Here is a 144,179-nt window from a genome sequence, read left to right on the forward strand (position 1 = left end):
TTATCTAGTGAGGCGAGTCTAGCAGTGCTATTGGAGGAATTAGAGGGCAGTAAATAAGATATAATAGGGCTCAGTGAAGTTAGAAGGCGAAAACAAGCATATACAGTGCTAAAAAGCGGGCACGTCCTGTGCTACAAGGGCTTAGCGGAGAGAAGAGAACTAGGCGTCGGATTCCTGATTAATAAGAATATAGCTGGTAACATACAGGAATTCTATAACATTAACGAGAGGGTTGCAGGTCTTGTTGTGAAACATAATAAGAGGTACAAAATGAAGATTGTACAAGTCTACGCCCCTACATCCAGTCATGATGACCAGGAAGTCGAAAGCTTCTATGAAGACCTGGAATCGGCGATGGGTAGAGTGAAAACTAAATACACTATACTAATGGGCGACTTTAATGCCAAGGTAGGCAAGAAGCAGGCTGGAGACAAGGCAGTGGGGGACTATTTAACCTGTTTCCTACCTGTTTTCTAAACCTCCAAACTTTTCAAACTAACCTGTTTTTCCAAACCTCCGGAAGGGTACATGCAGGCCACGTGACGTCGGTGCACAAGCTGCCACTTCCGTAACGTACGCGTCACGTAGGCTCAATACGACGCCCAAGATCAAGGCCTCCTTGACGCGCGCATTTCCTGCGCGTGTGACCTCTCTAGACGCGTAGGACAGGGGCCTCGCAGACGCGTGACGCGCAGCCAGGCGCGCAAGATTCACCGCGTGTGGTTGGGCCTTTAAGCGCGCCGCCGGTTCTCACTCAAGTGATCGCCTGCACAAATGCGCACGTCACCCTTACAGAGTCGAAACATATTAAACAAATACGATTTGTTCGATTTTCATGAAATAAAGGATATCATTATTTTATTATTTAGTTCGTTCTTTTCGTTTTTTTTTCTTATGTATGTATGTATATGTATTTTTCTTATGTATGTAATTTGTGTATATTTTTTTTGCCTTGTCTATCATATTCATTGGCATGGTCCTACAAGCCAACTAAGGCTTAGACTGGCCTGCTTGTATTGTTTTGTATATTGTGTGGCAATAAACATTATTATTATTATTATTATTATTATTATTATTATTATTATTATTATTATTATTATTAAAGTAATTTGGTTGTATTAACCTGTATATCTTTATGAGCTTACAAAAATGTTCATTACGTTGCCATAACTTTTTAATTTTTGTTTTTTGTTCTATGTAAGCATAAAAAAATGTTCACTATGTTGGACTACCATGTATCAAATTTTCTGTTTTTCATCGATATAAACGTGAAAATATGTTCACGCTACATTGTACTAACATGTATTTAATTTTCATTTTGTTTGCACAATGTTTTGTCGGCACTAAGGTTACGCATATATGTACATACATTGACCTCATCGCTGTTGCCGGCACTGCCGGGCCTAGTCACACAAGCCATTTAGGCTTCGACAGGCCCGCTTACTATGTATTTTTTCTTGTGGTGCATAACTAAATTATTATTATTATTATTATTATTATTATTATTATTATTATTATTATTATTATTATTATTATTATTATTAAGGCCGCGTTTAGGCAGCGAAGGTTAGCTCACCCCGCACTGCACGTAACTTCTCTGCTAGTGGATTGCGCTTCGGGGAACATGTGGAACGCTCACAGCCATGTAACAGACCTCAAAGACGTAGCAACGTCCCTCATCATCTAAAGTCATCATTTTTAAGTACGCTCGGTTCACTCTAGACACACAACTCAGCTCTAATACGAAAAACTCGCACAAACACCGTGATTGTGCAAAACGGTTCTGGACGGTCATTTGTTGTACTGAGGCCTTCAGTAACTCAGATCAGTGCATCTGTTCACTTAGTACACATAAGCACTCATAGAACGAGCAATGGTCGTTGAAAATCGCTTAGCGCTGAATCTTGGGGGCTCAACACTGCGAGAGACACCAACAACGGTAGAAGAACGCTCCTTTGCATGGCGGCCGCTTCTTCGCTTCCCGCGCGCGCTCCGAAGTCCTGGCTCCTCCGCGCGTAGTTTTCAGCAACCCCTGCAGCACGAAGGCGTGGCTACTCCAAGCAGGAAAACATCGCGGAAGCACATTACACGAGATATTTCGAGTCTGACTGCAGAAATAATTGTACTGACACTGCCGCTCGGGCTCAACCGTGACGAATAGCCATGTTGGTGACGGCTGAGTTATTGTTTTGACTGCTCAGCTCGCGTCAGATATGGGCGTATTTCCACACTTGCTATCTGCCTTAGGCCGCAGTTATTTTTTGAAAACTCCCATTTTACAAACGCAATGCCACTTATTCTTCCGCTAACTGAGGTCGGGCGTAAAGTAATCGTTCTTACTTATTTTACTTATTCTCGTGGGAGTACTTATTAAAGTTCTTTGTCTGTCTGTCTGTCTGTCTGTCGTGGGAGTACTTATATTGAGCTGGGCGGAGGGGGCATGTCTGCTGTTAAAACACCCATACGGGCTAATTTGGGTTTACAGTGTTGACTTCTCTGATCTTCGTGCTTGTAGCTTCAAACATTTTTGTGGATTCGTTTATTACACTCTACATGCCTTCATCGGCGTAAATTTCGAAGCAATCTATCTATTTCTCTAGCCTGTGTGCCGGTGCGATTCGAGATCTTTAAACGAGAACGTTAACCAACTGGCCCGACTCACCACTTGGTTGCATTGGAAATGGTATTATTGGAAATAATACTACTGGAAAAAATATTGGAAATATGACTGTCATTGCGAACGTACTGCGAAGAAAATGTTGTCAATTAGGATGTATTTGATCAACGAACTCATAAGACTACGGTTTTATAAATTCGTTTAAAAACTGTCCGACGATAGAAATTCTCAAGTTTATTGTGGTTTCATATTGAGCAACTATGTTTGTAGCAGCTTGATTTAATCAACCAGCCAGTAACAGTGGTGTTATAGGCACTTGCTTCTGTCACGCCGCATAATCAATTGTGTTCGAGATGTACCGAGGCAGTTCGCAGTAATCCAGCTGAAGGAATAGCTGAGTCACGAGGGTTCCGAATCAATTTTGTTGTTGTTTGTTGAAGCCGAAGGTTGCCATATTGTCATGCTTGGTCGTATAACAACAATATACAGGGCGCAAAAGCGGAATTAGGACGAAGAAACCAAGCACTGTTTTACAACTAATGTTTATTAAACGGTGTTACAACGCGTGGGTGACAAAATTACGAGAAAGCTTGACACACTCATATAAAAGCGAATACAATCGTGACACTGGGATCCTTAGCGCACATGCTGAGGAGGCCAGTCATTTAGGCACCCGTCGTCGAGTAATTCAACGGAAGAACCACGCTCGTTAAAGCACCTTAACACTTGTGCGTGCATCCGCATTGCACGGCCACACACTTCTGTTTTGCATTGTTGTCACGCAAATCGAATCACTGGCATCAACTGATTGCGTCGCTTATCATACACGTTTCGCAACCAGCAAAATCACAAGTGACCGCTTTTGGTGTCACTGCAGGTGGCAGCGTTCGCGGGCCCCAAGGAAATTCGGGTGCGCTTAAATCGCGCCTACGACTTTAATTTAGGTGATACGCCGATCGTCGTCTACGATATTGACCTGGATGACTTCGAAGGAAAGTGTCCCGGTGGTGTCAAGTCTCCACAAATCGAGGCGTACGCCACGGCTCCCTACGATGGCTGACCATATCTTCGGTTCACCGCAGGCACAACTTTGTCAGCCTTGTATATGGTAGAACGTGACACTTTGGTATTGCGTACTGTTCCACAATAGTTTGTGGCACTTAATTTGTGCTTTACTAACTGGTTGGGATGTTTCCAGCGCGGTTATTTGTATTCAGAAAGCATAAAAATGTGAGAGTATAATATTTATATTAAGCTTATAGTTGCACCTAGTACGCGTATAAAGAAGACACATCTTGTTCGTAGCGTAGAATGTGCATAGCTTAGCATGCTTAGCATAGGATACTCAACCCACGTAGCGTAGAGTGCAAGAAAGCTGCTGAAAATTCATTGCAAGCCCGTGTTCTGTGCAGCTCCACTGCACAAATTGCTAAAGGTTGTTGAGAAAATTTTTTTTATGCCAGCATGACAAAATGAGAAATTCTGAGCGCATCACCAATAAACATCTTATGAACGGATTTTCCTTCACAACTGGTTCATTCTCGAACTCTCCGACGAGTGCTGAAACATGTATAAACGAATCTAAATGACTGGCTTACCGTGAAAAGGGGACCTGTGCAGATCCAGAAACGTCATACTTTGTGTCTTATAATATTGGTTTGAGTTCTGTTGTGCTAATAATGTTTTTACCAGGCCAGATGGTGTTGCGTCGAACTGTTGATTAGACTGGTATGCGATATCAACATGGGCCGTTACGACCGGCCGTGGTGGCATAGCAGCGATGGTGTTGCACTTCTATACACGAGGTCGCGAGATCAAGTGCCGACCGCGGCGGCCGCATTTCGATGGGGGCGAAGTGCAAAAACGTCTTTGTCACATGCATTGGGGGTGGTCAAAATTAATCCCCAGTCCTCCACTGCCGTGTGCCTTACAATCAAATCGCCTTTTTGGCACGTACAACGACAGAATTAAATTGTCTCGTCGTTACAAAGATTCGACTGTTCGTAAGAGCGTATTCGCTACTGGTCGCCTTCAATACGGACGAGAAATTGGGCTCGACTGGCAAGTCGAAGCATTGAAAACCTCTGCGCCTAAGGCCACTGGTAAAGTCTTCCTTTACCACGAAGTTACCTAAAGAGCCAAGCGGCCACTTCTCCATGCACCCATCGAAGAATGCAAACACAACGTAAAGCGCCTACGGCATCCTTGGGCTATATTTTTGTTCACTGCAGGTCAAAAGCGTCTCCCTGCGATCTGTAATTGACCTTGTCTTGCGCTAGCTAGTTCCAACTTAACCTGCAAATTTCCTAATTTCTTCACCCCATCTAATTTTAGGTCATATTCGACGGCGCGTTTCTTGCCTTGGTACACAGTAACTGTACTGGTACACCGGTTATGTTGTGTCTCGTCCTTGTTACTCTGTGGATGCATGTGTAAGCGCTGTTGCCATTTTCAAATCAAGTATGCACCAACTCGCCCAGAGAGACGTTTTAATGAAGTACCTTATGTACTTCATGGCCTGCCTCCCTCCATTTCTTAATGTCAATATCGGTTATTCCCGATCTGATCCATATTTCTCGTTTCCTGTCTATTATGCCTAACATGCCTCGCTTCATCAGTCGTTGCGCGGTCCTTAACTTGTTTTTGAGCTCCTTTGTTAATCTCCAAGTTTCTACCCCATATGTTGGCACCGGTAGAATGCATTCATTGAACCCTCTCCAACGACAGTCGTAACCTCCGAGTCAAGATTAGGTAACGCCTGCCGCATGCACTTACAGCACAGAATTATTCTTCCGGAATTTTCCCCCTCATCATCAGGGCCTGCTTTGACTAATTGACCTAAATAAACGTACTCCTTCACAGACTCTAGAGGCTCAATGGAGATCATGAATTCTTGTTTCCTTGTCAGGCTGCTAAACATTACCTTTCTCTTCTGCATATTAACCTTCGGTCAACTTTCCTCGTTAAGGTCTTCAATTATTCGTTGTAATTCTTCCCCAGTGTTCTTGAACAGGACAATGTCATATGCAAACCGAAGGTTGCTGAGAAATTCACCGTTGATCTTCACTCCTAAGCCTTCCCAGCTTCAGTACTTCTGCTAAGTATGCAGTGAAAAGCAGTCGAGAGACTGTCTCTTTTCCTGACGCTTTCGTTGATAGGTAATTTTCAACTTTTCTTGTTGAGAACCAAAGCAGCAGTGCAATCTTTGTACATACTTCTCAACATATCCACGTATGACTTTTGTACTCCTTCATAACGCAATGACTCTAAACTGCTAGTACCTCTACTGAATCAAATGCCTTTTCACATTTTATGAAAGTCATAGAGGGAGGATGATTGCACTCGCAAGATTTCTGAATCACCTGAGCGACGACATTTATGTGATCTATTGTAGGATATCCTTTCCGGGAGCCAGCCTGTTCGTTTGGTTTATCGAAGTCAAGTGTTGCCCTGATTATATTACAAGTTCTATTGGTGCATATTTTATACAATACTAAAAGCAAGCTAATGGTCCTATAAATCCTCAATTCTTTAGCGTGACCCTTCTTATGAATTGGTATACTGTTGGCATTCTTCCAGCTCGCTGGTATACTTGAAGTCGCGAGGCATTGCGTATATATGGTCGCAAGCTTTTCGAAAACAATATCTCCTCCATCTCTGAATAAATTTTCATTTCATTTCATTTCATTTTATTTGTGCCCATTTACAAGCAAATGGAAGGGGCCAAGGTAAAAGCTGCTTATTGGCAGCTTGAGTGGTCCCTGACCCCCTTTACATATTGGCGGACCGGTGGCAAAGAACACTTTCAGAAATGAAAAAGATAAAAAAAAACAGTGGGTTACAGCAAATAAATTACATTTCTTCCATTGAATGCATATGGTTTTACGGAACCATGGCGATTTAAATGGTAGTTTTCACCAGACAGATGAGCTCCGATGGTGTCAAGGCATGGATGTCACTGCCGGCTTCTAGGTAAGAGTTTAGTAGCCATGGCAAGGTATTTGCGACCATTTGATTGCCGTAATTTGTCCTCGAAAAGGGTATGAGCCATTTTTCATGGCTGCGCGTCTCATATTTGGGTGTATTCTCTTTTAAGTTTGCTATGTTTGTAATTAAGTTGCTTCTATCTTTTGTCTGAAAGTAGTAGGTGCGTAGGAGGGTTTGTTTGTAGAGATGATGACTTTTTGTTATGTTGTACTTGGTAAAAAGTCTCTCAGTGTGCGAGTTGTATGGCACATTAGCGATAGCACGTATTATCTTTTTTTGCATCAATAGTATTTTAGAGTGATTGGAAGCTGATGTCGTGCCCCATATAAGATGGCAATAATTTACATGCGAGGCAAACAGTGCATTGTAAATGATCAATTTAGCTGACATTGGTAAAAGGTAGCGATTTCGATGTAGTATACCTGTTACGCGGCTCAATTTCTGCAGTACAAAATCCACGTGAGCATCCCATTGCAATGTGTCGGTAAAATATACGCCAAGTACTTTTACCGTGTCAACAACCTCTATTTTCTCAGACTTATAAGATATGTTGTGGGTCAATGGAGTACATGTACCTCTTGTTTCAAAGATGACTGCTTGTGTTTTATTCGAGTTTACTTTTAAAAAGTTGTCCTGGCTCCATTATGATAGATGGGTTAATAGGTTGTTCGCTGCGCCAATGAGGCCTGTAAAAGAGTTGTTTGATAAAAAAACACTCGTATCATCTGCGTAGTTTATGAATTTTGCTTCTCAGTGGATAAGAACTATGTCGTTTATGTAGATGTTAAACAAAAATGGGCTAAGGACACTTCCCTGAGGGACACCTGTTTCTATTTTTCGTGTAGATGATATGCTAGTGTTTATAGCCACATATTGCTGTCGATTTCTAAGGTAGGATCTCAGTAACTGAAGAGGAAAGCCCCTGATGCCATATCTTTCAAGCTTAAGTATTAGGAGGTCATGGTTTATGCAATCGAACGCTTTTGTGAAATCTATGAATAGACCAATTACAAGCGACTTATTTTCGAGGTTCTGCAGTATATACTCTTTTTGTGCTACTAGTGCTAATTCTGTTGATTTACCTTGTTGAAAACCGTATTGAGCGTCTGTTATTAGTTTATGTTTATTGCTGAAAGATGTTAATTGGTTAAGAATGATTTTTTCAAGACCTTTAGAAAACTGCGGGAGAATAGATATCGGACGGTGATATCGGCCATGTGTTTCGAGGCAATTCTAACTTCATCGCTAGTTATAGAACGAGACTCTGTATCCTGTTCATAACATGTACTGTTCATACTTCGAATGAAGATAGCGTTGCTGCTTTCGGTACTGTGCATGTCGGTATAATATTCTTTTGCTGCTTCTACTAGGTCATCGAAACTGTTGATGGCATTACCCTGCGTATCTTTTAGTGCATGCATTTTGCATTTTCCTACGCCAAGTTTGGTTCTCGCTAATTTGTTGCTACGTCCATCTTTTACTGCATCCTCAAGTTTCCCACATTATAATTTCGAATATCCTTTTTTTGTTTATCAGTTTTGACAGTTCAGCGAATTCTATCTCACCTGCTCACAATATCAATCAAGCTGTAACTCCTAGTACGCTGAAGTTTTATTTGTCACTTCTAATAGCGACGTTCAGAGGCAGATACAAGGCACTGTACACTTGATTGTCATTTTTTGGCACTGAGACACAGTTGCTTGTGCTCTTTTCAATGCCAGCAGTCCGCTAGGTCCACGGCGCATCCGGTGGACCGGGACGAGACTTGCAATGGGGTTCTGTCTTTGACAGGAAACTTGCTTCCATATGGACCAGTGTACAGTTGCGTGATGCGGTGCGGTGGGGTGTGCCGTTGCGAATGCGCGCTACGCCCATTTTAAGATTGTGGCTAGTGTCATCTACAATCAATCTGCTTTGTCGACAGCCATTTCATGCTTACATCTACTCTCAATTACAGGGGAGCCAGTATTGTTTAGTGTTACCAGAACAGCCTGAAAATGCTCATACAAAATTCTCCAAAGAGTGCAAGAGCTTCCGGGCTTTTTTAGTCTGTACATTCTAGCTATCTGAAATGAATCCAAGAAAGTAGTGGATGTTAAGGATATGATCATAGAGCTATGGCATATTACTTCGAGGTAGATGAAGTGGTACACGAAGGTGTCCTGTGTATTCTATTTCAGTGATAACATCATAGTGAACTGTTGGATAGTGTTCAGGAGAGATGCCGCGCTAGTGCAACCAGCATCAAGTGCAATCAAAACGTGGCTTTGCTGTTGTTCAAAGCAGATATTGCGTTCGCCCTACAGCAGAAAGGAAACGAAGCAACACCTTCAAGAAGGCAGTCCTCAAACAGCGAAAAAAAAAAGGTCGGAGGACACTTAGGCTGCGCCTTTAATAGTGGAACACGATAGCATTAAAAGAGCCCTTGCTGCTTCTCACGCTTCCGGGCAGCTGCAGCTTATGCTTCTGTAATGTTTCCCTGGAAATGCTGGTGGCAAACGCTAGGCACGAAGGCGAGCTTTCTGGGGCATGCCACTCCTAAGACAGACCTGAAATGCCAGCTGGAAAAGGGGTTTGTGTTTGAGTTTCCGCGCAACAGAATTATGTTTTCTCGCATATTCAAATTACGATCCAATGCTATCATGTCTCGAGGTTGTGTGCAAGTCATACTTTATTAGTTTTGACACATTCTACTTTGAGAATTTTAATTAGTTCAGTAACGCCTATATGCCACGTGGAGGGTCTGCATGAATCGGGATGCATGGTTAGGGACTAATTTTCTCATATAGAAAAGGTCACCAACACCACTGCTTGATTTTCAGCGACACGGGGCCGTGAACGCAATGGCTGTTAATATTGTGAATCAGTTCCAGGTCAACAGCACATGTGCCATGCACAAAAAATATAAAAGTATATGCACTTGGGCACATCCCAAATATTCTTTTACAGTAAAGGCACAGGAAAAACCTTCGCGGCTAAGGCATCAGATGAGTAATGTGTAAAACATGCAATATAAAGCTCAATTGCACATCCAGTCATGATGACCAGGAAGTCGAAAGCTTCAGTGAAGACGTGGAATCGGCGATGGGTAAAGTCAAAACAAAATGCACTATACTGATGGGCGACTTCAATGCCAAGGTAGGCAAGAAGCAGGCTGAAGACACTTCAGTGGGGGAATATGGCATAGGCACTAGGAATAGCAGGAGAGGGTTATTAGTAGACTTTGCAGAACAGAATAATATGCGGATAATGAATACCTTCTTCTGCAAGCGGGACAGACGAAAGTGCATGTGGAGAAGCCCGAATGATGAGACTAGAAATGAAATAGACTTTATACTCTGCGCAAACCCTGGCATCATACAAGATGTGGACGTGCTCAGCAAGGTGCGCTGCTGTAACCATAGGATGGTAAGAACTCGAATTAGCCTAGACTTGAAGAGGGAACGGAAGAAGCTGGTACATAAGCCGACCAATGAGTTAGCGATAAGAGGGAAAATCGAGGAATTCCGGATCAAGCTACAGAACAGGCATTCGGCTTTAACTCGAGAAGAGGAGCTTAGTGTTGAAACAATGAACGACAACCTTACGGCATCATTAAGGAGTGTGCTGTAGAAGTCGGTGGTAATTCCGTTAGACAGGATACCAGTAAGCTATCGCAGGAGACTAAAGATCTCATCAAGAAACGTCAATGTATGAAAGCCTCTAACCCTACAGCTAGAATAGAACTGGCACAACTTTCGAAGTTAATCAAAAAGCGTAAGACAGCTGACATAAGGAAGTATAGTATGAATAGAATTTAACATGCTCTCGGGAACTGAGTAAGCCTAAAAGCAGTGAAAAAACTAGGAATTGGCAAGAATCAGATGTGTGCGTTAAGAGACAAAGCCGGCAATATCATTACTAATATGGATGAGATAGTTGAAGTGGCTGAGGAGTTCTATAGAGAGTTATACAGTACTAGTGGCACCCACGACGATAATGGGAGAGAGAATAGTCTAGAGGAATTTGAAATCCCACAAGTAACGCCGGAAGAAGTAACGAAAGCCTTGGAAGCTATGCAAAGGGTCAAGGCAGCTGGGGTGGATCACGTAACAGCAGATTTGTTGAAGGATGGTGGACAGATTGTTCTAGAAAAACTGGCCACCCTGTATACGCAATAGCTGATGACTTCGAGCGTACCGAAATCTTGGAAGAACGCTAACATAATCCTAATCCATAAAAAAGGGGACGCCAAAGACTTGAAAAATTATAGACTGAAAAGCTTACTGTCCGTTGCCTATAAAGTATTTACTAAGGTAATCGCAAATAGAATCAGGAACACCTTAGACTTCTGTCAACCAAAGGACCAGGCAGGATTCCGTAAAGACTACTCAACAATAGACCATATTCACACTATCAATCAGGAAATAGAGAAATGTGCAGGATATAACCAACCGTTAAATATAGCTTTCATTGATTATGAGAAAGCGTTTGATTCAGTCGGAACCTCTGCAGTCATAGAGGCATTACGGAATCAGGGTGTAGAGGCGCCGTATGTAAAAATACTGAAAGATATCTATAGCGGCTTCACAGCCACCATGGTCCTCCATAAAGAAAGCAACAAAATCCCAATAAAGAAAGGCGTCAGGCAGGGAGATACGATATCTCCAATGCTATTCACAGCGTGTTTACAGGAGGTATTCAGAGACCTGGATTGGGAAGAATTGGGGATAAAAGTTAATGGAGAATACCTTAGTAACTTGCGATTCGCTGATGATATTGCCTTGCTTAGTAACACAGGGGACCAATTGCAATCCATGCTCAATGACCTGGAGAGGCAAAGCAGGAGATTGGGTCTAAAAATTAGTCTGCAGAAAACCAAAGTAATTTGTGACAGTCTCGGAAGAGAACAGCAATTTACAATAGTTAGCGAGGCACTGGAAATGGTAAGGGAATACATCTACTTAGGGCAGAAGCTGATGGCGGATCCGGATCATGAGACGGAAATAATCAGAAGAATAAGAATTGGCTGGGGTGTGTTTGGCAGGCATTCTCAGATCATGAACAGCAGGTTGCCATTATCCCTCAAGAGAAAAGTGTATACCAGCTATGTCTTACCAGTACTCACCTACGGGGCAGAAAGCTAGAGGCTTACAAAAAGGGTTCTACTTAAATTGAGGACGACGCAACGAGCTATGGAAAGAAGAATGATGGGTGTAACGTTAAGGGATAAGAAAAGAGCAGATTGGGTGAGGGAACAAATGCGAGTTAATGACGTCTTAGCTGAAATCAAGAAAAAGAAATGGGCATGGGGAGGACATGTAATGAGGAGGGAAGATAACCGATGGTCGTCAAGGGTTACGGACTGGATTCCAAGGGAGGGGAGCGTAGCAGGGGGCGGCAGAAAGTTAGGTGGGCGGATCAGATTAAGAAGTTTGCAGGCACGGCATGGTCACAATTAGTACATGACCGGGGTAGTTGTAGAAGTATGGGAGAGTACTTTGCCCTGCAGTGGGCGCAACCACGCTGATGATGATGATGATTATGTCAAAGGCCATGTAACATATGTGCTGCAAGGAGCAATGACAACTTACGACATTGACAGATGCCATTCAGATGAGAGTTGCTGTGCCAGTCGAAAATGCTGCTTTGACAATGGCTAAACTTGAGACAGAATAGCATGAGGCAAAGTGAAAAGAAAACAAAAGTGCATTTTTCAGCTACATCGCCTCATTGCTCCAATGCCCATGCATTTGATAATTCATTCATACAATGCGACAGCCTACGCAAAGCCACGTTTGGATGAACCAATGTCTGCTTCCAGACAACAAAAAATTCCACTTTTTCACGCACTAACCAAGAACTCGCAGGTTTGAGGATTTACGAGTGTCAAGAAATATTGAATCTGTCATTCATATGTGTACATTTTGTCTCCTTATCTTCGTATTATCAAGTGTATGCTTGAAAGCGCAGACGCTAGTGCTCGCTTGCTAGCTAAACGCAGTTTCACGTGGCAGCTGGTGATAGAAATCTTCGAGCATTTGTCTATAAAAATGTTCGCGTAGATTTCGCTGTATGCTCATGCGCTTTCAGTGCAACGCATTGCGTGACACCTGCCTGTCAGGCCGAGCAGGAGAGCGCCAAGGGACGAAACACCAAATTGTTCATTTGGCACTGTAAATACGTATGTCTCTATTATAGTGTGCCTGTATATACACTTCGACGACGGCAATGATGCCAGCGCTTGCAACAGTCGGCCATTTTAAAGAACGTGTCACAGCGTTCGCTTTCCATGTGTACAATCTAACACGGCGAGTCTCTTCTTTCATGCGGAAGCAGCTTTCTGGATCTAAAAACATTGATATCGCGAGCGCAACAGAACAAACGGGCGGTAGTGCGCATGAGGTTAAAATCGTAGTCCGCAAAATATGGGCTATAAATAACGGCTCAAACACGTTACAGATGGGTGTCAATTTAAGGCGTGCAGTGCATTTAGAGCGTACTTTCAGTGAGGACTTCAGGCGGCGTGAAAAATGATGCCTAATCATGTATAAATAACACAAAAAAATTATGTACGCCCCAGACGAGTTGAAAGTGGTCGCGAACAGCTACCTTACCTGTCTATGTGAATGACAGGTGCAGCCTCTGTGCTTCTATACGATCTATATTCGGTATTCTATTGGGTACAAGAAAGAGTTATTACGCGGAAGGATAAATAACAGCTTGGGATAACCAAGAAAGCTTAGATGTACCATTGAAGCTCCCATGCTACGCTCACGTTCTTCCATCGTGGCTCACATCCTATTGACAGGAAGCCGCCATGACACATTTTGACTACAGGAAACAGATGGCGCTTAGAGCCAGAATGTTAGGGTTACTTTAAAGAATGTTGAAACAGTTTTTGTTTAAAAGATCTTACGTATTGCTTATTTTAATTGCCAGTTTTCGTCCCTTGTCCGAAGAATTGCCAACAAAAAGTACAATTTACAAACGGTTTATTATCACGAACGGCAGCGAAAACCGAAACCAGGGCGACGCACTCATTGCGGGTACAGTTTTATTAATTTCGATCAATGCCTCGATGATAGTGCGCCGAAGCCAAAACATATGTGTACAAGGGCGAAGGGTGCTACATTCACAAGAACAATATCTCGACATAAGACAATGCTGCATAACATAAGCTTGCAGCTGTAGTTTTCACACATTTTTTACACATGGTACGCTTCGGGTCTTTTCAGATTTACTCTCTGACACATTTTAAACTCGCCACTACGCACATGCCAACATTTCGTCACAATTTCTTTAATGAGGCATTTAGTTCATTGAGTACACCGACAAAACATGCGTGGAAATGCTTTCGAGCACCTGTCTCAGCGATCCCCGCCGCCCTCCGCTCCCCCGCCCCCTTCTTTTTCTATACCACCGCTAATTAATGCACGTGTGTTAACCTCCGCATACAAATCACTCGTGGTGTGTCCCTCATTCACTCCGAATGAAAAGTCGGTGCTGTAAACTTACGTACGTACAGTGCTATATGTCGCGGCTGGTCGCGTCGCAATCCCGTGTTTCTCTAGTTTTAACGCCCGCGCAATACGTATGTAGTACTCAACAATCAGTTTGCTCTGGCGCAGTTAGAAAACGATCGTCGTCGTGCTCTTTGCGCATCACAAACGCGTCACACACATGCACACACACAACTCGATTGTGCAACACGCGCTGTTCCACCTTGTATCGCTTCGTTCGTGGTCGTGCTATTTTGCGCATACACATCCGTCACACACGCAACTCGTTTGCTCTTTGCACACACCAAGCGCGTCACACACACACAGCTTCGATTGCCGTGAAACGCGCTGTTCCACCTTGTATTGCTTCGTTCGTGGTCGTTCTGCTTGCGTGCACGCGCAATGAACCGCCCACCCTGTTGCTATACAACAACAACGTATATCAATAAGTACGACAGAATGTACCTAAAGATTTGACCTCAACTGAAATGAGATTTAGCGATGACGGATTTTGGCGCTTGTTTCTCGCTGACAGGGCGGAGCAACGTGGGCGAATTCGGTTCGAAGCGGGAGGTCGGCGTTGCACGGGCGCTCCCACGGTTAGGGCGGCCACTATGGTTACCGGCGGTAATTGCCACTGTAATTTTCGGTATACGACGTGCATGCGCAAATGTACTAACATGTCACGTAACGCTGTACCGTATCACGTAGCGAGCAAAAAATATTCATAAATGTCCTTAGCTATCGCCTAAGAAACGCGAAGGCGAAAGCCTCGTAAAGCCAACTGTAGTTTACCTTAATCCATCCTAATCCTCCTCCATCCACCTTATTCGGTCCTAATGAGCCTTAAATCTCCCTAGTCCTCCTTAATACACCATGATGCACCTTAATCCACCCTCTTCCTTCATTATATTTATTGATTTACTTGTACATACTACAGCCCGATAGGGCTATTGAAGGAGTGGGTGTGAAAAGCAGAGCAATGACACATAATAAATATTGCAGGCAATGCGTACAATACAAACCAATACAAGCCAAAACTATTCAATGGCCGTTAGGAATAAGTTTAAAGGTAGAGAACGAGGACCAGGCAAACAATTCCAGTATTCGATTACACAGGGAAATAAACTGTATTTAAAAGTGTCCGTACGGGCAAAATAAAGTGCCATGTTTAGGTGATGGTGACTTCTAGTACTAGATGTATTAGAACCCTAATGGGTCTTAATCCACCCTGATCCTCCTATTCAAACCTTAATTCACCCTAATTCACCTGAATCCTTCGTAATACATCTGAGTGCACCTTATTCCACCGTAATGTACCTTATTGCATCTTAATCCAGCCCAATTCACCTTTATTCTCCTTCACCTTAATTCCTCCTAATTCAATAATTAATCAATAAATAATTAACTTTGCTAATAATTAATCATCTCTTACACAAGGCTAGAAATGCTTTCGTTCGCTTCTGCCCTTCCTTGGGTAAGGTGATATTTTCTATGCCTCACAACGCAACCTTCAAACAGAGATCTAAGGCTTTCGCCTTAAAACAAAAATCTCTAGTGTAGCCTATAATCAGCCACTTACGCGCGGAACTATATACCGCTGCGCAGAAATATTACCTGTGTACGCCTCGTACCTTCGGCAGTGCTACAACCAGCTTGTAAGATGGAGCATAGAAAGTAAATAAATAAGTAAATATTGCCTGTGTACAGCTTCTAGATGCCAGCCCACCACATCAGGTTTGAGTAGAGGGTTGACATACTGATATCGGATACTAGATTTTCATTTTATCTCACGGTACTTGAAACGCACATCATGGTTGCTTTGCTTCGTCTAGGATCACACGGCGTTCTAGATCAAATTAAGCATCATGTTCTCTACAGCTGGCGTCATGAATACGTTTAAATCATTTCCGTGTAGACTGGCATGCGTCTCATTTCACATCCTGAATGAATACCTTACGTATTCGCCTCCGCGTTAGAAATGGTTACAGGTGAGTGAAATTTAACCTAAAGGTGGTCATAATACGATATTTGAAGAAAAAGCGGTATTCATGCGCGAAGATCTACGTCGTTTCTGGCCGCAGTTTCTGTATTGCTCTTTGTGCGACACCTTACTGATTTATAAAGGAAATTTTACACATGTGATGGTAAGAAACATTTATTAGTTTCAGAATGTAGTCGCAAGCAGCAAGAGACTTCGTGCGAGCCCGAGGTGTGGTCTTCGACCTGGCGGGTTGGTTCATCGTCCGTATGGCTGGAGAGCAAGTAAAAACACAAACATCACCACATTCAAGGCCAACAGCAAAGAAATTCTAGACCGCGGAACAAGCCCGTTTCAAACAATTTAGACATACACACTCTTAAGCAGAATTACACCCTTTTGCGACACGGCAATAATCGTCATCTGACGTGTCCGCATTTCCTTTCGTTAACGCGGCGAGCCCGGTACTTTCCAGCAAGGAACGGCATGCGCGTTATCAGCATGCCATAGCATTCTCGACAGGAAAGTAGCGGGCGCGGCGTTTTCAAGAAAGGAAACGCAAGCAAGGCAGATGGCAATTATCGTTCACTCTTAAAACGGTTGCACCCTTTGGGGTGTATATTTGTCCCACAACAATAATCGTCATCTGCCTTGCTTGCGTTTCCTTTCCTGAAAACTCGCCGCTCGCTACTTTCCTGTCGAGAATGCTGCGTCACACTGATTAGGCGCATGCCGTTCGTGACTGGAAAGTACGGGGCTCGCAGCGTTAAAGAAAGGAAACGCGGGCAGCACGGATGACGATTATTGTTGTGGGACAAGATACGCCCCAAAGGGTGTAATTTTTTCTAAGAGTGTTCACTCTTAAAACGGTTGCACCCTTTGGAGTGTATATTTGTCCCACAACGATAATCGTCATCTGGCTGGCTTGCGTTTCCTTTCCTGAAAACTCGGCGATCGCTTCTTTCCTGTCGAGAATGCTGCGTCACACTGATAGCGCGCAAGCCGTTCGTGACTAGAAAGTACCGAGCTCGCAGCGTTAAAGAAAGAAAATGAGGGCAAGACAGATGACGATTATCGGTGTGGGAAAAAATACAACCCTAAGGGTGTAAACTTTTTCAATGGTGTATTCCCCGACTAAAAGCCTGTTTTCTACACACCCTTAGAAAAATTTACACCCTTTGGGGCTTATCTTGTCCCACAACGATAATCGTCATCTGCCTTGCCCGCGTTTCCTTTCTTTAACGCTGCGAGCCCGGTACTTCCCAGTTACGAACGGCATGCGCGTTATCAGCGTGACGCAGCATTCTCGACAGGAAAGTAGCGAGCGCCGAGTTTTCAAGAAAGGAAACGCAAGCAGGGCAGATGACGATTATTGTTGTGGGACAAATATACACCCCAAAAGGTGCAACCATTTTAAGAGTGATATCTGGTCGTCTACGTTTAACAAGCCTCGATACGTTCTGTCTGCGCACGGAGTTGGCGCATTTACGCTGCGTCGGCGAAAATGGCTGGCGCGGGAATGGAACGCCACTGGAACAGAGTGCATCGCGTGCTTGCTCGGCTGACCAGCTTTCACCGGTGCGTGTTATGACAGGCCGTGGTTTCGCCCAGGCGGCATCGCATTCCTGCACGACTTGCCGCCGCCTTCTCGTCCGTGACAAGTGCAGGCACAGCGTTTCTGGCTCCATGTGAGAAAGGCTTTCGCGTTCGCCTACTGCGTTACGTCCTTCGTGGAGTCGCTCTCGAAGATGATCGACCACCGGAAATGACCGCTCATTACAACTTTGCCTTGAGTGCGTCATCGCGGCATATGCAGTCATCCCGGGAAAGCGTTTGCCAGAGAATAAACATTTTTACTGGGTGAAAGCAATCTTGCACGAATGACTGTGCTGGTCAAATGTAGCTCGTGCATCAAGTGCAGTTCACATGCTCTGTGCGCGCTGGCTGGTCTGCGTCGCACTTGCCTGCTGCGCCGCGATGCAGCACGCTTGGGCGCATTGAAACGCTGCTAATAAAAAAAAATTACGCAATTACCAGCCCTACGCCCCTGTCAATATTAATAGTATATGCAAAGCAGGGAGCAAGACGTTTTGGTGTTGGTGACCCAGAGCGCGGATCTAGCTGGCTCGAGGTCCTTTTCTTCTTTTCAGTTTTTTTTTCGAATCCCGGATACGGCGGCGGAATTTCAATAACGCAAAATGCAAAAGCCCCCGTACATTGGGTGCACGTTAAAAACCCGTGCTCAGAATTAATTCGGAGCCACCCTCTATGGTGTTCCTCATAATCACGTCGTGTTTTTTTTTTTCGCGTAAAACACCAGAATTCAATTTCCTTTTATTAGCAAAAAGCGCATGCGTGCTTTGTTCACAGCTAAACCAAAAGCAACTGCGGTTTGAAATAGTTGCGAAAAGTAATACGCCGTCACGTAAGGCGAACTTCTGTTGCGAAAGAGACCAAACAGAAAACAATTGATACCACCATCTCAATTACTTGGCTTTGTTTGGAGGAGAAAAAAAAGAAAAGCAAATTGAGCGCGTGACAATCTCGTCCTTAAATCAACCAGTCCCTGCATCTGCGCCTCTTACAAAGCTGGCGCTATTTTAGTTATTCAGTGGAGCGTAATCTACACATCTTTCTTTTATTGCAAAAAGAAGAAAAAGGAAAATGCATACTCACTCTAGGCTCTGTGTGAAAAGCAAAAACAGGCAAGCGGTGCGTCAGTTGGAAGTCGCATGGGATAACCACAGCCAACTAGCTATACGCATATTGACGATTGCACAACGCCATGAAACCTGCACGAGATCGCATTCGCTCCATACATGTTACAAAAAAGCTCACTCATCACGTCTACACTGTGATAAAGCGAAAGAGTTCAAGTCTTACCGACAAATCAACCAGGCTCATTCCCTGACGAAGGTGTCGGACACATAATGTGACTAAGGGAAACAATAAAACGCAACGTGGACCCGTTATTCCGGACAGGCTGCACACTGACGACGAGGCCTCTTGCAACGAACCGCACCCACACGGTAGCTGACCGCAGGCGCACCTCGGCCACATATGGCGCGTGCCCCGACATGAGTCTGCTGGCCGTTCGTGTAGTCGCCGTGAGCGATTCCTGTGCGCGTCGCGGCTGCTGTTTGTGTTTCTTGACGTTGTGTCGAGATCCTGAACGCGAAGTTGGCTGACCAGGTGTCATTTTTGACGATGAATATCTCAAAGCAGAAGCCCTCGGCAGGGTCAAAGTTGTGTTCAAATACGACCCTCTTTGCCTTTCGAACAGTAACATGTGTTTACGGGCTCTAATGCGTCGCGAAAACTATGTCCGCCAAAGCCCATAAGCTATCAGTGCAGGCAGATGTTGTGTAGCTACCATAGCGTTCTTATTAAAATGACCGTCACTTTAACGTTGAATATCCTGTCTATCGACACCTGTACTTAATTATCCTTTTGTCGAGGATTGAATTTCTCCAACAGCTTAATATTATCGCTCAGTGCAAGACGCACCTGCGTAATTTGGAAGTTACGCTAATGCTAGATTGATTCTATGTGTTATCTATGTTCTCGCCGAACCTTGTGTAATTCAATTGTATGCACGACACGACTTGTGTAGTACTTTCTTGAAGGCACGCGGGCACCATTGATTAGCCTTGAACCTTCGACGAGACCGGCATACAAGAAGCCCACGCGTTTGAACCGCAGATCAGATTTTCTACGATCACTGACTGTGTTCGCCACTGTCATTGTTCTCGACTGTTGCTTGTGCTTTTTTTTTCTCGGGATAGATTCGCCCAATAAATGGCTACTTTCGTGATTCAGTTTTAGCGAGCTGTGTTCTTCACGGTCACTGCAACGTGACAATATACAGGGTGTCCCAGTTAACTTGGACCAAGATTTAAAAAAAAACAAATCCAATGAGCTTGAGAAATTGTACCGACTGCATAGTAGCGACAGTCGTGGTGCCTACCGGCAGTATTGTTTTTTTCAACACGAAGAATTAATTTATGTATTGCTTTTAATTAGCTAACTTTCTCATTATTGCTTGAATCACAAACATGCCGAAGTGCACCTTAACCTCCGAATCAAGCATTTATTTCGCGTGCCTGGTTTCCAAGAAAGAGCCCGCGGAGTACGAGACACGCGCGCGCCTCCCAGCAGGGACCCACGGCCGTTGATCGACGCATCGTAGAAGGCTTCGTCATGTAGGTTGGCTCGAGAGGTGTCGCGACTCAACTAGCGTGATGCGATAAGCTTCAGCATCTGCGGACGCAAGAATGTTGTGCGCGATCATGAGCCACTCGGGATAGCCTTCGCGTATCATGAAACAAAGCTACGAAACAAATTCAACCAGTGGTAAAGAAAACAGTGAAAGAGCACGAGAAAAAAAAGAAAGGCAGCTGTCGGAAGAGCCACTGAAGAGTTCGTTTCAATAAAAAATAAACGAAAAGCACGTAAGGCGTCTCAGCTACCCACAAAGAAACATGCAAGCGTGAAACTGGTTTAGCCATTTACCTTTTCTGTTTCTTCAACTCCCGAAAAGAGGCAAAATAAGGCATTTTTTATCCATTTCTATCTTTGTCGCAAGCTTTTTTTTATGTAAGAATAGGGTTACATCATGAAAGTGCGTTAAACAGCCACGTTCTACACCAGTTTGGAGCGGTTACTTTCCGCTGTCACTTATAGCACGTGCTCACACAGGTCACCGTCCGAATCAATAGGGTAATTCCTTCTTTCCAACATTTGTGCTGGTGCGGCTTTGACCAACAACGTTGGAATCTCGCAGTAGACTGTTTATTTTTGCCTTTAGGGCACTAGCGTAAAACTGTGAATCATTTTACTCGAATGAGAACCAATGATTACTTACGATGGTAAACGGGTCTCGGTTGATCTATGTGCAAAAGAAACAAGAAAATAGTTTTGAAAATAATTTATTACAAGCAAGAAATCACGCGGGCTTGCATGATGATCTGTCTACAGAATTTGAAAAGAGCATGATTCCATGAACTGGTCCATCATTACACAGTGCAAGAGAGTGCAAAGTAAAATCTGGCCCACAAATGACCTCCTGACTTTTGCTCAAATGTAATTACGACGGGGCTGGCGTAAAATTTTATGTTCTACATCAGTCACAGAAGATAAATACTTACGGTGGAAAACTTGCTTGGGTGGGTCTATGTAACCAAAAGAATGAGAAAATGATTTCAATTGAAATTTACTAAAACGCACAAGCACTATCAAACGGTATCAAAATGTATTTTGCAATATCTAAAATAATGTTTCTATGCTCTTTTTAATCAACGTGCAGAATTCAAAGAAAGTGCACAATTAAAGATTTTGAAGCTAAACAATCGGCACTTTCTTTACTCGTGCACCGTTTCTCCGAAAATAAGGGTACTACATGGGACAACATTAGCTATTTTTGGCTGAGCACCACACAATTTTTTTTTATTATCAATAAATACCAGCTCGTCACTCCATTAATTCTAGCGTTGATTCTCTGCATTTACATTATTTCCTACTAAAGCTCGTTTCTGACAAGTGAGAACTCTTCGGGCATTCTTGTTGTTGCGGAATCAACATTAGCTAATGCGCACAAAATATAGAAGTCATAGTTTGCTTCACTCGGCACAGTTTTATTGAGATGCGCATAAATGTAAAGCAAAGAAAGTTTCCTATCCGAGCTTATTTCAAAAAGCTATTTCATATACGAAACCACTCTAAACAAGTTGACATTCAACACGACACCCTCAAAACGCAGCATCAAGCGCGCGTTCAGTGTTTCTACTTACGGTGGTAGACAGGCTCTGCAAAATAATAACAACAAGGGTGAAGTGGCATATGCAACAAGTCCCTCCCCCCATAGACACAGACAATATATTCTCAAAGTCCTAAATTCCTTAAACCGTTCAACCACATATTATGCAATCTGGGTAGCAGAGTACTTATTGTAGCGTTCCTAACTAGAACGGCAACAGAAATGACATCATCTAAGTGAGACGGGTGTCGTCCGCCCTTTTATTCCAACTTCTTCCTTCTCACTTCTCCCCTAGCACCTTCCTTCGTCTTCTTTCATGCGTCCAGCGCAGACCGCTTCACTCTTCCGGATTTCTTTTAATTACACCTCCTGGGGTAATACTTGAATACGTTTCCAATAGCGGCGCACTCCGTTTGGCCCGAGGCTCCGGCGTACCAGACATTCTTCAATATTCCATGCTGGCATGCAGTCTTAATAACTTGAAATGGTCCGCAATATTTTGAATTTGAGGGCACAGCTCCTTTCCTTACAAGGACATAGTCTCCAGGCTGTATGTCCGGTATCTCGCTACTGTGCCTTTTATCAAAGTTTCGCTTCATGCGGCGCCTGTAGATCTCCTGTTCTTTGACAGTTTTCCTTACTTCCGCAAGTTCGAGGTTCTCTAGGAGACCTAGCTCACGATCTGCAGGAAGTATGGGCGCTGTACCTGAAGTTACAAAATGAGGGCTGCAGCCTAAACTCGTGGTGTATGATCTGTTGTGATGCTTCACAGCGGCCTCGAGACAGCACTTCCAGCCACCGGCAAAGTCTGGATACATCTTCAGATACTGTTTGATGTCTCGTATGGCACGTTCCGCTAGGCCGTTTGCTGCCGGGTGGTATGGAGAAGAATACTTTATCATGATGCCGTGCTCCTGGGCCCACTTTGATAATTTGGCACTCCGAAAAGCCGGCCCGTTGTCGCAGACGAGCGTCTTTGTGTGTTTAAAACACTCAGCTTTGAGGAGGTCTATTACGCTGTTTGCGTCTTCTTTGCCAGCTTTAGCCGCAATCGTCCGTGTGCACTCATCTATGGAGAGCAAGAAAGCTTGCGTTCGCTCGACTCCTTCCCCCTTCTTTTTGAGCTCCGCGAAGTCCAAATGAATTACTTCGAACGGGATGCTTGAATATTCAGGGTTTGTCATAACGTCTGTCGATTGCTTGAATTTAACTTTGTTCACCTGGCAGAGGTGGCATGTGCGGATGTAATGGCTGATGTCGTTTTTCATGCCCGGCCATGTGAATCTCATGAGCAATTTCTTATAAGTGCGCCAGAAGCCATCATGTCCACCCGATTCAGGGGTGTCGTGGTATAGATGAAGAATCCTTGGAATCATAGTTGGTGGTACGTGATACCTTCCATTGATAAACTGGAGCTCTTCTGTACCTTCCCATAGCTTAATATGATTGATTGTATCTGGATTATTGCTTGATTCCTGTACAAGTAATCTTGATAGTGCGTCAGCGTCAGTGAGGAGTGGGCCAGGACGGTGCGAAATTACGAAATCAAATTGTTGCAGATAGTTCACCCATCTAGCAATGCGGCCTCTTGGCTGGGCCATGCTCAGAAGTTGAGTCAATGCTTGATGGTCCGTGAAAAGTATGAATTTGGCACCTTCCAGGTAAGTACGAAAGTACTGCACAGCTTTTAAGACGGCCAGAGCTTCTTTTTCTGTGGTACAGTAATTGATTTCGGCGGGTTTCAGGGTATAGCTGTAGTACCCCACGACGTAGTGTTTGGTTTGATCAGCTTGTTTGGATGGCTTCTGGTATAGAACTGCCCCGGTAGCATAATGTGATGCGTCCGTGTTCAGCACGAAAGGCAAGGAAAAATCCGGTATTCGCAAGATGGGGTCCGACGATATTAGTTTTACAAGCTCACGATAGACAGCTTCGCACTTCTCGTCCCAATGAAAAGGCACGTCTTTCTGAGTTAAACGTGTGAGGCACCTTGTTCTCAGTGCGTAGTCTTTGATAAACGCCCGGAAGTGTCCTGCAAGGCCAAGAAAAACGAGCAGGGAGTGCACATCATAAGGCTTTACCAGCTTGGAGATTCTCTCTACCGATTCTTGCTTGGTGCTTTTAGTCTGTCCATCAAACACCCTGCCAAGAAATACTACGGTATCTTGAAAGAACGCACTTTTCTTGAAGTTGACTTTGAGTTGGGCAAGACTGAGGGCATGAAGAACTTTTGAAAGATGACTACGGTGTTCGTCCTTTGTCTTTGAGTAGATGATGATGTCGTCGATGTACACATTGCAAAATGTGCCCAGGTAAGGTTTCAGAATGTCCGTCATAATCTTCTGAAACCACGCAGGGGAGTTTTTCCAACCAAATGGTAGGCGGTTGTACTCAAACAAGTCAAATGGGGTTATGAACGCGGTGTACTTCTTCGTTTCTTCACTTAGTGGAATCTGCCAAAAGCCCTTGCAGAGATCTATTCGTGAAAACCAATGGCAACCACCGGTTTCGTCAATGATGTCGTCGATTCTCGGCATTGGATAAGGTATCAATTCAGTTTGACGATTGAGAGCCCGGTAGTCTGTGCAGAGGCGGAATGTCCCGTCTTCTTTAGGTGCAATAGTGATAGGAGAAGCAAATGGGGATACAGAAGGCCGGATGATACCTGCGTCTAACATTTCTTGCAACTCCTTTTTCAGCCACACCTTTTTATCTCTGGACATATTATAGGGGGTTCTACGAACCACTGTTTTATCTGCGAGCTCGAAAGGAACGACATGGGATTTCATTGCTGGAGGGTAGCTTCCTATGCATATAAGCTCTGGGTACTTAGTCTTGATGTCTTCGTGGTGAAAAATTAGCCTTGATACACTAGGTTCTTCACCAGGGTCTTCTGTTCTTATCGTGTCTTCGGCCATTACCTTGTCATCCCAATAGAGGTTCATCTTAAGTTTTTTCATGTCTGGACGGGACAAAAGAAAATCGTAGGTGACATTGGGAATGGCCAATACGTCACTGGTAATAGCATTTCCTTGAAATTCAATAGCCAGGGTTACCCATTCGCTATGCATGGTCACTGACCCATCGTAGGCTTGGACACGCAATGTTCTACCAGCGTGCAGACGACTGGCATCCACTCGAGTCTTGTTGATAATAGATACCGAAGCTCCACTGTCAACGAGAGCCTTCACTTCAATGCCATCTACCTTAATGGGGGCGTACAATAAGCTTGACGACACCAAATATACTGTCTCACTGAAGCTCTTTTTCTGGGGCTTGTGATGCACGGTAGACAGATTATGTGGAAGTAGGTTGCCGTGAACTGCGGTAATTGGTTCTTCACCATCCTCACAGTCATGATTTACGCTTCCCAGAGATTTGTTTATGAAGCTGTGTTCACATTCAGTTGACGGCAACGACTCTAGATTGGAATCAAGTTGCTCTGTTCTACCATCTGGCTGTCTTCTCGATGTAATTCTTGGCACTGAGGTCTGTAGAAAGTTCAGAAGGTCATCAAACGTTCTTGGACCTTTGAGCTGGACATGACTACGGATGTCGATACACAACCCTTGCGTTATCAAAGCTACAACAGCAGAAGACGACAGTTTCGGTTCTGCAGAATACAACAGGCGACGCTTCTCAAGACAGTACTCAAGCAGAGAGCCACCTGTATAACTGAACCGCAGTGCCGCATCCCATCTTTCTACTGCGTTGCCTTCGAAAGCCCCTAAAAAGTTGCTTTTCCACAGTTCCCAACATGTTGTTCCATAATCCATGAGTTGCACGTCATACCATTTTCTGGCTATACCGCCCAAATAGCGGCGCATATGCAAAATCTTTGTGTCGTCGGAGTGCCACAGATTCTTGTCACAGGCGTACTCGAAAAAACACAGCCAGTAGTGTGCATTTTGCGATTTTCCTTCAAAAACATCTGGTTCAACAATACTTCGTGCTGACTGCTCTCGACTAAGCGCTTGGACGAAAGTTCTCATTATTTCGATCTGTTGTATAATGTTCCTTTGCAGTTCCATAACACTCAAGTCTAGGCTCACCTTCCCGGCAGGCGTTTCCTCTTTGAGGGTGCCACGTCGTATGGGTTCCAGAACGAGTTCGCTCAGTGTCTGCAGTTGTATATTCACTGTCACCGATCCTGTTTGCACGAGGGCTTGGCGGCTGATTGCAGCTTGTTGCAGTACCACGTTGATCAGCGCGGTAGAACTAACTTCAAGAGGAAGGTCCGTCGCTGGCTCACCTTGCACTTGGTATCGGGTGAACACAACAGACTCTGATGACGCCTGGTCGACGAAAAACGTCACCCGCATCGCTGGTCTTCGAAAACTGTCGGCTGCGCCAAAATGTAGCGTTCCTAACTAGAACGGCAACAGAAATGACATCATCTAAGTGAGACGGGTGTCGTCCGCCCTTTTATTCCAACTTCTTCCTTCTCACTTCTCCCCTAGCACCTTCCTTCGTCTTCTTTCATGCGTCCAGCGCAGACCGCTTCACTTATATGTAATATATAAAACATCGTTAGAATCCTGTGTGATACCAGATGACTGGCGCTTTGCAAGAATAGTTCCGATTCACAAATCTGGATCCCCTTTAGAACTAAATAATTACAGACCAGTTTCCTTAACATCCACAACTTGTAAACTGCTAGAACACATTTTATTTAAAGCGATTATAACACATATAGAGAATAATCATTTGCTTCATGCAAATCAACATGGATTTAGGGCTGGTTTATCCACAATAACACAGTTAGCTGAGATAACAGATGATTTTATGAATGCACTGAATATGAGAGGTCAAATCGATGCAGTGTTTCTGGACTTTTCCAAGGCGTTCGATGTAGTTCCGCATGCCGATTTAGTAACTAAACTGCTCTCAATGGGCATTGAACGTAATATCATCCGTTGAATAGAATCTTATTTGTCCTCAAGAAAACAATACGTTGCTGTTAAAGACTGCGTTTCTGGTACGCTGGTAGTGCACTCAGGGGTGCCACAGGGGTCAGTTCTCGGTCCCTTGTTATTCTTAGTTTATATCAATGACATCTATTTATCTGTTCAATCGCCTGTGAAGATCCGTTTGTTTGCGGACGATTGTGTTATTTATACTAATGTAAATCATCACTCCGACCAAGTAAGACTTAATGATGCGTTGCACTCAATTAGCGTCTGGTGTGAAACATGGGGACTTAAGCTAAACACTTTGAAGACGTCAGCTATTACATTTACCAACAAGAAAGAACCCTTAGATTATGCTTATATTATTAATAATTCTTATATACATAAAACCCAGCAAGTGAAGTATTTAGGTGTTACGCTCACAAGCAATTTAATTTGGGAACCCCATATAGAAAACGTTTGCAGCAACGCGCTAAAAAAGCTGGCATTCTTGAAACGGAAATTGCGCCATACTTCATCGACCGTTAAGTTAACAGCATAGAAAGCTCTTGTAAGACCAAAATTAGAATATGCGGATTTGATCTGGAGCCCTCATCAAAAATATTTAATCAAGAAAATAGAAAGAGTGCAAAATTTAGCTTTGCGGTTTATATATTCCACATACTCGCGTTTTTCTAGCGTGTCCGTTCTTCGCGACAGAGCGAAAATGAAAAAAACTAGCTCATCGCAGAATTGTATCTCGCATCAAATTTGTATATCAGCTGTACCATGGTCACTACAAAATACCGCGTGAATGTTATTTACCTGAACCCCCCATGCACTCTGCTCGTACAAACCACAACAAAACGATTAGGCAACCATTTAGTAACCTTAACATCCATCAATATTCTCTTTTTCCCCATGCAATTTCACTATGGAATAAATTACCTGAAGAAGTAGTTAACGCAAGCACAACAGAATCGTTCGTTCATCTTTCAAATAACCTTTTCTTTGATCTCTAAATTGCCGCAATCAAAGCAGTTTTCTTTTGCGTTACGCTTTTTTCATTGTTATTTGTTTACGTATTGCACTGTTGTAAGTTCATGTTTATTTCTGTTACGTATAGTGTTACAATGATGTATGTACGTGTTTTGTTGTTCTTAATTGCTAAATTGGCAGTTGTAATTTACGTTGTTGTATGTACCCACTCCTGCTTGGGCCCGAATAGGGCCTGCAGTATTTGTAAATAAATAAATAAATAAATAAAGAAATAAATAAATAAATAATACTTTGTCGATCAATGTCTTATATTCAGCAACTTACGAGGTGGAGCGTAATGTCTCTGAGGCTCTGGAAAAGAAAAATAAAGCGACAAATCACGATGCAATTCACGAGAGTCAAACGAACAGTGTGAATCACACCTGTGCAAAGTGGTCAAGCACCTGAGCGCCTTGCTGTGTATCGCAGGCTGCGCCAGCCTCGGGGCAGCCGCTGAGCCTGCTGGCGGCGTGCCCATTCGCGGCCCCGTTACGGTCTGCACATGCAGCCATAAAGTTTGCTACGGTAATTACTTGAGAGGACTCCGGCGCTGCAGGGGGTTCAGCCACAGTGCATGGATTTGTCTTTCCGCTTGTGGATTCAACAGTCCGCCGTGGCTCTGTTTATTGCGCTTCATCTGCCTTAATTGTCCTAAATTTCTTAGCTATCTATGTTTTACAAAGTGCAGAAAACTGCGAACACACACAGTCGCTACTAATTGCAAGGGCCTGTCGAGGTGGCAAACCGAATTGCGCCTTCTCGACGCGCAGGCTGGCTTGCGAGAAATTCATGAGGGCGCTCTGTGCCGCTTGCCGATGCGTGGCGTAATCGCTTCTATATCGGGCCTCTCTGCTAGGGGTACCGCGTTTGAATCCTGCCCTCGGACCATTTTAATAATGTTTATCGAATTATTCGTTACTCTGCTGGAAGTGACGAGCTTATCAGGTCACGAAGCCGTTCGAGGCCAGACAGCTTAAGCTGAACGGTCGACGCTCCCGCAGAGCGCCTTCTCGCACGCCCGCACCGAACAAAGCCTGGTCGCCGGTGCCCGCGTCAAGGTGGCCGACAAGCTATTTACTCACACCGTGCACCACATTTTATTCATTTACTTGCGTACCTACATATCTGCCGGGAGGCATTACAGTAGGGGGTGTGCGAACATCACGAGGTAGAGCATTGACGCACACAAAGCAAAAAAGCGAGACAAAAGAAAACATTTACAAACTTGGGCAGAACTCACGATGACCGCCGACTGCAATGCGCCACAAAATGAATACAGCGACAAAAGGCACCGTGCAAACAAGTTACGTCCGAGCTGTGCAATGGGATTTCGCGCTTCCGTAAGAACACGCGGCGCCATGCGCGGCGCATCGGTGCCCGTACAAGGCCGAGCCTCACGGGACCACCGGGCTCGCGCTTCTTTCGGGGAACGCCGCGCCGAGAACGGTTCCCTCGCTTGCCGCCACGTACTCAGTGGCCCAAGTTGACGAGAGGTTCACTGAAGAGCGGCACATACCCGGTGCATTTGTGGCGCAGTATCCTAACAGATCGGGTCCCTGAGTAACCCTGGCGACGTGGATTCAATTCCGCCAAGCATCGGAGAAATTTAAGGGACCTTTTTCGTCCTTGTAGAGCGACACCATATCTCAGTGGCGCATACCCAGTGCCTCAAAGAGTTTCTTCGAACAGTGGTACGTACTCAGTACCACGTCGTGGCGTGAAACAGGTTCGCTGAAGAGCGGCACACACTGTCAGAGTTGTCGGACGATCCCACCGCTGTCAACCAGATGTAAGAGTCGTCCGATGATCTCGCCGCTGCCACCATTTGAAGGAGTTGAAGGTTGGTAGACAGGAGATGCAGCGGTGGCGTAGAGTGCAGCGGTGGCGTAGAGGTAGAACACCCGCCTCACGTGCAAGACGTCCGTGGTTCGAATCCCGGCGGCGGCAATTTTCCACCGGATAAAAAAAAATCCGCGTGTTGATAAAATTGCACAAACAGGCCTGGAGTGTGGCCTAATCCCGGTGACCAGAACCGGTCATGCATTCCCTCACCAGAGCAGGATTGGTCACCCTGGTGCAGTACTTGGCCACAACCTCCTATATGAACACAACAATCAAACCCCGGCCCTCAGTCCCCAGCAGCTGCGAAGCAACTTACCACGGCGGCAGTCAGACCTGCGACGCAGCAGAGGGTCCTAAGCATCACTAGCTCCGGACAGGCCTCCATTGGAATATGAACCAGGCAACGTTTAACGCTAGAATGTTATCTAGTGAAGCGAGTCTAGCAGTGCTATTGGAGGAATTAGAGGGCAGTAAATGGGATATAATAGGGCTCAGAGAAGTTAGGAGACCAAAAGAAGCATATACAGTGCTAAAAAGCAGGCACGTCCAGAGCTACCGGGGCTAAGCGGAGAGAAGAGAACTAGGAGTCAGATTCCTGATTAATAAGAATATAGCTGGTAACATACAGGAATTCTATAGCATTAAGGAGAGGGTGGCAGGTCTTGTAGTGAAACTTAATAAGAGGTACAAAATGAAGATTGTACACGTCTACGCCCCTACATCCAGTCATGATGACCAGGAAGTCGAAAGCTTCTATGAAGACGTGGAATCGGCCATGGGTAGAGTGAAAACTAAATACACCATACTAATGGGCCACTGTAATGCCAAGGTAGGCAAGAAGCAGGCTGGAGACAAGGCAGTGGCGAAATATGGCATAGGAACTAGGAATTGCAGGGGAGAGTTATTAGTAGAGTTTGCGGAACAGAATAATATGAGGATAATGGATACCTCCTTCCGCAAGCGGGATAGCCGAAAGTGGACGTGGAGGAGCCCGAACGACGAGATTAGAAATGAAATAGACTTTATACTCTGCGCTAACCCTGGCATCATACAAGATGTGGACGTGCTCAGCAAGGTGCGCTGCATTGACCACAGGATGGTAAGAACTCGGATTAGCCTAGACCTGAGGAGGGAACGGAAAAAGCTGGTACCTAAGAAGCCGATTAATGAGTTAGCGGTAAGAGGGAAAATAGAAGAATTCCAGGTCAAGCTACAGAACAGGTATTCGGCTTTGACTCAGGAAGAGGACCTTAGTGTTGAAGCAATGAACGACAATCTTGTGGGCATCATTAAGGAGTGTGCAATGGATGTCGGTGGTAACTCCATTAGGCGGGATACCAGCAAACTATCGCAGGAGACGAAAGATCTGATCAAGAAACGCCAATGTATGAAAGCCTCCAACCCTACAGCAAGAATAGACCTGGCAGAACTTTCGAAGTTAATCAACAAGCGTAAGACAGCTGACATAAGAAAGTATAATATGGATAGAATTGAGCATGCTCTCAGGAACGGAGGAAGCCTAAAAACCGTGAAGAAGAAACTAGGAATAGGCAAGAATCAGATGTATGCGTTAAGAGACAAAGCCGGCAATGTCATTACTAATATGGATGAGATAGTTCAAGTGGCTGAGGAGTTCCATAGAGATTTATACAGTACCAGTGGCACCCACGACGATAATAGAAGAGAAAATAGTCTAGAGGAATTCGAAATCCCAAAGGTAACACCGGAAGAAGTAAAGAAAGCCTTGGGAGATATGCAAAGGGGGAAGGCAGCTGGGGAGGTTCAGGTCACAGCAGATTTGTTGAAGGATGGTGGACAGCTTGTTCTAGAGAAACTGGCCACCCTGTATACGCAATGCTTCATGACCTCGAGAGTACCGGAATCTTGGAAGAACGCTAACATAATCCTGATTCATAAGAAAGGAGATGCCAAAGACTTGAAAAATTATACACCGATCAGCTTACTGTCCGTTGCCTACAAACTATTTACTAAGGTAATCGCAAATAGAATCAGGAACACCTTCGACTTCTGTCAAGCAAGGGACCAGGCAGGATTCCTCAAAGGCTACTCAACAATAGATCATATTCACACTATCAATCAGGTGATAGAGAAATGTGCGGAATATAACCGACCCTTATATATAGCTTTCATTTATTACAAGAAAGCGTTTGATTTTGTCGAAACCTCAGCAGTCATGGAGGCATTACGGAATCAGGGTGTAGACGAGCCATATGTAAAAATACTGAAAGATATCTATAGCGGCTCCACAGCCACCGTAGTCATCCATAAAGCAAGCAACAAAATCAAAATAAAGAAAGGCGTCAGGCAGGGAGATACGATCTCTCCAATGCTATTCACAGCGTGTTTACAGGATGTATTCAGAGACCTAGATTGGGAAGAATTGGGGATCAAAGTTAATGGAGAATACCTTAGTAACTTGCGATTCGCTGATGATATTGCCTTGCTTAGTAACTCAGGGAACCAACTGCAATGCATGCTCACTGACCTGGAGAGGCAAAGCAGAAGAGTGGGTCTAAAAATTAATCTGCAGAAAACTAAAGTAATGTTTAACAGTCTCGGAAGTGAACAGCAATTTACAATCGGCAGCGAGGCACTGGAAGTCGTAAGGGAATACACCTACTTAGGGCAGGTAGTGACGGCGGATCCGGATCATTAGACGGAAATAATCAGAAGAATAATAATGGGCTGGGGTGAGTTTGGCAGGCATTCTCAGATCATGAACAGCAGGTTGCCATTATCCCTCAAGAGAAAAGTATATAATAGCTGTGTTTACCAGTACTCACCTACGGGGCAGAAACCTGCAGGCTTACGAAAAGAGTTCTACTCAAATTGAGGACGACGCAACGAGCTATGGAAAGAAGAATGATAGGTGTAACGTTAAGCGATAAGAAAAGAGCAGATTGGGTGAGGGAACAAACGCGAGTTAATGACATCTTACTTGAAATCAAGAAAAAGAAATGGGCATCGGCAGGACATGTAATGAGGAGGGAAGATAACCGATGGTCATTAAGGGTTACGGACTGGATCCCAAGGGAAGGGAAGCGTAGCAGAGGCGGCAGAAAGTTAGGTGGGCGGATGAGATAAAGAAGTTTGCAGGGACGGCATGGCCACAATTAGTACATGACCGGGGCTGTTGGAGAAGTATGGGAGAGGCCTTTGCCCTGCAGTGGGCGTAACCAGTCTGATGATGATGATGATGATGAGAGAGGAACTCGGTGAACAGGATTTATTTACATTATTTACATCTTAGACAAGACATATATCGACAGTCTAGCGTGACTCCCATGTGAAGCCTGCAAGACTAACATACAGCAAACGGCTTACGAGCATAGGGCTCACAAGTACATTTCGAGCATGACAGCGAGCACGCAGCTCACTAGTACATTTCTAGCACGACAACGAGCACTCAGCTCACTAGTAGATCTCGAGCACGATAACGAGCACCCCCTAGCAGCCGGCAATCGCTGCTTATATCATCTCCGCTCGACGTCATAGTTCGACGTCATTGAAGATGACCGACCCTTTTGGAGCAGGCGGGCTCACATACACGTGTTGCACAGGTTTCAGTGTTGCACACACACACAGGTGTAATGGTCCGGAGCCGACGTCAGAGGGGCTTCGTAGAACTCTGAGCCGTTCCGGGTAGCAGATTGACTGGTGTCTCGAAAAGCTCATGGGGAGGTTCCGCCAATTACCTCCCCTCTAGAACTCCCCTGAGCTAACCCCGCGCCACGTGGCTGCCGGTTATCCGCAGTTCTCTGAAGTGCGCCCCGTCCGGTTGGATTGGAACACGTGCAGCGGGCTGAAATAGCTGCAGGCCGATCCTAACAGCTACTCCATGGCCCGGAAAATCTCGCCTGGCCAGTGCTGGTAACCACTGGGCAGGAAGAGAATGGCTGGCGGGCAAGACGATGGCTTTGCTCTCTGCAACCCCTGCGCACTTGGAATGCCTCCAACAATCTCACAACTGACACAGAAGAGTCGACCCGGCAACACAATACCGCTCAGCGCTCAAACGCCCGGAATCAGCTGTTAATCCACCAGGCCTCCAATCACAATTTCAGTGCAAGTCACCCAACCGGGTGACTTGCACTGAAATCCGGCTCGACATGGGTGCCAGTGTCTATCGGGTCAGCAGTACTCTTTACTTCGCTAGCAACCTCGCTAACATTACAAGCGACGCACACGCGCGGTAACTGCGCCAATTTGTGCGCAGCTGGCCTAGCTGTCTCTACAGTCCTCTGTTGGCACAGCACCTCATCACTTTCCCTACGGCCTTTAAGGGCCTCTGCTGCCACTAAGGCTTTGTTAGCTGCTAGCACTTCGAGTTTACTTGTGAACGTGCTGCAAGTATTCGACTGAAATCTACTATTTACTTCCTACCATTTTCACTGCGTCCAGCCTACAGATTTCTCAAGCCATTGTTGATTTAGTTCGATTGCCTGCTCTAAACCTTGAATCTCATTGTTCAATGCAGCAACGTACTGCCTCGTTACTTCTGTTAGGCCTTCTTCCTGCGAAACCCCTTTCAGTTTCTGCCTTGCTTCTTCCTGTTCTTGCCTAATCGCTTCCTATTCCCGTTTTATTCTTAGAATTCGTTTGCCCATTTGTTCTTTGAATTTCGAATCATTGTTACTTTTTAGAATTGTCTTACGAATTTCTGCTTCCGTCAAGTCCTCCTCTACATCCACCTCGATCTCCTCACACAAACACAACAGGTCAGCTCTCGTCAAACACATTAGGAACATGGTCGCTACTTTAAGCTTTGGCTCTGCTGTCACAGAATACTTGCTGCGATCACCCACGCAAATCAAGATACAAGTAAAAAATCCCCAGCGAATCAAATCCAAAAACACAAAGAAATTGAAGCCTGGTAAATCTTACAGCCAAAACCAAACGCTTACCCACTGAAGCAGCACCGTATCACCAGTCCTTCTCCGCCGTACCCAGTCAGTTGAAAGAGGTGGTCAATCTCACGTCGCCTCCAACTTGATCGCCGATACCGGTCGGTCACCATGTGCCAACGTCCGTCAGCTGCCGTTGCTGTCTCTGAGCCGTAGACCGATTTAGGATCCGTAGGCCGATCTCGGAGCCGTAGGCCGGTCTCACCGCTGCCATTCAGTTGTCAGAGTTGTCGGAGGATCCCACTGCTGTCAACCAGATGTAGGAGTCGTCGGACGATCTCACCGCTGCCACCATTTGAAGGAGTTGAAGGTTGGTAGAGAGGCACTTGGTGAACACGATTTATTTACATTATTTACATCTTAGACAAGGCATATATCGACAGTCAAGCGTGACTACCATATGGAGCCCGCAAGACTAACATACAGCAAACAGCTTACGAGCACACAGCTCACGAGTACATTTCGAGCACGACAAGGAGCACACAACGAGCACGCACTAGCAGCCGGCAGTCGCTGCTAGTGCTAGTCCTCTCCGCTCGACGTCATAGTTCGACGTCATTGAAGATGACCCGCCCTTTTGGAGGAGGCGGACTCACATACACGTGTTGCACAGGTTTCAGCGCCGCACACACACACACAGGTGTAATGGTCCGGAGCGGACGTCAGAGGGGCTTCGTAGAACTCTGAGCCGTTTCGGGTAGCACATTGACTGGTGTCTCGAAAAGCTCATGGGGAGGTTCCGCCAATTACCTCCCCTCGAGAACTCCCCTGGGATGACCCCGCGTCACGTGGCTGCCGGTTATCCGCAGTTCTCTGAAGTTCGCCCCGTCCGGTTGGATTCGAACACGTGCAGCCGGCTGAAATAGCTGCAGCCCGATCCTAACAACACTGACACACACTCGGCGACCTTTGTTGGCCTGATGACTGGTCTCGAACGCTGTTACCCCACCACAGCAGCCCGATTCCACCACAGACTACCCGGTGACCCAGGTAGGTGGGAAAAGGCGGTTAGACTCAAACACAGATGGATATGAACTTACATTGATAGATAGATAGCCCCCGTACAGTGCGTCGAGTATCCTACGAATGCTAGCACATTAAAATGTAACTGTAGCAAAAGCAGGACGACATCGGCTGACAATGAAAAGGCTGCAAAATATACAAGTACGTAACAGCATAGACACTGTGATGTGTGGTGCGCGACATGGTGCGGTGATCGGGACGGTCAGGAGCAGACGACAAGGAGTGCGCGCGCCGAGGCAAATTCCGTGCTGGAAGGAGAACAACGACAACGCCGAAGAGCGTCCGGCACGTGAACACGCGGCGCAAGAAAAACAACTAAAAGAAAAAAAGCAAACCAATTAGGAAAGACCACGGGGCGTCAGGCAGCCAATCGAATAATGCCTAATAGGCCAGAGAGACGAAAAATGGCTGTGGCTTAGCTAAGGTTGAGCCCAGGATGCGAAGCATACTAGCCTTTATTTTAGTTGTTGAACCACTGTTTAGCCTGGTGAACTGCTCTTGTTTGTCTATATTTGGTTCGGCTAGACGAAGAAACAACTCATGCGTTACTCTGCTTCGCCTTCAAGAGTGGAACGCGACAGCGTTCCCGTCGACCCGCCAAGGGGTGTAAGACAATGGGCTACGGCGCAGCGACTACGCGCCCCGCATTGGACGCGGTGAGCGTCGAGCAACGCAAGGTTCGGCGCGGCAACAAAATGTGCGCCTGAGCAAGCGACGCACGCCTGAGCCTTAGAAACAGCTCGTTTCTAAGGCAACACCGCATTCACTAGAGGCGCTTTTGTACCGCTTTGAAGCATCGTACTCGTGGCTCAGTGGTAGCGTCTCCGTCTCACACTCCGGAGACCCTGGTTCGATTCCCACCCAGCCCATATTGCAAGTTGTTTTTTATTCATGAAGTGTCTGCTGGGATTTATCGCTCACGGCCAACGCCGCCGACACCGACACCGGCTGTTCTGCGACACGAGCTCCTTAACGCTGTCGCGTTAAAAGCGTGGTGCGCTGGCAGAAGGAGAGACGCAGAGGAGACGCCGGGAGAGTTACAGGAAACGACAGCAGGAGGTGGTCAACCATCGGACGGGGAGTCGAAGACGGGCCGTCGGGCACCGGACCCGAGCGACCAGGACTTCACCCGACCGGGGCCTCCTGCCAGCCTGTTCCTGTGCGTCGCCCGTCTACCGAAACGTGCTGTCAGCTCCTCAAGGCCGGTGAGCTTCTGCGCCCTTGGGCAGGACGAGAAGGATTTTGGCATTTAAATTGATGGGATATAGAGAGGGACAGTGCGAGTGGTTGGGGTTTGGACAGGATGCCATCACTCGGTTGGTACAGCCTCGAGCTAACGCCTGCTCATTCCCTTGTACTCCCGCTTGTCCCGGGCACCAGAGAAGGTGATGATGGTGGTTGAAAGATTTGGGAATTATCGCGAAGTTAGCCGTAGTCACGTGCCCCTTGAGAAACATGCGACATGTCTCCCGGGAGTCCGTGACCACAACCGAATCCCTTTGCGAACGCTCCGCGTGAGCGAGGGCGATCGCCACTGCTAATATTTCGGCCGAGGTGGGGGATCCCGCCATGGCCGACGCGGTTATTTCATGCTGGCACAACGCGTTCACGACTGACGGGACGCATTGGTGGCGCTGCCCGGTCGCCTCCGCATACGCAGCTGCGTACTACACAGCTTAGGGTTATTAGAGTACATCGATTGAATATGGTGTGTGTGTGTGCTTTGCGTCTTTCCTTGTACTGCACGTTCTCAGGAATTGAAGCTACTGTATGTTCAGAGATCGCAGAAGCGCAAAGAGCCGCTCAGTTGGAAAGACTGTCATCAACAAAGGCCGGCAGAAAGATCCTGTGCAATCTAGACATCGGTTATCACGAACAGCAAGGACCGACATCCCCCGTCCCCGACCACGTACGACGGAACGTGCGGGTTGACCCCTTGCCGAGGAACATGCACCCCGAATTCAACGAAAGGTAGAAGACCCGCTAGAGCCAAGGCACTGCACGCGGAAGACCCCGGCGCCAGATACGTGGACGCAGCCGAACATGCCGGCCGCAACGGCTTTGCGGTGGTAGACTCCGGAGGCAACGTGCGGGCGACCGCCAGCACATCGCGCAAGCAAGTGGAGGAAGCAGAAGAAATACCCATCGCCCTATGCCACGATATCCTCAGCGAATCCAGACAGGCGGTGAGGAACTACGCCAAAGGAAGAATTGCCCCAACGGCGGCACGCTCCGACAGGCAGACCGTGACAAGAGGACTCGCATCAAGTGGTTCCCGACGCACGCGGGATAAGCGTCGGAGAAGAATGCCAATCGCAACGAAACGGCACACGCCCGAGCGCGAGGACTAACCGACCGCGCCCAAAGCAACGGCCGCTCGCTGTGGTTCAGCGCCAAAGACAGGATGACCAGCTATAACGAACTGACCAAGGCCTTTCGGCTGGCCCTCCGACTTCTCCCGCCGCCCTGCAAAGGTCTGAGCAGGTCGCAGGCCGTGCTGTCCAGGCAACTACAAACGAGAACGCTTCCAAGCCCGGGGCTATTGCATAGGATGCACCCAGAATCGCACCCCGACGACAAGTGCACAGCGTGCTGCAGGGAGACGGCCACTTTCGGGCACATGCTATGGGATTGCTCCTAACATCTAAGCGAAGCTAACTCAGGACGTATACCGCCGCAACTCGAGGAAGCAACGCGGAGCGACGACCAAGAAAAAACAACTCCAGGCCGTGCAGCAGGTCATCGAGGCGCTGGCTTGGCCTGGCGGGCCGGCGACGGCGAGCAGAGCAGAGCAGGGATCCTCGCAGAGCACCCGCCACGATGACGACGTAGGCCACGTCCGAAGCGCGCCTGCGCGCTTTACTGCAGGCTTAATAAATGTTTTCTCAATCCAATCTCCCTTTCATGTTCGTTGTCTGCACACGAGGGTTGCAACGTGGGCTTGTTGGTAATGCAGCTTCAAGGGGAGTACGGCAGCGCGATTCAAAGACGGGACAAAAGAAGACACAAACGGACACACACAGCGCTGTGTGTGTCCCTTTGTGCCTTCTTTTGTCCCGTCTTTGAATCGCACCCACGTTGCCTGCAGCTCAGATCTGATGCCCCGCTTCCGTAGCAGATGACATCACCTACAAGCCTATAAGCTCTCACATGTAAAGAGTCATCATCATCATCAGCCTCTTTACGCCAACTGCAGGGCAAAGGCCTCTCCCATACTTATCCAACAACCGCGGTCATGTACTAAATGTGGCCATGTCGTCCCTGCAAACTTCCGCCCCCTGCCCACCTAGCTGTCTGCCGCCCCCTGCTACGCTTCTCTGCCCTTGGAATCAAGTCCGTAACCCTTAATGACCTTATGAGAACAAAGAAAAACTGCGCAAAAAAGTACAAGACAGAGAAAGAACCACACGACACAGGCGCAGACTAACAACTGGTTTAATGCTCCAACGCCTCTTTCCTACCAACAACAGAACGCATGCGCACCAACCACAAAGAGCAATGCCGCTATCATGTAGTCAAGCCTAGAAACGCCAACTCCTTGCGGTACAAATGTATGGAAGCCTCACTAACACATTTATCCGGCCCTAATCTCGCGATTTCTAAAGCTTCGATTACTTCACGCTCTTTCTTATCACTTGCGCGTCCGACAATCTTCATCATCATCATCATCATCAGCACCATCATCATCAGCCTGGTTACGGCCACTGCAGGGCAAAGGCCTCTCCCATACTTCTCCAACTACCCCGGTCATGTACTAATTGTGGCCATGCCGTCCCTGCAAACTTCTTAATCTCATCCACCCACCTAACTTTCTGCCGCCCCCTGCTATGGTTCCCTTCCCTTGGAATCCAGTCCGTAGCCCCTAATGACCATCGGTTATCCTCCCTCCTCATTACATGTCCCGCCCATGCCCATTTCTTTTTCTTGATTTCAACTAAGATGTCATTAACTCGCGTTTGTTCCCTCACCCAATCTGCTCTTTTCTTGTCCCTTAACGTTACTTATCAATCAATCTTAGTCCTGCCAAAAAGTGGAGTACAAACAATTGCGATAGCAATTGTATGCAAACTACAGGCGCATTTTCGCCGTCGGCATGATGCACGCGAGGAAAGGAACTTTCCAGAAAGGGGAACTTCGTCGCGGGATAAGGCCGTGGGAGGATGGCAGAACGGGTCGCGGGGCTCTGGCAGCAAGCGGGCGTTTCGCGACCGGGGGAACTGGCGACCTCGCGCGCCATGCGGCGGGCACGCAGCGCACGCCAACGAGGTGGCGCGGCTGCGCGCGGTCGTGTGCGCCGTATCTCGAGAGGGCCTCGTGCGCGCTGTTTTCGCCGCTCTGGCGTCAAAGCGATGTACCGCACGAAGGTCACTTGGCCCGCGGCCGCGCTTGCTAAAATTATAGTTTTCACAGCGAGTGTCCGCGCTCACCGATTCTGATATGTTCATATTTTCTTTTGCGCGCTGACACCATGCTTGTCAATTCAGTTAGTAAGCCAATGTTTCCAAGTTTATACGGCCGATAAAGCTAGTATCCTCACTTGGTATAATTATCTACTAATTTGCTATGTCAATCGCTGCTCCGCCTTTCGGACGGAACTGCGATTTTTTTGCAAATTCTCAGACAGTAGAGGAACTTGAAATCGCTATAGTATGTAAACACCTTTCTTTCGACGAAAATCTCCGTGTCCCCCCTTAAGTGCTTCAAACCTTTTCGGGGAAGCGCTTCGTACACTCACTATAATATGTTATGCAGCACTTCTTTCCGCATTTGTATCCCGGAATAACACCACTGACAGTTCAAAGCACTAACCGGTGCTGACATAGGCAGATGTAAAACGGCCTTTCATCATTGGCTTGCAATATAATCAAGGGCGCGCATCAGTGACATCAAATAATGTCCGAAAAGGGCAAAACACGCAGGTTACGTGCACGTAAGCGCCGTTGCATCGCTCCCGGTGATGTGAGGATAGGATAGGATAGGAATAAACTTTATTTGTCCAACGGTTGTTGATGTTGGTGCCCGGGGCTAGACTGCCAGGGGTCCATCGCCCGAGGAAAATCTTTCGAGATCCTCGGCAACGGCCCTGGCCCACTGGACGGCCCACTCCTGGTCTTCGGGTGCCTCGCTGAGGAGGGTGGCTTGCCATCTCTCAGCGAGGCGCCCCGCTTCAGAGGGCTCCGCTGTTGTATTCCCCCTTCCTCTTTGTCCTTGTTCCACGTGGCGTTGGCATTCCCAAAGCACATGGGCCATATCAGCCCGTTCATGCTCGCACCACGGGCAGCCGGGCGACGGGTGCAGCACGGGCCACAGGCGGTGCAGGTGGTAGGGGTTGGTGAAAGTGCCCGTCTGCAACCATCTCAGGTCGACCGCCTGGGACCTGCCTAGGCGCCCGTGGGGTTGTGGATATTTTCTTCTTTCTTTCCTATAGTGACCAAGCACCTCCCGGTACGTTGCCGGAAACTCCCTGACATCGCAGTCGGCGTCCTCGTGATTCCCAGCTCCGTCCGCCGCGATTTGTGTTGTATTGGTAACAACAGCGGCCGCGCCAGACGGAGTGGCAGCCGCCGTCGCCGTCACTCCTCCGCTGGGGCCCCGCACAACAACGGCAGCGGCTGCCCTCTGGGTGACCGCGTCGCGGCGGGTAAGCTGCCTCGCGACGAGGTGGGCGCGCTCGTTGTGGTTGGGTGGAGTGTCGTTGCGTCTTCGGCCGTTAGCATTGTTGGTGTCATTATTATCGTGGCTGTTGTTGTTGTTACTGCCAAGCTCCCCGACTTGCGCGGGGAACCACTTGAGGGACTTGTTTGTAATCGTGCCGGATCCGAAGTCCCCGGCCCGGGCGTTGAGCATGCGTGCCACATCCGCGGACACCCAACCTTTGGTGTAATTCCGAATCGCTGATTTGGAGTCGCTGATGACCAGGTCATCCTCCGCACCTCCGTGGAGTACCGCAAGGGCTATGGCCATCTCTTCCGCTGCTTCAGCCGACGGCAGCCTCGCTGATGCCGTGACTCGGATCGTTCCCTTTGTATCTATGACGGCCATGGAGAAGGCGGGCGCCGCTGCCGTCGGCCGGCCGGCCGTGTCGATGTTGCCGTTGTTGCTGCTGCCGTTTTTGTCGTAGTAGCAGTAGTGGTGGTGGTACTGGTAACGGCGGTTCGTCTCGCACATTCCCTTGTAGCGGCGGTGGTGGTCGACGTTCCTCGTCGCCATCAGAGTCACCGACTGGCCGCAGGTACCTGGCTGCATCGACGAAGAGGACGCCTTCTTGTCTTCCATGCTTCTCGAGGATCGCTACCGCCCTGCGTATACGTCTTTGCACATCATGCAGCGGGTGCATATTCTTCGGCATGTTTTCCGTCTGTATGGCGTCCCTGACTTCCGGCAGCAGTGATTCTTTCAGTCCACGCGCCTCGTGATATCGAATCCCGAGCAAGTCTAGGATTCGTCTTCCCGTTACGGTGCTCGACAGCCTCTCCAGCTGCGCGATTCTCTGCGCCTCGGCGATCTCCTCGAGCGTGTTGTGTACGCCCAACTCGAGGAGCCTGTGGGTTGGCGTGTACTGGGGTACTCCCAGGGCGGTCTTGAACGCCCTGCCGATCGCCACGTTCAGCTTGTCGGTTTCGCTCCTGTTCCAGTCGGCATATGCGGCGACGTACGCTAGGTGGCTCAGCGCGTAAGCCTGTATCAGCCTCGTAACGTTGTGTTCTTTCATTCCTTTCCTCTTGTTCGCGACCCGCCGCACGAGGTGTGTGGCGGCGGCCACTTTCTTCTGCAGTCGGGCAACCAGCTCGCGGTTGGCACCGTTCTCTTCCAGCCACAGGCCGAGCACTCGCAACTTGGACACCGTCGGTATTCGGGTCCCCTCCCTCGTCGTGACGCGGACGCCCAAACGACGAGCGTCTAGCACGGCCTGCGGAAGGGGCCCTTTCTTGCGCGGCCTGTGGAGCAGGATCTCCGACTTGTCGGGTGAGCAGACGAGTCCCGTGTCTTCGAGGTGCCGCTCCACCTCCCGGACGGCCCGCTGCAGTCGGTCTTGCATTTCGCCGACGCTCGTGTTCTCCGTGGTCCACACCGTCACGTCATCTGCGTATATGGTATGATTGATGCCCTCTATCGCGTCAAGGCGCTCCGGCAGGCCGATCATGACGAGGTTGAAAAGCATGGGGGAGAGTACGGAGCCCTGCGGCGTTCCCGCACCACCCATTCGGACCGTTCGTGGTGGGGCCCCGTCGATCTTGACTGTCGCCTCACGCCCATTCAGGAAGCTGCTGACATATCGGTGGAACCTCGCCCCGAGATCAAGTCGGCTGATCTTGCCCAGTATGGCCATGTGCTTCACAGTGTCGAAGGCGCTCTTGAGGTCTAGCCCGAGTAGGGCACGCACGTGTGTGCTCGGAGCGTTCACGACCTGTTCCTTGATCTGCAGCATTGCGTCCTGCGTGGAAAGTCCCTTCCGGAAACCGATGATGTGGGTGCCGAAGGCGTCCTGCTTCTCGAGCAGCGTCGTCACCCTGTTAAGGCAAGCATGCTCCATCACTTTCCCGACGCAGGACGTGAGGGAGATCGGCCTCATGTTTCGGACCTCCAGCGGTTTGCCCGGCTTTGGCATCAGTATAACGTCCGCGGTCTTCCACTCTTGCGGAATTTGGCCTTCCTTCCAGCGCGCGTTGATGTACTCGCAGAGCTTCTCGATGGCGTCGTCGTTCAGGTTCCTCAGGATTTTGTTGGTGATCCTGTCAGGACCGGGCGCCGAGTTGGTCTTCAGTAGCTGGAGGACCATTCTAATTTTCTGCACGGAAAAGTCCGCGTCCAGCTCCTCGTTGGGAGCCCCGCAGTACTCTGGGTGACTCTGCCCTTCCGGGCGTGCGAGGTGCGTCTGCACGATCTGCACGTCTGCCGGTGATGTGAGCGACCACACGCATTCTAAAACAGCGAGCGGGGCACGCTAGTGCGTGAGCGTAGTTGTGCTGCCTACTTATCATTCTTCGTACTCGCTTCGCGCACACAATTAATGTCTACCGTAACGTAGACAGATTAGGACCTTACGCGTACGATCGTTTATTCGGCTAATGCGTGGTTTTCTTTCACGCATTCACTGGCAGCTGAATGAGGCGGATGTTTACGCTAGCCTGCAAAGAACAGGCCACCGCTTGCTGCCCATTTGGGATGCAATGCAAGAAGTGTAGCTTGGAAACTGAATAAGACAGCATACCAATACGTAAATATATACATCCATATACGTAGCCACATTTTATTTAGGGTAGTGCGCCCGAATGCGACTGGCCGCCTTGGGGAACGTACCGCGATGTTGATAGTGCGCCGATTCGTCGCTTCTGGCGTTTTGTGCATGCATTGTATGAAATGAAGAATGGCTTATTTCAAATACGTATGGTCGAAGCTCACCTACAAAAGCAGTTCGCTTCATCCTAATGGCTTCACTAGCTTCAGGCCAGTCGCTCGAGCTCCGCTGGTAGTATACGCATGAACTCGGCAACTGCGATAGATGTCGGCTAAACGCGGTCGACATCGGCTCAAGCTGTAGTGAGGGCTGAAGTTCATAAATCCAATGCAACACCGATTGCCAACCATCCCTCAATTGACCGCCCACACAGAACGTAACTTTTCGCGACGGCCACTTAATTCTCGGGCCATACACTATAGTTCACTTTCACTAGCTCACCCCCTCAGCCCTGTTGTCCGCCATTAGTTCCCAGCATGCTCTGAGCATGCCGCCTATTACGTCATAACACAACGGGGCCAGTAGATGAGGAGCAGGCAAAACAGGTGGTTCGAAGAAATTAACGAAATTAATTTGTAAGAAATCTTCCCAACTGTCAAACCTGATATTTCCAAGAAATGATGGTAGTATGAAGAAGAACGCGCTCAGCTAATTTCATCGAGATCCGTTTACCTCGAAAAATCGCTGCAGTTGCTCTTTATGTCCATGGGCATACGGTAGCCACAAAAAATCGTCCACTCTAAGCACGGATCCGGATTCCGCAACCCAGTTTCTTTCTTTGAAAGAAAAACTGTAGACCTCTCACTCATGTCATTTGGCACAAATAACTACAATGTATGGTCCACAGAAAGTTCAACACAACTTGCTTCATGGTGTCTGTGCCTGGGTTAGTGCTCTTCTTTTTCGTGTGATTCCTGACAGATTTAGCTACTCAATTGTTACTATGAGAAAATGGCGTTTTGAATAATTAGATTCTTCACAAATGCTACCACTATAGTTCCCGCCACAAAAACAAGCTCTACTTCTTTTTTCTACACATGCAGACAAATACTAAAACGCTGCGCGCCATTTCAGGACCTCATTTGTCTACGTCCTTTGCTAACAAGTACGATGTTATACTTACGGATATATACGGGGTAAGGCACTGAAAAAAAAAAAAAAGTTGTAAATGCGAGAAAACAATCCAACTCTCAACGCTAACATGCTGACATGCTCTGGTGGACCCCGCATTACGGGCCGACGAAGACGTTACGTCGTCAAAGTGGCAGGCTGCCCTACGCAGTCACGATATTGAAGCCCAACTATGGGCAGTCCAACGGGCCCGCGACGTGGCGGATCTGTCCCGACGTGGGAGCGGTCCACTACGTGCGCGTTGCAGCGGACCTCAATAATGTTTTTCCATCCATCCATTCATTCATATATGCGCTCAGAAGATTATTCTTCAATGCTTTCTCATAACGGGTTGAAAACAATACAACACATCCTAGCGTAGGCGAGAAGGAACGACATATGCATGCTAGTCACCGGCAGCTTGAAAACGGATGAGCAGAGGGCCTCTGTTTGAAAAGCGGCCGTTTTAGAAAAAGGTGCCTTTGCGTTTCCCGTGAGAAAGGTCACGTGACTCCTGCGGCAGAAAGGATGTTCCACATCCGCCGCCAAGGTTTGTGAGTGGTGGCACTGGCTAACACTCCCAGCGTGAGTTCTAGTAGTGACCCACAAATACTCCCGAAAGTGGATAGGAAGACGTGGCCGCGTCTTATTAATTTATAATTTCTTTAATTCAATTAGTAAGTACAAGTAATTTCCCTTGTGTTTTCCTTGGTGTCTATGTTTGTTGGCTTATTATGATATGAATAATAAAAATTGGGCCCCTCGGTTAACCTCGTTTCTGCTCGTTCATTATATATATATGTATATATATATATATATATATATATATATATATATATATATATATATATATATATATAATGGAGAGAGAGAGAGAGAGAGACATGAAGCGACGCTGCACAGTAAGCAGAACCAGTGTTCCATTTCAAGAGTTTCGGTAGACCGGTCTGCTCTCTGTCTGTCTGTCTCTCTCTCTGTGTGTGTGTGTCTGTGTATGTGTGTGTGTGCCCGCGTATGTGTGCGTGTGCGTGTGTGTGTGCGTGTGTGTGTGTGCGTGTGTGTGTGTGTGCGCGCGTGTGCTTGTGTTGGTGCGTGCGTGTGCGTGAGTGTGTGTCATATATACCTGCTAAAAGCTGTTGCAAACACTTTCACTAGGACTACAATCCATTACAAAGCGTGCATGGTGGCACAGTAGGATGCAGCACTGTTCGGAGACTTAAAATAATGATCAATACCAATCACAAAAATTATTTCCAGAAAATAAACAGGATTAATGTAAAGATTCGAATACGCCTTCAAGACATAAGCATGTAAACAGAAGAAAAATGCAACAGTCTTGGCTCTTCAAAACGAGAGAAAAAAATCCAGAAGATAGAAAGCGCTAAAAGGGTTCAAGGACTACAAAGCAGTTAGGAACAAACGAAATTCGATGGTTACCTCATCTTTACAATATGCGTGCGAAGTTCTTTGAACGAAGCAGTTATATATTTTGATGGTCCCTTAAAATGTATGGCGTTGCGAAGGCTGTAATTTGTACTTACTACTAAACCTCTGGACGCACGATGTATCACGTGTAGGTAGAACTATGTTTTGGTGCCGAGGACACAGTAGCCACTAGGAAACTTCGGAAGGCAGCGCTCGAAAAAGTAAAATGAACCCAGAAGGCAAAGTGCATAAGCTTTGCTTAAGTATTGACGTTGTACTTTAAAAAGGCTGGCCGTCATGTCTCTAGGAAACCCATGTTACTGAAATGCCGAAACATTTTCGTTTACAAAGTAAATATTTTCACAATATTCGTTTTACGTGTAGCTTCCCACACTAAGGTACAAATAGCGGCACTGATGCCCTATTTATTCACAAGCCCAGAAGTAACTCTTTCAAATGGAGTGTGTCTAAACAGAACTCATGCGCTCTAATGATTAATACAGCTAATACTTTCATAGCGAGGATACTAGCGACCTGAAGGCTTTCTTGCCAGGCTTTTGTAACTTCGCTGTTCTTTTTTTCTATTTGAAGTACGGCAAACGTTTACTAGATGTAGGAGATGTATGTCATGCTGATATTAATATGTATCATTAACCCTTGACCACCTCCATCCCGAAATGAAAGACAGAAAGTTGCCTTGAATACATACCGTTTTGATAAACTGGCACTTTCTCTGCGAATGAAGCATAAAAGAATGAAGATTATTAACCTCATTCCGGTAAATTGTCCAGTGTAGCAGCACTTGGGGTGTCTTTCTTTTTTTCCTGATAGGTATTATCGGGTGGTCGGCCTGAGACACCATTCGAGTTGCGGTACAAATCACCCAGCTGCCAAAATGTCACAGCGACTGTGAGTGCCGAAGGTATGTCCAACCGCATTTTTACGAAAACGTATATTTATTGTGTCGTGCAGCAAACCACGAAAATCTGACCATAATTATACAGGATTCTTCTCTCGATGCCCGAAGATATATGCAGTTATCCCTATCATTATACTTTAACAAATCCGAGCGCCCTAAATTGGCATAAAATGCACGACAGCTAGAGAGAGACATGAAATAGCGTTTGCCTCACTTTAATAAAGATGCACATCAACTTGCGTCTAACAGCAGCCGTGCAATTTGCGAAGGGAAGCTCAGTATACGCGGACATTTTTTTTACATGCTGAGAGTTTTAGTTTGCAGACATTTTTATTATCAAGATCAACTGGGAATGTTACGTCATACTTGCCAAGTTTGACGACTGGGCGTGTTGGTATAGCATATTAGAGGTTGGATTGAGGTTTAGAGGTTAGCGCTATGTGGTGTGTGTTTCTCTTCTGTGTGCCTCGTCAAAATGTTGCGCAACCAAATGTCGAATACTGTTTCACAAGCAGCATGGAATGGAGTCCGATTCCAGTTCGTGATTTCCTCGTCCAGAAGCAACAGGTTTACTCGGTGCGGATTTATTCTGCTGCGTCGCGTCTAACACACGCTCCAATGGCTGATCTACGTCAAGAGGTGTCGCTTATATCTATGCAACTTAACCAGCACAACACAACAGTTACACAGGATAGTCGCATCCGATTGGAATAGCCTTGGCAGTAAGGAAGCTTCAATTATATTAGGACCAAGAGCGACAATTAGAAATAGGTTGCAGGCTGTTGAATATTGCTTTCTATCGTACTCCTCACAGCGTAATCCCTGGCTGTATCCTTTACCAAATTACCATATTTGTTTAGGTGAAAAACTGTAAATTATGAATAATTTCATGTACGTGCATGCACAAACGCTATATAGCCTAAATCAAACCTCCAGCTGCTTCGCTGCAAGCAGATAGCACGTTTGTTTTACTTTTTCTGAACTCGAGGGGCCACATCTGTCGTATTGCTCCTCCTCCTCCTCCATGATAGCCACCTCGCTGATATCCATTGAACAAAGTACACGGTGTATTCCATTCCAGTATCTATCAAACAAAGCACAACGTGTAATCCCCCCGCCCCTCCTCGAATAACTAGATCTATACCATAATATTTAGAGGAAGACCGCAACAACGGGACCCGACATTGCGTTCGCACCAGTTCGCTTAAGGTACGCATCAAATTGCGCTGAGCTGCATTCAGAGAAGCAAGCACTTACGTATGCGGTCCCTGTACACCGCTGAAAAGAAGAAGTACGTTCGCGTTAATCCGGTGCATGAAGGTCTCAGCCCTTACACATTGCAACGAAATCCGAGCTTCAACTGCGAACCATTGCCGGCGTCTTGATCCCGACTTATGAAACGTAAAGTTAACTTCTGCAGGTACACTTTCATCACACATCATTACAGCGCTAACGCTTGCAGTTAGTTTCAGTCAGAGAGAAATAATATGGCGTCGAAAGACACAGTGTAATCTTTTCTTTTTCGGAACGCCGCGTCTGTGCACTGTGCATGCAAAAGTGTCTGCCCGGTTACGTGCTGTCAGGCCACAAAAGTGTCACGAAAGAGTTGTTCGCGACTGATGCTCCTACGTCACGACGACCCGCCGTGGTTGCTCAGTGGCTATGGTGTTGGGCTGCTGAGCACGAGGTCGCGGGATCGAATCCCGGCCACGGCGGCCGCATTTCGATGGGGGCGAAATGCGAAAACACCCGTGTGCTTAGATTTAGGCGCACGTTAAAGAACCCCAGGTGGTCAAAATTTCCGGAGTCCTCCACTACGGCGTGCCTCATAATCAGAAAGTGGTTTTGGCACGTAAAACCCCAAATATTATTATTATTATTATTATTACGTCACGACGAACTCGAAGCTAAGCATAGAGAAAAGTATTTATTTGTAAATATGCCCACACTTGCGCTGCACATTCGTCTCCCCTGCGGCGTGTTCACGAAAGAAAGGGCGAGGAACGCTGTCGCTTTTCGTCCACTCGTTCATCATCCGTCCCGACGCTTCCGCGATAAAGAGCCCACCAACGGCAAAACGATCGGCGAAAAGAAACAAATGGCGGCCCAAGTTTGGCGCCTCCTTCGCGCTGCTCCGCACCGAGGTGCCCGGAGCGGCCACATTTGCGTACCACGCGTCTTTCCAACCGGCAGTCTGCAAGTTACGATACGCTGACTGCGAGAGAGCTACGTACTTCTTTAGCTTTTACAAGCTTCTTCGTGATTAGCTCGCGCGTTGCCCTGTGCGCGGAGATCGTTTTCATTTGAGGCGGCGTTAGCTTTCTTATATTATTTACTTCTTTCACTTCTATGAAGGCCCTTTGCGGGGTAATACATGCGGGAATCAATGGCTGTCGAATACATTTTTATTGCGATTCGCATGGGCTCAGACCTAGCGTTCAGCTTCCGCAAGCGCCTCATCCCGACCGTCTTCACGCGCCCCGCTTCGGTTCTACTTTGCGACAGTTCAATTGCGTCGGCAAAAGTGAGACAACTACGTATTCTACCCATACACGTAACCAAATAAGCCTAGAAAGTGAAGAAACTGACTTACGGACTTCCACCGGCACTGCGCAAAGCAAAACGAAAACCGCCCGTTAGTACGGAGGAGCAGAAACCGAGAGAAGCGATTATATTAGAACAAAAAAGTCCGGCAGCGCTCACCTGGGTAGGCTTCTTTCACTGCAGATAAGCATACAGAAACGTACGTTAGTTTTCGAGTGAGTTCATTGATTCGAGCTCACTGAGTATATTGATTCAAGACGCACGTGAGTGCATTGCTTAGTGCAAAGATCAAAAGCTTATGGCCTCTGGAAGCAATAATGGGGTACTTTGGCAGGAAACCCGGCTTTAAAAAAATACGGCAGACTACACCTTTCAGAGCGAACGAGATGCAATAGTGGTAGCTAAGGGGAACCCACATTTTCTCTCGTGAATGGTGTTACACGAGTACATATACTTCACAACGTATTTACGTTACATGCAACGCCCCGTTACAATGTGCAGAAACATCTTACTGACATCACCTGTAACTTGTTTATTTTGGAGGGCTGGTAATATTCATCACACGCATAGTACGGCTGACATACAAAAACATTTGAGCTTCTTATGCCCCGCAATGACCATGTTGCAATGTTTGCAACACAAAGTTCTACACTCTAAAAAAAATTTTGCACCCTACACTCTTAAAAATATTTACACCCTTTGGGGCTTATCTTGTCCCACAACAATAATCGTCATCTGCCTTGCCCGCGTTTCCTTTCTTTAACGCTGCGAGCCCGGTACTTCCCAGTCACGAACGGCATGCGCGTTATCAGTGTGACTCAGCATTCTTGACAGGAAAGTAGCGAGCGCCGAGTTTTCAAGAAAGGAAACGCAAGCAAAGCAGATGACGATTATAGTTGTGGGACAAATATACACCCCAAAGGGTGCAACCTTTTTAAGAGTGTATGGCGCTTATCTTGTCTCCCAACAGTAACGGTAATCAATTACCAACACTTACATTAGCGTCAACCCAGCGTTCACTGCTTCTCTACTAAAAACGCTGTGTCACGCTACTACGTGCATTTCATTCGTGGCCTCAAAGACCCAGCACTAAAGGAAGGGAACGCACAGCACAGTAGATTATTGTTCGGGGACAAGATAAGCCACAAAGAGCCTGTTTGTTCTCCTCTTGATTTTTTTTTTTTTGCATACAGACTTCGGCAAAGCAGCGGAACGTGGCGCGTCTTATAACCTTGCCGCACGCACATGCAAATTAGCAGCATTCTGCGACATTTTAGCGTAACTGACAGCTGTCAGAAAGGCGACGAGTTAGAAGCGCGCCCGTACACGAATGATAACTCTCTCGATCAGGGGCATTTTTTTGCGATAGCAGACACAACGATTGACCGACCGGCGCAAGGAAGGCATTAAAGAAAGCGGTCTGCGATAAACACACACACACACACACACACACATACACACACACACACACACATATATATATATATATATATATATATATATATATATATATATATATATATATATATATAGTTACGTGTAGCTGATTCCCAATGCTATTTACAATTTATTTACAGGGGAGCTAACGCAAGGCAAAATGGCGACGCTATATCCAGCGCGCACACGTCGTCTGCTTCCTCCTCGGTGCAGCCACACTGTGGCGGCTGTTCCGTATCATCCCCGCCGGCAGTAGAGGCACCGTCCCGGTGCTTAATCTACACATCCGCGGTGAAAGGTGTCTGGTGTGGTTTTAGTCTCGCCGCGTGAACGATGTCACTTGGAGCCGACGATGACGCGGAGAGGTCGGCGGGGGTGATTTCATACGTGACATCGGTCACTTGTCGCACCACACGGTATGGGCCAGTGTAGCGCGACAGCAGCTTTTTGGAAAGGCCTACGCGTCGAATGGGTTACCAGAGAACCACCAGAGAACCCGGAGAAAAGTGCACGTCGCGATGGTGGCAATCATAGAGGCGTCTCTGATGCTCCTGTGAGGCCTCGAGACGGGTATGGGCGAGCTGGTATGCGTGGTCGGCGTGTGCGATCGCGTCGCGGGCGTATTCAGTGGCTGAACGTCTGACCGAGGGCAGCAAAGTGTCCAAGGGCAACGCGGGTTCTCGGCCATATAGGAGATAGAATGGTGAATAGCTGGCGGTGTCGTGACGCGATGAATTATACGCGAACGTCACATATGGTAGATCCCAGTTGTGGGAGTCGGTCGCAACGTACTTCGAAAGCACGTCGGTGATGGCGCAGTTGAGGCACTCCGTGAGGCCGTTGGTGGTAGGGCACACTGTGGCGGCTGTTCCGTATCAATATTCATCAACAGAAACAGGAATTGCTTGTCGTATTGGCGTACGTTTGTGACACGCTCCCCAGTGAACGGAACCACGAGAAAGATATTGGTTTTTCACTTACTACTAAAGGCCGATCCACACGACGGACCAAATTGCTCTTTTGGACCGCGGTCCACGCACCACGTGATATGACATCACCAGTTCGTGCGTACCGCCATTGGCCTGCTCAAGACCGCGGCCTTCGCGGTCCAACAAATCGCCGAGGCTTTTTGGCGGCGGACCGCATGCAAACCGCAGCGATTTTGGCGTAGCCAACGAATGTTGTCCGGCAACAGAGTGTCTTCAGCCAAATCCAATCTAGTTTTCGGCTCAGCAAAAGCCAGTCAAGCCAGTCATTTCATGTCCGCCGTTCCTCCTACACGTGCGTGCAGCATATATATTTTTTTAAACAGCGTGTCCTCTTGGTGTGACGAGGTTTCTTTTTTTATATTGTATCCCTCGTTGAGCAGTTCCCGGCTTTGTGGGACTCGAGCCGGAATGATAACAATGATAACACTCTGGCCGAGAGTGTAGCTGTTTGGTCTGCTCTGCCGTCTGCTACGGCGGTCCGCCGTGTGGATGTGCTCTGCGCCGGACCGCGGCGCGCCGTGACGTCGCATCACGTGACCGATCGGCCCGCAGACTTGGTCAGTCGTGTGGATCGGCCTTTAGGGGAAAATAAGGACGCTTCGGAGTAAGCTATATAAAGACCACGCATCGAGAGATTCGGCGACAAACGATGGAACAGGAAGGAAGACGACATACAGGAAGGAAGACGGCAGTGCGGATCGCAGATCAAACCTGGTTAGACCATGTTCCAGTTGACGTGGAGCGGGAGTGGAGTTGCACAAGTCTCGTAATCTGGGACGCCCTGTTTGAACAGCGCTGCGAGTGATGACAGCGAGCGAAGTGAACCTATGCGGCGGAAAAGCATTACAAGTGTTCAACTTAGGCTTCCCTAACCAGGATCGGTTTGGACAAAGCAAGGAGGGTATTTACCTATTAACCTTAAAACAAGCTCGACGAGCGGCTCTAGCGAGGCAACTGTCTCATGTACATAAGCACTCACCACTTCTCTTATCATCATCATCCATCCCAATACTTTCACTCCCCTTCCCTCTCCCCCAGTGCAGAGTAGCAGACTAGAGCGCACTAGCTCAGGTCGACCTCTCTGTCTTTCCTATCAATAAATTCTATTCATTCATTCATTAAAACACTCTCAATCACCCGAAAATTTTAGAGAGAGGAAGGGGGAGATCAGATAGGAGTATTAGCGGCTGTTTAAAAGTATATTAGCTTCTTAATGAATTCTTAATAAAACAGGAAGATATCTGAAGGAGACGGGAAAAGAAGCTATTGTACGCATTGCGTATGTGACGACAGAGTTATTCACCCACAGCTAACTTAAATACCCTATACGGCAAATGCGAATCTGCAAATGGTTTTCTAAGCGTTATTCGGCATTTTTTTTTTCAACGAGAGCTGAGAGCAGGAAAAGTCTACATCGCTGCGGTGCCTTCCTGCCAAGTGTCACTACCGAACATTTGCGCCACGTAGGAAATGATCACCATTCCTAGTAATGCATCAGTGGGCATCATGAACGTCCTTTTATCTCAAACCACAAAGGGATAGAAACCTGTAGTAAAGAAATATTTAGAATATTTTTGTAGCATTTGTAACAATGAGTGATTATATTCAAGTGCACCAGAAAAAATAAAGTCACAGTGTATGAGAAAGTAACGTGCTCATAAATAAAAAAAAACACGGATTGGTGGCTTACCTTTTTCAGCCTTCTCATTTATTACTGCAATGATTGAAGATAACGAATTACCAAAGCGATATATTGCAGCTATTATCGATGCAGACTTATCGATGCAGAACTGAAGTTTTCCCTTTACCTTTGATGTGAAGATCTGTAAGCATAACAAGAAGCACGCCTTTGATTTAGGAACTTTAGCAAAACCTCGCTTTGTTTGCACACAAGAAAAAACTCAAAAGATAACTCACTGATTGGCCGCTCTGCAGTTGAAAGAAAAAAATGGAGTGATTACAACATTTAATTAACGCAGATAGTAGCTACACGATGAAAGCGTACAACTATCATCAACTTGAAAAATTAGCTTTATGTAACAGAAGCATTGTGCAGTTTTTCGAAATCATTTTGTCCACAATCTTTTTGCACCCCGCATTAAAAATTATAGCACTGACGACAATTTTACGTCCACTGATGATGGCGGTAATGCTCCAAAGGCACACGTGCTGGCTTCGAAATTTTTTCATAATGAATAGAAACATGCGTTGCATTAAGTGCATTGCAATAAAATACCACATTCAATCATTACTCAGGTACTCAAAAATGTCAAAACTATCACAGCACCTACGCAACGGTACTGGCAAAATGCAAGGAAACCGACTCTAATAAAGTCAGTGCTTGACTGTCTTATTTTTTTTTTTGTCTGCCACTAATGCGGTCAAACCTGTAACGGCATTAAAAGCTTTAATGCTGGTAGGCTATGTTCAAGGCAGCATTTGATATTCATATGTGCGGGAGTTATGGCACACACTGTGGCGAGGAGGGCGCATACGTCGCCTTAAGAAGACTAGTCCACACGTCGATACGCTGGCGCCTGCTTTCATCTTGTTCTCGTTTTGCTCATCGTATTGAATTTTCATCTCCCTTCCCCTGTTCTCCCCTGTCAGTAAAATACAGGTATTCAACAGCTGCAGATGGCAGGCAATCGAGTCTGAGCGCTGCCAAAATTTATCTAATCACTGTTAAATTTATCCTTTTATATATATAGTAGTAACATTTCTTGCAATTATGAAATACGAAAAGATGTCCCTTGGTCAACAACTGCATCGAGGCAAGACATTTTGCTGGATTAGTTGTTTTTTCATTGCTTGCAAATGACACTAGTAAACACGAAATTAATAAACGAGAGTGTGCTTGTCTCGTTGTCGCCTTTTTTCTTTTTGTCCTCCTTGCTAGCTATCGCCGTTCGCAAGCCCTTTATTGGGAACTCCTGCCAAGGAGGTTCTTGCGGAAGTACAAGCTGAGGTGACAGGACAGAGCGCTATTATGCAGGTATATCGCCAAGGAAGTTGCTGGAAAGTTGTTGGAATGCGCAAAGTAAATCCTATTCTCGGGCACGATGTATATTTGCCGTTGAAATTCTACTTCTGCGGCAAAAATGACCTCGATCCGCAAAATTTGAAGCAATATCCTTGTTCTTGGCTCATTGGTATCGCAATTGACGTTTTCGTGCCGGTGCCGCATAGCTCACCTTTCTTGGGCTCATCGTAGTAGACAGGCTCCCGGTATTGCCGGTAGGTCTTCTTGACGTGCTTGGCTAGAGACAAGAAATGAGTGTTAATTCTCCGGGTCACTTTTAGGCCTTTCAGAGTGCAGCCGATCCCCAGTGGTTGCGGCTACACGCAAGCATGAAGCGTTGCTGGACGCATTCGTCGAGGAGGGGCGCGGAAATACAGCTCGCATCACGGGTCCGAAGGGACGTCCGCGTCGGCGAGCGCCCCCGCCGCCTCCATCCATCAACGCGCGGTTTAATCCCAATGCTCTAAGCGATGCGCTCACTATTCCTCGAAGTCAGTTTTGTGCATCCAGGGCTGTTCACAGTTAGCTGTTACAGTACCCTACACGTGGTTGCTCCACCTGCCGTGGTCGCTTTCTGGAGCCACGCATTGCAATTCTTAGTGAGCACGATGAGTTCGATTGGCGCACGAGGCAGCCGCATTACATTGCGAGCGAAAAAAGGAAGGCGCTCGTGTACTTACGTGCACCTTTTAAAAAAAGCGAGCGGACCATGTTAATCTGGAAATCACTGCTTCACCGTCAATTAAAGCCCTCTCATCACATCCTAAATGTACGGCGACCCATTCGTGCAATAACTCCGCGTGCCTCGTTTTCTGCCTCGCACCAGCTACACGGATACTGGTCATTGCGAGAATGATCAGCATTCAGCGCGCCATGCTATAGCTTTACAAGCGCTCTTTCAGGCCGCCGATTGACGTCGTTCGAGCTCCGTTATCGGAGCCGCGCCCTATAAGCGGTAATCATTTCTTCGTTAGCATTGATGCTTATCGCTAGCTTATCGCGGCCGCAGCCACGATCTTGGTTGCACGCGCGTCGACACTTCAAAACAGAACAACGTGCGAAGGCTGAAGCATCTCACGAGAACACCACAGCAGTCACGGAGCAGAGGAATAAATGGAATCTGTGCAGACTCAACGATTAAGTATTCTCCTTATATATACACACGCACACGGGCACTACTTCCTTTCTTTATTTTACGAAACACTGCGGCGCCCAACAGCATTTCCGGTTATGGGTTCATTAATTAAAATAAATTGTTCGGTTTTGCGTGCCCGCACCCACATTCGCCACGCGGACCGGGCGACTCCGGGCAGCGGAACGCCGGCGGTGGCGCCGATCGGACCAACACTCGGGAACGAAACAAAGCCTTACGGTAGCGGGTCCTGCGCTTGCCTGTTACTGCTATGCCATTCTCTTACTACCAGGCGATCTGCTTGCTTCACGCCACAACTTTCTATGTGAATGCCCGGCTTCGCGTTTGGAATCAAGCTGCCGCTGCAACGAAGCATCCCCCCAGAAACCGCCTCGTGCCCCGAACGGAGAAGCTGGCCTCCGTGGGGCGTGCGCGGAACGTGCGGCTAGGAATGAGAAGTTGCCGGCATTGCTGACACAGTGTGGCTACTTGTGGGGCAGTGCGGCAGTGACCTTCAAAAAACAATTGCAACGCCTATTTATGCAGCCTTGTCTACATAACCGCACGCTGCTTGCGTCCAACTTTAGCGTGTCGCTATCAACATTCTTTAGGGCCTCCTGTCAGTGCGTACCTAAAACATTGAGTGAATGATTTACACTGGAACCATGTGTCGACAGAAGGACGACGCAAAATCTGTAGAATAAGATGCGTTTTGCACAGCAGGCAGCAAGCTATGCCGAAGAGAAGAAACACACGTATCTAGCACTTACAGCGTATCTTTAATGTACTAGAAATGCCGATTTGTAAGTGGCTCCGAATTTTGCAGACCCCAATAGAAAGTTAGGCTCACTTTGACATCTGCTCGCTGTTTGTAGTCGTTATTGCACTTACTGGGCAATATCTTCTTTTTGATAAACTATTTTCTGCCCCCCCATGGATGGCACAAATAGACCATTCCGTATGAAACGTTATTAACAGGTATGTGATAAATACGTGAAAGTGTTAAACGATTTGCAACCCCGAATACTGCGCTGGAGCTGAATCGCTAAACACATACGCTTACATGAGATTGAAATATTCTAACAGCAAGTATTTGCTTTCAAAATAGAAGATCGATCATCTACTCACTCTTCTTGATTTTAGGCACAACTTCGTAGTCATCTGCGACAATGAGTTAAAAAGTCGGAATCGAAGTATTAGCATTATTGTCACCATTTCCTTTTCTCAAGTAAAAAGAAAACTCTGAAAAGGCAGAGGAAAGTTGCGAAGTGCTTTGGCAAGTGGCTGTCAGCGCTCCGTCACCATTCTAGCGCCTCCAATTCGTAGATGGAGCAGCCGCAGCATTTTCGCTCGTTGTAGAAAAGCTCGCGAACCTCGTCTCGCATTTCTGACCACGTGTGCCGCAGTGCGCGCACAGCTGCCGATCTTTTTCCGAAGCACTTTCGTTGATTCTTTATTATTATTGCACTATCCCGCGCTTTGACGTAGCCTGTCCCAGCAAAATATATTCCTGATGATGCGCCACCATGGAGTAATTGTTTCTTTTAATGCGGTACTTGGGAAAATATAGCTTTGCTCTCAAAAATACATAAAGACCATCAAAACCGGAATCATTAGCAGCGACAGTTTCTAAGCACGAACTGCGCTGCACAGAACAAGACGGGGCGCGCTTGTTAAGTATGTTTCTGTCAAGCGAAGTAATGCAAATAATCTAGACACACAATACTGTTGTCAAACCTCGATTAAATAATTAGGCCCGCGATATCCCAAAATATTATGCATGATTCTTACCGTAGTTATTATAAGAATTTCCGTAGTCGTAGTAGTCATACGCCGGTCTTGCTTGGACAATGGTGACTGCACGTACGCGCAAGAGAAAAAGTACGCTTGCACAGCAAGCACAGCATTTCCGTCTGGGCACTCACCTTTCTGCTTCTTCGCCTTCTTGGGCTCTGCAAGGCAGCAGCAGCAAAGGCGCGGTTAGCAACGGCGCGCGCCGGGGCGCGCTTGCCGCTGACGCAAGGAGGGCTCACTGCTTTTTTTAGCTTGCCCGTTCTAAGGAGCTACGTAAGTTATTAAAAACTAGTAAGGATAGCCGACAGAGTTGTAATAGATGAGTTCGCATTGCAAGATACGAACCAACCATTGTGTTGTAACTGCATGACAGCCTAAAAGTAGAATATTCTAGCACTGACACTAGTACATGGACAATATTATCTCCCCATCTATGCAAACGACATTTTTGTACAGTATTATCCGTTAGAAAGGTTATAAAGACTTGGTCTCAGGCAATTATGTCTCGGAGTAAGTACTAGCCAGGCGAACAATATGTCCTTCCATGGCAAGAAAAGTTGCCACGAAGAATGAAGAGTGGTCAGTAGGACTAAGAAAGCTAGCTTACAAAAGTCGCCGAACCAACATGTGAATAGGAAGTAGCTGAAAGTATAACACGCTGATATCCGATACGGCAATGCAACTGGTACTCACTTTTTTTTTTTACCTTCAGAGGGACTTCCACATATTCGGCTGTAACACAAAAGAGCAGTTATCGATCTCATCGTGCCAAGTAGCATCAAATGGCTTTCCCAGATAGCTGACACCACCAGGATTTCATCTTAAAAGCGCTGTTCCTACAAGGCTTCACTTACACGCAGAAGTAAACAATGTTCTATGTCGCAGCAGCGCCTATAGACTAGTCATACACGGTAATTTTACCGAAGCTGATTAGGGCCCACTAAATTAAATATAGCTCTTCGCACAAGCACGGAGTTTGAAATGTTCTGGTCGACACGCGAAATTTGTGAACATCTGATTGCAATATACGGGTGTTCCATCTGACTTGTGTCAGTAAGTTTTAGAAGCGCTTTAAAACACCTTTGCCTCACACATGAAGGGCATGATGGAATGACTGCGCTGCAATTAGAAAAACATGTCCTCGACAACCTTTTCAGTGTTTTTATATTACCGTAGATATTAGTATTGGAAGTTTTGCTGTGTGCATACCTCCTCAGTTCGTCTGTTCTCTTTCCATTACATCACCTAGCTTCATTGTTGTGTCTGGTGCCGGTTTTGGGTGCGCTAATGGCAACTCCCAGTGCAGGTAGTCATGGGTGCCGCCAATCGCAATACACGTAGACAGGGTGTCCTTGCTGGTATATTACTCTCACTGGCAGCGAAAACCAAAGGTGGAATCCTGCCAGGCGAGGATCTCTCGCTCACTTCAGGAAGGTTGGTAGGAAATTTCATCTTTCTTAAGTGTTTTGTCAGCATCAGTTAGATTTTTATTCACATCGTGCTAATACGCCTTCTTTTTTTTGTGCGTATATGCATTATACGAATCGTTTTCATATATCTTCTCAGAAGCTGGAAGGTTTATTTGGTGTAGAAGACGTATTTTTAAAGTGATATAAATATGCGCGTAACAAAAAGGTTTTTCGACCAATTATAGAAAACCTAGAGTAATAAGGTCTACCGTTATACTGAAGTTCTTGCGCTATTATCTTTGCATGTCAAGTTCACTACGCTAAGTCAAGGGGCAAGCGCGCAACTATAAAGTAATGAACACTGGAATCATCTGCACAACAAAGAATGTTACTTCAAACAAAAATAAATAATTATACAGGTTTAAAGAAGTACTGCCATATTTATCATTCAAAGGAAATATTTATGTTCTAAAACACGCCAGAAACAAAAATTATGCTATCGCACAGTCATGAAAACCAGTATGCAGAGTTGAAAAATCACTCAGTATTCGGTAATTTAATGCAGAACGTCGAGACGTCGACGGAACCAGCCTCCGGCGCCACAGGGTCCGACCAGTGGAAGAATGACGCAGGCGTGATTTTTGTGGAAGCATATTCCAACAATACCTATTTAAGCATACATTACAGGTTTAAGCGTTCGTACAGCGGTTTCATAATCCCGTCATTGTATAAGCATCCCAGAAACGATTTCCATTTTAAAGCTTCTCCTGCTTAAATCACTGGGGATGAGTTCTTAGCTGGTGTGATGTCAGAATTCATCTCGCTGAATCGTCCACCGTTCCCCGGCGATATTGGCGGCGAGGAGAGTCGCCATCTATCGGAAGAGCCTCGCTGGCGTAGTATGAGGGATCAGGCGGCGCGCTCCTCATAGGTTTTGCTGTCAGCGCTCACTGAAAACACCACGCGCGAGATCCCCCGCACATTTCTGTAGGTACTTTCGAAACGAGAGAAATGTTTTACTGTCTAAATAATAATCTTGGGCAAACTGAAAGCCCAGCATCGTTTAAAGACGCTATCTCTTTACCGAATACGTACAGTGAACGCCACTGCGCGCGGTCGCCGCGATGGAGTCTCGCGAACCGGCTTCTTGCGTGATAGGTAGGTAAACGTTGAGAGCAAACTATGTGAAATATGTTCTTATAGTGTTTGTATAACTAAATGGAGCGTAATAGACTCAAGCCTCAGTGCAGCGATCGCACAGATTCGCAGCGACCGACTGCGCGTCTGCATGCTTGTCCGCGCACTGTTTCGCTTTCGCCGCGTGCGCGTTTTCGCACCGTGCCATGAGTTTTAGGCCGCAGAATATTGCATTTGACAGTATACAAGCAACCATTGTTGCGTGGGCACTATCAGAGCTGTTGAAAAATAATTTCATTCTAGAGACTTCGATGCCTATGAAGACTGTGATGTGCCGTCGCGACGATTCAATGATTTTTTTTTCTTCTAAATTCTTGGACGTTTCAATATTATTTCTCGAGTTGCGTCGCACTGCATGTTTATCGGTGTTCACAGCGTGCGATTTCCCGCTACTTTCATTTTTTTTAATCCAGTACAATAATTCATAACACAAACATGACCATATGCCATGCTTTTTTTTTAATGTGCTTCTTAGCGCTCCCTTTCCCCTCCAGTGAACTTGCCAGTATCTATAGCATCGACAAGTTCATAGACCAAACCGTCATGACATTAGTCGGGCAGCGGACTCGGGCGAGCGTCTCAGTGCGCGTTTTCCGAACAAGGCAGACCCGGCGCCGTAGCAGAAATCTTCCTCGCGTCTGTGCTTACTGCATACCCGAGTTGTAGCCGATGACTGTTGGCCGGTTTTATCTTTCGCGAACCACGCTTCACGCAGCTTCTTGTCCTGCGGCTATGTGTGAATAAGGCTGACAGCGGGCTCCGTTGCGTACGTCCGGCATTGCGGCACCGAGCAGTAGCCTACCGTGTTGCGCGCCTCTAAAGGCAGCCACTACCTATTTTACTGCTTTCGAGCGTTGTAAAGGAGACACTCGAAGCCGGAAAATCTCGCCACTAAATGAGGACCGCAGCGTACGAGAGAATTTAAACTCGTTTTCAGCTCGCTTCGGCGCTCCCGAAGTAGCCGACACGGCCGCTATGTCCACGTGATCCCTAATAGCACGTCACGCCGACGGTGGCGCCAGCTTTTCCAGTGGTGGAGCTCGAGGGCAACAGTAAGATGGAACACAGCTCGCACCACTGACAACACATGAAGAAAAGAACGAGCACTGGAATTGCCATGTCTTGAGCAAGATCGCTACCTTCTCGGTATTAATTTAGACGACCTAGCCGTCTATTTATCCCAACATAAATTCACACTCGACGTAAGAGCCACAACCGAAACGCGGCTGAAAGAAGGTGAAACCCACATTTACATGGACGCACAATGGCATCTAGGCTTCGACAGAGTGCTTCCCGTGGCGGTTCAGTCGCACTATTTGTTGAAGATTACATTGATGTTCACTTTCTTTCGAGGAGCTCTACACTTATACTTCTAGCTGATACAGTATTCACTCTGATCAAGTGTGGCGTTACAGTGGGTGCTGTCTGCCATCCGCTCTCTTCATGTGTTGGTGGCTTCAGCTACACTGTGGAATTTTTCATGGTATCTCTTACAGCTTCCTTTGATTCCATCTAGTAGAAATAATAATAATATATGTAAATATAAGTCAGATTATTTGTATTTTGTTGAGCCACCTAACATTAAATTTCCACTGCAACCCATTTCACTAACCACTCAGAATAAATTATTGACCTCACGCAATTTAACAACGAGGGGGAAGGGGTTTATGATGTGAGCGTAACCCATCATAATCCAATATTTGTTTTTCCCGTAAATACCCACAACCAACCAGCAGAAAACGTATGTGGACTGTGGCCAACTCTTTTACCGCGACTGCTGCATGCAGCTGGGTGCTGTCGTCTGGCCGAATAACTGACGCGCACAACAAACAAGTCAATATAGCTCCACCTGTACTACGCCCGCAGAAATGCCGATGGCTGGCTATCTTCACTCTGTATTTACGCAGTGAAACAGCAAAGCGTACCTGAATATCATAAGTGCGATAAGCATACGACTAGAAGCGCGTAGTTACCTAACTAAAACGTACCTTCCTATGCCCCCGGGGTTCACCGCATCTGCTCGGTCCCGCCGAGTTAAGTGTGCCGATGCTAGAAGCAGAGCGATAGTAAAGTGGGCCGATCCCGGAGACAGTGTCATTCGCGGTGACGAAATCGCGGCAGACGCATAATCGCTATGCTACAATATGCTGTTTCCGAAAACGAGCAGTTGTACAGCGTTTGATTAACCGCTTCGCGAGAGCATCGCGTCACACCGATTCCAATCTAAGCGCTGGGTCTGCATGATTTTCTTATATATGTTAGTTTTACACGCACTAACGTATAAACAGAGCTATTCTTTTTTCAAGCGTAGAGTTTCCATGCCTCGATATAAATACGTCGCAAGTGTCAAATGTTCCCAAGCTCCAGGCAACGCACGAACGGTGCCTTCAACTCTAAATTCTCTAATGCTAATATCAAGTCCAAAATGCTCTACCGTTGGTTGACGATGGTCTAGAATTGGTCAGATAATCAGCATTCCCAGGTAATGATTTATTGCGAATCTCTTATTTCTAAAGTGGAGAAGCACAAGACCTCTGAAAAGAAAGGACAGTCATTGTAAAGGTCCGCTTGGTCCCAAGACAACGCTTCAGTCAAATGTTTGTGGTCGCCTTCCCTCGATAATTGAGTCGAACCGAGAGGAAAGGAACGCGATAGCAAAGAAACGGACCTGCTTTCATGAAGTCGTAAGGCTTAGTATTCTTCCGAGCGGTAATCGTTCTTGGGAAATACTGTTGAGTTCAATCTACTTTTCTAGTGGAATAGCAAGCCCTATCGCCTCTGGAATCTTCACGTGTTGTTTTTGTTTTACCTCTGCATGTACTATTATCATGCTCTTACGCACTTTATACGTACGGACAGAAAAGAAGAGCGAGCGCTGACTGACAACCGAAAAGTCTATTGAAACCGGGTGAAATATATACATAGGTTCTCACAGATGAGAAATTCGTAAGCATATGAACAAGACACTTCGGTATGCGAGTATGAATAAAGTCGTAACGCAGCGTTAAGTGTGCTCTGCCTATAAATAAGACTATAGATACAAATCAACCAGAGAATATCATGGAGATCTTACGCACGGTGCGAATGAAATTAATTTATTTGAAGTACTCGAATAAACATTCCGCACAAGTTACGTAGAGAACATCACGAAGTCTATAACATGTAACGCGGTGCTGCATATACTGGGTCATGAATAAGCACTGCGAAGAAGGTTCCACCAAAGACGACAGCGACAGATGCAGTAGGAGCAAGCGAAGAATGTCTAGGCCAACGTCATCCACCCGAAAAATGCTTACCGTAGGTCGGCCCGTAGTCGTACGACGGCCGAGGAGCTGGGTAGTCGTACACAGGTCGCCTTTCCGGGTACGCATCCACAATCACCACTGCGTCAACAGAATTGTCCGTTCAACAGCTGCGTGCAAACCGCACAGTTACAGAGTGCCGCCGAGGACACTCCTTTTTAACGCAGTTTTGTAAACAGCTCAGCATGCAGGTGGATTCCCGCAGTGTGACTAACTGCTGTGACCGTGGAGCCCGAAGAGTAGGAATAAGCTGCATCGCATTCGTCGTGGCTACGACGCCGTGCGGTGGTGGCTTGGCCGCAACGCCGCCCACTGGCTGCGCTCTGCTGAGGCTCGCACGTTCGATTGGGGCGCCCGTGCACGGTTCGCTGGACGCGCGTCAATCAGTCCCCCACAACGCCTCATCATCAGATCGTGGTTATTTTGGTACGTAAAACCCGACAATTCAATTGATTCTACGCGTCGTGTAGATGTTAAGTCTTGTCAAAGGGAAGGATCGTGAATATTGTGCAGTCCTGGCTGCTTCTTGTGGCGCGCGTTGAAGTTCGTGAACTGCAAGTCACTGGCTGCTAAAGGGAACAGCTTTCCGCCCTCTCCGTATCTTTCGAGCAGTGAAAATGTTCCACGGCACCGACTCGACATCCTAATTAATTTATGGCCCCGTGTATAATGCAGAGCCTTCCGATTACTAACCTCCAAACTGGAGACACTGGCAGCGGTTTAACCAGTTTTCTCGGGAAACGCATACAGGCTGCAATCCTACCGCCAGATATGGCCTCTCTCTAAATGTTGTTGCGACTACATAGCATTCTGTAACTAACAACAATAACACCACGTTGTCCTTAATATCCATGATATGTGGATTCTATGAATGACTCATTCCGCAAATACTTGTCTTTTCTTTTCTTTTTCTTTTTGCTTTGTCGCATCGATCTCGTTTATGCAGGTTTTCATCCGCTTCCTCCAAAGCACTTGCGCTGGTTGGGTGGTTTCGCCACCGACATTGGTGAAGTCATCCGTCCCTGCTTGTCGGACATCGAGAGAAGGCGCAGGGTGGCTTGAAGAGCGCTACGAAGACGCGCACTAAAAGAAGAACATGCACGACGGACAAGGCGCTACTTCCAACTAAATGTTTTTTTTTTTTTTGCTGAAGAAACAGGATTTTCATTTCATTGCATTTCATTTATTTTTTGTTTGAGACATACAGCTGTCTCAGGTGTTGCAGCAAAAGGCAGTATTCTTGCCTGACAAAGGCTGCAGCACCCAAAGCATGTTGACACTCTGAAGCAAACAACAGCACAACAAGTTACAATTTTCGAAATATGATAACATATCAAAAGCGATTAACAATTCGAATCTCAATCAGTACATGTTAACAAGGAAAACAAAACAATGATATTGTGGTACATAAGGAAGTTATACAATAAAGTAGTGAAGAAAATACGTTTTAACAGATTTCTTGAATCTCAAGCTTGAAGTCAAGGTTTGTAATTGTTCCAGTATTGTGGGATTATTGTTTAGTAAGGTTGATATTTGAAAGTGTAATGCCTGTTTCCCGTAGTTCGTGCGAGTAAGCGGTATAGAGATTGGGTCATGTCTGAGATTATACGGAGTTTCCTTGGTGGCGAAGGTCTGATTAAATTGTATGTGATCAACTTGACGGAGACGGAACGCCTCGAGCGATAGCTTGTGCAAAAATAGGCGATCTATATGGAGTATGCCAAGCTTATCAAAAAACGGTTTAGTGTGTGCAAGAACAGGTAGGTTACAAACTGCCCTTACGGCTCTTTTTTGCAGCCTATATAGTGACATAAGGTTAGTTTTGGTAGTAGTTCCTCAGACCAGAAGGGAATAGTGTAGACGAGAGTGTATTAGTGTGTAATATAGCTGTTTCTTTAAATTCATTGGAATAAGATGCTTTAACATGTTAATCATTCCCGTCGCTCTACGAATGTCGGCTCTGAGGGTCTCCACATGAATGGACCAATACAGGTTTTCGTTAAACCATACGCCTAAAAATTTTACGCACTTCGTATTTTCTATAATGCGCCCCCCAAAATTTAACTCGTAGTGACCCGTCAGCTGCTTTCCTTTAGGTCTAAATATGACGTACTTTGTTTTTTCGCAGTTCAGTTGTATTTTATTTGAATTTAGCCAACAGTTGAGGTCCCCCATCCATCTATTGGCTGCGGTAAATGCTTCTTGAATGTTGTGATCAGAGAAGAAAACGCTGGTGTCATCTGCATACAAAGTTATGCACTGTGTGTTTGGGATGTTGACAATATCATTGATATAGAGAAGAAACAAAGTTGGGCCTAGGATTGAGCCCTGAGGAACACCGCAGTTTAAATCAAGAAGTTGGGACTTAGAATCATTTAGGCAAACAAACTGCTTACGGGAGCTGAGATAGTTCTTGATTAAAGTATATGCTACACCTCTTATGCCATACCAGGGTAACTTTCGGAGCAATTTTAATAGATGCAACCAAGAAGGGCCCATCGTGACATCACGACCACCCTATCTCATTAGAAAAGCTATCTCTTATCCGGTAAGCGTCACTGAAGGGCAGCTAATACACGTGCCCTCGGCCTTTGCAATGTAGAAAGCTTCTAATATCTCCCGTTCTAGTCTCTCTCTAGACCGTGCCATAAACCTGGTGTCGCGAAGAAACGGACGGCAATTGTGACGTTTGCAGTGTTCTACCAGATGGACCCCCGCATTGTTATTTACGGCCCAATTGTGCTCACGCGCCCTTTAATTAAAACACCGTCCAGTTTCACCGACATAAACCCGTTGGCAACTTAAGGGTATCTCATATACGGTATTACTTTTGCAAGCCGTGTACTGCGCTGCATGTTTCTTACAGCATGGTTCGGGTTTTGCTTTTGTCATCATAGGGCATATCTTGGCCAGCTTACACATTGCAGTGAAGAAAAGATTGACAGTGTGCCTTTGCGCCACGTTCTTGAGGCTGTGGGACACCCTGTGCCAATAAGGAATCACATGTAATCTCTTCCTATTGACACGTGTACTTATCTTTATCGGGCGACCACGTTTCGCCGCTTCACAACTGTGCATGTATCCGACGTTTCTCGAAAGTTATCGATGCTTCTACCCGTCTGTCTGTTGTCGCCGAACCTTGTGTTATCTGACTTCATCGCGCAACGCGAATGGTGTAGAACTTTGTGGAAGGCACGCGGGTCCGAACGATTAGTCTGGAACATTCGACGACTGCTCTATAAAAGCCGACGCGCTTGACCCGCTGATCAGATTTTCGACGATCGCCGACTGTGTTCGCCGCTCTCGTTGTGCTTAAAGTGTAGCCTGTTTTGTGGGCACAGGTTCACCCAATAAAAGCTACTTTTGCCTTTCACAGTATTGCTACTGTGTTCTTTGACGTCCCGACCGCGTGACATCTGGTGGAGGCGCTTGTGCGTTCATGTACCGAACGCCCCCGCAAAGCCGCGATCCAAGCCCAAAGCCCGAGGACAAAACCAACGTCGCCCAAGACCAGCGTGCTAGCCGCCGACTGCAAGGACTGCCCCCAGAGCACGGACTTCTACCTGAGACGAGCAGGAAGATTGCCACCAAGTCCGCCCCAATGGCAGCCCCAGCATCCCGCGTCGTGCTGCAGCAGCCCAGGGAGCCCCCCACGTTCCGCGGTTCAACATTCGAGGACCCGGAAACCTGGCTCGAGACGTACGAGAGGGTCGCTGCATTTAACAGCTGGAACAGCGACGACAAACTGCGACATGTCTTCTTCGCATTGGAAGACGCTGCCAGGACGTGGTTCGAGAACAGAGAAGCCACCTTAACGACCTGGGACCTTTTCCGAAGCGGCTTTCTGCAGACATTCACAAGCGTCGTACGCCGAGAACGAGCCCAAGCACTACTAGAAACCCGAGTGCAGCTACCTAATGAGACGACCGCCATCTACACGGAAGAAATGAGCCATCTCTTCCGCCCCGCCGACCCTGAAATGCCCGAGGAGAAGAAAGTCCGCCTGCTGATGCGTGGTGTGAAGGAGGAACTTTTTGCCGGAATGGTACGAAGCCCACGGAAGACCGTGGACGAGTTTCTTCGCGAGGCCACCAGCATCGAGAAGACACTCGAGATGCGAAACCGGCAATTCGACCGCCGCACGAACTCGACAAACTACGCCAGAGTTCAGTCACTGACCACCAACGACCTACGCGAGACTATCCGAGCTGTTCCCATCATCACAGCCTCAAGTGACTTCGATTGCCGACGCCGTGCGTGAGGAACTCCAACAACAATTTGGAGTAGCCCCTGAATCGCCGCAGCCTGAGCCGCAAGCGATGACCTACGCCGCCGTCGCACGCCGTCAAGGTCCCCCTCCTCGACAACGCCAGGGCCCTGCGACGACGCAATTCCGTCGTCCGCCGCCGCCAACACGCCCACCCGTCGCCCAGCGCACCTACGCGAGGAAGACGGACATTTGGCGCGCTCCTGACCACCGCCCGCTCTGCTACCACTGCGGAGAAGCGGGTCACGTTTACCGACGATGTCCATACCGGGAGAGGGGACTGCGAGGTTTCGCCGTGAACGCTCCGCGCCCGCAGCAAGGTGAACGCCCCCGCGATATCGCCGATTACCTCGCCGCTACTCCGTGGAGCTCTCGACGACCGTCGCGTTCGCCATCACCAGGCCGCTACCTGTCGCCGCAGCGCCGACCATACACTGGCCCAGCCCGGGGCCGGTCAGCGAGCCCATATCCGGAAAACTAAAAGCAGCAACCGATGGAGGTGCGGTTGCTGTTCGTCGAACTGACGAAGATCCTCCGCCACTGACGAAGACACCGAAGAAACTACCTCGACGACATAACGACACGCCGCCGTCCCGACGAAATCAGGAAGCCAAGACTACACCGATGAAAGCCGACTTGACGACGCGAGGTTCCAGTTTCAGTTCAACCCGACGCAGCCGTGATCTGACGCCAAGACCCAACTGCAATGCCAGACAAAGAACCATCGACCTCGACGTACTTCTCGAAGGCCACGCAGTCACTGCCTTTGTCGACACAGGGGCCGATTACTCCGTAATGAGTGGACACATCGCCGCCCAGTTGAAGAAGGTTAAGACTGCATGGGAGGGCCCCCAAATTCGGACCGCTGGAGGACACCTCATTACGCCGACTGGAATCTGCACGGCAAGAATTACCGTTCATGACCGGACTTACCCTGCCACCTTCGTTGTCCTCCAAGTGTTCACGAGACGTCATTCTCGGCATGGACTTCCTGAATCAACAAGCCGCATTCATCGACCTGAAGTCGAAATCGATAACGCTGTCACAAGATCAAGCGATACCGCCGGAGAGCTGTCGTAGTCACCACGCCTTGAGTGTGCTCGAAGATCAAGTGAGCATCCCGCCGCGCTCCAGCATTATTATTTCCGTCGGCACTGAAACACCCGCTGACGTAGAAGGCGTCATCGAGGGCGACCAGCATCTACTGCTCGACCGTGAAATTTGCATCGCAAGAGGGATCGCTCGACTCCACAGAGGGCAAGTGGAAGTTATGCTAACCAACTTCAGCCAAGAGTTCAAGCACATCAACAAGGGCACGACAATCGCATACATCGAGGAAATTGTGGAAACCAGCAATGCCTTTGTCCTCTCGGATTCAGCCGCATCTACCCCGATGAGCATTGTCCCCGAACCAGACTTCGACGTGAATCCAAGTCTTCCTATGAGTAAGCAGCAACAGATCAGAAGTCTTCTCCAACGATACAAAGACTGCTTTTCGACGTCATCGAGGATTCGACAAACACCAGTTGCAAAGCATCGCATAATAACCGAAGAGAGCGCTCGACCACTCCACCAGAGCCCTTACCGAGTTTCGACGCGAGAACGTGAAGCTATTAGGCAACAAGTCGACGAAATACTGCGCGACGACATCATTCAGCCGTCTAAAAGCCCGTGGGCCTCTCCTGTAGTCCTGGTAAAGAAAAAGGACGGAACCCTACGCTTCTGCTTCGATTATCGTCGACTGAACAAGATCACGAAGAAGGATGTGTACCCCCTTCCAAGGATAGACGACGCATTGGATCGGCTCTGCAACGCTAAATACTTCTCGTCGATGGACCTCAAGTCTGGCTACAGGCAAATAGAAGTCGACGAGAGAGATCGCGAAAAGACTGCCTTCATCACGCCAGACGGCCTCTACGAGTTCAAGGTCATGCCATTCGGACTGTGCTCGGCGCCTGCAACGTTTCAGCGCGTCATGGACACGGTGTTAGCCGGACTGAAGTGGCAGACGTGCCTTGTTTACCTGGATGACGTCGTTGTCTTCGCCGGAAATTTCGACGATCACCTTAGGCGGCTTGCGACAGTGTTAGAAGCCATCAAGTCATCAGGGCTCACTCTGAAGCCGGAAAAGTGCCGTTTCGCTTATGATGAGCTTTTGTTCTTAGGCCACGTGATCAGCAAATCAGGAGTACGCCCCGACCCACAGAAGACAGCAGCCATCGCAAAGTTCCCGCAGCCAACCGACAAGAAGGCAGTGCGCAGATTCCTTGGCATGTGTGCCTACTATAGGCGCTTTGTCAAGGACTTTTCACGCATCGCGGAGCCGCTAACACATCTAACCAAATGTGATGTCACGTTCAAGTGGGAAACGCCGCAGGCCAAGGCATTTCAAGAACTCAAACGACGCATGCAGTCGCCGTCGATACTTGCACACTTCGACGAGGACACCGATACCGAAATCCACACTGACGCCAGTAGCCTAGGCCTCGGTGACGTCCTAGTCCAGAGGAAAGAAGGACTTGAAAGGGTGATATCGTATGCTAGCCGGCCACTGTCAAAAGCGGAAAGCAACTATTCTACGACTGAAAAGGAATGCCTCGCCATCATTTGGGCTACTGCTAAATTCCGCCCTTACCTCTATGGCAGGCCATTCAAAGTCGTCAGTGACCATCACGCATTGTGTTGGCTAGCTAACTTAAAGGACCCTTCAGGACGGCTGGCGCGGTGGAGCCTCAGACTACAAAAATATGACGTCACGGTAATATACAAGTCCGGAAGAAAACACTCTGACGCCGACTGCTTATCGCGCGCCCCCATCGATCCCCCCCCGCAAGACGACGAGGACGACGACGCCTTCCTCGCGGAAGACTTCACTAAACAGCAACGAGCCGACCCGGAGCTAAAAGGCCTCGTCGAGTATTTGGAAGGGAACACCGACGTTGTCCCTAGGGCATTTAAGCGCGCGTTGTCTTCGTTCACGCTACAAAACAACCTGCGCGTGAAGAACTTCTCACCAGTCCGCGCCAGCTACCTTCTTGTTGTACCGTCAGAGCTGCGTCCAGAAATACTGCACGCCCTACATGACGATCCAACCGCTGGGCACCTCGGATTCTCCCGGACGCTGTCGAGAATACTGAAAAGGTATTACTGGCCGCGTCTGACCGCCGACGTCGCCCGTTACGTCAAGACATGCCGAGACTGTCAACGACGCAAGACACCACCGACAAGGCCAGCAGGATTACTACAGCCGATCGAACCTCCTCGCCGACCATTCCAGCAGATTGGGATGGATTTGTTGGGGCCGTTTCCTATATCAACAACCGGGAATAAGTGGATCGTCGTGGCGACGGACTATCTCACTCGTTTTGCTGAAACTAAAGCTCTACCAAAAGGCAGCGCAGCCGAAGTGGCGAAATTTTTCGTGGAGAACATCCTGCTGCGACATGGTGCCCCAGAAGTCCTCATCACCGACAGAGGAACGGCTTTTACAGCAGAGCTCACCCAAGCCATTCTGCAGTACAGCCAGACAAGCCACAGGAGGACAACTGTCTACCATCCGCAGACGAATGGTCTCACGGAGCGCCTGAACAAGACCCTCGCTTTTTGAGAGGGGGGTATTGACACGTGTACTTATCTTTATCGGGCGACCACGTTTCGCCGCTTAACAACTGTAATCGCACAGCGAGGGACGCGCCTGCATGTATCCGACGTTTCTGGAAAGTTATCGATGCTTCTACCTGTCTGTCTGTTGTCGCCGAACCTTGTGTTATCTGATTTCAGCGCCTAACGCGAATGGTGTAGAACTTTGTGGAAGGCACGCGGGTCCGAACGATTAGTCTGGAACATTCGACGACTGCTCTATAAAAGCCGTCGCGCTTGACCCGCTGATCAGATTTTCGACGATCGCCGACTGTGTTCGCCGCTCTCGTTGTGCTTAAAGTGTAGCCTGTTTTGTGGGCACAGGTTGGCCCAATAAAAGCTACTTTTGCCTTTCACAGTATTCCTACTGCGTTCTTTGACGTCCCGACCACGTGACACTATCAAATGGCTTTCTTGTGTGTGTTAGCGCCCTCTTTTGCCTGTTTGATCTTTTGAATAAGCTTATCGCAAACGCTAGAGATCAAAAGTAAAGGCAAACCGGCCAGGCGTAGCCTTGAAACTTGGTTATTGAAACTGCTTTTATTTTGTGGTTGCGCCTAGCCGGTTTCCCTTCACTCTTTACCTCTAGCGTTTGCGATAAGCTTCTTCAAGAGATCAAACAGGCAAGGGAGGGCACTAACACAAAGAAAGGCATTTGATAGGAAGAGATTACATGTGATTACTTATTGGCACAGGGTGTCCCACAGCCTCAAGAAGGTGGCGCAAAGGCACACTGTCAATCTTTTCTTCACTGCACTGTGTAAGCTGGCCAAGATATGGCCTATGATGACAAAAGCAAAACCCGAACCATGCTGTAAGAAACATGCAGCGCAGTACACGGCTTGCAAAAGTAATACCGTATATGAGATACCCTTAAGTTGCCAACGGGTTTATGTCGGTGAAACCGGACGGTGTTTTAATTAAAGGGCGCGTGAGCACAATTGGGCCGTAAATAACAATGCGGCGGTCCATCTGGCAGAACACTGCAAACGTCACAATTGCCGTCCGTATCTTTGTGACACCAGGTTTCTGGCACCGTCTAGAGAGAGACTAGAACGGGAGATATTAGAAGCTTTCTACATTGCAAAGGCCGAGGGCACGTGTATTAGCTGCCCTTCAGTGACGCTTACCGAAAAAGACATAGCTTTTCTAATGAGATAGGGTTGTCGTGATGTCACGATGGGTCATTCTAGGTTGTATCTGTTTAAAGTCCTGTTTCTTCAACAAACAAAAAACATTTAGTTGGAAGTAGCGCCTTGTCCGTCGTGCATGTTATTCTTTTAGTGCGCGTCTTCGTAGCGCTCTTCAAGTATGCTAAACCAACTTGCCCACATCAAGCTTCTGCTGCAGGGTAGCTGCGCGCTTTCTTTTTTTGCGTTTCTCACATACCCCGATCTGTTCCACCCGTCACGCAGCAAGAGACTCCCACACAGAGCATTTGCCGGCCTCGATCGCCAGGCTGAACCCACCTGCGGCTACAACGCGCAGCACCACCTACACCACCACTAAACAGACGTCTCTCATAATACCTCTTTTGTTCTTTTTGGACTCGAACTGTTCACTGTCGCATGACCTCCACCAGAAAAGCAATATAACATGGCAAAAACAGCAATAATGTTACTTCGGCGAATACAACGTTGCGCCCCATTACCTTTCTAAACTACACAATCCCCGGTATAAAATTCGTACCCGTGATTAAGGTAAATCGCAGGTTCCTAATGAAACGCAGGGGCGCGCTAAATGCACTGGACAATATGAAGTGACGTTGCAATCTGAGCACATCACTACCGGCGTTCTTTCTCTTCTCTTCAGTGTTCCTTTTACCTGAAACCCAACTTGCTTGCATCGTTCAGAGGCCCATGCTTCGCGTTTCCTAAAGCAATGTGAACAAATGAGTTGCCAATCACATTAATGAAGTCAATGACAATTAACCATTGTACCCACCTTTTGCTTTTCCCTTGCCGTGTTTTGCCTCTGAAAAAAAGAAGAATGCCAAATACTTTATTTTCTCAACAGCAAACTCAACAGCACACTTTTCCACGGAACGATTCACGGCGCCGGAATAGCTACACTCGATCATTCTTTAATTGGCGTGACTATCCAAGAAACTGCTATTGGTGATATAAAAGTTATCTTACGCTTATTTTACGCAACAATGGCGTCTGGCAGAGCACAGGTTGCTCGCAAGTCTCTAAAGTAAACAAATATTGTTGGGCTGGTTAATTTTCATCGCACAGTGCCGTTGTTTCATATTGCGCGAAGTGGCAGCATTTCTTGAAAAATATTTTGACGTACGGTAACTTCAGATGTCCTGTTCATTTATGTTTTATGACGTAATATTAACTTTTGCGAGACTTCGGTCGTTTCTTGCTTTCTTAAGCAAAAACAGACCAAATTATATGGCTGGACGATATCTTAGTACTAGAATAAACCTCAGCGCATGACTACGGCAATAAACATTTCTCTTAATTATTGTAACTACTCCTAGTAGCAACAGTTATCTGTGATCACTGTTTTCTACTACTACTGTTTTCTTTTGCTGCTGCTTTACACCTTTGTGTATTCTACCATTGTCTAGATTCATCTCGACATAGTAGTCAACCTGCTTCGGTGTAGCGTTTTCTCCTATAATCTCTCACGTACTATACGCATTTGAATTAAAAATTCAGAAACAAACAGGAGCGGGCTTCTGCGATTCCTGAATTCATTTCCGGTATACACCAGCAGGCTGCTCTGGCGGCAGACACCGTCACACGTTCTCGGGGACAACTTCACGGCGGACGCAGTGTCGTCGGTTGCAGCGCGGCCTGTATTTAGCCTCCGGAATATGCACACACGGGCGTCAGCGCTGTGACGGTACGCGTGGCGCTCAAAACTTCGGGCGCAAATTCCCAAGCTCAGTGATTAGTGCGTCCAAACCCCAACTGCAAGTGTTGGCGCAGTCGCCGTAGTCGGCAAAATTTTGTTTTTGCCGCGTTGTTGTTTGTGTTTTCTCAACATATCTATGAGAGCGAAGCATAGTATTCGAATATCGCCTGGCGACGAAGTCGCTGGCGATGAGTGGAGGGACGCAGGAAACTCATTTTCGATCTGATACTTGCATTCGTAGTAAGCAGAACAGTATTATAAAACGATAAGCAACGTCTTTGAGTGTGAAACGTGACAAAGCAAAACAAGTCATTGTTAGGCAGCAGTAACAGGGATGGCTAGTAGCAGTACGTGCTTCAGCGACACAGAAAATTTGCCGAGCAGGTACGTGTTTACCCTGCAGCGCAACAAGACTGAGCACTTGGACATGAAAGAGACACACACACAGCGAGTAACATAGCCTTAGCTAGGTGCTGCCTGATTTTTCGAATACCATAGAATACGGTTACCCCGCACAACTAGAAAGGCACCTCCCGTACAAAAATGACTGTTCATTAACCATTGATATATTGTTGGGCAATGGTTGAAACAACGGACTTCAACAAATTTTTAAAAGCAATTGAGTTCACTCAATTCTTGCACAACAATATTACCGTTGAGTGTTCTCAACAAACAATTTATTGGGTAATTTGTGTTAATTTTTTCTAGTTGTTTTTTGTTGTGTAGCAGTTGAGTCCAGTATACAATAATTAGGACTCGCATATAAAAACATTCCAAAAATTTATTGCGATGCGTTCCAACCTCATTCCTGTCACTTTGCGGCAGGTAGGTTCTTCTTTCGCCTCGCTTTCATTAAAAGAAAATAATGTCCGACCGATGGGGTGGAATTGAACGTCGGCCGTCGAGCCCCGTACTCTAACCAATAGGCCACGAGCGCGCGCATACTCCTCTCATTCGAAAGCCAGTAAGCTCTGAAATGCTTGGCCCGTGCGCCGCATGCCACTTCCTGGTGCTGTCGCTACAGCTCGCGCTTTGGAGCGCCTATCTCCGGGACTGCCCCACTTTCGTAGCCGTTTTGGCGACGTAAAAACTGCAACGTTGGACTAGATTCATGACCGACCAAGTTCATAACGATTTATTTCTTCGCCGATGTACAAATGCCATCGGCGTTTTAACATACACTAGATGACAACCATTGGTACGATCCCAAATGAGCACGTTTCGGGGAGCAGAAGAATGCGAAATTCACTTGCAAACACGGTGACTACGCGGATGTGGAGTTCCCCGAAAGTAGACACGGTGGCAGCGCGGACGGCGATAAGTAAGACAGGTGCCGACAGGCGACGACGCTACCTTCGAGCATCGGACGCGCTGCGGGAACCGTAGAATGCAAGCGCGCACACGCTACAAACATACACAAGTGAGGTCTTCGAATTTACTGCGACGTACCCTCTGTCCGTAAAGCAAATATAGTTTTTTTATCCAATGTCCGTGGTACTAGAGATCAAAGAACGATCGTGCTTTGAGATCGCAGCGCACGGCCGCTATAACCATTGACTTCAAAGAGCTTCGGATTCAGCAACGGCCGCAACAGTATCGCAGCTAATCGCTCTATCTGGGGCTGCTCCCGTCTCTCGCCTTGCAAGAAGCACGCGATTTATTTGAGCCTCGCCGAACTGTCGTCCTCTCATCTCCCAAGCCTGCAGGTCTCGTATGTTCAGTGAAGAACACCAAAGGAAAATGAAAGAAATACAGGTAACGGACTCTTATCATACCCTACTTGTCACCTCGTCATCTGCAAAGACGCTAGAAACTATTTTAGAAGCTTTATTTTTGTAAGAATAGCAAAACTAGTAGTAATCTTTATTTCTAGGTGGCGCTACAAACGTCAAGGTAGCGTTCGGGTGTGTATGTGTGCGCGCAAGCGGTTGCAACCGAGCTTCGTTTTGCGCACACTTTTGCAACACTACACACGGTTACCGCTAGTTTCACAGTCGCATTTTTTGGTCGTAGTATTTATTGTTTACGCTACAAATTAGGTTGTTCTTGAAAATTTATGAAGGTTCGTTGATGAAAAATTATTGCTAATTAATTAGCGGTTTTTCAATGATGTTATTTTGTGTTTGAAAGGTTTTTTATAACTGAATACGATAGTGAAGCTGTGAACGGCTTTCGGACTCAGTTACACGCTACACTTGTGCGGTTGTTCACGCTATGGGGCGCTATTCTGGACATTCCGCCATTTTCTTCGATGCGTGACGTAGGCGCGACGCAAACAAAATGGCGCTGGTGGCCCGGTTTTGCTTACGTAACGTGACGCCAACTTGACGTTTTGCCTAAGAAACTGAAATGAAGGCACTGAATGTAGCGTTATCGGTAAAGCAAAACAGTTTTCCTCCGCAGTAAAAATAAAGCAGCTATCTCAAAGCGTATGATTATTCCGTCGAAAACGCTTCTCGCTTCCGTCGTCCGCTGCGTACAAGCCGTCGTCTGCTTCAATAGCCAGGATGCGTGTCCCTGGAAAATGGAATGAGTCATCGCATGTTGGCGCCAACGCGCTTGTTTTCTTTCTTGAGACAACATACGCGACCTACCAGTGGTGATGCGCGCACGTTCTAGGCCACGTTATCGCTATTTCGTGAAACGCAAGTGACTCAGCCCGACTCGGCTGGCTGAGAAACGGCCGAATATCACCGATAGCGTTGCGCGCGCCAGAGATATCCACAAGCGCGACGCAAGCGCCGGGGCTGCCATCTATTGTTCATTTCGCTGGTTACTCGCACCGTGGGAGGAAACTTCAAGGCGCCGCCTTGCGTACATTTCTTTTTATAAATTAGAAAGAGGCCGTTGTCATAACGTCTGATTGTGCGAAAAGGCATCAATCTCGATTACAATACAAATGCAGCAGTGAAAAGTGGATAACATTGCTGAAAGCTTGCTATGATCAACCAATAATATTTCGTATAAACGCGTTCTTTTAAAAAATGATGGCCCCAAACACAAATGTCAACACCACCCGAGAGCGATGCAAATACTATGAGCACGCGTTATGAACAAAAGATTTTTGTGGCGCCAAACGACGGGGAAAATGTGGCGATACGCATTCCTCTCGGCTGCCATTGCATATGGCTGCTCATTAGCATAATTCGCGCGGCTCGTCGCAGCAAAAATTATGGCGGAAAATCTCAGCAATGGCGGCCCAGTGCAACGTCACGCATCGTCAAAATGACGATTACGAAACAGCCCTTCCTATGACGCTCCTCACGAGATATTCCTTCAGCCAATCAGCAAGCTGGTATGGCGCATATCTTGAATCGCCACCACATATACGCGCAATTGCAGATGCATTGCACTGGCTTCTGCACGCTACCGCTCACATTCCTTTTGAAGCACTAACATCACAATATATCTGCCAAGGACCAAAAAAATGTATTAGTCCATAAAATTTGCAGCTCCACGTCACGTTTCGTCATCTTAATGAAAACGCAAAATGACATTTCGCAAAACTTCCGTTTCCCGGCAAAAATTTCAAGGCACGTGAGCTCGCCACAGCCAATAAGAGAGTAAACATGGCGGATAATGGCGGCTGTGCAGCCGCCATGCGTGTCCAGAATAGCGCCCATGGTGGCTAGAAGGCCTTCTAGCCACCATAGTTCACGCCTCGTGCTTTTTGATGAAAGTATTTTTTTTCTTTTCGGATATCATGACACACATTTTAGTGAAATGCTTTAACGACGATAAGTGGAACGTTTATCCGTTGAAGTGGTTGGCTCACCCGGCTACTTAGTCTTCGACTGATGTGCGAGTCTGGCTGTTTTGATAAGTTGCGCGGCAGAGGTCATGATGCCTGTTGGAGAGACGGCACCCCGAAACAGTCGCAGCCGCACTTCTGAAGATAGGTAAGTAATCTCCTGTTCTTGGGCACTAGCCCTTTTTTCTATTTTGACATTGACGAGCGTGAGATGTTAAGCACACCGTTCACTTTCTTCAAGCAAACCGCATGCCCCGGTGCAAATGCGCGCGATACTAACTCTCGCTGCCGCCGTCACTTCGTTTGAAATAATAGTAGGCGAAGAGGCAGCGGCGCCCCACGTGCGTAAAATTGCATTGCTTCATTTGTTCTTGTCTAATAACGTTTCCTTAATTTGTATGACAGAATACAATTTGAACATGAGGATCGGATTCTCTGGGCAGTGATAGTTTTGTACAGTGGCCACGTCATCTTTCATGGGGGCACACGTGGGCCGTCTAAGTGCTTGTTATCGCGTTTCGATACGTGAGAGGCGCGCTGCCTTTCAAGGTATTTAGGGAGGCACTACGAGCTTAGGAGAACCGCGACAAATAATTGTGCAGCAGGTGTGCAGCTGTGCTACGCTTGTGCCACATTCGTACGGGAAGGCCGTGTTGCACTTCACGCTTACGCATTTCGTAACTATGGCGGCCGCCGTGGCAATTTGGTGCTCGAGGTCGTGGATACAATCCTTGCAGCGGCCGCATTCCAAAGGAGCGGAATGCAAAAACGCTCGTGCATTGTGCATTGTATGCACGTAAAAATTTCCAGGAAGTCAAAATTAATACGGAGTCCCCAACAACGACCTGCCTCATAATCAGATCGTTGGTTTCGCACGTAAGACATCATAATAATGTTTTTTTTAAATACGTAGTCGCTCATCGTGTACCATACGGTTAGTGTGATCACTTTCTGTGCCGTAGCGGTTAAGCGCGCCTCGATTTAGGTTGCGCCTAACGATGCGGCGCACCGCAAGATATATTTCGCCTCTGTGGGATTTGCGGAGAACGGCCAACCGATAAGTCGCAGCTTCCGCGCGGTGACTGTTCACGGATACACAGCGCAAATGAACAGAGGTGTGGTGACGACGTCGGCAAAGAACGCCGACGGGCTCGCCTTAGCGCCTATCACTGCCAAAACTACCGCAGTAAGCGTCTTTATCTAGCGCGGCGCGTTTCTGTTGAAGGCGTACTGTACAATTTTAATTGGCGATAACCGAAACATGCCACCGTTCTCTGCTGCCTCCTTGAGCTGGGCCGATCCGAATGTGCGTTGCTTGCAGAAGCGAAAGGAGTGCCACTCGGCGCGTTGTCGCCTCGAGCACCGTTTTCGCGGTGAAGAATGACGCGTGCATGAAGCTATCTCACTGCGCAGACGCTACCGCGCAAAACGCGCAAGGGCATGTACGCGACGTTCTGCACACAAGTCGCGTGGGATGATCGGAGACACGCCGGAGCGACTAGCTTCAAAGAAGCAGTGCATGTCCTCACTCGTACAGGCATGCTCACGCTCGCATCGCTCTCGGCGTATCTTTAGGTCATTCCTGCTGCTGGACTTCTACCCAAAAAATCGATATCTCCTTAGTATCGGCTATGCACTGTCGCATGGTCTTTGGTTCTGCGAGAGAGCCGGGAATATTTCTCCCCGCTGCGAAACATCGCTGTGCGTGTCTTAGTTAACATTTACCGTTTCTTGCTTTTATAGACAGCACTCGTAAAGAGCCGTAAATTTTTACTTGCCAGTATAGTGTGTACTTCTATTTTGTGCGTAGTTATGTGCAGTGTGTGGCAAATTCTGAGTCCGCGCAATCTCATTTTCTGTCCGCATTCCCTTCTCGCAGGTTACGCATGCAACAAATGCCCAGATGCTAAAGTGTTCTGCGTCAAGAGCAGCTTGGCGTCGTGCAAGAGACACCCGCTTATGTAGGGCTCATTATCTCGCAAGCTCACATCGCTGTTGCCACTCTCCATCAAGTGGGAATTTTAACTATTTTTTGTGCTGCTCTGTGGTGTACTAGCTGCCGCATGGACGCTGTGAAGGCTTACTTTCGATTTGATCTGGCTTTTAGTAGTGAAGGATGGCCTACCTTTTGAGGGGAGGTATTTCCTTTTGTTTGCGAGAATGTTTACCAGCCTAACCAAATGATACGTGCATAGTCGAAACACAACGCAAACAGAGGCGGACGACCGATGACGAAATAGATAGGAGCACACACGAGCGCAAGTACAACTAAGTTTATTTTTGAAGACAGAGGTAATAAGACGCTGGTCAGCTTCACAAAGGTAAAGAGCCGTGCATGCGTGGCAGAAACAGCCACGAGCGACAAGAAAAAAAATATGAAAAAGCCATGTCATGTAGAATAAACATGCGTGAAAAACGAGAACTATCGGACAAATCTTTCGAAAAAGCGAAATATTTATCCGATGAGTGATACTACCAGACGAGAAATACTCTTGAGAACTGCAAGTCTTTCCCACTAAGGACAACAGATAACTTGGTTATACGTTTATTATACGTTTGTGATCAATAAATCTTGCTCCTGGAACTCCTCTGGTGTTGAGGTATAGAGCAGAAAGAAGGGTTGTTTCATCACAAAGACCAGAACACAAGAGGACTTATGGAAGAATTATTTATTCATCACAAAGAAAAATTCATAAGCAAGATTTCTGTGACCCTTAGTGGGAAAGAGTATTTTTTCAAATACATTTTTTGACAGATTTTGTTTGCTGGTTAATCTAAGCACATCGTGCTTGTTAGAAGACCAAGTAGCAGGTGGTACAGCTTTCAATAGATATATGAAACATACAATTACCGTTCAAAATTATACAACTCCAAAGTAAAATATTCTAACACACAAAGAATAAATAGTACGTTTTCCAGTCACGTAAGAATCCCAATAAGAAATCACATATTGCAATAAACAGTCGAATACCACTTCCTCACATTTTTCATCATTTTACCTTTTGAATTGATATCATACAGTGTTGCATCAAGTTCATTAAAGGTATCAGGTACATAATACTTTCTTGTTTTCTTTCCATAGTTTGTTAACACCCTTGGCTAAAATACCTTTCTGTTTTTCGTAACGCCACATCTTTTTTTACCAATACTTTGAAAGAATTTGAATAATAATAGCGTGTTACAACCACATACTTAAATAGCTCCTGTACTGGAAGTATTCCTAGAATGTTATACTTTTCTTTTCTCTCTGATTGTTCTAGTCCGGTTCCATAAGTTATGCTGTTGACAACTCGCTTGACTACGTGATCAATCGCTTGCTTTTTATAGTCAGAACATGTTGCTGCAGTATTTCTCGTTATTATCACACAGGACAAACGTTTCAGTTTTCATGTCTTTGTTAGTGTTTGACGCACATGCTTCTTCTACAGGACATGTCTTTCGGTCCTTTTTTGTTGTGCCGGGCTGTTTCTGCTCCACATCCATGGCTTTTTCTTTGTGAAGTTGGCCAATGTGTATAAAGTCTTTGTCTTTACGAATAAACTTCTAGTTGAGTCAGCGTTGATGTTTTTTCCTACCTTAATTCTTCCTTCTCGTCTCTGTTTGGGTGGCTGTCAAATATAAATGTACGCCGAATTGGCGAAGTGTCCGTAGAAATGATACACGAAATATTTACTCTGTTTATTTCAGAAAGAACGCTATAGGGTTTTCTCTGTTTTTAACACTCATGTACATTTTTCTAGTTCAACTTTAAGAAGTCCCCTGAGCAAGCCAATAAGAGTGATGGTAACTTCATTTGTGTGAGATTTATGAATTTCATCCATTCAAGGCATGACATGTCACATGCCTGTAGGCCTGCAAGTATTCGTACTTTTTAAACATACTAAGCTCTAGTTTTCGGTTCTCGTGACGCTGCTTTGTACTGTGCTGCGTTCTCCAGGCGCAGGAACCTTTTATGCCGTCAGTGCATGTGTTCTTTTTGTATATATTGGAGAAAAAATTGTATTGAGTTTAAATATGCATGTATATCACTTGTAATTTTTTTTTCAACACGGGCGCTGTATCTCCCTTCGTCTTTGTTACTGCTTTGTCCCGCTTTTTATGCAACTTTTATGTATTTTATGCAATAAAATTCTGGTAGCATTTTAATAACATGTTACCTGCGCAATTGAGGTCATTGGTTTTTTCGTATACGCATTTATTTGCCTTTTTCACCGTCTCACCAATCTGGCTGGCCAGTCATTGTAACCGTTTCCCATCCTTTATGACTATTTCTGGGGTACTTGATACTGCAAGTGCAGGTGACCATCTATTTGGCTCTTTGGAATTGTGTTAGCCGTGTGTTCCTACCAATTTTCTGTGCTAAATAATTATTTTTTCTCTTATCGTTCAAGGTTTTAGCCTTGCCTTATCTCTTTATTGACTGGGGTACCACTTAGTTGCTGGATAATAATAATAATAATAATAATAATAATGATAATAATAATAATAATAATAATAATAATAATAATAATAATAATAATAATAATAATAATAATAATAATAATAATGATAATACTTTATTGACACAGGAATTCCGCCAACACTAATACATAATAGGCCTGCCAAAGCCGCATTGGGCTTGAACGGCAGAGCCGACAGACAGCGTTTAACACAATGTTATATCGCGGATAACGCAAGTTATGCAGAACCATTGTTAACAGGCACTGACACCCAAGAGAAACACAAACAGCAATGAGGAGGCAAAAAAATGAAAAGAAACTACGTATCATGCGATGAAAAGTAACAAAACGCATCATTCTTAATACAGAGCAAGAAAACATACATCAGGCATTTGTATGATACTTAAAAAGCCATCAATTATCCTATTGACAACATCCAACAAAAAACAATGAAAATAGGAAGCAAAAAAAGAGACAGGAATATACATATGAGATCTGCAGGGAGAACGGCACTGAAACAAAACGAAAGTACTCGTTGCATGCTCTATTCACACACATCAGTAGGCGTAAAATAAAACAAATAAATTAATGTATTTGCTCCAGTACCCTAAAGTTATGTAGGGTTTTAATACACATGAAAGAACCAACCGTGTAATGGATTAGAGGTTAATGCGACGAAGAATTTGTTTTAATTTATACTTTGATTTCGCGCGAAAGGCGCTTGCTATTAGTTTATTGAGAGATGAAGGGATGAAGTAATTACGAGTGCGCTGACCGTACTTGGTCGAACAGCGAGGCACCCGAAAACAGTCTTTCGGCCGGAGACAACGAGCAGGAACATATTCAACCTTGTATTTGTGCGACCAGAAATGCCTCAGGATGGCCGTTTCCGCTAGAAGGGCGTTAAAATCTGGCAACCTTAAGGCTTTGAAAAGGTCGATGCCGGTTGTTAAACATAAATCATAACCAATAATTTTTAGAATAGATCGAAGGATGGAGTTGACTCTATTTTTCCATCGAATCGCGCAGTGACCGTACACCGTTATCCCATAGCGAAGCGCACCGTAACCCAAAGCTTGCAAAACCATTTTACGAACGGAAAGTGGCATGTAATATCTGATATGGTATAATGTACCTGAAACTGCTCGTAATCTTGAGCATATATGGGCCAAATGCGTATTCCATGTGAAGTCACTGTCAAGAAAAACGCCGAGGTATTTCACTGTTGAAACATATGGAACGGGTGAGCAGGTGCAGGGGGAGCAAGATGAAGAGTGTGCCAGTAATGGAAGGTTTAAACTGACTTTCTTTAGAGGATTATGAAAACATATAAGGTGTGTTTTGGAGACGTTTACTTTAATGACATTGTTAGTGAACCAGTTCATAACGCTGATCGTTGCATCTTGTAAAAGGGAGATTGCATCTGAAAAACGGGGAGCTTGAGACAGGATAACTGTGTCATCTGCGTACTGAAATGTAGAAATAGGGGTAGCAGCGGCGAGGTCATTCACATATAGATTGAAAAGAAGTGGACTTAATATAGATCCCTGAGGTACTCCGGCTTTTATTGAAGTTGGATTACTCCGGTACTGACCTATGGAGACCAACTGCGTTCTATCCTCCAAAAAGTTAGAGAGTAGCTTTAGGAAAGGCCCACGAAATCCCATCAAGGAGAGTTTATATAACAGAATACTATGGCAAACACTGTCGAAAGCTTTGCTAACATCAAGAAAAAGAGCACATACGACCTGGTTAGCATCAAAAGCTGAATTTATAATGTCTGAAATATCCTCAAGGAGAGCCTGTGTGCCTCTGCCTGGAACAAAACCATACTGAGTACTTGAAATAATGCTACTGGCGTCGAGGTACGTCGACATGACTTGCAGAATGTGTTTTTCTAATATTTGAGAGATACACGGCAAAATTGAAATTGGACGATAATTTTCGTATCTATTTCGTGCACCACTCTTGAAGAGCGGTATGACTATGGCCTTTTTCATTTCTGTAGGTATAATACCATTCGTTAAATTGTGATTCAGCAGTGATAACAGCACATATTTAACAGCGTCAAAATTTCTGCGTAACTCGTCCACAGAAATGCCATCAATGCTCGGTGATTTACCAGTTTTTAGATTAAAAAGAATTAATCTGAGATCAAGTTCTGATAGAGGAGGAAGTTGTGCAGATTTGTATACGCTGTTCCTTAAAGTGCAGTGATCAGGGTGTGGTTTAGCAGTACCAGAAACCTGCGAGAAGTATGTATTAAATTCATTTGAAACAGTTGCTACATCTGCAGAAAAATGGGACTCAAGTGGGCATATTGAATGTAGGGAGAAAGGCCCCAAAAAGTGCTCTAATTAGCGTTGTGCAAGTCCGGAAAAATTAACTGAAAATAAGCTTACTAAATTGAGGAAATACCACCAACAAGCTCTTCTGTACCTCAATTAAAGATATACAAATGGTGTACTGTTCTTGCAAACCTGGCTCGTCAGAAACATGATTCAGGTGTTCACCATGCCCGACAACTTTCTAAATGATGTCTCATCAATTAATAGCTAAGTTGAGTGACGTTATTTTATAAAATAATTGGGCAACCTGAACATATATACATCTCGAAGACAAATAGCTCAGACAAGTCTACTTTGATACTTCATTAAATTTTAATCGCGGTTAAAGACGTGTGCTAAATCTTGGATACATTTACGTGAATTCATTTGTTTCCAGTCTGTTATTTTGCATTCTCACAGTCAGCCGTAACTGTTCCTGTGATGGGTTAGTGTGCGAAACATTTTAATGTAACGTATTCAGATGTCTTGTGTGTATTCACACGCAGGCAGCTTCAAGTGTTCATGTGTTCAAAATTAGTTGTTAAAAGGGTATGCTTAAGCCCTTCCAGTCATAAACTTAAGTCGCAAATGAAGACCACAATGATTGTTTTGATTGAAATTATATGTATAGGTTTTTTCAAATGTATTTACACTGTTAAGAGTGCTGTAGGTACAGTGGTGAGCAGCCTTGTCTAGAGTGCGGCGACGGTGCGCTGTGGAGCAAGTCAGCGCCACCTAACGTTACGCTCTGTGTTTGAGCTATGCGTCTCGTGCGCATGCGCGGCCAAAATAAAGCGGTGCCTGCTCGTGGGTTCTGGGCCTCAGCGCTTGCGCTTCAGTCCGCCAGGGCCGCGCTGAATTATATGTAACAGCGGCCGGAAAACCAACGCGTTTCGCGCGAATCACGAGGCGGCTATAGGCAAGCAAGTGCAAGCGATAGCGGGTGATCGCGCGTTTCAGGCGCAGACCAGGCTAAGAGTGCGAGAATTGGGCCTATATGGTTGTTTGGCGTCTATTTTCGTCGCCCATTTTCGTCGGCTGTCGCCCTCAGCTAAATACGCAGTGCAGATACACGCCGAAAGACATGGCCGCGGCGAGTGGTGCCTGTGCAGAAATGCGCGGTGATCTGCTATCACTCGCGCTCGCTTGCCTGGCCGTCTCGTTACACTCGTGAAACACGGCGGCATGGCGACGCCCTCGCCGCCGTCACAGCGTCACAATTTCAGGCAGCGCGTCCCTGGCGGCGCAAAACGAACTCCCAAGGCGGTGGCTGGACAAGGAAGCGATGAGCAGGCATGCCTCGGTTTCTGCCGGGACGCATGACTCAAACCCAGAGCGCCACGTTAGGTGGCGCTGACTTGCTCCGCAGAGCACCGTCGGCGCGCTCTAGATAAGGCTGCTCACCACTGTACTAGCCTATGTCTCCAGGTTCGATGTAGTGGTGCCTTATTTAATTTAATAATGTTTCACGTGCACGCATCTTTAGTGTAAATAAAGGTACTTCAAGTTGATCAGTCTCTCCTTTGATTTTGTTTGTGTTTGGGAAAGTTATGAGCAGGCACCGGGGCATGCAAGTGTGAACAGCAAAGCAATTTCAATATATGAATAAAAATCCAATAGCCGAACGAAACGTCAGTCATAATTCAATGGTGACTTCTGAAATCTCAATGCCATCTCAACTGTGCCACAATGTGCTTTTCAGTGCTGTAGCAATAATAATGCAACAACAGGTCAACAGAACTACCAAAACGTCAGTTCAACGCAGAATCAATGGTAACTCAACCACCATTCAACAAAAGGAACACAACGGACCGTTTAAGCACGATGGAATTTCATTGGTAGCTTAACAATTATTCTATATTGAGTTACCCAATGGTGTTTCACTTAAATTTCAGTGACCAATATTCAAGAGTCTTCAAACACTCAATACAAGATTTCTCCAACAAACTCTCAATAATTCCTCAATAAAAACTCAACATTGCCCAACAATATTTTAATGCCTTCTCAATATTTTTTTGTACGGGCTGCCTGCCCATTTTCTTTCAGTAAATTTTTTCCGTCATCCTCCTCTAAGGCAAAGGCTACACAAATATTACATCACGAACAGAATACATTTCCCCTTCCAAATAGTAAATATCGAAAAGCAAACAGGAAAGAAAAAGTGCGACGAACATTTTTCTAACACGTTGGCGGGCTAGTTGGTTAGAATCCCTGATAGAGTGTATAAGCGCTACTGAACGCACTTATGTATCTTTCACCATGCCTTGCACACGTGTACGGTTCATCGATATGCACCACTGCATAATGTTCTTTTTCCTGCCCCGTATCGATATAATATATCGATACGTGCGAAAATAAAATATATCGTTAAATGTGAAGCGATGCCTCTGTGTATCTGTTTCTTTCTATGTCCTCATTCAGTCGCGCTTATACACTCCATCATGCGACGAACACCCTCAGTAAGTGTGTTTCACTCCTCAAACTAAGCAATGCTGTTTGGTAATTCGTTGAACTGGACCGCTTGAAGATTACCATAAACTAAAATGTCGCGTCATTTTCCAGAACACGCTAGGTTCCATATTATCTGTATCTAGGTATATCGTGCGGTAATATCGAGTATTCGAAGCAACCAACTATCTCATTTTCGTGTGAAAATATTTCAGTTACAGGCAGAAGTATTAGATTCTCATTCGAAATTCAAAACAAACGTGCAGCGGTGTTGGCAATGTGCGATTATCTATCAAATATAAGTAATGTGGTGCGCTCGATAATTGAAGAATCTTTTCTTTCTTGTTCCGTTTTTCACGCAGGTTTTTTACAGGCGACGCTTGTATATACGTCTAGCCTGAACGTCCGTGTCTGTTCGCAAAAATCCAACGGCTCGTACGCCCCGTGAGCGAGCAAAACATGCCGTAGCCCACACGCCCGCAAAGCAGAGGACTCGAACGTTCCCAAACAAGAACAACAGTGGCTGATTACATTCGGGTTTGAGCGCTTGTCACTTCGGTGTTGCACTCAGGTGAACGTATCCACTACCATAAGACGTACGTGTGTAGGTTCGCAAATGACATGTGTCACATCGACATGGCCGAACCCTTTGCAGCGATCACAAGGCTATAGTACTCTCCTCACTTGCAAAAAGAAGTTAACGGGAGAAGTTTCCAGAATTCAATAAACATGCGTGTCACTGCCAACTTGTCTTCACGGATGCCACCAGTACACATCTCGTTAATCACAACGGCACATTCAAGTAAACATAAAATTGATTGCAAAGGGGATGGTTACAGGCACGTACCCAGGGGGGGGGCCCGGGGGGGCCCGGGCCCCCCCCCCCCCCTCGAAATCAAGTGGCATACCCCCCCCCCCCCCCTCCCCTCCCACGCCACCACTCCTCACACATTCCTTAAGCGCCGCCAGATCAATGTTGAGACTTCGCAGCTGATCATCGGTCAGCATTATGCTGCCTTTTTCACTCCTTTTAGATTGCGGTAGTTATCGGCATGTCTTGTAATGTGAAGGACAGTTTTCTCATAGATTCCGCACCCGTGCGATTAACTCGATATGCGTTCAGTTGTCACCATCTATTGAAACGTCACGCGCATAGCTGTTGCTTTTGTTAGTTCAACCTTCTTTGTTTAGGCTGATCCTGGGACCAGGGAAGGGATGCGGCTGTTACTGAGCTGGTCTGTATTCTCGTGGAACGAGTTGCGGCCGGAGAAAACGCCAACTGCACTTAACTTTTCCCTTTGCTTCATTATTTCCTTGAGTTACGGCTCGCCGCTAGGCTGGCAGATGCCCGCAACCATATACACGTGATATGGGTTAGATAAGGTGGGAAATAAAATAATGTGAAAGTGCGTCCATCATGAAACCCTGCAATAACCCTTAAACACATAAGCAAGATGACTGTCGCCCGTTACTTCGTCTGTTTTTCCCTAATTGCATAGCACTTTTCGAGCAAAATTGGCATCTGGAAACAAAAATCACAAGGAGTTGAGAAGTTAAGCGATCTACTAAGGGAGAGAGCCAAGGCAACAGCAAACTGCAAGGAAAATCGAATAATAAAAAAAGTTAACCGTTGTTTATGAGAATATTTATGGATCAACATCTTTTTATTTAAAAAGGAAGTAGAGAAAACGCTGCCGGAAGTGGAGAACAATTACTTGCTTTGAATGACGCTTCTACAGTTATCGGTCTAACCGCCTCACGTAGCCACTTCTCTGCTGTGCTTGTGTGGGTGTTTATCTAACCTTTCGCGGTGAGAGCAGTACATCTAGAATCGCAGAATCCTGCGCTCTACGCGGTTGTATGGGACTGGCGGCCGCACAGCGTTACGCAATTCGCGGAACTTTCAAAACTGATCAACAAGGCGAAAATAACTGATATTCGAAACTATAACATGACAAAGATTGAAGAAGCTGTAAAAAATGAACGCAGCCTGAAATCAGTAAGAAAGAAACCTGGCTTGGGACAAACCATGATGTATACACTAAAAGATAATATCAGCAATCTCGAAGATATAGTAAAAGCAGCGGAAAAATTCTAAGCTGACCTGTATACAGTACTCAGAGGAGACACGATACCTCACTTAGAAACAGTAATGAACAGGATACAGAAACTCTCCTATAACTAGCGATGAGGTCAGAAGGGCCCTGCAAAAAATGAAACGATGAAGAGCGGGAGGAGAAGGTGGAATAACAGTCGATTTAATCAAAGATGGAGGAGACAATGCTTGGAAAACTGGCGGCTCTTTATACGAAGTGTCTATCGACAGCAAAGGTCCCAGAAAACGAAGAATGCAGACATTATACTAATCCACAAAAAAGGAGACGTTACAGAATTGAAAAAAATTATAGGACCATTAGCTTGCTCCCAGTATTATATAAAATATTTACCAAAATAATCTCCAATAGAATAAGGGCAACACTGGATTTTGTCAACCAAGGGAACAGGCTGGCTTCAGGAAGAGATACTTTACAATGGATCACATCCATGTCAACACTCAGGTTATCGCGAAATCCGCAGAGTACAATAAGCCTCTCTACGTGGCTTATATAGATTACGAAAAGGCATTCGATTCAGTTGAGATACCAGCAGTCATAGAGGCACTACGTAATCAAGGACTACAGAACGCTCGCGTAAAAAGCTTGGAAAATATTGCTACATGCGTGTGGTATTTGTTTGTTTGAACGAGGTGCGTGGGCGCCATCACTCCAGAAAAGAGGAGGGAGAACGAACTGGGCTCGTGCTGTGAATCTAACCGGTCAGCGCTGCAACCGTTGTTGTAAATATAATCTGTAACTAGTTTCTCGTCTTACTGACTCGTCGTTCGCGTAAGAATATCTACAGAAGTTCTACAGCTACCTTAATTCTACACAAGAAAAGCAGGGAGATACCTATAGAGAAAGGGGTCAGACAGGGAGACACAATTTCTCCAAAGCTGTTCACAGCGTGCTTAGAAGAATTCAAGCTATTAAACTGGGAAGGCTTAGGAGTAAAGATCGACGGCAAATATCTAAGCAACCTTCGGTTTGCCGATGACATTGTTCTATTCAACAACAATGCAGACGATTTACAACAAATGATTGGAGACCTTAACAGAGAGAGTGTAAGAGTGGGGTTGAATATTAATATGCAGAAGATGACGATAATGATAAATAGCCGGGCAAAGGAACAAGAGATCAGGATGGCCAGTCGGCCACTAGAGACTGTGAAAGAGTACGTTTACCTAGGTCAATTAATCAGAGGGGACCCTGATCATGAGAAGGAAATTCACAGAATAATAAAAATAGGTTGGATCACATACGGCAGACATTGCCAGCTCCTGACTGGAAGCTTACCATTATTATTGAAAAGTAAGGTGTGCACTCAGTGCATTTTGCCAGTGCTGACATATGGGGCAGAGACATGAGATCAAGTTAAGAACCGTGCAAAGAGCGATCGAAAGAATACTGCTAGGCATAACGTTAAGAGAGAGAAAGAGAGTGGTTTGGATCAGAGAGCGAACGGGTACAGACGATATTCTAATTGACATCAAGAGGAAAAAAATGTAGCTGGGCAGGTCATGTAATGCGCCGGTTAGATAACCGTTGGACTATTAGGGTTACAGAATGGGTACCAAGAGAAGGGAAGCGCAGTAGAAGACGGCAGAAAACTATATATTGAGCGATGAAATTAGGAAATTCGCGGGTGCGAGTTGGAATCGTTTGGCGGCAGGACAGGGGTAATTGGAAATAGCAGGGAGAGGCCTTCGTCCTGCAGTGGACATAAAACAGGCTGCTGATGATGATGCTTACGACGACGACGACGACGACGACGGCGATGATGATGATGATGATGATGGAGGTGGCCGGGCCCCCCCCCCCGAAAAAAAATCCTGGGTACGTGCCTGGATGGTTAGGTATTTAAATGACAAGCTTCGCTTATGATTCATCTTCACTGAGTGGAAGGGCCGACAATTTTTTTTTTTTTCACGATAGATCGTGTATAGTCAGAGGTTGTGCATTCTGTCTTAAACGAGTACACAATGCGGAAGCTGACACAAGGGAAAGTGCTGAATCCTTGCGAGCTGTGCCAGGTACGGGCTCTTCTCTCAGCCGACGTGCACACGAACAATCGCAATACAGCCAGCCGAGCCCAATCGCTCGTACGACACGTTTGCATCATCCTCCATCACACCCTGTTTTGTCCCTTTCTTTTTTCCCCTGTGCAGAGTGGCAAGCTAGGGCATGCTAGCCCAGGCTAACATCCTTGGCTTTGCTCTAATAAACTCTCTCTCTGTCTTAGGCTGCTGTGTCTCACCCAGGAATGCGTGTCGATCAAATATCGTACTTCCTGTCACAATGGCGGCATAATAGTAAGTTTACTCTATGGTAAAATAAACTAAATTCTGAGGTTTTATGAACAAAAACCAGGATCTGATTATGAGGCACGCTGTACAGTGGGATGAATGCGGATTAATTTCGACCACCCGGCTACACCCAATGCACGGCTCGTTCTCGCCTCCATCGGAATGCGGCCGCCATGGCCCTTAATTGGCAGTGCGCCAACACGGCAGCTTTTCCTCCGTGGACGTGCCTAGCTTAACGGCGGCATAAGGGAATTACGTAAAAGATTGGGGGCGAGGAGTTACGGAGTCGCCATCTGTCGGAAGCGCCTCTCTTGCGTAGTATGAGGGAACACGCGGAGCGCTCCTCGTAGGCTTCGCTTTACGGCGCTCAATAAAAACAACACGCGGCAGCCCTCCTGGGCATTTATGTAAATACACTCAATACGAGATAAGTTTTTGACTGCCGATATAATAATCTTGGGCAAACTGAAAGCACAGAATCGTTTACAGAAGCCATCTATTTACCGAATACGTACAGTGATCGCCACTGCGCGCGGTCACCACGATGGTGTCTCCCGAACCGGCTTCTTGCGTTAAAGGTAGGCAAACGCTAAGAGTAAACTATGTGAAATACGTTCTTTTAGTGTGCTGTCTGTGTAACCAAATGGGGCACAACAAAATGAAGCCTCGATGCAGCGATCGCACGGTTTCACGGCGACCGACTGCGCGTCTGCATGCATGTCCGCGCACAATGTTTTGCTTTCGCTGTGAACGCGTTTTTGCATCGTGCCGTGAGCTTTCGGCCACAGCATATGCGCATTTCACAGTGAGTGAGTGAGTGAGTGAGTGAGTGAGTGAGTGAGTGAGTGAGTGAGTGAGTGAGTGAGTGAGTGAGTGAGTGAGTGAGTGAGTGAGTGAGTGAGTGAGTGAGTGAGTGAAAAAACTTTATTGCAGGTCTGGCGAGGACGCGAACTCGGCGCGCACCCGGCTAGTCCCACATCGAGACCGGCAGGTGTAGCCCACCTGCCGGGCACGCGGGCACGCCGGACGGCCAGGATTTGCTTTTCTAGAGCGGGGCTACGCAGAAGCGAGTCCCACTCCTCCTTGATGAACTTGGGGTATGTCGACCCGCACTCCCAGAGCATGTGAGCTACAGTGGAGGTCTGGCCGAAGGACGGGCAGGCGTCGTCGCGATACACGTCGGGGTAAGCCTCGTGCAGAGCGGACAGACACGGACATGTGCTGGTTTGTAGAAGTCTAAGCGAAACGGCTTGCGCCCTATTAAACTTGGGGTGAGGGGGTGCAAAGACTACACTAGCAACCGTCGTTGCGTGGACGCTATTAGAATCTTTCAAAAATAATTTCGTTATAGAGACAAAGACGCCTACGGCGACTGTGATGTGCCGTCGCGACGATTTAATCTGCATCTGTGTTCTAAATTCTTGAAAATATCAATGTTATTCCTCAAGTTGCGTCGCACGGTATGTTTATCAGTCTTAGCGTGCGATTTCCCTCTGCTCCTTTTCCTAATCCAGTGCATTAATTCATAACACAAACATGACCGTATGTCATGCCTTTTATTTAATGTGGTCTTACCGCTCCCTTTCCGTTCCAGCGAACGTGCGCAGTATCTAGAATCAGCAAGTTCAAAGACGAAACCGTCAGGACATTAGCCGGGCAGCGAGTGCGGGCGAGCGTCTCAGTGCGCGTTTTCTGCTACTCACCGAACATCGCGAAGTCCCGGCGCCATAGCACAAATGTTCCTCGCGTCTGTGCTTGCTGCATACCCGAGTTGTAGCCAATGGCTGTCTGCCGGTTCTACGTTTTGCGAGCCAAGCTTCACGCAGCTCCTTGCCTTGCGGCTACGTGTGAATAAAGCTGACACCGGGCTGCGTTGCGTACGTCCGACACTGCGGCCCCGAGCACTAGCCTACCATGCTGCACGCCTCCAAAGGCCGTTACTACCTATTATAGTACTTTCAAACGTTGTCAAGCAGACACCCAAGGCGGTAAAGCCTCACCACTTAATCAGAACCGCGGCGCAGTGGGACCTTAAACTTTCGTTTTCAGCTCGCTTCGGCGCTTCCGAAGCAGCCGACGGGGCCGCTGTGTCCACGTGATCCCTCATTCCACGTCACGTCGACGGTGGCGCCAGCTTTTAAAGTGGAGGAGGTCGCCCTCAATAACCACGCACACTACTACATCGCACGTTTCGGAACACTTTTAATCTTAACTGATGCCGTCAAACAAATACTTAGGTGTTCGCGCCATCAAGTGCCCTTACTTAGCTGACTAAGTGCAGAGCACAAAAATATTCGTGGTTATTCGAGGCTGATGCTGCGAATATGGATACCCTCGTTCAGATTCATCCTCATCATCATCAGCCTGGTTACGCCCACTGCAGGGCAAAGGCCTCTCCCATATTTCTCCCACAATCCCGGTCATGTACTAATTGTGGCCATGCCGTCCCTGCAAACTTCTTAATCTCATCCGCCCACCTAACTTTCTGCCGCCCCCTGCTACGCTTCCCTTCCCTTGGAATCCAGTCCGCAACCCTTAATGACCATAGGCTATCTTCCCTCATTACATGTCCTGCCCATGCCCATTTCTTTTTCTTGATTTCAACTAAGATGTCGTTAACTCGCGTTGGTTCCCTCACCCAATCTGCTCTTTTCTTATCCCTTAACGTTACACCTATCATTCTTCTTTCCATAGCTCGTTGCGTCGTCCTCAATTTAAGTAGAACCCTTTTCGTAAGCCTCCAGGTTTCTGCCCCATAGGTGAGTACTGGTAAGACACAGCTATTATACACTTTTCTCTTGAGGGATAATGGCAACCTGCTGTTCATGATCTGAGAATGCCTGCCAAACGCACCCCAGCCCATTCTTAACCTTCTGAATATTTCTGTCTCATGATCCGGATCCGCCGTCACTACCTGCCCTAAGTAGATGTATTCCCTTACCACTTCCAGTGCCTCGCTACCTATTGTAAATTGCTGTTCTCTTCCGAGACTGTTAAACATTGCTTTAGTTTTCTGCAGGTTAATTTTTAGACCCACTATTCTGCTTTGCCTCTCCAGGTCAGTGAGCATGCATTGCAATTGATCTTCTGAGTTACTAAGCAAGGGAATATCATCAGCGAATCGCAAGTTACTAAGGTATTCTCCATTAACTTTTATCCCCAATTCTTTCCAATCCAGGTCTCTGAACACCTCCTGTAAACACGCTGTGAATAGCATTGGAGAGATCGTATCTCCCTGCCTGACGCCTTTCTTGATTGGGATTTTGTTGCTTTCTTTATGGAGGACTACGGTGGCTGTGGAGCCGCTATAGATATCTTTCAGTATCTTTACATATAGCTCGTCTACACCCTGATTCCGTAATGCCTCCATGACTGCTGAGGTTTCGACAGAATCAAACGCTTTCTCGTAATCAGTGAAAGCTATATATAATGGTTGGTTATATTCCGCACATATCTCTATCACCTGATTGATACTGTGAATATGCTCTATTGTTGAGTAGCCTTTACGGATTCATATACGATCTCTAATTTCCTTTAATATTTTTTGGTGTACTCGAACCCGAATCTTACGAATAGAAGGAATTGGGAAAACGCCGGTATTTCTGCGGCCTGAGCAGCCAGCTTGGTATTATAATAATAATAACAAATAATGTTCATTTCTCTCTTTCCACAGAATACAGAATGAGAGCGGGCGTAAGGGTAAAAGCCGCATGCAGCGGCTTGAAAAAACCCCATTACGCCCCACATGACACATGATTCGTATGTGCATCCTTCAATAAAGCGCAAGAAAAACGTAGCGTTGTACAGTTTTACTGCACGGTCGGATAACTGCTCCAAAATTATGCTTACTTATTTCTTTCTTTAGATCCCGGGGTACGCATAATTTTGTGGTCGGTTGTACACGTCCGCGTGCAAATTCCTTGTGTTTTACTAGACAAAACCAGCGCAGGTGAGCGCGTAGCGACTCAGAGGGAAGCTTTGGCTGCATCCTTATAGCTTGTCCAGCAGTGTGGACGACGGCGCCTTAACTGACAAGGCGATGAAACGTCATTACTTTCCCCAGAATTTTTCGCACCTTTCGCCTTTCCCTTGAAACTCGGATTCATGCAACCACTATTACGTGATGGCGATAAGTGGTGTTCAATGGTGAAAGGGCGAGAAATGGTCAAATAACCGCCAATATGTTCTTATTGGCGTCGACTTCCTCTGCGTGGTGACACAGGTGACACTAGATGCACATTCCCATGTCCCCTTCTCTTCCTCTTGTGCCTAGTCGAAGCTCCCCCATAATAAAAGCACTTTATGCTGTGTCGAAAACGACCCACTTGTGAGTGCGCCTCTGAGTGCTTGGTCCTGTGCGCTCACGTGCGCACAGATTCACCGCTCTGCTGTCCCTCCATTCGTTGCATTCCCCTTTCTCCAGCGTGGGGAAGCCAACTAGACGTGTTTCTTATTAACGTACCGAGCTTCTTCTGTTTCCGTCTCTCTCTCTCTTTGTACATTCCATGCCATACAAACTGACCTGATGAAAATTCAAGAGCAGCTCTTTTCGCAGCGCCCATTTACCTACAGTCAAATATCCGAGAACGAGGGGAGTTAGAATAGGCTTAGAAGGTAGAGCTTCGCCTCTGGAGCTAAATGCGATTACCGCATCATCAAACGGGAGCCTCTTGGCGGTCTTCAAAGTAAAGTTGTTTGAAGATCCCATCAGGACTATTATCTTTTACTCTTCGTCTATAAACGCGAATAAATGTTAATTCTTGTAGGTGACAGCGTGGCCTGCGGGTCCGTCATTAGCAACGCAAGTACGGACGAACAGTTCATATATATATATATATGCATAAACAATGGTAAGATTTATAGATTGTAGCACCTCACATATGACCAAAGTGAGCATTTTGTTAAGTGATAGAGAAATTTTGTATTGCGCTAAACACTGCCCACCACATCACTTTATTGTTCCTTTGCGAAATGGTGTGTTGCAAAACGCCACGCGCTTTTATTACTCTTGTGTTGGTTACAAAACCAGCTCGGTGAGCCTATTTCGCTATTTATGTTGCCTGAGAAGTCTGCGTAGGTATTTTTTTTTTTAGAAAACGCGCATTTACTAAGAGCTCGGCGCATTTACCAAGAGTGGGCTTGGCGGCGCCACCACGAGTAGCCACTTCTTTGTCGTACAGATGCTGTTCGGTATGGCTGGCATTGCTGGCCATTCTGCGCCAGTTGCCCACCATCACATGCAGCTCGACCACGCACAAGTACGCACAGCGTCGTTGTGTTATCGCTGCGACAATCATCGCGCACGTGGAGGGCGCACCAACCATGACAGCAACCACGATCCCAGATGAGCTCAACGAGCGACAACAGCGACATCAACGAACGCTTATAAGAGGCCGCAGTAACCGGGGCTTCAGTGGGCTTGGCAGCACCGTCGCAGACGTCCCATGAGTAACCACTTTGTCGTACAGGGTAGTAACAAATTGTCAATTGTTAAATGTGTTAGAAGTAATAGCGTCTGTTCAGTGGTGCTGCTGAGCCCCCCCTCCCCCCCCCCCCCCGGTGCATCACGTCCTCCTTATTTGAATGCTCCGACACGTTCCGCTTGATTCTGCTGGTCGGTGGCGACGTTGAGCGAAATGCAAGCCCGAGCACAACCGAATAAATATTAGAACACGTTAATGAACTTAAAAGTTCACAGAAAACTTTAGAAAACGGATTTCATAATGTTCAATCTCGGCTAGCGAAAAGTAAAACCTCGTTTGCTTCTTTCAAACAACCCAGTGAAAAGTTGATAAAGTGTGAAGAGAAAGTTAATGTTGAACGTGCGCAAATGGAATATCAGAATAACAAACTTAACGAGATAGAAAGTAGGAGCCGCCGTAATAATATTGTCATTTATGTGCTGACAGAACGAGTTGACGAAACCGTCGCTAACTTGAGGCAAGTAGTCATTAATAACATTCTAACAACATTGGTGCAGACGTTCAATCAATTGAGCGTGTTCACTATATAGGTAAAATAACAAAAAAACGAGTTCGACCTGTCATTCTAAGCTTTTTTAACTTCACTGAGAATATGTCCGTGCTTAAAACTATTTCAACAGTTCTTTATCTATTCCGCAGGATTTTTTGCCATCCGTTCGTGCTATACGCAGTGAGCTTTGGCAGTCTTGCAAAGCCGAAAAAGAAAATGGTGATAAAGTTACCCTTGTCTACAGCAAACTTAAAGTAAACGACAAGTTGTACGTTTGGGACGAGAAAAAAATTCAAAACTACTGCTCAAAGAAACCCGTCAAGCAGATGCCGGAAAATCCAAAGCTACCCGAATGGGGCAACTTAAATGTGTAGAGTCATTGTCCTTGATATGTTCTAGTGCGTGTAGCATAGTCCGCAAAATTGAGAAATTTGAACAATACTCGTGTACTCCCCTCACATTACCATCATTACTGAAACATGGCTACATTCCGGTATTCATGATTCTGAACTAATCCTTCCAAGTTACTCGATCTTACGCCGATCTGATTGCGATATTCGTGGGACGGGTCTGTGGCAATTGCAATAAAACAGAGTTTGTGTTTTCGTGCAGAGGAACGCACTGCAAACCACTAAAGTGTTTCGTGTACTATAACAGGGCAAGAGATAACAATACTAATAGGAGGCATCTACAGGAAACCAAATACTTCTTATGAGTACACTACGCGAATTCACGACTTCCTCTTCGGCAGAGTTAAACAGCGAAGCAAAATGGCCTTTATAGGCAATGTTAATCTTCCTTCTAGCAATTGCAACACATTCGAAAATGCGAAGAAGGAGTCGCAAGCTACCAATTACTTCTAAACATTTTCCTTAGCTTTTCATTAAACCCGCTGGTGAAGGTGCCTACACGCATTCAAGGACAAGCAGTTCAACACTGGGGACCTTGAATTTGTCTCGCATAACTTGTTATCGCAAATAACAGTAGAAGATGGCATATCAGACCACAAGCTACTAGCATTAACAATTAAGGTCGGGTGCAAGAATATCAGGCGCTCCACGCACGGAAAGCGCATGGTTGTAGAAAATTATTTCAGAGCTGATGACGTCGATGTCATCGGTTATTAAGAAACACTACGAGATGGCTTCAATCTGGAAAGATACGAAACTGTAGACAAGCTATAGTATAAATTTAAGGAAGGAATCGCATTCTGTGAAAGTAACCTTATCCCAGAGAAAATAAAACGTATAAAGCGTAAGTAACCGTGGATAACACGTGACATTATTCATATGAAAGGGAAATTACAGCGTGTGCGCAGAAACCGAAGTAACCCGGACGACACTCACGGACTTGCCAGTGAACTTAAGGCTGCAATAACGTGCGCGCGTAACGTCTTCCTTTCTGCTACACTGACAACTCTCATGACGCAACAACCACAAAAATTTTGGCGCTACCCATCCAGGCCTGCATGTTCCGCTATTCAATTAGAAAATGATGGTGACATTACTGACGACGCAAGCGTAATAGCGAGCATCTTCAGCGCGTATTTTCAGTCGGTTTTCACGCGCTCTACTCCACCTATAGAACAGGATTTTAGCCTCGGGATAACAATGGCACCATTGTTGTTCACTGAACACGGAATTGTGAACTTGCTGCTGCAAATGGATGTCAAAAAGTCTTCAGAGCTGTACAATATTTCTAATACGCTTTTAAGGTGCTATGCAAAACTGACGCCTTTTATCTACAAAATATTCACCGCGTCTCTGCAAACCTCTACGCTACCAACAGACTGATTAAGTGCAAAAGTCATCCCTGTCCACAAAGGCGGTAACAAGTGGAGCATTAACACGCAAAGGCCCATTTCTCTAACCAGCTCTTGGTGTAAGCCATTATGACCTACTTCGACGAACACAACTTACTGTATTCCAAACAATACGGGTTCCGCAAAGGAGTTTCTACAGTCACGCATCTACAAGTAGTGCACGACTTTGGGGATGTGATTAACTGTCCATCTTAAAGTGATGTAATATTCGTTGACATTTCGGAGGCGTCCGACAGGGCATTAGAAGGTAATTAAAAACTTACTGGCATGGTCATTGAAGACAAAACAGTATCATGGATAAACGCATACCTTTCTAACCGAAGGCAGTACGTTAAGGTGGACGAAGTAGAATCCGAATGGCTAAAAGTCTATCTAGGGGTTCCACAAGGTTCGGTATTAGGTCCTGTTTTATTTTTAATATATGGATGTGATTTGCACCTTCATATTGAGCCGGGAGTGACAGTGAGACTTTTCGCAGATTGCGTCATATACACGACAATGCGAGCACAGGCCGTTCGAGTAAAATTAAATTCTTCGTTGTTTCGCATTGCCAGTTGGTGCCAGGAATGGAGCTTGGACCTAAACTTAATAAAGACTACCTGTATGTCGATGACGCGTAAAAAGAAGCGATTACAATTCCACTACAACATCATGGGATCACCGGTTGCGCGCACTAACTCATTTAAATATTGGGGGGTAACAGTATCAACGACGCTGAAATGGGACACACATATTAAAAATACATGCCAGAAGGCATTTAGACAGTTAGGCTTTCTTCGTGTGGATGTATTTTATTAGCGTCCCCTTTAGAACGGCGCGGTAGATTGCGCCACTAAGCTATTACACTGCCTAATGCCCTACCTAGTTAAAAAAGAAAAAAAGGAAAAGAAGAAAGAAACCACGATGAATTCCCCCAGCCAAATTTTCTGGCCCCCTGTTGTGAACTTTGTTTTTGTAGGTCTCCGTTTTTGGTCGCTTCCCTACTTTTCTTCCACCAATCTTCCAATCGTTTCTTACTAGAGAGCTAGCAGAAACCTCTCGTAGAAAGTAAAATCCCTTGATAACATGAAAGTAGCGACACTCTTTGAACTCTGCCGCCGCGACGCGACCTCCTCGCCTCCTCCTCGCCCCCTTGTGCGTTCCTCCGCGGCAACCAGCTTCGCCCCCGTTTTTCTGCACGACGATTGGTCTCCCTGCCGTTGCCCTTGGAAACGCGCAGATCTTTAGTTTTGCTTGTGTTTTTCTTTTTCGTTCGAGCCATTTTCCTCCCGAGCACGGCTGGCTCGGCGCTTTAGCTCGTCGTAGCGAACGTTGTACGCTGTGTTTCCTGCTCTATGTGCTAGCGCTGTGCCGAGCTGTTTCGCATATAACTGAAGCAAGCTGCCTCAAGATGGTTATACCGTTTTTATGATACCACAAGGAAAGCGTGACGGCTTGCGCAGGAAGCAGTGGCTGCATGACATTGGCCGAAAGAACTTTGTTCCGACAATGAACAGCGTTGTTTGCGAGCTGAGGCGTCTTTCTTATAGCTCGTCGCAAAGCATCCCGTAATACTGCATCTTTTTTTCATTGTTTCATTGTCAGTATGCTTAATATTGTGGGGCGGCTCCATCCCCTCGCACATCGCTAAGGGCACATTCACACCGGCGACTTGAGGAGGTCGCGCGACCATTTGCGACCTTTGAGCGCGACCCGCAAGTCGCAATCCCAGAGATTATCGTTCTCAGCGAGAACTCTCGGAATCTACGCGGAATTTGAATGCGACGCCGGAGGAGGCCGGATGTAGACACACGAAAGATCACTTCCGGTGCGCCGCTTATTGGTTTATCAGTTTTGCGACCACGGTCGCGCGACTGAAAAATCGCGCAGAGAGCGACTCGCCCAAAATGGTCGCTTTTCGAGAAAGGCGACCGTTTGCGACCATTTGCGACTGGTCGCAAAGCGACCAACTTGGTCGCGCGACCTCCTCAAGTCGCCGGTGTGAATGTGCCCTAACTGTTGTTATTCAGTCCGAAGTGCGGCGTTATAGATTCTGCTTTGCACCCTAACAGATTAGTTAGTTATTAGCGGACAGGCCGCCATTGGAATATGAACCTGGCAACGTTTAACGCTAGAACGTTATCTAGTGAGGCGAGTCTAGCAGTGCTATTGGAGGAATTAGAGGGAAGTAAATGGGATATAATAGGGCTCAGTGAAGTTAGGAGGCCAAAAGAAGCATATACAGTGCTAAAAAGCGGGCACGTCCTGTGCTACCGGGGCTTAGCGGAGAGAAGAGAACTAGGAGTCGGATTCCTGATTGATAAAAATATAGCAGGTAACATACAGGAATTCTATAGCATTAACGAGAGGGTGGCCGGTCTTGTAGTGAAACTTAATAAGAGGTACAAAATGAAGATTGTACAGGTCTACGCCCCTACATCCAGTCATGATGACCAGGAAGTCGAAAGCTTCTATGAGGACGTGGAATCGGCGATAGGTAGAGTAAAAACTAAATACACCATACTAATGGGCGACTTCAATGCCAAGGTAGGCAAGAAGCAGGCTGGAGACAAGGCAGTGGGGGGAATATGGCATAGGCACCAGGAATAGCAGGGGAGAGTTATTAGTAGAGTTTGCGGAACAGAATAATATGCGGATAATGAATACCTTCTTCCGCAAGCGGGACAGCCGAAAGCGGACGTGGAGGAGCCCGAACGGTGAGACTAGAAATGAAATAGACCTCATACTCTGCGCTAACCCTGGCATCATACAAGATGTGGACGTGCTCGGCAAGGTGCGCTGCAGTGACCACAGGATGGTAAGAACTCGAATTAGCCTAGACCTGAGGAGGGAACGGAAGAAACTGGTACATAAAAAGCCGATCAATGAGTTAGCGGTAAGAGGGAAAATAGAGGAATTCCAGATCAAGCTAGAGAACAGGTATTCCGCCTTAACTCAGGAAGAGGACCTTAGTGTTCAAACAATGAACGACAATCTTATGGGCATCATTAAGGAGTGTGCAATAGAAGTCGGTGGTAACTCCGTTAGACAGGATACCAGTAAGCTATCGCAGGAGACGAAAGGCCTGATCAAGAAACGCCACTGTATGAAAGCCTCTAACCCTACAGCTAGAATAGAATTGGCAAAACTTTCGAAGTTAATCAACAAACGTAAGACAGCTGACATAAGGAAGTATAATATGGATAGAATTGAACATGCCCTCAGGAAAGGAGGAAGCCTAAAAACAGTGAAGAAGAAACTAGGAATTGGCAAGAATCAGATGTATGCGTTAAGAGACAAAGCCAGCAACATCATTACTAATATGGAAGACATAGTTAAAGTGGCTGAGGAATTCTATAGAGATTTATACAGTACCAGTGGCACCCACAACGATAATGAAAGAGAAAATAGTCTAGAGGAATTCGAAATCCCACAGGTAACGCCAGAAGTAAAGAAAGCCTTGGGAGATATGCAAAGGGGGAAGGCAGCTGGGGAGGATCAGGTAACAGCAGATTTGTTGAAGGATGGTGGGCAGGTTGTTCTAGAAAAACTGGCCACCCTGTATACGCAATGCCTCATGACTTCGAGCGTACCGGAATCTTGGAAGAACGCTAACATAATCCTAATCCACAAGAAAGGGGATGCCAAAGACTTGAAAAATTATAGACCGATCAGCTTACTGTCCGTTGCCTACGAAGTATTTACTAAGGTAATCGCAAATAGAATCAGGAACACCTTAGACTTCTGTCAACCAAAGGACCTGGCAGGATTCCGTAAAGGCTACTCAACCATAGACCATATTCACAGTATCAATCAGGTGATAGAGATATGTGCGGAATATAACCAACCATTATATATAGCTTTCACTGATTACGAGAAAGCGTTTGATTCTGTCGAAACCTCAGCAGTCATGGAGGCATTACGGAATCAGGGTGTAGACGAGCTATATGTAAAGATACTGAAAGATATCTATAGCGGCTCCACAGCCACCGTAGTCCTCCATAAAGAAAGCAACAAAATCCCAATCAAGAAAGGCGTCAGGCAGGGAGATACGATCTCTCCAATGCTATTCACAGCGTGTTTACAGGAGGTATTCAGAGACCTGGATTGGAAAGAATTGGGGATAAAAGTTAATGGAGAATACCTTAGTAACTTGCGATTCGCTGATGATATTCCCTTGCTTAGTAACTCGGAAGATCAATTGCAATGCATGCTCACTGACCTGGAGAGGCAAAGCAGAATAGTGGGTCTAGAAATTAACCTGCAGAAAACTAAAGCAATGTTTAACTGTCTCGGAAGAGAACAGCAATTTACAATAGGTAGCGAGGCACTGGAAGTGGTAAGGGAATACATCTACTTAGGGCAGGTAGTGACGGCGGATCCGGATCATGAGACAGAAATATTCAGAAGGATAAGAATGGGCTGGGGTGCGTTTGGCAGGCATTCTCAGATCATGAACAGCAGGTTGCCATTATCCCTCAAGAGAAAAGTGTATAATAGCTGTGTCTTACCAGTACTCACCTATGGGGCAGAAACCTGGAGGCTTACGAAAAGGGTTCTACTCAAATTAAGGACGACGCAACGAGCTATGGAAAGAAGAATGATAGGTGTAACGTTAAGGGATGAGAAAAGAGCAGATTGGGTGAGGGAACAAACGCGAGTTAATGATATCTTAGTGGAAATCAAGAAAAAGAAATGGGCATGGGCAGGACATGTAATGAGGAGGGAAGATAACCGATGGTCATTAAGTGTTACGGACTGGATTCCAAGGGAAGGGAAGCGTAGCAGGGGGCGGCAGAAAGTTAGGTGGGCGGATGAGATTAAGAAGTTTGCAGGGACGGCATGGCCACAATTAGTACATGACCGGGGTAGTTGGAGAAGTACGGGAGAGGCCTTTGCCCTGCAGTGGGCGTCACCAGGCTGATGATGATGATGATGATGATATTAGTGGCAAGTATACCCGTGGTATTGCAGGTGATGAGCGTTAGCTAGTCAACATTGAGTATTTTTTTTAAGTTTTAAGGCGAAAGCCTTCAGATCTGTGTGTCAAGGTCGCGTTGTAAACTGGAAGTGTCACGTGACGCAAGGAAGGCCAGAGGTGACCCAAAGCATGTCCACCCCTGTATAAGAGAATGAGAACCCAAGTTAATTAATGAATCATTAGTGATTGACATAAGGTGTATTAGGGAGGATTAAGGTTGATTAAAGATTAAGGTGAATTAGAGTGCATTAAGAAGGCTAAAATGCATGAATAAAGATTAAGGTGGTTGGAGGAGGATTAATGCGGAATTTGGTGGATTAAGGTGAAGGGTTGATGAAAGGGTATTGAGACCGATTAAGGTAGCTGAACAAGGATTAGGGAGGATTAAGGCGTATAAAGGTAGATTAAGGTCGATTAATGTGGATTAAGATGAATTCGGGTTGATAGAGGAGGATTAGGACCGATTAGGGTGGATTAAAGACCATGGAGCTGGATTAGGTTTGATAGAGGTGGATTAGGATCTATTAAGGTGGATTGGGACTATTAAGCAGGATTAAGTTGGTCTAAGGTGCATGAATAAGGGTTAAGGTGGATGAATGAGGATTAAGGCAGATTATGACGGATTAGTGTTGATAAAGGAGGATTAAGACCGTATAAGGTAGAGCTAAGGTGCATTAGGGGCGATGTAGGTTGATTCGGTTGTATTAAGGTGGATTGGGAGTATTATCTGGATTAACGTGGATGAAGCAGAATTAAGGTGGATTAGGGTGGACTAAGGTGAATTAGGGTTCATTGAGTACTAAGACCATTTAGTCTACCATAATCCTCCTATTGCACATTAATCCACCGAATCCACATTCATCGACCTTAATCCTCCTTCATTCGATTTAATCCACCATAATTCATGAAAGTCCTCCTTAATACACCCTAATCCACCTTCATCGACCTTAATCTACTCTAACCCTCCTTAATACACTTTTATCCTCCTTAATCAACCTTAATGCTTTGTCATTCACTTTAATCCATCCTAATTCACTAGAATCGTCCTTAACTCTCCTTAATCCACCCGAATCTACATTAATCTATTTTAGTCCATCCTAATCCTCCTTTATTCACTTTAATTCACCCTAGCCGACCATAATCCTCTTGAATGCTCCTTAATCCTTCTTCATCCACCCTTATCGTTCTTCGTGCTCTTTAATCCACCCTAATCTACTATAATCGTCCTTTATGCACCTCAACGCACCTTCATCTACCCTAATCCACCCTCATCGACCTTAATCCAACCTAGTCCTGCTTTATGCACCTTCATTCACCCTAATGCACCTTCATCGACTTTAATCCACCTTAATCCTCCTTATTACATCCAAATTCATCTTAGTTCCTTCACTAATCAATCATTAATTTGCTAATCATTAATCATCTCCTATACGCGGCTGCACATGCTTTGGTTCGCTTCCCGACTTCCTTCGGTCACGTGATATTTTCTGCAGCTCACAACGGGACCTTGAAACAGGTCTAAGGCTTTCGCTTAATAATACCCCTGTCAAGCGGGCAAGTTAAGTGCACTTATTGGGAGTGCACTTCTGGACCTTGAGTCACACTTTAGGCAACGCGCTTCTTAACGGGAAAATAGAGTGTACTCCCAGTAAAAAAAAAATGGCGACAGACTAAGAGCGCGTTTTTTAAAGATGTAAATTAACAAGAGAAAGCTGCTAAAAAGCGATTGTTTTAAGTAGAATTATAAATAAAAACAAACTTCATCTATTTGTCTCAACAAGATACGAAGATGTCTTTATTTTAAGTGTGTTGCAAGTCAATGCTGGCCAAGACGAATGTCTAGCCAATCCAAAACAACATGGCGGCGTTCGGCGATGCGGCAGCTGATCCTGCTAGAACAGAATATGAGCGAGTTCTAGGCTATTATGTGTGCGCGAGAGCCCGGCGTCAACGGCAAGGACAACTAGACGATGACTTTGAAGACGCAGAAACAACTTTCAGGTACTTCGAGGATCAGCTCATGGCGAACAATTTCGCCATCCTGACGCTTTCACAGCAACATAAACACGAACTGAATGAACATGGCGGCGCCGCAGTACCGCATCATTCGGGCGCCGTTAGTTGCGTACATGATAAATTCGTTTCTTTATTGTGCGGCTTCGTTCCTCGCTAAACACAAATTATACTGTTAAAAGCTGTTTAATAACTGAAATAAACTTCTGTGTCCTTTTTCTATGCATTACATTTTGCGTCGTTGAAAGCGTTGGCGGCGAGGCTACGTACTCGGCCAGTAAAGTGCGTTCCGTGAACGTACTCCGACTTGAGTGCACTCATCTGAGAGTACACTCCGCTGCGCCGTTAAGATTTGGGAAAGTGCACTTAAAAACAAAGTGCACTCGCCGTAAGTACACTTAACTTGCCCGCTTGACAGGGGTATAAGACACGAACAAAGGGATGTGTCACAAGCAATACTAGATCAGACGCACGAAGAAAAGCATCTTATCATGTGGCAGAAAAATTGTCTGGAGTATAGAACTCGCCTCAAAGCTCCCTTTACATCGGTATACCAAGTTCATACGGCTTTAAGAAAAAACCAACCTCCTCATAAACGTTGCCTCCACCATTATCGATGCTGTTATTAGCATTTCTCAAAATTTTCAACCCCACTGGGCCGCGCAACTGGCTCAAAATAACACGCATCCATAGATTCCTGCGGCCCGTCCGCGGGAGCCCAGGAGGAAAAGCGCACCGTGCGCAGCCAGCGGGCGAGGAGAATCGAGCAGGAAAGCGCCGTGAGGAGGAGAGTGTCGCTACTTTCAAATTATCAAGGGGGTTTAGTAAAAAGCTAGCAACAGAGCCACCCAGTGTTGTCAAGATCCAAATCTCTCGTCCATTCCATCCTCGAATACAGGCACATATTCTGGAATCCACGTCAAGCTTATCTGACCAAACGTTTAGAGGCAAACCAAAACAAGGCTCTCCGCTCCGTCCATGGAAAGCACTCCTGGAGTGATTGCACTGCGCAACCGCGCCGCCATACAAACCCTGGAAAGCCCCCGACGCTGCTCTGAAATTCCTACGTCTCCATTAACATAGCTATCAACAAGAGCGGCTACCTCAGACCACCTTACCAACACTCGAGCAGAACCAACCAAGTGTATAAGACCTTTCTTATCGAGTTCAAATATTCCTGTTTTCTATCTGCAATAGAACTGTGGCATAAGCTACCACATGAGTGCATGGGTGTATCGTCAACGGATGCATTCACCGCTAAACTTGAATTGTTTCACTAAATGCAACTGGGGAAAATTTGTCACTCCCGAGCTGTTCTCCACCTTTACCGTTCTCCGATTTTTTTAGTGATCTAAGCGTTTCATAAATGCCTTTTGGAATTGATTTGTTCCTGATCCACCCGTGTATGTGAACACACAGGTGTATCCGTTCGCATATATATATATATATATATATATATATATATATATATATATATATATATATATATATACGAAAAAAAGCAGTTCTGGGTGCGGGTAAATATTCACAGTGAAATAGACGCGCGTATGAAGCGGATTATTGACGTTTCGGCCGGGGTCCGGCCTTCATCAGAGTCATGCTGATGAAGGCCGGACCCCGGCCGAAACGTCAATAATCCGCTTCATACGCGCGTCTACTTCACTGTATATATATATATATATATATATATATATATATATATATATATATATATATATATATATATATATATATATACGTTTTTTGCCTTTTCTTCTCTTCCCAAAATAAAATAAAGGTGTTTGCTCTTTTTTTTTCAAAAACAGTTACGTTATGAGTATTAACTGTGCTAACGTATGCCAAGCCTTCCATTTATATGTTTTAATATGTTTTGTTTGACTTTCTTTGTCTGTATTACACTTGCCCATTCCTGTATGAGCCTGTGTAAGGCTTACAGAACGAAATAAAAAAAGAAAGGGCAGAATCTATAAGCGCACGTTGTCTGTTTTATTAACTTGCGGCAGCGCGAACCTGGATCTTTGCGGACGGCCAGTGCTTGTGCAGCTTCTAACAGAAGGTCACTGTGGCCAGACAGCTGCACCTTTGTAACGGTAAAAAAAGGAAGAAAGGAGAAGAAGCAAGTACATTGCACTACATAGTAAATTCCACGTTCAAGCTAAAGCTTTCAATTTTCCACGATTCTTGATTCGCAAAATTTTTCCGCCAACAGGAAAGCACGTCGCACGGGAAAGGGCACGCGGTACGCGATTCGTCACTGATGAAACTCGCAAGACGGAAACTTTCATTCTTTCTTCGTCAGAAATCAATCCAAACTCGAAGCGCTTAACGCGACGTGAAATATACAAGTTGCCTCATTGCGCTTTCGAAAATGATAATCTGCAAAAGTTGCGTTAAGAGAGAATGCTTTCTATTGTCACCTATGCTAGATGCCTGGCCGCAGTAGCTGCAGTGCCTCTGGCGCACATGAACACAACTGCGCGATCAAAATTGGGGACCCCATGATTGAGCAGCACGTGCCGCCCGATCTCAAGTGCACTGTCGAAATTCGTTCGGCCGTCCCTCGTAAGTTGTTGCTTTGGGACAACTTAGCCTTCCCTCGTTTAGTGTTCCAAAGGGAGCACTCGCACTTTACAGATAGCTTTGGCCGCAGCACTAAAGAACCGCAAGTCGGAAGCAGAAAATGGCTTCGTGAGAAACGCGTTCATTTCCTAACCTGATTAGGTATGGCTTTCATGCTTCCGTGAAAAGCTCGTGTAAAAAAAAAGAGTGCTACCATTTAGCAATAAAATTCCGGAACAAAATGCGGCTGCCCGGCTTGGGACATATTTATTGATTATGAAGGCGAAAAGAGAATGCACACTACCTAATGACGTAAAGCAAGAACATGCACAAATTTGTTTCCGAGGCTCCATGTAAGTTCTCACTGACGATCAACTCCCTAGATAAAGCATCTTAGTACTTACTGTCTTTATGGGCCACCGTCAGTGCGACCAGGGTGACCAAAACTACCACGGCGAGCTTCATGTTTGCCGCAGGCTCGTCGGGGGTCTCGTTCCTTCAGCTGCTGCGTTCAGGCCAGCTTGTTGAGGGTGGGACCACCGCTTATATCGCAGGCCGGTCGTGCACCGGGAACAAAAGGCGCCCAGCAGCGCCGAGATTTACGATCTTGTCGCTTTGCACGGCCTTTGTCTTGGAAGCGTCGTACGAGTCTGTAGTGCAAGTTATGCCTGCAACATGCGGGAGTTAATTCCGCTGCGGAACACAATGGAACGGACAAACACACTGCACGGCGGCTGTCTTTTTTTTTTTCTTTCGTCGCTTCTCAGGCGGGCAACATTCAGCTTCAGGGTAACTTTGCAAACAAGGCTTCGTGCGATTATAATCCCAAAGCGCAGTGCCCAGCCAGCAGTTACGGCGCTCTGCTGCGGAGCAGGAGAGCACGGGTTCGACGCCCGCCCGTGTCGGCCTGTGCATCACGACGGCTCTCTGAACAGAGCGCAGCCATAACCGGCGTGACGTCACAGCTGTCAGCGAGCCAGCGCCCCTCACGACGACGGCGACGAAGGGGAGCGCTGCGTGGAGCACGAATTTAGGAGAACCGTTTCGCTAGTCCTACACAAATATACAGACAGATAGACGGGACCACAGCTGCTGGCAATAGCCTTCATTTAAGTAGTACGGCTTCGCAGAACGTGTTGCTGGACTAGTTTGTTCATAATTGGAGGTCAAAGAAAAGCACACACCTTAAACGGTAGGAGCACGTGAACACGCGATAACCGCTATGTCGCTATTAAAGTTTATTCGTATGCGTACAAAGAAACAAACCCGCCATGGTTGCTCAGTGGCTATGGTGTTCGGCTGGTGACCACGAGGTCGCGGGATCGAATCCCGGCCTCGGCGGCCGCATTTCGATGGGGGCGAAAACACCCGTGTACTTAGATTTAGGTGCACGTTAAAGAACCCCAGGTGGTCAAAATTTCCGGAGTCCTCCACTACGGCGTGCCTCATAAGCAGAAGGTGGTTTTGGCACGTTAAACACCATAATTAAATTTTTTTTAGCAAAGAAACAAGAAAGATGCGCACTGATGCGGGCAACATCGCTGTCGTCTTGCAATGTCCGCGAGTCCTGGCCCAAAGTGGAGACATGCTCGCGCGCAGTTTAATGGAAGCTTCTTACAGATCAGACAGAACGAGAAGGCGTGTATCACTGACACATCTGTACTGCTGCACAGAAATGACGCACATTTTGTAAAAACAATGAATGACCTCGTTTTTCTTGTGCACTTGCGATGTTCCTGGTCTCCAATGCGCCGTGCGCGGTCTGCACACCTTCCTTGTTCCTTTGTTTGTGCGCAGTGCATGATTCGAACTACGTTAAGTTGCGAAATTTCGCTTGTCTCGCGTGTACGTTCTTCTTAAACTGCAAATTAATTGGTGCAGCACACTAGCGGTCATATGCGTAATGCGTAAGTTCAGCTCTTAGTGGCGGCGAATTGCCTTTTCTTTTACTTTCATTTGTCTTTTAACCATAATTGTTCATTTAATCTAAAAAACCACACTCAGTTTCTCCTGCATGATTACTTGGCTTCCTTTCATTTCATCTCTACACAAAGCTTTTATTAAAAGAGTCCCTTTGTTCCCACATTCTGATGCACATTCTACAACGCGTACTGTGGCGCGTAACATTACCGACAGGTTAAGCCTCTTATCAACTTGGTGCTCGACGAATTTCTGCTCTTCGCTACGCAACAATTAAGCGTGTGTTGCACTATGACCACCCTACATCCTGACCAAGTTTATTTTTTTTTAATCCTTGGCTTGACTCATCATCATCTTTGTTCCCATAACATCATCATCATCATACTTTATGTCCACTGCAGGATGAAGGCCTCTCCTCACGATCTACAATTACCCCTGCCCTGCGCCAGCCGATTCCAACTAGAACCCGCAAATTTTCTGATTTCGCCGCACCACCTAAGCTTATGTCGTCCTCTACTGCGCTTCCCTTCTCTTGGTACCCATTCTGTCACCCTAATGGTTCACCGGTTATCTAATCTGCACATTACGTCACCTGCTCAACATATTCTTTTCTCTTAATGTCAATTAGAATGTCGTGCTTCCTTCTCACTGATTTCAGGCTGCGACCATTTTTTACGGCTTCCTCATCTTTCTCGTTTGTAATTTCTAATATCACTTATTTTCGCCTTGTTGATCAGTTTTGACAGTTCTCCGAATTCTACATTATCCCTTGAATTGGACACTTTCATTTTTTGGCGTTTCTTTATTAGGCCCTTTGTTATTTGGGAGAGCTTGCCTACTGGTTCCCTTGGTGCCTTGCCACCCATATCAGTTGCTGCCTCTGAAGCCAGCCTCCTTACGGTTTCATTTATTAGCTCTATGTCATCGTCATCATCTCTCTGTTCTAAGGCTGCAAATTTGTTTGCAAGTACCAGCCTATATTTGTCTGCTTTTACTCTTACTGCCTCTAAGTTGACCTGTTTTTTCTTGACCAATTTTACTCTTTCTCTCTTCAAATTGAGCTGAATTCTAGCCCTCACTAACCTATGATCACTGCACTGCACTGCTATGATCACTGATCCCTACCTATCACTTCTATATCCTGGTAGAACGCTTCTATCTGTGTTCTCTGATTTCTGGCGAAATATTCGGAATTTCCTGGTGCCTTGGCTCCCGGTCTTCTGGCCATGGACGTGGAGCCTTCCAGAGGCTCTCCTGGCCGGTAGTCGTCAAGGCCGTCCTTCCCGAGGAAGAGAGGAAGCGTGCTCAGTGACACCGAGGACACTAAGCTGTACTCCGTGTCGGATGATGACTCGTCGGATGATAGCTTCATGACTGTCTGCAGAAAGAGGGCCAAAGGGAGGACTGTCACCGCAAATACATCAACGCAAGCGAGCACGGGGACTCGGAAGTCAAGGCCTGAACGCTGGCCTCACGCCATCCTGTTCATACCCGAGGAACCCTCAAGCAACCTCCGACTGCTAAACAGACAAGAACTATCCGTTTTCTTGGAAGAGGTCGTGCCGAATGAAATTGAGGACATTCGGATAAATACACGAAAAAATGTCCTCGCACTCGATGTTTCGAACGGGAGTGCGGTCGAAAAATTGAAGCAAATCTCGGAGCTAGGGCGCATCAAAGTGCGTTCCTATATCCCGATTGATGATGCATCCACAGCAGGTGTAATTTATGACACTGATGTCGCCATTCCCAACATGGACTTGCCCATCCTCGTCAAACCAGCGAGTGAGGGTGTTGTCATCACGCGTGTGAGCCGCCTTGGAACTTCGCGCTGCGTCAAAGTGATTTTCAAAGGAGTCTGCCTACCATCTGACGTCAAAGTCGGTCACTTTAGACACCCTGTTCGGCCCTTCGTACAAAAGCCTCTTCAATGTCATCAGTGCTTTAGGCTTGTAGATGTCAAGGGGGTCCAAACTCGTTACTGTGTCCCCGGTGTGCTGAACCTCACGCCGAGGACACGTGCCGGACTACTGTCCTACAGTGCGGCAACTGTAATGGTTGCCATGCTGCAACGTCTATGGACTGCCCTCGCATCAAGAAAGGGGTCGCTGTTCTCAAGCAAATGGTTCGAGACAATTCGACTCACAGGGAGGCTGCTGAAACGATCCGGCGTCGACGTCGGCGTCACCGAACCTCCTAAAAAAAGGCAGACACACGAAAGGAGAGGGGTCCTTCCAGTGTAGCACCGACATTCTCCAATCAGGCCAAAAAGGGGCTGAACAGCACAAGAAAGTCAGCTGAAAACAATCTTTCTCAGGAAGAATGGCCTGCGCTTCCGAGCCAGCAACTTCCCACAGAACCACAGATTGTCAAGGCCGCTCGGGAGCCTACTCCTGACGCTGATGACACGCCCAAAGCAGGTCTCTCGAGTAGAGACATGGCCAACCATCGCCCATCCTTTCGAGAAGTCAAGGCAGCGTCAATCATGCAGTAGAACGCAAGAGCTAGGGCTAAGGTCACGCATTTCAGACTTTCGTCAGTATGTATACATTAATTTGTTCCCAATCATTGTCATATGTGAGCCTAGCGTGTCAAAACCAGTCAAATTATCGGGATTCGAAGCTGTTATGTCCGCAACAACTGAGGCATGCAGCAAAGTCATCGTTTTTATTCGTCGAGAACTGACCTGTTTGCCAGCCGATTCCGCCTCATGATAACAATCAATGTTTGCCTAACAATTAAAAAGGGCAAACTCATGTTTACACTTGTAGGCGTTTACATATCGCCTTCAAGTAATTTTGATCCCAAAAGATTAACGAACATCTTGTCGGCGTGCCCTACTCCATATGTCATTATCGGAGATTTTAATGCGCACCATATGGCATGGGGAAGCACAAGAACAAATGCAAAAGGGCAAAGACTTGCAAGCTTCGCTTGCAACCACGACCTTTCACTCCTGAATGACGGCAGCCCAACGTTTATACGAGGCGTGAATTACGGCAGCTGCCTTGACCTATCTTTCGTCTCCAGCTCTTTCACAAGATGTGTAAAATGGTTTTCGGATATCGAGACACACGGAAGTGATCACATTCCCACGTATCTTGTCATCAAAGATATGTCCAGGTCTGTCCCACGGAACACCATTCGATTAATTGACTGGACTAAATTTACTTCCACCATGGAAGAAGCTTGTCGGGAGGGCTTGTCCTCTGGATTAGAGGAAATAATCAAGTCTGCAATACGAGACGCCACGCGCATGGCCTCGGTTTCGTCGAAGCACATGGAACTTGATATAGAGTTGGAGCGACTTCGTGCGCTCCGTCGTCGTGCGGAGCGGCGTTACCGGCGTACAAAATCCGTCGAATACCTTAGAACAGCCAGACGACTACAAAAGAAAATTCAACGTCGCATGGATAGGTTGGCATCTCGACGTTAGACAATGTTTTGCCAGTCACTAGACCCCGAAAGCCACTTTCCCACATCTGGAGAACCATAAGTGGTCTGCATTCCCTTCCTGAACAACGCTTCCCATTCAAAGCGCTGGCGCTCTTCCAGAGGGGACTGGATGCTGATGTTGCCGAAGACTTTTGTGCAAGGATCGCTGACCAAGCAACCGGTGCAGGCTTTCCAGCCCGCAGTCACATCCCTGTTTCACGTGACTGCCGCATGGATCTTCCTTTCATAATGGAGGAACTAGAAGTGGCTCTTGCTTTATGCAGGCGTTCTTCATCTCCGGGACCAGATGGAATATCCTACCACGCCTTGAACAACCTGAGTGATGGCGAACGGAGAGAACTGTTACATCTATACAACGTATCTTGGCAAGATGGCATCGTACCCGAAGAATGGAAGACAAGCCGCTTGGTATTTCTCCTGAAGCAAGGCAAGTCCCCACTTGAACTCAACTCATACCACCCAATAGCGCTGGCTAGCTGTGTGGGAAAGATAATGGAAAAGATGATCCTTGCCCACTTGGAGTGGTACCTGGAACACTACAACCTGTTACCAAATTGCATGGCTGGTTTTCGCCGAGATCGCTCATCGGTAGACGGTGTTGTTGATCCCGCTACGTATGTCCAGCACCAAAAGTCAGGCAAAAGATTATCTGCTGCTTTCTCTTGGATGTCAAGGAGGCATACGATAACGTATCTCACGAGGCTATCCTCGATGCTCTTGAAATGGTTAGCCTAGGTGGTCGAGTTTTGCAATGGATTTCTCATTACCTTTTTATGAGACCTTTCTTTGTGTGTACCGGCGATGATAAGACCGCACGACACTACACCTACCGAGGTGTTCTTCAAGGCGCTGTACTAAGCCCTACCCTATTTAACCTCGCACTCATTGGCCTCGTTGATCATCTGCCAGCAGCGATCAAGATATCAATGTACGCAGGCGACATATGTATATGGACTTCAGGTGGGACACGTCCTCAGATACGTGCAAGACTTCAAAAAGCTGCTACTCTGACAGCTACATACCTCCGCAATCAAGGTCTTGAAATTTCGTCAGACAAGTGTGCACTGATGGCATTCACTCAAAAACCAATTGCACCCTACGCCATCTCAATAAATGGCCAGATAATTTCTTACGAGAAGACTCACAGATATTTTTAAATAATCATTGATAGAGATCTTTCATGGAGCCCACATGTGACCTACTTGAAACAGCGTCTGACAGGAATTTCCCAGCTTTTCAAGTTTCTGGGTGGAAAGACTTGGGGAATGTCAGTGCATGCAATGTTGGAATTGTGCAGGGCTCTTTTTGTGTGCTTCGTGAGATACAGTTTGCCCGTACTGACCAACACTTCCCAGACGCATCTTCGTTCTCTACAGGCTATTCAAGCTCGGGCTCTCAGGGTTTGCCTTGATTTGCCAAAATGCACATCGACAATAGCGACTATTGCAATAGCCCGGGACCAACCCATAACAACACACATTGCGGTGGAAGTGTTGAGAGTGCACATTAGGCACGTTGCCCATGCCCGTTCCCACCATCTGGCAACACTGTCATCAGAAAGACCGCAGGGATCATTTTGTACCCCGATTTCGGATTATTACACCTGCCTTCCATCAGGCTTCACCCCCGCAACAAAGCCATCGATTCCTCCTTCCTTGGTGTTTGGCTCGGCCTGCAGTGCACCTCACCATACCAGGAATCAGGAAAAAATCTGAGCTGTCATCACCTGCTCTTAAACAACTAACTCTACTCCTTTTGCACAAGGTACGCCGACCACGTAGATACTTATACTGATGGATCAGCAACTCTCCAGTGTTCCTCTGGAGCCGCGGTTTTCCCAGCGAAAGCCACCATCATCAGTTTCAAGACATGTCACCCAACGACACCGATGGCTGCGGAACTTGCAGCTCTTCGGGCTGCACTTCGTCTCGTCAGCCAAGAACAACCTCGAAGATGGTCAATATTCAGTGACTCGAAGGCAGCACTGCAGTCTCTGCTATCAGCCCTGCGGCGTGGACCACACGAACAACTGGTATACGAGATTAGAGAACTAACCCATACCTTCACTGAGAAAGGGCACCACGTGACATTTCAGTGGCTTCCAAGTCAGTGCGGCGTTATAGGAAACGAACATGCCGATAACGCTGCTCGGTCGGCTCTTAAAGGCGATGAAGAGGAGCCGATATCATTATCAAGGACAGATGCCACAAGAAAACTTCGAATACTCAGCCGAGATATCACGTTCTCGTTGTGGAATGCAGGAAGTTGTCTAGACAACCGGCTGCACAACCTAGACTCTTCTCTACGCCTTTGTATTCCAGCTCGACTCTGCCGTCACGAAGCTACCCTGCTTTGTCGAATATGGCTAGGGGTGGCGTTCACCAAGTCTTTTGCTTTCCAAATCGGATGGGCCGACGACGCCTCGTGTGATAACTGTGGTAACGAGGAGACTCCTCAGCACCTTCTCTGTGACTGTCATCGCTATAATTTACAGAGACGATCGCTCGCAAACGCGATAGGGCGCTTTGACGGAAGACCTCTAGCAGAGGAAGTTATATTAAAATGCCGCCATCACAAGCCATCGTAGCAGAGGGCGACTAGGGCACTGTTGCAGTATTTAAGGGCTACATAATTGGACAAGCGGCTGTACCATGAACAGATGTTCATAGTGCTGCAAGTGCTACTGTGCTGTGCGGTGACAGTGTGCGGCGACAGTGACCAACTGCGATTGTATGACTGTGCTCCTTTCTCTCTTTATCTCTACTTTGCTATCACTTTACCTCCCCCTTCCGTCTTTACCCAGCGTAGGGTAGCAAACCAGATCTTCCCCTCTGGTTAACCTCCCTGCCTTTCCCCTTTCCTCTCTCTCTCTCTCTCTCTCTGCACTATGCTGGGATCGGCATATGAAAGTATGAAATCAATTTCATTTCTTCTTTCACCATTAGGGCTTCTCCAGGTCCACTTTTTCTTGCTACGCTTCCTGAAAAAGGTGTTCATTATTCTAAGCTTATTCCTTTCTGCGAATTCTGCCAACACCTCTCCTCTAGGGTTTCTAGAATCGATGCCGTAGTTGCCAATTGCCTGTTCACAACCTGCTTTTTCCCCACTTTTTCATTCAAGTCTACTACTGTATATTGAGTTTGCACTTTTATCGCTAATTCAACATCTTCATAAAACTGATGTACTTCCTCATCGTCGTGATTGGATGTTGGAGCGTAGACTTGTACTACGCTTAATCTATACTTCTTATTAAGTTTGATTACGACTACGGCTACCATCTCATTAATGCTGTAGAATTCGTCAATGTTACCCGCTATGTCCTTATGCATCGAGAATCCTACGCCGTATTGCTTATCTGGCAGACCTCTATAGCAGAGGGCATGACTGTTATTCAGCAACGTATAAGCCTCACCAGTTCTTCTAGCCTCACTAAGGCCGATGATGTCCCAAACAATGTCTGACAGTTCCTCGGACAGTACTGCTAAGCTAGCCTCACTCGGCAATCAAAGTTTGGCAATCAAAGGTTGACAGGGTCAGTTTCCATTGGCGGCCTGTCCGGACCCAGAGATTCTTAGCGCCCTCTGCTGCGTTACAGGTCTGACAGCCGCCTTGGACAGCTGCTCCGTAGCTGCTGGGTACTGAGGGCCGTGAGTTATTTGAAGATATCATTGGGGAGGTTGTGGCCGAATACTGCACCAGGGAGGCCAATTCCTGTTCTGGTGAGGGAGTGTCTTTGTTCAAGCTTAGTGGGCCTTCCTAATTTGGTTGTACCTGAACTAGTATAGCCCCACTCGCTCTCGGCATCGTTCGCCGGTGGCAGGCGCCGCTCTGAGCCTGCGGATGTAGTGCACTGGAGGATGTCATACGCAGATACACCATCGTAAATTTAAGAAGGGAGGGGGAGGGTTTGAACCCGACTACCGCAACCGAGCATAAGGCATAGCTCAGTAAGATAATCCTGCAGGCGGCTAGGCTACCTTGTTACCTAGAAGTGCGACCCAGAGGGTCCTACGTGCCTAAGAGATCCGCTGATTTGTCCGCCCTTTGCGGGTTTTGCTGATCGTCATAGGTTTCACGACATAGTGTCAATTCTTGGAGGCCCTAACCCATTGTTTCCCGAATGTCACGCATGCACGCAGTCTTGAGCGCGCCTACGTACACGATATATTTTCGCTGAATTTGAACAGCACTTAACATTTGTGCGTAAAAATAAAGAAGGGAAAAGTTTTTCAGTGCTTACTGAGAGGCCCCGAGTTGCGCATGATACGCTCGTCGGGTCTGCTTGTCCCTTGGCGTCCGAAACCTAGCGCACCCGCGGGTAGCTATTCAGAATGGTCAGTCGCACCGTCGTCTCAATACCTCTCTGAGCCTTGCGCGAAGGGAGCGACATTGAAAGCTCCCAATGGTGCCTACCTGGCTTGACTACCTGTCCAATAAACACCATTTTTCATTTCAGAAACTGAGGCGATTCAATTGCCTATACTGGGCATGACACATATCTACAATTCAGCTCGGGTACATCTACCAGCGCTGCATTCATTGTAACGACTGCCGATTAATCATGCATTCAATATTACTGAGGCTTCTAGTGCTTAACGCGCAGCACCTCTGGCTCTCGAGAAAGCTATTCAGTACATGTCGAGCTGCCGCCCCCTTCCCTGCCCTTTACCAACAGCCACTTTTACGTATTGATGCAGTACTTGGCTACTGTTCGCACCTGTGGTATTGACATCAAGAGATGACATGTAGTCGGAACTATATTTAGGAAACGTTAGATGATTGGCCAATGTGACATCGTCTTGTATCAATTGCAACGATGAAATGGCTGCGTGGTGCTAACGATTCGTCATGGCTTCGTTTGAATGTCGTCAGCCAAAATGATACAGCACGCCCAAAGCAAATGTGCAGGTATGATCGGCGCACGAATCATGCTGATACAGAGTTGTGCGAGTCGGTGTTGGTACGGAGTGTGATACGGAGTTGAGCGAGTTCGCTGGCGCTGTTATACTTCTATGTCCGAGATACACAACTGACTACAAAATGTCAACATCATCCGACCTTTTTTTTTTTCCTTTCTCCACACATAGATATGCTATACAAGTTGGACCCGGTCGTGGCCGCTTCACGCACCGCTTCTTCCCGTTACTTTTGGCGCCATGTACGTAGACGAATGGCGCGCAATGCGACTCTTAGGCAAAGAATATTTATTAGTGTGGCACAATAAAACAGCTAGTATAAGTAGCTGCGTTGCAGTTGTCGCCAATAATAATTACTCGCATCTCCTCTAACCCAGCCATAGGACAGAAGAACACTTACGTCGAAAAAAATCACGTAGCAGACTGGTGCGACCTTACATAATTACAACTCAGTTTCAGCGAATCTGTTTCTTTGCAGTTGCAATTGCGAGTTAAGTTAACCTGTAATTAAATCACACACTTTAAAATAGTGCCCGTCTGCGACTGGTCTGTTGGAAACCTCGGCTGCGTGTAACACTTTCGCGCACTTACGGAACTTTTACAAAGCCAGTATTGCGTCCATACGCATTTTACCTCACGTGAACATTGGACATAGGGCCCTGACCTCCACAATATTTCGCCGCCAATTATCCTCTCGCTGGCGTTCATAGTTTTCCGAAGGTCACGGGATAAATTCTGCGCGGTTCGTAAAATACCGTTGCAACGTTTACGTGCGCAATTCGCTGCTAATGTATAATTGATCCACGCACTCTGAACCTTGCTTATGCATTACCCATAACCTGCGTCCAATTTTTCACAAAGAAAATAAACAAGGTGACCTGTGTAGTCACCCACGACAGTACACGGAAACCAACAAGAAATATCGATTAACGCAGACGAAAAATTGAGGGTTTACTTATTACTTGCATTGCTTCTAATTAGGTCAGGAACGTTAAAGTTTCGCAACACAATGCAGTTAACAATACCCCTATTTCCTCAGACTATAAACTTGGTGTAACTTAAAGTTTTCCCAGGACACTGGCAAACATAGCTCGAAGCGGCTGTATGACACTTTTGAACACTTGATGAAAATTTTATTTTTCTGCAGTTTTGCTGCAGGTAATTCGCACGCATCTACCTCGGCAGGTAAATGGCCCCCACTTTCGTTTAGTTTGATCTCGGTGGCGTTTGTGGTCCTGCCATGGCAACGAGCTAAATTCTGCGCCGCTCGTAATTCACACTCGTAATGCTGCGGAACGTTTCCCTGCCTATTTTCTTCCGAAGTACCCAATTAAGCCACGCATATCAAATTTGGCCTACATGTCACTTCATTCTTGCATTGACCAAATGCTCAGCAATGTGCCTCGTTTAGTTTAACAAGGATATCGGGAAAAGCTCATATAACGCATAAAGAAAACGAAAAAAAAAAACAGGTTCAATCACTATATGTAACACCCCTGAGTCAGAAACGTTCAGATAGCTCGAACTTCAATTCAATAGAAGGTTTCCGTAAAGTATAATTTTCTTGGGACATTGGGAAATGTAGCTGATAACGGCAGGGTGACACATTCGAACACTGCTTAAAGGGGCACTAAAGAGACAAAATATGTCTTCTGCATCGGTACATTACCTTTCTATAACACCAAAAACACCACTCTTTCCACGATGAGACACTTGGTAAACCATAAAAAGCTCGAGAACGAAAGACTGGTGGCGACGCCTCCTTGCAGTTCCCGCACCTAGTCGCTGTGACGTCATGGATTTGGATGGCATCTTATAAGGCCTACTTAATTATTAGCGGTATAGATTGGCTACATTGTGTTCTAAAGAAACCAAATATTAAACATGGCAAGTTTCGGGAACTTTTACTCAGCCAACACGGCCCTAATGCGAAAACATACTTTCGAACCACTGATGTAACATTGGCGTACCGGCGTCGGGATTTCGGCGCGAAATTCAAATACTGATACTTCGACCTTCATTTTCTAACTAATAATATAACTATTATTTTAAAATGACCGCCTGCAGGGTCCTTAAACAATGTTTTTTTCGTCTCAACTGATATGTTGTTTCACTTTAGTGTCCCTATAAGCACGTTTTCGCAAGCGCTGCACTTGATCCACGAGCGTCGCATTCGCATGCAGATTCGCCATAGTAATCATCACCATTTTTCTGCTTTTGACCTTGGTGGCACTTGTAGTCATGCCACGGCAGTGTACTCAAATTCGTGCGGCCCATAAAATACACTCCCAACGCCTCAGAGGAGCTATTGCCCACGCTTTATACTCTGCCTACATATTGATATGCAACAGCCGCCACAGTGTGGCTGCACTGAAGAGGAAGAAGACATGTGCCCGCTGGATATGGCATCGCCATTTTGGCCTCCGTTAGCCCCCCGTAAATAAATTGTAAATAACATTGGGCATCAGCTACACGTTACAATAATTTGGTGGAGGTGCGGGGAAGTGCGGGGAATACCACCGTCTCCAGCATGCTAAAAGCCACCGGGTATCCCAGTACATCACGCGACTTCGCAACACAGCTGCTACGTCACCTTGTGACGACCTCTTCCACCAGCCGTCGGGATGTGACAACTTGACCCGCATCATTCGTCGTGAGGTCGAAGCAGCCCAACCGGCGGCCCCTTCATTCCCGTCACCTGATCATTCTCCGGTGACAATCTCCTTGATCTAGGCCTTCGTATGTCAAGAGTTGTCCAACGTCGGCCTGCAATCCATTCGTTCCGTACGCTCGGAACCTTTCTCCACGCACGTCCCTACCCCGCTCTTCTTACTACTCTTATGGAAAGCGCAACCTCTCCGAATGGCGAACCGTAGACGTCAAGCCGATCTGTTTTAACTGCCGACGCATTGGGCATGTCGCTCGCCACTGCCGCAGCCGCTGTACTTCTCCGATGCGCTATTCTCCTGATTACCACCTTCGTCCCTCTAGCGCGTCCTTTCCCTTCGCTCCTTCTATTCCTGCCTCATCATCGGACCCTGTGATACCTTTGACACAACCCCGTTACTTCCGCTCTCCTTCTCCCTCACGCCGTCAATCTCGTTCGCCCCCGTCATGCCGTGCTCCTTCTCCGACCCACGCCGCACCCCCGACCGGAAAACTACAGTGCAGCTTCTGGCTGCGAAGCTGCAATGACGGCATTGGCACGAAATCCTCGCTTCACCTTACCCACAAACAAGAATCTTTTGGACGTTCTCGTCGACAATTTCCTGTGCGCGCGTTGATTGACACCGGGGCGCATGTGTCCATTATTACTGCTGTTCTTCACCGCCAGCTCAAGAAAAAGTTCTGACGACTGCCCCTAACCGAATTGTACAAGTCGCCGACGGAGGGACTGTCGCTATTGTTGATATGTGCTCTGTCCAACTCACCACCGCTGAGAGACACACCGTCGTCCTCTTCACCGTCATCGAGGATCGCCCTGACGAACTCATTCTCGGTCTGGATTTCCTTGCCAATCATTTTGCCCTCGTTCACTGTTCAGCCGGCTCATTTCGCCTTGACTTGCCTCTTCTCGCCGACCCTGTTGACCAGCCTCCAAGCTATTTGAGCTGAATGAATTTTATTTGCCTACCACTTCACTCTGTGACACACATCGACTTGCTGTCCTCACCAGCTGTACTGGACGCCAATTACGTGGTCGCACTGATTCCGGCCGTTATACCTACACATGGTGTTACCATGCCGCATACTGTGCTGACAATTGCTGGCAACCGCACCTGCCTTCCCCTTGTCATTTTCGCGCTAACCACGCAAGTTCTGCATCAGGCGATCTCACTGGCTATAATTAGCGCTTTGCAGGATGATGAGGTGGAGCCATTCACAGCGGAATATCGTTACAGCTCAGCCCATACCACGACGTCATCCCACGGTACTGACGTCGACATTGAGAACATGGTTTCCTCTGACCTTATGCCTGCTCAAGCTGAAGCCCTTTGCAGCGTTCTTGAAGGCTATCGCGACATTTTTGACTTTGACAATCGACCCTTAGGTCAAACGTCCGTTGTGACCCATCGCATAAATACTGGCGATGCGAATCCTATTCACCGACGTCAATATCGTGTTTCTGCATCGGAATGAGCTGTTATCCAACAGGAAGTAAAAAAAGATGCTTGAAAAGGACATTATCGAGCCTTCCTGTAGTCCCTGGGCTTCTCCAGTCGTACTTGTCAAAAGGAAGGATGAAACGTGGCGCTTCTGTGTAGATTATCGCCACCTGAACAAAATCCACCACAGCAGGATTGGCCACCCTGGTGCGGTACTTGGCCAAAACCTCCTATATGAATACAATAATCTAACCTTGGCCCTCAGTCCCAAGCAGCTGCGAAGCAACTGACCACGGCGGCGGTCAAATCTGTGACGCACCAGAGGGTGCTAAGAATACCTGGGTCCGAACAGGCCCCCATTGGAATCTGAACCTGAGATTGTTTAACGATAGAACGTTATCTAGTGAGGCGAGTCTAGCAGTGTTATTGGAGGAATTAATGGGAAGCCAATGGGATATAATAGGGCTCAGTGAACTTAGGAGGACAAAAGAAGCATATACAGTGCTAAAAAGCGGGCTCGTCCTGTGTTACCGGGGCTTAGCGGAGAGACGACAACTACGAGTCAGATTCCTGATTAATAAGGATGTAGTTGGTAACATACCATACAAGAATAAGAATGGGCTGGGGTGCGTTTGGTAGGATTTCATAGATTATGAACAGCAGGTTGTCATTATCCCTCAAGAGAAAAGTTTATAACAGCTATGTCTTACTAGTACTCACGCACGGGGCAGAAGCCTGGAGGCTTACGAAAAGGGTTCTACTTAAATTGAGGACGACGCAAAGAGCTATGGAAAGAAGAATGCTAGATGTAATGTTAAGGAGTAAGAAAAGAGCAGATTGGGTGAGGGAACAAACGCGAGTTAATGACATCGTAGTTAAAATCAAGAAAAAGAAATGGACATGGGCAGTACATGTAAGGAGGAGGGAAGATAACCGATGGCCATTAAGGATTACGGACTGGATTCCAAGGGAAGGGAAGCGTAGCAGGGGGCGGCAGAAAGTTAGGTGGGTGGATGGCATTAAGAAGTTTGCAGGGACGGCATGGCCACAATTAGTACATGACCGGGGTAGTTGGAGAAGTACGGGAGAGGTCTTTGCCTTGCAGGGGGCGTAAACATGATGATGATGATGGTAACATACAGGAATTATATAGCATTAACGAGAGTGTGGAAGGCCTTCTGAAACTTAATGACAGATACAAATTGAAGGTCGTACAGGTATACGCGCCTACATCCAGTCACGATGACCAGGAAGTCGAAAGCTTCTATGAAGACGTGCAATCGGCGATGGATAAAGTCAAAAGAAAATGCACTATACTCCTTGCGAGAGTTCGGTAATTATGCGCAACACCTAAAATTAAGCCACGAACGTGAAAGTTTCACGGCACATTAAACGTGAAATTCCCCTTATGTTGATTGAATATAAAGTTGGAGCCTTCTAGGGTTATCTAGAGACGCCACGAAATAATTCGAGTAATGGCGGTATGACACTTACTAATAATTAGGAGTTTTTTTTTGGAAAGGGGGCGTTTGATGTACACGCATTGAACTGCGCACGGAGATTTGCCGTAGACGTCTCCTACTTTTCGCTAAACGTGACTACGGTGGCAATTGTAGTTATACAAGGCTCCGCGCACATTTCGCGCCGCTCGTCGAATTGAATTACGTAGTACGCTTAGAAGCGCCTGAGTGCGTAATTTACTGTACAGGCCGCAAAAAACCCAAAGCTTCCAAGTTTCGCCTACGTACAACGCACAATTTGTCATTCATTTATTTTTTTTTCCAAATATGAAGGTTGTGTAACGTCGAGTTCCATTGGAACACTTAGAAACAAGCGCAAAAGGATCGCGTAACGCTTTCAAGCACTTTCTAAATGAATGTCAACAGCGGAGCTGTTAAGTTTTCGTTCCGCCGTGGAACGTTACCAGAAAACTCAGCCCAGCTGTGCACCGCCTCGCATTGCCCAGCATCCACCTGCGAGAGCACCGAGCCACAAAATTACCTCGCATCCCACGCGCGTAGGTCGCACCCCACATGCGAGTGAAATCTCGGAACAGCCGGCACGGCGACACACCCCTCGCCTCCTCTACTCCGCGCATGGGAAGACCGAAGCGGCTCACCAGGAAGGGAGCCGCCAAGCGAGATCGCCGCCGAGTTGAGGATCCCGAGTCCAAGGAAGGTGAAAGTCAGCGCTCGACGTCGCCGAGAACGCGGCCTGCGACTGCTCGAACACTTCCAGCGTCAAGCCAGCCGGGGGATGCGTACGGCAGATTCCAGAGCGAATTCCTCGGCATAGATTTCGGGCACAGCTGCCGCGTCTGCGACCGCACGTGAATCTCTCCGCGGTAAGCTCGGTGCGGAACCTTGAACAGAAGAGCCCTGCCTTGCGAGTGCCTTCCCCGACGCCACCGACCACGACGATGACCACGACAACGGTCTGACGTCGAGGACGAGGAGCGGATCGACGATGATGACTGGTACTGAAGCACTGTACAAAATAAATTGTGATGCACGTACTGCGGCTTGTATGCGTGCGACTTGCCGGGGCTTGTGTGGCATACCGGCCTGGCCGTGTATGACCTCGCAAAATCTTAGCCAAACTTAGTATGCGCATAGTTAAGCCATGCTTAACCTCGTAAGATTTAGCAAAACCTAGCGACGCATGGTATAAGCCTAGCCAAGCTATGCATAACCTCGCAAAACTTGGGAAAACTTAGCGACAATTAGTATGAACCTACCCGAGCCACGTATAACCTCGCAAAAGTTAGCAAAACCCAGCAATATTTAGTCAAAACCGGAACTAGCTCCGCTGTGACCCAGCCTTGCAGTACTAGTACTATTGCAAACTGCCCATAGTTTCTTTTTTCTTTTTAACCGCTGTATCCAGTCCACTTGCAATAAAGTTCGCACGTAATCTTGCAGTAGCGTTGTCCCCGTGCTCGCTAAATATTACCTTGTTGGCATTTATAGGCCAGGGCTCAATTTCACGCCGCTCGTAAAGTACGCTGTTGACGCTTCGAAACACTCGCATACTCAATACATACTGTCCCCTCCAAAGCAGGCGAAGGTGGGCCCACGCTGGCTCGACCTGAGGGGCCGCGGTGTCGGCCGCTCCCGAAATCCGCGGCTATCTCGCCGCACAGCCTCCCACAGAGTAACACGCTTTAACTTTTACACATTACCTATAACGTGTTCCTTACATTATCCAAATATAAACGAGGTTCCTAGTTAAATTCGCCGAGGAAATTAGAGAAACCAACTAAAAAACCCTTATTACGCATGCAAATAGAGAAAGACGAAAGTTGAGTATTTATTTACAACGATTCTAATAAAAACGGTAGCGTGCCAGTTTCGCTGTGCGTCAAATTTAACATTTCCATTATTTTCACTGAAATTTGTGACGTCATCCCGATACGCTCTGTGTGCGCCTGAGCCACAGACACGCGCTGAGATAAGCGCTATGCTTTCATTTCCTTTAACCAGTTCTCACACAAGTCATGTGACCGTTCTGGCTGTGTATATTTCACGACTGTACATTAAAAAGGGATTCATTCTTGGTCATGGCTCGACGAGCGTCTGTCTGACATGGTGTCAGAAGTGGCTATCTCAAAGTTGGCTACGATGTAGCGCTGCAGCAGCCCGTCAAGAAGCGAACGAGCACCTGCTTCCACAAGAGCAAGTCCTTCCGGTGACATTCGTCAAGCAACGCTTCAGCATGGCAGGAATCAAGCCTCCTAGGCCTTTCGACTTCCAGAACGCTGCGGACTGCGCCACCTGGATGGACGAATTCGACGACTACAGATTCGCATCCGGACTAAATGAGAAACCAGACGAAGTACAAGTAAGGACTCTTCTCTATACAATGGGCAGAAAGTTACGGGAGATTCTTCGGTCGCTGAACGTCAAAGACGAAGAAATGGAGGATTTCGACCTCGTAAAGTCAAAATTTATGGGCTATTTCGTCTATACCAAGAACACAGTCTACGAGAGTGCTCGCTTTATTTAATCTACGCCGCCAACAGCTGGTAGAAACAGTAGACCAGTTTGCAACCGAGCTTAACAGGCTAGCAGACAGATGCGAGTTCAAAGAAATGAAGGAACGCCTAATAAGAGACCGCTTCGTAGTAGGACAACGAGACCAGCTTCTCTCGGAAGAACTACAGATGGATCCTAATCTCACGCTGAGCACTGCTTTGGCAAAAGCCAAAAGCAAAAGCCAAAGTTCCTAAGCCTAGATGACTTAGGAACTGCTGACGACACCGTAAGCAGGTATGCTAAGGTATTCCAAGGCACGGGTTCCATACCTGGAGAACATACCATACGTCTCGTTCCGAATTCAAAACCGTACGCTCTGTCTACACCCAGACGGATTCCTATTCCCATGAAGAAAAAAGTCAAGCAAGAACTGGACAGGCTAGAGCGAGAAGGAATGATACAAAAGGTCGAAGAACCGACAGAATGGTGCGCTCCTATTGAACCCGTAATGAAGCCATCTGGAGCAGTAAAGATATGCGTCGACTTAACTCAATTGAACCAATTTGTCAGATGCGAACGTCATCAGCTACCAACGGTAGAGCAAGTTAGGGGAAGCTTCCAGGAAGCCAAGGTCTTTTCTAAACTGGACGCGAATTCTGGATTCTACCAGATAAAGCTTTCCGAGGAATGTCAAAAGCTCACCACTTTTATAACGTCGTATGGGCGGTACTGCTACCGCAGGTTGCCGTTCGGGATCACATCCGCACCAGAAATTTTGCAAAGAAAGTTCTCGCAGGTCGTCGAAGGCCTAGACGGCGTACTAAACTACATGGACGACATTCTGGTGTACGGCAAGAACAAAGTGGAACATTACAACAGCCTTCGTAACGTGCTCGACCGTCTGGAAAAACAGGAGTAACCCTTAACAAGGAAAAATGTTGTTTCGCTGTTGAGCAAGTAGCATCTCTGGGCATGATCTTTGACGCCAATGGTGTGCGCCCAGATCCTGAGAAGATCAGAGCAATCAAGGAGTTGCCTCGACCCCAAAACGTCGCTGAGGTTCGTTCCTTATTAGGCATGATGAACCACCTCGCAAGGTTTGTTCCTGATGCTGCGTCTATATCTGCGCCTTTACGCAGCCTCCTAAACAAAGACAGCGACTGCTGTTGGGGAACTCAACAAGAGGAAGCTTTTGAGAAGATCAAGACTACTCTCAGCTCTAACAGATGTCTGGCAAGGTACAACCCCATGTACTCGACAATCGTTTCGGCGGACGCGTCACTTCGCAAGGACTTGGCGCTGTACCACTCCAGGATCAGCCATCTGGCGAAAGGCGTCCAGTAGCATATGCCTCCAGATCGCTCACAAAAACAGAGCAGAGGTATTCACAAATCGAGAAGGAAGCGTTGGCTTTGACCTGGGCAGCAGAAGGCTTCGACGAATTTCTGAGAGGCCTCACGTTTTTATTTGAGACAGACCACAAGCCCCTCCTTCCGCTACTGGGTCGCGATCCTCTCGATTCGCTTCCACCAAGAATCCAAAGGTTCAGAATGCGTCTTATGCGGTACTCGTTCACGGTCACACACGTCCCGGGTAAAACCATCGCTACAGCGGACACTCTTTCTCGAGCCAGAGGGATGAACACGGGACTGTCTATCGGGGAATTGTCTGAAGCTGACATCTCGGCTCACGTGGATGGAGTCGGTCGATTGCGCTCTCAGATGACATGCTCGACTGCATACGCTCAGAGCAGGCAACGTACCCCGAGTGCGCATCGTTGCTCGGAGCTTGCATGCAAGGTTGGCCCGCAAAGGATCGGCTGCCGCAAGTTCTCAAACCATTCTGGGCGCATCGTGGCAACATCACGGTTTGCAAGCAGTTGCTTCTAAAGGACGCCAGACTAGTAATCCCAAGATCTCTGCGGAAAGAAATGCTTCATAGAATCCACGGAGGGCATCAAGGCACTTCCCGCTGCCGCGCAAACGCTAAGGAATCAGTCTGGTGGCCAGGAATTAGCCAGGAAATCGCAACAACCGTAGCCAACTGCCAAACTTGTGCTGCAGAGCGCACTCAATTTTCCGAACCAATGATCCCATCTGAAACAACGGAGCTTCCATGGGAGGAAATCGGAATTGGTTTGTTTGAGATGAAAGGAGCTGTCTATCTTGTTGTTGACTACCACTCCAGATATCCTGAGCTGGCCCTACTGGATCAAGGAACATCGTCACAGGTGGTCATTCAGCACCTGAAAAGCATCTTCGCCAGGCATGGGATACCGAAAACGGTAATATCAGACAACGGACCACAGTTCGTCTCATTTGCTTTCATTGAAATTGCAAGACTTCACGCATGTCACAACGAGCCCTCGTTACCCACAAGCTAACGGGGAAGCTGAGCGCATGGTAGGGACTCTCAAAAGACTACTGAAGAAAGCGCCGGACCCATACATTGCCTTGCTGAATTATAGAAACACACCGGGCCCAACGAGCTGTAGCCCAGCGGAACTGCTAATGAGCCGCCGCTTACGCTCACGAGTGCCATGCGTGCAATCCGCTTCAAAACCGCGAGTGGTAACCGTTTCTTGGAAAAAGCAGGACGAAAAATGCAGACAGAAACAAAAGATGTATTTTGACAGACGTCCTGCTGCGAAACTTCTTCCCAGTTTATCCGCAGGCAACCAAGTAGGGCTGAGAGACAGATGCGCCGAGGGCACAGTCCTTCGTCCTTCATCAACACCAAGATCCTACTGGGTCCAGACTGCAGGGGGGACCATACGCAGAAACAGACGCCATCTGTTCCTGCTCCCAAACGGAGGAGATACCAGTCCCGTCCCAGCCGAACAGCCTCAACAAAGCAGCCTGCCAACGGACACGGCCGACAAAGCGGACATCGTGGCTAAGCAATCGTCCGACGCCCAGGAAACCCTTCCACCGAACGAAACTTCGAGACCCGAGCAAAGAACTACGCGATACGGTCGCGTCGTACGAGCGCCGAAAAGACTCGGCATTGATGACTGATTTTCAAAGTGCTTTCCTTTCTTGGTAAGCACGCAGTGCTTGTAAAACGGAGATGTGACGTCATCCCGATACGCCCTGTGTGCGCCTGAGCCACAGACACACGCTGAGATAAGCGCTATGCTTTCATTTCCTTTAACCAGTTCTCACACAAGTCATGTGACCGTTCTGGCTGTATATACTTCATGACTGTACATTTAAAAAGGGATTCATTCTTGGTCATGGGACGACGAGCGTCTGTCCGAATGTCTGACAAAATTGAGATTGGTGTGCTCTACAGCTGTCTTAGGACTCGAGAAACATTACGGATAACTGTGGAGCACTCTATTAAATTACCTTCTACAAAGGCTGTAATTAATGTACACAGTCGTCACGGGAACATGCTTCCTTCTTAGGCGAATTACAAACACTGTGCCTTACTCATTGCAAGGAGGATCCCTGGGAAAATACGGCATACCTCCCATAAGGCATAAACGTTGCATTAATACCAATATGTAGTTAATTATTTTGAAAGTACATAATTAAAGTCATCAATCTATTTTCATGTTTACTGCAGGGCGAAGGTCTTTCCCGGCCATCTCCAGTTGCCCCTGTCCTGCACTAGCTGATTCCAACTTGCGCTTGCAAATTCCCTAATTTCATTAGCCTACCAAGCTCTGTGCCGCCCTTGACTGCGCTTCCCTTCTCTGGGACCCAGTGGCGTAGCTAGGTCGTCTGGCACCCGGGGCCCATAGGTCTTCTGTCAACACCCCCCCCCCCCCCCGGGTGTAGCCGGCGGAAAGAGGGGTGTCTTCAGACGCATCTGACACCCCCCCCCCTTCCACAGGCCCCTTGCACCCGGGGCCCACGGCCCCCCGGCCCCCCCTATTGCTACGCCACTGCTGGGACCCCATTCTGTAACTCAAATCGTCCACCGGTGTTCTACCCTACGAATTAATTACCTGACCTGCTCAGCAGCGCCATTTCTTTTTTTCTCCTAATGTCAACGAAGAAGCCACGGAGTGCGGATACACGTCACGTCAGCTCCACAGTTTTATTATGATTCTCGGCGGAATATCGCATTTTGTAGAGAAATTCATTGATAATCACAACAACAGGTGTCAAAGAGCCAAAACATACCATTCTCTGCCAGATGGGCCCATTTTTTGGCCGTCAATCGTTCTTTTCTCTGGCTACGCATGGCGGGAGATCTACGCCTAACGCAACTCGAACGTCTCCGCCGCCGCGGTGGCTGAGAGAGCTCGGCCTAGCACGCCCGCGGAGATGACCAGGCCGCCCACCATAATGGAACTGGTGAGTGTGGAAGGCGAAGAAACGCAACCGGAGGAGTTCGGGAAAGAATCAGGCTAGTGTGAAGTTAGAAGCGTGAAGAATCATTGCAGCGGTGGGGCTGAATTGGCGGGAAATAAGCAGCAGGGAAGAAATTTCGTGGGGGAAGCAACAAATGAAATATCGAATGCACGGTGCGAAAAGTCATCAAAGCCTGCCGAAAGCTGCCTAAGCTGCCGAAAGAAGATTGCAGATATTGAGCGTCCACCAGGCGGACGTAACGTATTGGACTACATGCTGGATAGCATGGTGACCACAGAAGGGAATCCGAAACGCGACACCTAGCCACTCATGAAAGTCGTAGCAACTTTCTCTGCTGTAGCGTCTGTTATGTGAAACCCCTCTGGCCATCGGATGAAGCGGTCCACACATGTGAGCAGGTAAGAGGCCCCACGTGATGGCGGGAGAGGACCAACAATGTCGAAGTGGTCGTGTGGCCGTGGGAAAACCTCGCGTCTGGAGGCCGAAATGGGGATTTAGCGTAACGGTATGGCGGTGAACTTTCACACGCTGACAGTGAAGGCCGGTTCGCGCCCAGCGACGGACGTCTGCATTATTGCTATGCCAAAAGAAGCGAGTTGTAACTAGCTTCTGGGTCGTACGGATGCCAGGGTGGCTTATGTTGTGCAGTTGATAAAAAAAATTGCGCGACGAAAAGCCACAGAGACGAAGGGTCGAGGAACACCAGTGGATGTCTCGCACGTTATCAATGAACGAGAAGAAAGGGGTTAACCGAGGGGCCCGATTTAAAAGGGGTTAACCTAGGGGCCCGACTTTAATTCATCGGGCCCCTCGGTTAACCCCTTCCTTCTCGTTCATTACATAACGAGGGTCTCGAATCTTGCAACATTGATGCCTTCAGGTAGCATGCGTGGGTTTATGACTAGTTGCCTTCCCCCAAAAAGATCGTGTACTCGTGACGCCTACGGCAGAAAGGATGTTCCACAACCGCCGCCAAGGTTATTTCTAAGCGGTGATGCTGGCTAACACTCCCAGGGTCGGTTTAGTAGCGGCACATAAATACCCCCGTTTGGCTCAGGTCCCTGGTCTCTTTGTTGGCTTCAAATGATACGTTATCAACCAGGAAGAAAACGGAAGCGGTCACTCAGTGCCCGACAGGAACGTGGATGAGGAACGAAGGCGATGCAGCTCAGGGTCGTTGCGCTGGGCGGCTGCTAGTTCCTCCATGTCCACCAGTGGATGGGCTTCGACGCGGTAGAGTGCATCAGCGGCGGAGATCCACTGTGAAAGCGGAGATAAAGCGCAGTTGGCGGACCTCCTGTGCAGTGTACTTACTGTGATTCCTGTGGAAGGCAAACGTCAGGGGCTTATGGTCTATGACCAGGGGCCTAGCCAGGGGGGGGGGGGGGGGGGGGAGAGGCATATAGGGCTTCAGCCCCCGCCCCCGAAATTTTTCAAGCTGTTATGCGCCGCCCACCAAAACAACACCCGGCGCCGGAAATGATGCTCGATTTTGACTAGAATGTCCTTTTCAAGCTCGAAAAGGCATTCGAGCATGAACATAGCGAAATCGGCCTGGATTTCGCGGCAACGCCCATGCACCGGGAGTCACATATCAGAACACCCTCCCCCCAAGGAGCTCCATCAGCATCATCAGTATCAGCCGGGTTACGCCCACTGCAGGGCAAAAGCCTCTCCCATACTTCTCCAACTACCCCGGTCCTGTACTAATTGTGGCCATGTTGTCCCTGCAAACTTCTTAATCTCCTCCGCCCACCTGACTTTCTGCCGTCCCCTGCTACGCTTCTCTTCCCTTGGAATCCAGTCCGTAACCCTTAATGACTATCGGTTATCTTCCCTCCTCACTACATGTCCTGCCCATGCCCATTTCTCTTTCTCGATTTCCACTAAGATGTCATTAACTCGTGTTTGTTCCCTAACCCAATCTGCTCTTATCCCTTAACGTTGCACTTATGATTCTCCTTCCCATAGCTCGTTGCGCCGTCCTCAATTTAAGTACAACCCTTTTCGTAAGCCTCCAGGTTTCTCCCCGTAGGTGAGTACTGGTAAGACACAGCTATCATACACTTTTCTCTTGAGGGATAATGGCAACCTGCTGTTCATGATCTGAGAATGCCTGCCAAACGCACCCCAGCCCATTCTTATTCTTCTGATTATTTCAGTTTCATGATCCGGATCCACAGTCACTACATGTCCTAGGTAGACGTATTCCCTTACAACTTCCAGTGCCTCACTACCTATCATAAACTGCTGTTCTCTTCCGAGACTGTTAAACATTACTTTGCTTTTCTGCAGATTAATTTTTAGACCCACCCTTCTGCTTTGCCTCTCCAGGTCAGTGAGCATGCATTGCAATTGGTCCCCTGAATTACTAAGTAAGGCAATATCAACAGTGAATCGCAAGTTACTATGGTATTCTCCATTAGGTTTTATCCCCAATTCTTCCCAATCCAGGTCTCTGAATACCTACTGTCAACATGCTGTGAATAGCATTGGAGAGATTGTATTTCCCTGCCTGACGCCTTTCTCTATTGGGATTTTGTTGCTTTCTTTATGGAGGACTACGGTGGCTGTGGAGCCGCTATACATATCTTTCAGTATTTTTACATACGGCTCGTCTACACCCCGATTCCGTAATGCCTCCATGACTGCTGAGGTTTCAACAGAATCAAACGCTTTCTCGTAATCAATGAAAGCTATATATAATGGTTGGTTATATTCCGCACATTTCTCTATCACCTGATTGATAGTGTGAATATGGTCTATTGTTGAGCAGCCTTTACGAAATCCTGCCTGGTCCTTTGCTTGACAGAAGTCTAAGGTGTTCCTGATTCTATTTGCAATTACCTTAGTAAATAGTTTGTAGGCAACGAACAGTAAGCTGATTGGTCTGTAATTTTTCAAGTCTTTGGCGTGCCCTTTCTTATGGATTAGGATTATGTTAGCGTTCTTCCAAGATTCCGATATGCTCGAGGTTACGAGGCATTTCGTATACAGAGTGGCCAGTTTTTCCAGAACAGTCTGCCCACCATCCTTCAACAAATCTGGTGTTACCTGATCCTCCCCAGCTGCCTTCCCCCTTTGCATAGCTCTCAAGGCTTTCTTTACTTCTTCCGGCGTTACTTTTGGGACTTCAAATTTCTCGAGACTATTTATTCTCTCTTTCATTATTGTCATGGGTGCCACTGGTACTGTATAAATATCTATAAAACTCCTCAGCCACTTGAACTGTGTCATCCATATTAGTAATGATATTGCCAGCTTTGGCTCTTAATGCAGACATCCGATTCTTGCCAATTCCTAGTTTCTTCTTTTAGGCTTCCTCCGTTGCTGAGAGCATGTTCAATTCTATCCATAATATACTTCCTTATGTCAGCTGTCTTACGCTTGTTGATTAACTTCTAAAGTTCTACCAGTTCTATTCTAGCTGTAGGGTTAGAGGCTTTCATACATTGGCGTTTCTTGATCAGATCATTCGTCTCCTGCGATAGCTTACTGGTATACTGTCTAACGGAGTTACCACCGACTTCTATTGCGCACTCCTTAATGATGCCCATAAGATTGTCGTTCATTGCTTCAACACTAAGGTGCTCTTCCTGAGTTAAAGCCGAATACCTGTTCTGTAGCTTGATCCGGAATTCCTCTAGTTTCCCTCTTACCGCTAACGCATTGATTGGCGTCTTGTGTACCAGTTTCTTCCGTTCCCTCCTCAAGTCTAGGCTAATTCGAGTTCCTACCATCCTATGGTCACTGCAGCGCACCGTGCCGAGCATGTCCACATCTTGTATAATGCCAGGGTGAGCGCAGAGTATCAAGTCTATTTCATTTCTAGTCTCGCCGTTCGGGCTCCTCCACGCCCACTTTTGGCAATCGCACTTGTGGAAGAAGGTATTCATTATCCTCATATTATTCTGTTCCGCAAACTCTACTAATAACTCTCCCCTGCTATTCCTAGAGCCTATGCCATATTCCCCCCCTGACTTGTCTCCAGCCTGCTTCTTGCCTACCCTCGCATTGAAGTCGCCCATCAGTATAGTGTATTTTGTTTTGACTTTACCCATCGCAGATTCCACATCTTCATAGGAGCTTTCGACTTCCTGGTCATCATGACTGGATGTAGGGGCATAGACCTGTAAAACCTTCAATTTGTACCTCTTATTAAGTTTCACAAGACCTGCCACCCTCATGTTAATGCTATAGAATTCCTGTATGTTACCAGCTATATTCTTATTAATCAGGAATCCAACTCCTTGTTCTCGTCTCTCTGCTAAGCCGCGGTAGCACAGGACGTGCCCGCTTTTTAGCACTGTATATTCTTCTTTCGGCCTCCTATCTTCACTGAGCCCTATTATATCCCATTTACTGCCCTCTAATTCCTCCAATAGCACTGCTAGACTCGCTTCACTAGATAACATTCTAGCGTTAAACGTTGCCTGGTTCATATTCCAATGGAGATATTCCTGTGGGTGGGTAGCGCAACCCGGACAAGGACGAAAGGAAGAACACAACACGAGCGCAGACTAACAACTGGTTTATTATTTCAAGCAGCGGACTATATTATACAGAAAACGTAAGCACGTGTAAAATGACGTTTACAAGGGTGTTATCCTATCTTGCCATTCAAAAACTCAGCTTCTTTATCCTGTAGAGTGATAGAAGGCTGGCTGACGCATGCGCCTGAGTTCACATGCATGAAGTAGGCCTCTACAATCTCGCGGTTAATTTGATGCATATTTTTATAAAGTATTTCTGTTTGTTCAAACATGGGTTTGCATGAGCAAACTCTACAATGCGCGGCGAGATTCGAACCTGTTTGATTCCTGATCGCACCCTGGTGCTCCCTAAGGCGGATGTTAAGGCAGCGTCCCGTCTGCCCAAAGTACATTTTTCCGCACGAAAGAGGGATGACGTAGACGACTCCCACCGAGCATGCCACAAGCTGCCCCGAGTGTTTGACGCTGCATGTAGCTTCGGACGGCTGTTTAGGCCTATTGACAAGATTGCAAATCTTTTTTAAGGAGTTCTTTGCTGAAAAGATTACTTGAACGCCATATTTCATGGCTGTCTTTTTTAACCCATGCCCCATCTGATGTACATAAGGGATGACTGCGTACTTTTTGACTTTTTCGATCTGTCTTTGGGGTGCGTCCCCTTTCTTTATTTTCTTCACTAGCCCTTCACATATAGATAGAATAATGCATTTTGGATAACCGGCCTTCTCTAGACGATTGAGTTGTTGCGAAAAGCTCAGATTGGCGAGGTGGTGGCACGACTTTCTAAGTGCGGAACCCAAACACGTCATAGCAATTCCTCTTTTCACAAGTTTTGAGTGTGCCGAGGCATAGTTTAGAATTGGTTTGCTAGTCCTGGGGTTATAATGCCAACAAATGTGTTGCGCTGTTAGTCTTAACTGCAAATCCAAAAATTGAATTTCGTTATTACTGGGTAGTTCATGAGTAAATCTGAGACCCATTCCTTCTTTATCAAAAGCGGCGAGAATATCTCCAATGATTTTGGGACTGTTTTGGGAGGGGATAACTACCAGGTAGTCGTCAACGAACCTGAAGCACTTGATCAAAGTTCCTGCCAAGGCGCTCTCGAGTGCCCGGTCAACTGTGCCGAGAAAGATCTCGCTAAGAATGGGTGCGACCTGAGAGCCGATGCAGACCCCCTGCTTCTGAATCATTATTTGATCATCCCAGATAACGAACGTGGAATTTAAATAGAAAACCAAGAGTTCGAGAAACGACTCAACCGGGACGCCACTATCATTTCTAAACTTTAACTCGTTGCTTTCCATAATGCAATCTTTGATTGTCTTGATCAGCTGATTTCTAGGAAGGGAATAGTATAAATCGGTGACGTCGATGCTGAACGCTGTGCATGCTGGGTGCACCTCTTCTCGTAAAAACCTAATGACATCTTCCGAGTTTTTTACTTTGAATGGGTCTTCTACCTGGAGCCCTGTTAAGTTCTTCTGAAGATAACCAGAAACTACGTGTTGCCATGTGTTTCTTTCAGACACAATTGTTCGTAAAGGTTGGTCGGGTTTATGCGTTTTTATCGTAAAGAACACCTCAAGGTTCAACCCCTGACTTTTGTTCACTGCACCAGAAAGACGCTCGAGGTTCAATTCTAGCAACAATTTCTTTGCTTGATCTTTGACTTTCTTAGGTTGAATGTGCACCTTCTTGAAGTTCTTTGTTAAAGCGGCTGAGGCTTTCTCGGAAAACTGCCCCTCCGTTAGGAGGACGAAGTACCCTTCTTTATCAGCGGTCAGTACTTTCACTTCGTTTTCCCTTAAAAATTGCACAAGGGGTTGAATTTTCCGCGCTCTGCCATTCTGGTTTCCTTGATGTCTAACTAAGACGTCAACGCACTCAGAAATGCACCTGAATTTTTCATCTTCTGCTACATGTTTAGACACTGATCTAACGGTGGCTATCTTATTCACAGAGTCTAGGCACGGCTCTAGGCAGAACTTTGGGCCTAATTCAAGAATGTTCATGTGCTTATCTGGAACGCCGATATCGGTTAGGTTCAGCACTTTGGTCGTGGGCTTGGGTTTCTTCTCCCTGGGGGGTAGGTTGCGCCGGACGTTGTTCCAGAGGAATTCCAGCGAAGATTGACTTGACCTGGACCACTCGTAGTATCGACGGCACTCTCGTTGTCTTCCTTTTACAAAACCACACACGGACTTGAGGCAGTCTCTCAGCAACCTGGCCTGGCTCATCCATTCGGACCGCAATATTTTGCAAATCCTTCTGGTGTGGCCAACCGAGGGGCGGAAGATTCCGCATAGAGCCGTAACTTCTTCTGGACACGTACCATGGCGAAGATGCCAAGACGCCACCCTTGCTCGGCACTCACACACCAACTGTAACCAAGTCCTTCATGACCCGGCCTACTTGGCCGCAACAATAGCTGTGTGTGAGTGCCGAGCAAGGGTGGCGTCTTGGCATCTTCGCCATGGTACGTGTCCAGAAGAAGTTACGGCTCTATGCGGAATCTTCCGCCCCTCGGTTGGCCACACCAGAAGGATTTGCAAAATATTGCGGTCCGAATGGATGAGCCAGGCCAGGTTGCTGAGAGACTGCCTCAAGTCCGTGTGTGGTTTTGTAAAAGGAAGACAACGAGAGTGCCGTCGATACTACGAGTGGTCCAGGTCAAGTCAATCTTCGCTGGAATTCCTCTGGAACAACGTCCGGCGCAACCTACCCCCCAGGGAGAAGAAACCCAAGCCCACGACCAAAGTGCTGAACCTAACCGATATCGGCGTTCCAGATAAGCACATGAACATTCTTGAATTAGGCCCAAAGTTCTGCCTAGAGCCGTGCCTAGACTCTGTGAATAAGATAGCCACCGTTAGATCAGTGTCTAAACATGTAGCAGAAGATGAAAAATTCAGGTGCATTTCTGAGTGCGTTGACGTCTTAGTTAGACATCAAGGAAACCAGAATGGCAGAGCGCGGAAAATTCAACCCCTTGTGCAATTTTTAAGGGAAAACGAAGTGAAAGTACTGACCGCTGATAAAGAAGGGTACTTCGTCCTCCTAACGGAGGGGCAGTTTTCCGAGAAAGCCTCAGCCGCTTTAACAAAGAACTTCAAGAAGGTGCACATTCAACCTAAGAAAGTCAAAGATCAAGCAAAGAAATTGTTGCTAGAATTGAACCTCGAGCGTCTTTCTGGTGCAGTGAACAAAAGTCAGGGGTTGAACCTTGAGGTGTTCTTTACGATAAAAACGCATAAACCCGACCAACCTTTACGAACAATTGTGTCTGAAAGAAACACATGGCAACACGTAGTTTCTGGTTATCTTCAGAAGAACTTAACAGGGCTCCAGGTAGAAGACCCATTCAAAGTAAAAAACTCGGAAGATGTCATTAGGTTTTTACGAGAAGAGGTGCACCCAGCATGCACAGCGTTCAGCATCGACGTCACCGATTTATACTATTCCCTTCCTAGAAATCAGCTGATCAAGACAATCAAAGATTGCATTATGGAAAGCGACGAGTTAAAGTTTAGAAATGATAGTGGCGTCCCGGTTGAGTCGTTTCTCGAACTCTTGGTTTTCTATTTAAATTCCACGTTCGTTATCTGGGATGATCAAATAATGATTCAGAAGCAGGGGGTCTGCATCGGCTCTCAGGTCGCACCCATTCTTAGCGAGATCTTTCTCGGCACAGTTGACCGGGCACTCGAGAGCGCCTTGGCAGGAACTTTGATCAAGTGCTTCAGGTTCGTTGACGACTACCTGGTAGTTATCCCCTCCCAAAACAGTCCCAAAATCATTGGAGATATTCTCGCCGCTTTTGATAAAGAAGGAATGGGTCTCAGATTTACTCATGAACTACCCAGTAATAACGAAATTCAATTTTTGGATTTGCAGTTAAGACTAACAGCGCAACACATTTGTTGGCATTATAACCCCAGGACTAGCAAACCAATTCTAAACTATGCCTCGGCACACTCAAAACTTGTGAAAAGAGGAATTGCTATGACGTGTTTGGGTTCCGCACTTAGAAAGTCGTGCCACCACCTCGCCAATCTGAGCTTTTCGCAACAACTCAATCGTCTAGAGAAGGCCGGTTATCCAAAATGCATTATTCTATCTATATGTGAAGGGCTAGTGAAGAAAATAAAGAAAGGGGACGCACCCCAAAGACAGATCGAAAAAGTCAAAAAGTACGCAGTCATCCCTTATGTACATCAGATGGGGCATGGGTTAAAAAAGACAGCCATGAAATATGGCGTTCAAGTAATCTTTTCAGCAAAGAACTCCTTAAAAAAGATTTGCAATCTTGTCAATAGGCCTAAACAGCCGTCCGAAGCTACATGCAGCGTCAAACACTCGGGGCAGCTTGTGGCATGCTCGGTGGGAGTCGTCTACGTCATCCCTCTTTCGTGCGGAAAAATGTACTTTGGGCAGACGGGACGCTGCCTTAACATCCGCCTTAGGGAGCACCAGGGTGCGATCAGGAATCAAACAGGCTCGAATCTCGCCGCGCATTGTAGAGTTTGCTCATGCAAACCCATGTTTGAACAAACAGAAATACTTTATAAAAATATGCATCAAATTAACCGCGAGATTGTAGAGGCCTACTTCATGCATGTGAACTCAGGCGCATGCGTCAGCCAGCCTTCTATCACTCTACAGGATAAAGAAGCTGAGTTTTTGAATGGCAAGATAGGATAACACCCTTGTAAACGTCATTTTACACGTGCTTACGTTTTCTGTATAATATAGTCCGCTGCTTGAAATAATAAACCAGTTGTTAGTCTGCGCTCGTGTTGTGTTCTTCCTTTCGTCCTTGTCCGGGTTGCGCTACCCACCCACAGGAATATGTTCAACCACCAACTCGCCCAACTCGCCGTCTTAATCCAATGGAGGCCTGTCCGGACAGGCTTTGTTTATTTATTTTCAAACCAAATTTGTTCTCGGGGTTCTTTTAAATACATTTTCTTTAATTTTATTTGGTTTAAGTGTGCTGTTTTAAACTGTAGGTACAAGCTTCTTCCTCATTTTTATTTACATTTTTTTATGAAATCATAGATAATGCTTGAATTTATCGGGGTGTCATACAAAAACATGCACTTAGATGTCGGTCTACATTAAAGAACCCAGAATGGTTGAAGTTAATCCTGATCTTTTCAATACGACACCTGTTAGAGCCCCAGGACTGATTTAAACTTTCATGCTTATGCAAACATGTCTCTTGCACTGCTTCATCAAAATCATGGCTCACCAACTAGCGCATCGGTGTCTATTAGGTAAGTTTCATTAATTAATTAAATCCCAGCAATCCAATATTCTGCCAGGTCTCGATGTTGCACTCCTGAGCGGATTACTTGTTCTGCATATGCAAGCTGTCCTTCGTTTGCCACCACGTTCTTTAAAGTGCGAAGTGGGTATTCTGACCTTCATTAAGAGCCCGATTACCAAATTTAATGAAACTGCACAGCCTTGTTCATTTGTTTATGCTGATTCCAAGTATGTAATTGTTTTTAAGATATGCCAATTAGTTCTAATGTTAACTGAAATTAATTAGCATTGTTTCCGGGAACAATGGAGCACAATCTACTTATCGAAATTTTGCTTTAGGCACATAGCTGGATACTAGGAACCATAAGATTCACAATAGTAGGAATAGTCTTTTGGTATAGCAGTTATTAGAGAGTTTTAGAATAGGGGCCCCTATAGTTCGATGGGTTCGATTCGCGGTAACGCGAATCGAACCCAGTTTGGTGCTAGGTTACAGCTGTCGCTTCGATGGATGCTGCCATGTTTGCCGACGCAAAACTTTTGGGGCCGCTATTTGGGCTCCCGCTAAATTGGTGAAATAGCGTTCCCAACGCAAAACCCAAAGGCAGTTTGCGTCTTGCGCATGCGCAGTGGCTTCGACGTTATTTCTTTGGGGCTCCAAAACGTTTGAGGCCCCTATTCTAAAACTCTCTATTAACAATTATATAGCACATCAAAACCTTCTGTTCAAAATGGGTTCAAAGTGGCTGTTTAATGCACAGACAATAAAAAAATACTAAAACGGAGATACGAAAATCTGGTCCTACCAGTGTGTGCATTATTTATGTAGCTCAAGACTGCAACAAAAATGACAGTTCTAGGTGCCCCGATTACTGTGAAATCGCTTCCGGAAGGATGCAAATATTCAAAAATTCATGCTTTGAGGAAACGTAAAAAAACAGACAAGCTAATTTTTATCCAAGTATAACAAAAAGTATTGATATATCAACATATCTAAATGGTGAGTAGCCTCCAGGGATGTAATCTGTCTGCCTACAGCTACCCAAATGGTTTTTTTTGAAGGCTTGTCGCAGATTTTCTGCAGATACAAGCTTGCGGGCGGATGCTGCTGCTTGCCGGTTATCTTTCTTGGCCATTCTCACGCTGTTAGGTAGCCCCGGGTTCAAATGAAGCTTCTGGAGTATGGCAGATGAAGCTCTCTGGACCCCCGAATTAAGTTTCATTACTGTCTCAGCCACAGCAGCTTCTACAGCAAAAATCGAGGCATGCTGTTCCTTAGGTGCCAACGCCCAAATCATGGAATGCAAGCATTCATCAATGTTTGGGTCATGCTGCGCTGGCACCTTTGAAGCAATTTTTTTTTCTGAGATGCGCTCATACACTGGTAGAAGGGCTTGACAAACATGGACAAGCAAATTATATTGATGCTTTGGAATGGGCTCATTTTTTGCTTGCGCAGCATTCACACGGCACCAAGAGTCTGGACCAGATGGGCAAAGACTGTGCTTTGAAACCTCGTCGCTTCACATGATGTGGTGGTATGTTGCCATCACAGCCTTATGCATAGCCTCCACATCCCCTTTGTTGGATTTTAATGCCACCCATAGTAGGCACCGAGTTTGGTGATCAGGTCACTTGTCAATTTTCTTTGGCCACCAAGTGTTTCAGAAGCAGAGCCCTTGTGTTTGGCAACGAGAGTGCGCAAAGCAGTCTCCATCCTTTTTTGGACGTGATTCACGCAATCTTCCTTCTTGACTGGCACAAAGCCACACACTTTGGCTTGTCTGAGAACAAGAAATGCGCGACTATCACCATCTGAGAGTATTGTGGTGTATCTCAGTTCGTGCAGCTGAAGTGACCTCTGGAACCAAGCACCACTTCAACTTCCATCTCCCCTGCCTTTTTTCGGTATTTTTATTTTTTTGCGCACATGGCTTGCCTTCCAATCTTGGTAGTCCGGGTAACCAGGTTTCGGGTTGCACACGCACCCAGCACAGAAGTTGGTCGGGACAATGTAGCCGAGCACAAGTCCGGAGAACAGTTCGATGACCGTGCCGAATCCGATGTGCAACGAATGGCCGCGCGTCATCCACAAGCCATCATAGGATACCACTATATTCCCAGAGTTCGCAAGTTTCAAGTCATACAATGACTTCACTCATAGCCCACACGCGCCTATCAGCTTTTGGGCAG

The 144,179-nt window shown here is 46.7% G+C and overlaps 3 protein-coding genes across 3 annotated transcripts in view; 2 read left to right on the forward strand and 1 right to left on the reverse strand.

The window, feature by feature from the left end:
• Window positions 1-3,893, forward strand: part of LOC135902292 (chitinase-3-like protein 1) — an 830,286-nt gene extending 826,393 nt beyond the window's left edge. Inside the window, exon 8 of the mRNA XM_065432259.1 lies at window positions 3,495-3,893. Coding sequence (XP_065288331.1) covers window positions 3,495-3,677 — 183 coding nt within the window. The 3' untranslated portion in view covers window positions 3,678-3,893. The remainder of the gene's footprint in view (window positions 1-3,494) is intronic.
• Window positions 3,894-52,916: 49,023 nt separating this feature from the next.
• LOC135902266 (uncharacterized) lies at window positions 52,917-112,623 on the reverse strand. The gene is made up of 12 exons (XM_070521064.1): window positions 112,571-112,623; window positions 109,930-110,193; window positions 73,908-73,937; window positions 64,052-64,138; window positions 58,843-58,881; window positions 58,281-58,307; window positions 58,147-58,212; window positions 57,484-57,516; window positions 55,396-55,461; window positions 54,010-54,024; window positions 53,892-53,915; window positions 52,917-53,026 (listed from the first exon to the last, which is right to left on the reverse strand). The coding sequence occupies exons 2-12, from the start codon at window positions 109,988-109,990 to the stop codon at window positions 52,917-52,919; spliced, it is 558 nt and encodes a 185-aa protein (XP_070377165.1). The 5' UTR covers window positions 109,991-110,193; window positions 112,571-112,623.
• Window positions 112,624-128,869: 16,246 nt separating this feature from the next.
• LOC135902268 (uncharacterized) lies at window positions 128,870-129,241 on the forward strand. The gene has a single exon (XM_065432253.1). It carries the CDS (start codon window positions 128,870-128,872, stop codon window positions 129,239-129,241), a length of 372 nt encoding a protein of 123 aa, XP_065288325.1.
• The last annotated feature ends 14,938 nt before the right edge of the window (window positions 129,242-144,179 follow it).

This window comes from Dermacentor albipictus, chromosome 6 (genome assembly GCF_038994185.2).
Source record: "Dermacentor albipictus isolate Rhodes 1998 colony chromosome 6, USDA_Dalb.pri_finalv2, whole genome shotgun sequence".
Taxonomy (NCBI): Eukaryota; Metazoa; Arthropoda; class Arachnida; order Ixodida; family Ixodidae; genus Dermacentor; species Dermacentor albipictus.

Coding starts and splice junctions, on each gene's coding strand:
- LOC135902266 (XM_070521064.1), bottom strand. CDS start 109,990: ATGAAGCTCGCCGTGGTAGTTTTGGTCACCCTGGTCGCACTGACGGTG. Junction 58,882..64,051: donor CGACTACGGGCCGACCTACG/GTAAGCATTTTT, acceptor TTTGTGTTACAG/CCGAATATGTGGAAGTCCCT. Junction 57,517..58,146: donor AAATTCTTATAATAACTACG/GTAAGAATCATG, acceptor TCATTGTCGCAG/ATGACTACGAAGTTGTGCCT.
- LOC135902268 (XM_065432253.1), top strand. CDS start 128,870: ATGATCTTTGACGCCAATGGTGTGCGCCCAGATCCTGAGAAGATCAGA.